The following is a 142,802-nucleotide window of genomic DNA, read 5'->3' on the forward strand; positions in this document are numbered from 1 at the left end:
CTATTTTAAAAAACACTAATTTTTCTGCTAGTAAATATTTGGACTTTACTTTGACGACTCTCGCAACGGAAGTGAAAACGTCAAATTCCAGTAGCAAAAATTAATGTGATGCTCCAGAGGTGGACAGTGCAATTTTCTCATTTTCTGCAAGTGGATTTTAAAAAAATAGGGACATCCAGTTTCAAAAAACAGAACTTTCTTCCTGTAGAAATTTGGATTCTACCTTGATGACTAGCGGTCATCACATATCTAATTACACCCTTGGTACTTTCTTTCTTTGACGTCTGGTGGTTAATTTGCCGGAAATATTAATTTTGTATACAAATCTTATGTACCATAAATGCTAATTTATTCCCATTCGATAAATCATGACTCTACGTTATGCTTGATTTGACTGAAATTATCGACACAAAATCAGAGGAAGCAAAACAAAAGAGTGGAATGAAGCAAGACGGGAAACTGCGAAACAGACCTGATTCAACTTTTCATTCTCAAATTGTTCATCAAATATTTTAAAACTTACATACTTTTCAACGATTGAGAGCGTACCTTCAAAGCGGATTTTTGTTCTATGTGGCATTTGCCATCATTTGTGTTCCGAAATGTCAATTGCCAATTAAGAAACACCGTCGGACTTAACGGCAAACTTCAATCAACAACAAAGGTTTGCTGCACCGAAAGGATTCGAAGAAATTAATTGAAATTGATACTAAGCTTGTTATTTTTTCTCACGGCGAGAAAAAAAAACTACCAGCAAAACTGCATGCATTATGGAGAATTTCCAGTAAGAAACTGACTGAGAAGATTGGTAAGGGGTCTGGTCATTACAGAGAGTGATTAGCGCTGAAAATCATAAACTCTTTTCGTGGCGTTGTTCGTGGGGGGCATAAAATATAACTCCATCAAACATGACAATGCCCATTTACGATTTCCCACAAGTGATAACTGCCCGTGTTATTTCCTACAGGTACACACTGCTTTGTTATTTCAAACGGTGGATAACTGTTCCACTGATTCCCCCCAGGTGACTGATTTCAAAGCTTACCGCGGCCTTCAGAATGGAACACTCTTGCTAAAGTATTTTTTGTTTATAACTGAAAATAGAACATCGTTCTGTTTACGCGTATAAGCCTATGATTTATCCTCGGCTGATCCTAGGGACACTAATTTACACAGTGGTCACCGAAAACGGAGTAGTCTATGAACAAACATCGTTGTGCCGGTATCTATCAATATGATGGTTGAGATGGTTTATGGAGGATGAAAAGTGGCCACCTGCTTTCAGAATGGTAGAAAAGCAGATTTTATGTTCTGGTAACATGCAATTTCGACTTTTCTGCCACCTCAAAAGCAGACCGAACATTGTTTGGTTATGCATTTTTCTATTTTTCTGCTTTCCTGCTTCAAGAAAAGCAGATTTTGATTTTACTTCGTTCGCTGGCGGCCGAAAAGCGGACATCTGCTTTTCTCCTTTCGAACAGGCAGAAATGAGGATCGAACATTTTGACAACAACCGTGAATTCTACTATTTTGCTTGATTATTGATACCGGATGAGCAGTTGTACATAGGCGGCCGAAAAGTGGTCATCTGCTTTTCTGCCTTCCAAGGGCCGTGAACGGGGTCGTGAACTTCAGGTTATGACCATTTCCTTTCCTGGAGATTGGAGACGTATAAACCAATAATTACAGTTCAGCCGATCTTTTATAATAACAGATTCAAATGTTTTCCTTGGCCCAAGTAAGCTTGTTGGATGACAGCTGTAAAACAGCATGTATTTCCTTTGAGGTGCTGTTTCCTCACGGGTCACTGATACTGCCGTCTGGGATTTTTCCGCAGAAAACATGGTTAAGCATTGGTTTCTATACTGATATTGATCTTCACTCCCCCAGAACCGATATGGTCGTGTAGCCTACAGATTCATGGCCCCATTCACAGCCCAATGAGGACAAAAAAAGCAGATGGCCACTTTTTGGCCACCTATGTGAGATCTGCTTTTCCGGTATCACAAAAGCAGAAAAGTTGAATTCACGGTTGTCGTCAAAACGTTCAATCCACTTTTCTGTTTGTTTGACAGGTAAAAAGCAGATGGCCACTTTTGATCCTCCATAATGGTTATTATGGGTAATATGGTTAGCACTTTTGTATTCATTATCAACTTAATTAATTACTCTGCGTTAGATTATGTTTCAACACATTGCATGAACCCTTCCACCCGCGGGGACTTTAATACAGCAAAAAAGCAGTATAAATGACGAGATATCGAGAAATGTTGTTAAGAATGCGACTCACCGAGATGAAGTGGAATGAGAAATACTGAGGTGAGGAAATCGCACACGGCCAAGCTCACAATGAACATGTTGGTCAAAGAGCGCAGCGAGGGCACCCGGGCCACTGTGAATACCACCAGGACATTACCAGTGATGCCCAGCACTGCTATGACACCGTACACGGCCCTCAGCCACAACTGGTCCTCGAAGGATCCCTCAGCAGACCAGTCGCGGTCCCGCCCTCGGTCCTCGTGTTGGTAACCTTCAGTGGTCATCTCCAGGTGCCGGTTTATGGGGAGCTTTTTGGGTGTCCTCTTCGTCTCACCTACCCGATCAGTGATGGTTGGCCAACATATCAAGTTTGTTACAGCTTCGATTAAAGGCAAGTTCACTACCAGTATGTTTTAAAATTTTTTTGATGCTGAGGGATATTTTGACAATATTTTCAAACCACAATTTGGAAAATCGAAACTTTGTTTCGAATTTCTCTGCACCTATAGACCTCTCAGCGCTTACTTGGACAGCCAATTGTTTGGATTCATTTTTTCTTCAAAGCATGAAGGACTTTCGTCGTCAGCTTCCTCGTGGCGTATTGTGTAAATCCGTATCAAGAATATAGAGATGGTGAAAAAAGGCGTTCTTTACTCGGCAATGTTTGATGCCATCGTTGATATACCAGCGAAGCAATGCCCAGTCACGGGTGATGCAACATAATCACCATTTCACACTGTAAGACAAATTGGAATCTGGTTAAGAAGATTCAACACCAAGGCTTTCACGATGACGAGTGGTCCTCATACAAAAGCGCCAGTTACGGCACGCTTCCAGCTCGAAGAATTTATCGTATACAGTAACGTATGGAATGCGGCTTACAGGTCCAGATTCGAAATGAGCTACATAGTTTCGGCGGGCACTCTTTAAATTAGTGCCTCATCCTCTTGGATAAACGCGTCCATCTGCAAGGACTGCATATTACTCAGTGTGCGGGAAGGAAAAATGGGCGAATCAACCAACATTTCGTAAATGTACCTGCGGTGTATAAAATTTTGACACCTTTAAGTGCGGGCTGATGATATGGGCCCTCGCATAATGATGTTGACGTCACCCGTAGGTTGCACGTGCGCAGTGGGGGAAGTTTGCTGCGGGTAGTGATTAATTTCACTGTGGGTGCTTGCAGATCATTTTGCGGAGCAAAAGATCCTGTGATACTTACAATAATAATGCTCGGGCAAGTATATACAGGGTACGGGTGGGGGCTAGAATTACAGTGGCATTGCTGTGAGGGGTTGAATTGACGTAATCAGGGACGTATTTGGAGAGGAACTATTGGCAAACTCTAAACCCAGTACTACTCTCGTGTTTTCGTAAATACATGCGTACAAGGTGGAAAAAAGATCATAAATCAGGAACGTCGATTCAATTCACTCATCATACAAAAGCCGACGCCAAAGGTAATGCTAATGATGGGGATTATGATTAGGAAATCGATTTGCTATTATCATACCACATACTGTGCTTTATTTCATTTCAGTCTGTTTCATTTTATTTCCTTCCGTTTTATATTTGGTGATCCTTTGGCATTTTGCTTTTGTTTTTCTCGAAAGAACTATCTTTCACCAAATTTTCCCAGTTTTTCTTCTCGTTTTATGTGTGTCATGTATACCTCACTGAATTACATGAAAATGTAGTCGACAGTTAAACACAATGCTAAACGCTCATTTTAAGATGAGTTTACCAATGACATAACTTTGATCGCCCTGCTGATTGGTTGGTGGTAGTTTGAATATTTGCTTTGTTGTATTTGTCTTTGTTTTTTGGGTTTTTTTTTTTGGTGCAGAGCAGTATTTTCTGTAGATCATACCACTGATTCATAAGCCAACATTAGCCGTTGTTCCGTGCACCTCACATGCTGATTTGCTCAAGAACGTCCAAAAACCCACATACGGGTTTGTAAAGTTTATTCGACCCTGCGCGCCAGTCAACGAGATTCGTATGTCAACATTGTGAAGCAGTTAGGAGCAAATACATTAATTGGTTGAACGCCATCGGCTGATTTATTTATCGCTCAACATGGCTGCCTTCACGGAACGAAAGTCTGTGATTGATTTTGTGGTGTCACGGTCACGCGCCTCCGACGAAGGCGAGGGCGCCCTCCTCCTCAAGGCGTGACGGCGGACGGCACGTACCGGAAGGTCTCTGAGGTCGAGTTCGGGCGCATTGTTCCCGTATGTTCACGAACGGCTCGATTTGTTGTTCGTGGGTCGGCCGCTCGAACGCCGGGAACAAACAACCGGTTATCACAAGCAACATGCAACATGGCGGCGTCCATGTACGTTATTCGAGAGTTAAGGTTTGGATGGGCTGAATTCTTTTCTATATAAACAGGAACATTAATTTTTTGCAAAACTACCCATTGTCTACATGGTCTTTGGCTTTGTAAGCCATCTCTACGCTACTTTTTGCAGCTGTTCAAAAATCAAAATCTCACGAGTTTTTCCGTGTGTTCCTGTAAAACTCTGACGAGGAGGTGGTGTGTGGTCCTGTTCCGAGAACAGTGTTCTTGAGTCGTGTTCCCGCTGTACGAGCGCGAGAACAAGAAACCCGTGTCCTTGAAGAACAGGCCGCCCGAACTCGACCCACGTGGCTAGAGACGAGTCCGTTGAGACGGAAGTATACCGTCCCGGTCTGGAAATTCCGTTGACTGGGCTGTTGGGCACCAGCAGGTCTGACGTGATTGGCCCGATGCCTCGTGACGTAACTAAAACAACACATGACTCCGAGAATAAGACAGCCTGTGATTCGAAATAACGACCCTTAAATGCCTGACAACAAAATGGTAGCTGGTTTATTCATCAGTGCCACTTCAATCATAAGCACAACAATCTGCTGTATACTCCAAATTAGACAGGAATTGAGTTGCAGGTAGGCTCACAGAAGTCTTTTAAACAGTAACGTTACCTGTTAGCTCCATAAATAATGCTGATATGCTGGACAACCTGTTCTTGTTGGCCTATCCACCATGGAAACTTAAACCAAGTGGTAATTGCCCCCTAACAATACATTTAATAAACAGTTTGTTATCCACAGCACTGTCTAGTATTTCTGCATTTCAAGGTGAGAGGACAAAATGGAATATCTGTATCGGTTGGCAGATTTCTTTCTAGAATTTGATGAAAACAAGTCGGCACATTTTTACAGTATGCAAATTAGAATTAGACTGTGGGTAAGTTGGCATGAACATTTTTGCTGAAAATGTTTTCCACAAAAAACACTTGGTTGAATTCTCAGAAAGGCGACATTTTCTTGTCAAGGGGCAGGGGTAGTTTAGCATTATATGGGACTAGTATATGTTTTGCAGATGGGATTTGTACCTGCCTTATTGGGAAACATTGTCATTTGTTAAACCCCGGCTTTTGCAGGTCCTATGCAACCTATTTGACGGGCGACGCACGACGGGCAACGGGCGACGGCAGATATGGAATTCCCTAGTCGGGCCCTCTGTTAGAGTGCACAGCGCCATACATAATCTTATCCCGCGTCTGTGCCTAGCGCCCTCTGTCGCGCGTCACAATATGATTCAACCTCGAAAAATGTATTTTCTTCTGATTTAGAGGTCCAGGACTGAAGTATTTCTTCCCTAATAGAGGTAAACAAAACTGCACTACAAACCTGCAAAATTATTGCTCCGCCACTGAGACGTTTTGAGTTTCAAAGAAGGATTCATTTATTCATTCATTCAATCTTGGAAGATTCGTGGATTTTAAGTTGGCCAACCACTGGCTGTGGAAACCAGGACTCTGAATTTGCAAAAGAAATGTCTACTGTGATGGACAACCGAGGTACATCCATTTGGTTTATCCGCCCCGAGCTGAAGTGCTCCCCCAATCGGCGAAAGAAAGACAGGTTACAAGCGGGTTCTTGCACGCGTTCTGTGTGTACGCAAGACCATACTACATGCCGCAATTCGGTTCGTAAGTGACTTCGTCACAAAGGCGGACGCGCCATGATTTGCAGGCTCCCATTGGACGATCGCTGAAATTGTGCGTTAACTTCCGGTTCCATGGTTCAATGCAAACGGCGATCAATGCGTGTAACTCTACGCAAAACTCAATCGCGCTCACACAAACCGAACTTGAAGGAGAGCCACGACCGACAAAGACAAACAAGAGCTGACAGACCGACTACAAAAACTCACCGACTTGAGATCGGTTCGATGAACGTCTTTATTACGAACACATACTGTATATTGTGCCCCCCCCCCGTTTTTGAAACGTCCATGGCCGGCCAAGTCACTCCCACCTTTACCAGCCCCCCCCCCCAAATTTCCAGGACAGATTTACACAGTGGGGTGAAGTGGAGATCTGTCGTCGATGGCCTATGCTCCTCTAGGGGCGAAGTATTACCAGTTTCTTTATTAAGGGTGTTCATTTTCACATATAGCATCAAGAGCTAATTTGTGTAGATGGTGATTAAACTTAAACAACAATTAACGCTCACCGTTTTCAACTTTCACGTTTTACAAACTCACGTATCAGTGCACAGGGAACAGTGAACGACTTGTAAAGCATGAAGTTGGTTGAACACTTAGGCCCATTTGACACGGGATTAATTTTTTTCCAATTTAGCTGAATCTGCAGAAAAATATGAAGAACCACAAATAAAGAAACGTAGCCTGGTATTTTCAGCACCTGCGTTTTTCGTTTTCACATTTGTTTCGGGGGGCCTTGCTCCTCCCCCTCGCAACGCCCACGTACTGGAAATTACATCGGACATAATTTGATGGAACAGTAATGCGGGTCACTTCTACACGTTTGCACCGAATATACCTAAATTAAGTCAGGTTCTAAATAACGAACAATACTTCATAGCGCCTGTGAATCTTTCGTAAAATTACGAGAAAGGAGTAGTCCTGTTAGAAAAAATGCCACCCAAAAACCTCTGGGAATGAGGTTGTCTGTACTCAAGTTGACTCATCGTTGGAAATCCCCGGGCATGTTACAACATTGTTGGGAAACTTCGTCTTATAGGGTAGCCTGCTTTAAATGGCACACGAAGTACATAGGGCAATGGCGTGGCATGTTTTATTGTGCCGAGAAGATTGCGAACCCATTAATAGTTTTGACGGTTAAAATTGAAATGTCAACCAGGTGAGAAGTGGTGGCGGAGCGTGCACCAGTCGTGAATGATCGCTCTGTTCATGGCGTTTAAACGACACGGACTGTGGCTACACTGGGAAATTGTGCACAGGTGATCTGTGACATTGTGAACCGAAGGATAAGTACTGTACATGTAAATATATTTGACGTGACATTTATCAACGTTCGAAAACTTGACTGACGTACGTCGGATTTGTTTGATCACTGAAAAATTAAACTTGCAATTTTAGTTGCCCAAGTTACTAGTGTTCAACTTGTACAACTTTTCATAAATAAACTTTGAGCTCCCTGAAGATGGCGGAAGGAGTGACTCAGCGTTCGATTTTGACGAAGTTTGGTGAGGAACATCTCCAGTGTTCAATTTGTACAGATTTGCTCAGGATTCCCAAGACACTGGCTTGCTTGCACAGCTTCTGTGAGGACTGTCTTTGTCAGTGCCAAAGGTCACAGAGAACTATTGTGTGTCCGTTGTGTAGGAAAGAAACGGCGAGTCCAAAGGGGGGAGTCAAGAAACTAGCCACTGACTTCAAACTAGCAAGCATGATCGAAGCAGTTGCTCAAGACGAGGCTGACCAAACGATCCCAACTTGTAGCGCTCATGCTGGGAGGAAATGCGTGGTGTTTTGCGAGACATGCTGTGAGCTGATATGCCTTACTTGCCTTCAAGAGTCCGACTTGCACAGGAAACATGAAGTTGGAGAGGTCAGTCAAGAAACAGTACTCGCCAAGAAAAGGCAGTTTATGAAAGAACACCAGTCCAAGTGCGATGAATACTTCAAAGAGAACGTCACGGCTTTAGAAACGGCAGGGATGTTGAGGAAAGACTTGGAGGAAACAGTAACACAAGCCCAGAAGGCGGTGGAAGCTAAAGCTGACGAAGAAATTGCTAAAATAATAGCTGCAAAAGAATTTTTACTAAATCAAATCGATGAGATCAAGACAGGTAGAGAAAGACAGCTCAGTGGTTTCACAGAGGAATTAGTCTTTCGAAATGAAACTCTCCAGCAAATGATTCATCACTCTCAAAAGGCACTGAAAACGTACAATGACTATGTGTTTCTTCGAGGATTCTCTGAAGTAAGCTCTAGCTTCAAAGTCCTTGCCGACCATCCCCATCCCAGGACAGACAGGATTGTGCACGGTTTACAGTTCAGCCCAGCGATTACAGCAGGAGCAGTCCACCTCGGAAGTCTGTTGACACGTGATGGAGGAGAGTGGAAGTTGAGAGCAGAGACGAGTCACTCAGCAAGTGAGGGTGGAAGAGGTGTCACTGTCAGACATGATGGCACAGCCCTTGTTGCAGACGTATGGACTCAAAGAATTGTCGAAGTCACATCGGGAGAGAACCTTGTAACTTTGAAATCCATGAAAACGTGTAAGCTATACACAAACAAATTACCATTTCCAGGATAAAGTTTGCTGTAACACGACGTGTTTTGACCAGTTATTGATTCCTATGACATGGATGGCAAACAGGGGTCATAGTTATTCCACTTCATAATCATATCCCTTTACTAAAATGCAATTAGAAACTAATTTGTGTCACCTTTTTTGTAAAGGTCCACGCGATGTATCGGTGACGAGCCACTGTATGGTAGTAGTTGACGACACTGCCTTTGTCAAGATGTTCGCACTTGACAAGAGTGTGCAAAATTTTCAGTTTCCCACTATGCCGTCTTGTGAGGTTGAAACAACCAACGTGGATCTCCGGAGTGTAGCTATCAACGGATGCGGCAACGTCGTTGTTGGCGATGTCAAAAGGAACATGTTGACAGAGCATCAACCCTCTGATGGCGTCATTGTGCGGGAGCTGGCGTTGGATACACCACCCGAGTTCTTGGCAATAAATAGCGAGTCCCAGGCACTGGTCTCTAGCGAGTACAGCGGCGTCGTGAAGTGTATCCACCAAGGTCGCACCGCGTTCACCATCATGCCAACTATCAGAGGCACCAAAGTGCGATGTTGCACCGGTGTGTCATGGGGGAAAGATCAGGTCTTCTACGTTGCCATGCACAACAAGGCCAGCGGCACTGGCCAGGTTCACCTGTATGGCGCATCGGGCCAGTTCCTGAAATGTATCATTCAAGGGCTCCATTTACCCCAGGGCATTAGCGTGACTAAGGACAACACGCAAATTGTCGTTGCTGACTACGACACGATCAAAATTTATCAAAAAGACTAAGGGATATTACAACATTAAAATCGCTGTAAATAAACGAGACATTACTGCACATAAAATATGACAGTGAGCCTCTATAAGAAGTATACAGTAAAAGGATATAAACAAATTTTCACATGAAAGGAGATCATTAAATAATGACCAGCAAGTCAGACTATAATTTTAATGCGCATGACCAGATTGACAGGTATTCAGAAAAGCTAAGACTGTACGAATGTGTGCTTTGCAATTAAATGCAGATCTTAAAATAATTTATAACTTTCCTAGGTATGGTAGGAAGTTGAAAATGTTGGGCAAGAATATGCTCGGGAAAAAAACAAGATAACACCATAAATTTCCAAGAAAATCGTTCTTGCGCCAATTCTGTTTTAGAACAATTATAGTTCGTCATTTTGACAAAGACATCACGACAGAAATTCTGAATAAAATGCAATTTATTTAACCTTAGAGGATACTTTTGAAGTAAACTCAAGTGACTTTGTTATTCGCAATAGGAAAACAAAAATAAAGGAGTTCACTTGATGAATTTCTCTAAGGCAAAATTGTATTCAACTTCGTATTCCATTTCAATGTATGAAAACTATTTGACGTCGCTTTGGGGTTTCATGACCCAGGGGAGGACCCACAATTTTTTTGGCTGGGGAGTCGATTGTTCATATGGGTTGGACTTACTATACATGTATTTGTCCACAACCAGAACAAGACCCCTACATGTTTTTATTCTTTTAAAGGGTTTTCCGATCTTTCTGCAACCCCTCCCCAATGGAAAGTACGCATTTAAACTTTTCCTGTCAAAAATGAGGGCAGTTCAGCCATTTATGGAAAGACCTGACGACTCATTCTAATGGGTTTTTTCTGTTCAAACTGCGAATCCAAAATTTGCTTGTCTAAAATATATATGCTTGCTGGCTTATTCCCCTGTAAATTGTACCATGAATCACGAAAGACAAGGACCCTCAGGCCAGCAAATTGAACAAAAATCGAACAATTACGTGCACAAATTAAAATAACATTGAGGTTTTTCCTTACAGGTTTGCTCAAGAATGTGGAAATTCTCATTAGCATAAAATAAAAAAACACCATTATATCCTTCAAAAATACCCGAACAAAAATTGATGAAAAGAATCAAGGGTTGTATAATGTTATTAAACTGTCATAACATAAACCCTTTAAGACTATAGCCTCGGCACACTCTCAATGAGATTGATTGGCCTGGTCAGCGTGAAGTTGTAAAAGCCATTGTGACCTCGCATTAAGACAACATGGCTAACATAGGGTCTATTCATTTTATGTCACAATTGTGTATTTTCCACAAGTGGCTACTAAAACTCTAGGTCTAGTTGTCAGCACAAAGGTAAAAAAAAGACTCACATTGAGTCCCAAGCAGCTATCAAGACACCAGATAATAACACACGTATTACTATAATTGAAAATACAACCCTCCTTAAAATTAATGGGACAAACATTTGAACGAAATTGGGTAGATCTATCGATAAAACCAACTATTTTTTCTGCAAACTGTGGTTGTAAGCAAAAGAGATTGTAAGCAAAAGATGGAACAGGCACTCTCAGTGTAATACGTAACTAACAACAAAGTTTTGAAACCTTCAGTTTTGTGGTTGAAACATGTAATTTGAAGCAAAAAAACGGAAGTAATATTTCTGTGGATTATTATAATGTAGCCAAACAGCACCATTGCAATTAATATGGATATTAGCCATGGCGGCCTGGCTTCCTCATACCTATGTTGACCTACATGTATCCCCCAAAACTGAAAATGATAATACATGTAGCTATCAGTATCAGAACAACTTCCCGGAAACATGTAGATTTTGGTGTACTGTTGGTTAGATGTAGACCTCCGACACGCTATGGCTCCAAATAGATGGTGTCAAAGGTTTGTTTGAAAGGTCGCCTTCAGAGTGCATTCCCGGATCCGATGCGTGGGCTGGGTTTGTCATAAGCACTCGGTGTACATGTACATTGCTTTCGGGTTGCACTATGCAGCATGCAGTGATTTGAGTTTATTATCGGTTGCAGTCGATAATGGTCGACTTGTGGCAGAATTTTCCCAGATGGCTGACAAGGTACTTCCTGCGGTAGCCAAGAACTACGTCATCCTGAGGGGAATCCCCTGGCCTCCCATGGTGACAGAGGAAGCCCTGGACGCCATCAAGAAATTACCAATCCGAGATGATGATATTTTGGTGGCCACCTTTCCCAAAGCAGGTGGAGTATTGCGGTTGGGATTTCGTGCAGCTTCCGAATATGTACACAAAGTTGTAAAATTGGCAGTACCGTACTTCATTAGACAATAGCTTTGAAAACCTTGACCGAATTTTCGTCAGTCGGGAGTCAACTTTGTCAAATACGGTCACCATGTTGGAGAGGGATGACTACTGTTTTAATTGGACGGCAATTTGTGCAGATCTTTTGCCTAGAACTAAAAACGTTGGGGCTAAGGTACATGTATCTCAATCCCCATTAATTCAAGTGTTTGTTGCAAAATGTGTGAAAAATCACCGCACTAAAGGCAAGCTTATTTTTGTTATATTCGTTTTGGTGTCCAGATTCCAAAATATGGGTATCCTTACACATGTAATCGTAAAGCATCATTTTAGAAAACTCATGAATGTTCTGCACAGTGCCAATGATGTTTCAACGATATCGGAGACTATTTCAAGCAAGGATGGAACCCTAGCTCTGCCCTGTATTGATGTTAAACTTGAACCAAAGTCAGATGACAAGAGAGTCTCAATGGCTTTCTGCAGACTTAGAAAGTAGCTCAGGAAGAGGTTTAATATTTTGCTGCCTAATTCGCTTCTTTTCCGGACATCAGTGAAGTGAACCCTTGATATAAAGGCGAGTTTTGTAGGTGATCATTGGCTCTCGGGGTTACTTTTTTCTTTACTAAGGGACGAACTGGCTGTCCGAAATCTGCCGTCTTGTTGTTACTGATGGCGACATGGATCTGGCGTGTAAAATCCATCTGTGTCATCCACTGGAGTTTGTGCACTACCAGGGCGCCCAGGCCGAACCCAGCGCGGACGACCGGCCGCTGTACCGGCGCGTAAGTGACTGGCCATCGCCTCGAATTCTACATACGCACGTGCCAATTCAGCACCTACCGGAGGAGGTTTTGACGCAAGGAAAAGGCAGGGTAGGAAAAATAAAACAGTTCTAAACTTGCTATGCGGTGGTGTATGTGGGTCACGATGTTCATGCTGCACCCCAGAAGTCATTGTGTTTGGCGTGTTGAAGTCTTTACAAAAACCAAAGAATTGTGTTGAAAATGAATTCTTTTAACGTGCCAGTCAGTACATCGGTAAGACACATCCTATTAGCCAGGTTGTAAATGTTTCGTTATGGATTTTGTATTTCAAAATGCAGGTCATCACAAGTGTCCGAAATCCTAAGGATAGTGCTGTATCGGAGTTCCATTTCCTCAATAAAGTTCGCCCTGGTGCTCCTCTTAGTTTCGCCGATAGTCTGGAAGAAAACTTCTTCACCGGGAAAGGTTGGCTGACGTGAAATTCTTTGGTTTGTTGGCAATAACTCAGTAAAGCTTAGATGTGACTACAGATCTGCCGCTCGATTATTTCTGAAGTTACAGACATGCATCAAAGTATGTTTCACGCGATGGCAATTCTATCTGCTTATTTTCTCAGGGCCGTATGGATCTTGGTTTGATCACGTGCTTGGATACTGGGACAGAAGACACGAAAAGAACCAGTTTGTTCTCAAATACGAGGATATGAAAATGGTAGGTCTCAGCCCTCGATGGGGAAACCAAACCATGACAAATGCATGGACGTTTACACCAAAGATCGTATAGCGCAAGATGGCGAACTTCACCGTGAATGCACGTAAAACGTTGTAATCGCATGGGCGCCATTTGAGCAAGCGATACGCCTGCGCAATGCGCATTGATGCGCATATGGGCAGGCGCCGCGGCAGGCACGTGCACCTGGTGACCCTGCGCCTGTACATTACCGTAAACTGCGCAGGCGTATCGCTTGCTCAAATGGCGCCCATGGTAATTACATCTTTTGGGCAGAGCTATCCATCTTGCGCCTTCGGCGCTATACGATCTTTGGTTTACACCATCTATCTACAATTGTGTTGTAATGAGGGCTGAGCCGACTTCTAATATTTCAGGTCCTCTCCTCCAAGTCCCACGTTTAACCCTTATAAAGCATATCAAGAACACCAACGACAGAAAAGGCGATACATTGGATGTTTCATTGTTATTCAAAGTTAAAGTGATAAGAAATATACGTCTCGCATCTTTGCGTATGTTAAGTTCTTCAGAAGGAAGTGAGTCTTATTTTCGGGGCCGGGTTAAGTCCTCTAAAACGTAGATGGATGCTTTAAACCCAGCTTATCGCGTTCATCAAAAGCTGTATCTATACTGAGAGCGTGACAAACAAGGCACATCCCTATTAGATGCATGAATGAGTGAGTATATGCCAACCAATTCTGTGATAGGAAACAACCTCTTAATTCTTCATTAATATCTAGTGACATCAATATGCTCTATAAAATCGTGACATAAATATTTTCATTCATAGCGCATGTAATCATCAAGGGCATAAATCCCCGGGATGGGGTATACAAATATATTTGCACCCGATGAGCCATTCCCTCATATTGTGCGAACAGAATCTGGGAAATTGATGGAAATGTAAACTTTTATGCGGCTACGTGCGTGCATGTGCGTCAATCGGTGGGGGCGGGGGGACAAGTCCCCCACTTTTCCAAGTGAGAGATGTTATATCAATTCCCCCCCCCCCACTTTTTAACCTCAATGGAAACGTATAGCTTGCATGTGTAAAAAAAATGGCTGAAGTAGCCAAACATTGTCTCAGATCACACCACAGAGCATCTAGGCCTATACTACAAAAGTTTTCCGGGCGCTTAGAGGGCCCCGGACCCACGCCTAGCGCTCGCATTTGTTCTGATCAAGGCTATAGTCCCCCCCCCCTTTTCAAAACGGATTAACGCCCTTGCGTGCGTGCATGAAAAGAGCTGACATATAGACATATATAGAGAGAGCAGCACCAACTTCGGACTTTGAAACTAAAACGGTTCTTCATTATGTGCATTGTACAGCATGCAGCTACTATTTGCTAATAATGTCCTTGTGCACTGACGCATAAGTCACCGTTTGGTTTCAACTTGTCACAGCTCTCTCTTTAATTCAACAGCTATAAACAATAAGCAGCGCCTCTAGCATTTGACAGTGTCCAGCGACCCTCATCCGTTTGAATTTTTACAAGGGTTTCGGGTTTCTGAAAATAGGATTTCACACCCCCTCCCCAATCTGCACCATGTTAAGACTGAAATGTGTCTCGATGTGAACGCTTCTCCCGCAGAATACTCGCAGAGCGATCGTTCAAATCGCCGGCTTCCTCGGGCGGTCTCTCTCCGATGGCGTTATTGAAAAAATACTTGCTTTAGTGACAGTAGACAGCATGAGGGCTCGATTCTACTCATCAGGAGAGGAAGTGGGTAACAAGAAAGCGGGCCCGTTACATCTACTTCGAAAAGGTTGTCCTAATTCAGCACTTTGTAATGGGAACAGCATACCATTGACAATGAAATTTGCTTGTTTTATTTTGGTCCGCTGCTTCCCTCTTACCACAGTGACTATGAAGTAAGACTTGATTTTCAAATATGCTGGCCTATAAAGCCCCTACAAACGCTGGAATTTAGATACCCTCCCCTTTTTTGCCCGAATTATTGTCCCCTAAATGATTTGAACATACCTATCATGTCCTCTTGGAGACCCCGTCCCTTTTAATGCAGTCGCAGATGAATTCCTTTGTAAAGCCTCCACGGTTCACTCTTTTGTTTACTTCCCACATTTCCTTTTGTTTTCCTGTTTTGGAAAATGACAGGGGTCGTCGGGGATTGGAAGACAGTGTTCACTGTGGCACAAAATGAAACCCTGGACAAATTGTACCGAGACAAGATGAGTGGCTCTGGACTTACCTTCGACTTTGAGTAGCTGGAGCAACCGTCGCCAATAGATTTACATAGGGGCCTACTTTTAGAACCGACTGCTGGATCGTCACTGTAGTATAGTAGTATGATAGGGCTGATGTCGGGCGTCTTGAGGTACAAACGGGTATACTAGTTTTGTGCATGGTTGAGACACGAACGCGTAGATTATGGCCTTATTTGCCAAACGTATAGAATTTTTATCCCAATTTTGGTGCACTTACAGAGTGCATCAATGAAGACACTATAAGATACAGAGTCGGTTTAGGGTAATACGTCCATGCTTTGTTAAATGCCATAATCTGTGTATTCATGATGTATCAAATTTTCACCATCACGATTTTGCCATTGTTACTTTGCTTTTGTTCCTGTCCAGATTTTGCCTTTAAAATCTCGTCGCCTTTGCATACTGTCTTACAAAAAGTCAGATAGAAAATACCCACAAAACTGTAAACAAAATGCCTCGAATACGTTTGCACTAAAATTGTTTGAAGGTCAACACTTCTTTTCTTCGTGGTGTTTCAGCAGTTCTGGTTTACATGGAAAACGTTGGCTTTTTACCGCAGAAAACCATGCTTACTTTAGGTATATACAGCAAGATTCCGCCGACTTAAACCTCGTTATTTTGTTTTCTTCCGAACCATTTCCATATTCTGAAGGGTGACTACATCTAAAGATGAGAACGAGTAGCTTGTCAATGAGCTTCTTGGTGGGAGTAGCTGTAGCTACCACCTGAGCAGGACCGAATTCTCAAAACTTGAAACTCACTGGAGGAGAAATACAGCAACTGTTAGTGTGCCGGTATATATTACTCAGAATGTGCGTCAGGAAAAAGGTTGACAGCAGATGTTGTCATTCGAGCCGGTCACTTCACTTTGGGATAAAAATTATCTTTCCATTGAAAAGGTAATGTCATCAATGCGTAACCAGTACATGTAGACTTACTGTGGGCAAACGATCTCTTTTCTATGCTATACTGAACTGGAGATTCGCTGAACTTGGCAAAGCATCATTTCGTCAGCTGGAAAATTAAAAGTGCCATTAAGCTATATACTTTGAGGAAGAAAGTGGACTTTCAATCTTTTAATTATTCTCATGCATTATAATTAATTTCATTAAAATAGGGCAACCTGTGTACATGTAATATTATGTACTTTTTCGCATCAAATTGTAAGTTTTTGAAGTGCGACTTTTAGCTTAATCTCTCTTTCCTTGTAGTTGTTATTTTCATGCCACTTTTTTGTTGAAATATTATTTTCTTCTTTGTGTCATCACTATTTTCTCCACTGATTGAGGAAAATTACGCGAACCGTGAGTCACGTTCTTGTGATTGCAAACAATAATTGTGAACGCGAGACGACAGTTTGGCGCCCTCAAGGGCACCACACACGTGATTTTTTTGTCTTTACAAGCATGTAGATCGCCGTTACTTTTTCTTTTTCTTTTCAATTGTCACTATTTATCTTGACACATTACATCATAAACACCTTTAAGTACTGTAAATAATGCTTCACTAAAAAAACACTTTGTATCAATTAGTATAAGCATTTTAGCTGAAATATTTCAACACTAACTGCGCGATGGTAAAGAAAACATTTCTTATACTCGGTACCCAGACTTGCCTACGAACTTTCTCGCATGGTGCACTGAGAAACCTGTCTATAGGCAAAATCGATGGGATTTAGGATTTAGGCATGTCGTGCACTATACTACCTGTATTGTACATGTACATGTACATGTACTTGTAATTACACGCAGCACTAGTCTGCGTGGCAGTTTGGACTTAGACTTTAATTCGCTGTGTTCGATAAATCACAAATTAAAATGGATAAATTGAAGAAGGTGTTAAATGGAAAAGAGGAAGAAGAGGACCAGCAAGGAATTGTCACGCAGGTTTCTGTCTGTTCTTATTGTAATTTTTATTTCGTGGGGGCGATCTGTGTGCTTATGACAGTTATGTAGAAGTTATGATGTAGGGCTGGGCCTACCTACCCGCGCACGGGGTCCGACGTCCGCTCTGCTCCCACGTCGGACCCCACATTTTTGGGGGTTCTGTCTATCGAGTATCGTGTCCATGATCGATCATTGGTCAATGGTCAATCGGTCACGATACCGATGGGCATGATCATGATGGGCGGAGCCTACAACTGAGCCTGACTGTCGACCTTGTTTTGCCATGCTTGCAGGAAATCTTGGGCTTTAGGCCCCCTAGGCCTACTTATTTTTAAAACATAATAAAGAAAAGACAATTTACTAATTGCACAATACATGCACATCCCCAAATTCCTGATGGCCTGGGCCTACATACATGTACATGGCATGAACAATCAGATGATTTAGTGACAGTGTCAGGCCATGTTGACATATATTACTATATTATGGCAACACTCTGTAGCCTAACCATAACTTTAAGCCTAGTCCGAGTAACTACAAGAAAGACTCATATAGTTTGGAATTTGTTTTGACTGTATTTGGACATTGTCGGCAATTACGATATGAGAGCCCTTTATACTGTCACAGGCCCTCTTTATCAAGACCTGATTTCACTCTGAATAACTCAGACCCCAAATTAAAATCCTCAGATTTCACCTTCAAATTGGGCCTTAAACTGTCAAATATGTGCACTGTATGGGTAGGATTCAGCGGCAATTGGAAATTCCAATGACGGTAGTTACCGTAAGTTTACTTACATGTACATACTATCGGGGAAAAAAAGAGAAATTTCCTCTTCAAATCGGAAACTCCTGTCACCAAGCTCGACTGAAATTGGCATCTTCTTTTGGCTATTCAAACTGTATGCAAAAGCAGGGAGAATATTGAGACGTCACAATGTGCCAGCCAAGCGGACCATTCAGAATTGAGCCTGAGGAGTGTGCATGATACATACCAATGGCTGTTTCCTGAATGGCGTAACATTCAGTGGCTGTGACTACATGGAATTGACTACATGGAATTGGGGGAGCTGGACAGCGTAGCGGTTCTTTCCTCGCTTTGCGCCAATGAGGCCCGGGCTCGAGTCCCGGCTTGGCCCAGGCTTTAAGTTCATTTGGTTTCCAGTCCATACTCGCTCTCGCAGGTTTTCTCCGGGTACTTCAGTTTCCTCCTGCCTCTAAAATTGGACCTTCTTCCTAACTCATTAGGGACCCCACTGGAAGTAAGTTGCAAAATTTTCATGGGCTGTCCCTGGTATTACTTAATTGTGATGGAAATACCGAATAAATCCAGTCCAATCCACACCAGATGTTGCACCACTCAGGAAAGCGTTGTCAGCATGCACATGCCGATGCTGCATGTGTATTGTGAATGGTGCACTCTGCATAACATCATTTTCTGCCTCACACAGTTTGAATTGCTACATGTACATGTATGTATGTACATGTACATGTACATGAAGACGCTCGCCCTTAGCTTGACGAGTGTTTCCGATTTGAAGGGGAAATTTCTATTTTCTTCTCGAATTTCTAGATTCCCCTGTCTCTCCCCAACTCTCAATAAACTCTTTGCATTGAGAGAGCATCAAGTCTGGAAACCAGACTGCCAGACTACTGAGTATTTCCTGGTGGAATACCAAACTGGATCATTGAGAAACTTTCAAAGCTATGTATATGATTGAAGTAGTAATTAATTGCTGGATGATGAAGGCAAGATGCTGACTGTCCAATTGCAAAGTCCCCATCTATTTAGGAAAATAGCAGTAATGTAGTTTATTGTATTAAAAATTACTGGTAAGTTTGGGGCATTATTTGTGCTATGTACTGCTGGAACAAAGGTTTGCTGGACAAAGGGGTACACATATATGTTCATGTACGAGGGATGGGCCTGGTGAACGGCCTATTACAGTCTGGTTTACTTGCCCAGTGCAACGCTAGGCCATCAAGAGCAGCTAAACAACTGCCCATGTTGAGACACTAGGAGCAGTCCTACAGAATACTGCTATTGAGTGTCGGGTCTTACATGCATGGCTGGCAAGCACAGACTTCCACCAAGCTTTTTTGCCTTCGTGTACTGGTACATGTACAATGTACATGTACCAGTACACGTAGGATATACATGTACACGTAGTTGATCTATTGGTCTCAATATACTTGGCAGGCAAGACCGTTGCTTCTGGCAGGTTTTCTAGCCACAACTTGTGTCCCTGCCCCAAATCTACATGTACATGTTACATGTATATACACATGTACTTTCTAAGTTGACCTCCAGTTTTCTTAAACTTTGTAATAACAGATCTATGAGGGGTCAACATTGAGCTGGTCCACCAGACTGAAGGGGTTCATCATTTGCTTTGTCATTGGTTGCCTTCTTTCAGTATTGGTATGTACTAAGTTTTCTCTAACTACCTAATGTACATGAAAGCCTCAGAGAGTATGTATGCTCTTTTCCAAGGCGTGTCTAAAGTCAGCGGCCCAGTTGGATCCCAAGGCAAAGATGAAGCATGATTTCATAAATGTAGCGGTATTCAACGTCCCCTGTGCTTCTCGTCACAATCCAATCCCTATTTTTACTGATTTTGATAGATTCAGGACCTGTAGAAGAGTCCTACAGGTAGCACTGTTACTTTTCATTTACTTGATGGCCTTCCTGAAGTTGTTTGACTAAATGTGCAGAGAATGTACAGTTCTGTTTCTACGTGTACATTGTATGTTGGACTGTGGTAGATTCGAGCAAGAATGGTAGCCCCCTTATCCTACAGAATCAAGTTGAAAAAAGGCCTTGTCCTTTTTGTACTCCTGTCTGGTCCACCAGAGTTGGCAGATATTAGTAAAAAATGTGACGACTTGCTCGTGTAAAACTTTTAAATACATGTATCCACTCTTAAGAGGGATAGAGTTCTCAATGATTAGATCTATTTACATTCTTTTGAAATAATGAAATCTGTCGTAAGCCAAATGTTACTCCACAAATTCAAATTTTACAAGGTGTGCCAATACAATGTACATGTATTTGGGTGACAACAGAACTCTTACATGTACAGTCTGTGCAGTTGTCATGTTTGACTGACCACTGTCCATACTGTGTACTTATTAATGAATGGTATGCTTGCAAGTACAAATAACTGAATCTTTGTTTAGTCCACCTTTGCCCTGATATTCCCAACGTCTGCAAACCTCAAGCTGTTTGCTATACTCTACACTTTTGGTAACATCACAGCCCTGGTAAGGTAAGAGACCTCAACAGGCAAAGATGCCCCTCCCTTATTTCAATAGTTCTGGGCTTTGGGGTGAATGACACTGTTTTGGTCACCAACAAAGATGGATGGTCCATCATGCCTCATGCCAGGGCCCAATTTCATGGCGCTGCTAAGCACATGATTCTATGCTAACAGAATCTCTGTGTATTCCAAACAGACTGTAAGCAGTCAGCAAAGCACAAGGCATGCTTACCTTGGAGGAAATATTTGCTTAATACCTGGGCAACTGCAAACACAACCACACCAAACACTGCCAAGAAATAGTGCTTATGGTTAGCAAATTTTTCTGCTACTGTAAGCACAACTTTTCTGCTACTGTTAACCCTAACCACCAAGGGTTGCTGGCCCTAACCTTCCCCACTCACACAAAGTTAAACTCCCATATGGGACTTTGTGCACAGAGGCTGTTGGACTTTGTTTTTCTGAGGTATGCCAAACCCAATGCAAAAGTCAGCTGTTATGGGTCTACCAGACCTATCCCCACAGAATTAAACACTTCACTACTGTTTAATTCTGTGTGGTTGGGGAAGGTTAGGGTTCAGCGGTGCCATGAATTTGGGCCCAGGTCATAAACAAGCTTGCATGTATGATACATAGCCAGACACTGTGCCTGAACATTAAGGAATGTACTTGCCCTCTGAGCAGAAATTGTGGCCTCTGCATGAAGCATGGACCATCCTGATAGCGCACTGCCGATGCATTTGTTTCTTTAACAGTGCTTTAACATTGCAGCTCATTGCAGTGAAAGAAGTAACTCTGCACAGGTTACATTTGGCCTTCAAGTGTAAAACCTACATGTAGAATGAGAACTTTTGCCCAATTATCGTTCCTCGTCAGATTTCCTCCAGATCTCCATCAGTCATTATAGCATTTCTTATTTGTACATGTATGCAAATGGCCCCCTCCCCCCAAAAAAGTACATGTATAAAGTGCAACAGACAATTCTTGGTGCTCTCAAAAAGTTCATGTACATGTAGATTTGACTTGCAAAAAAAAAATGATGCGGACACCTGCGTTTATGCATAAATGATAGGCTGAACATTGATCAAATCTTTGAGCTTGATTTGAAAGAATTCTGTGCCTGGAACTTTTAAGGTTTACTATGCTGGACATTTTTTTAGCATAAGTTGTTCTTGCACTATCATAAACGAGATATAAATAAATGGCACTGACACGGCAATGAGTTAACCCAGTAACCAACATACATGTCTTCGGCTTTAATCATTAACAACTTTGGCTGTTACTAGGCATTTGTGTTGGAGCTCTTGCTCAACTAGCAGTCTGTAACTTCCCATGGTGAAAATATCGCCATATCAAACTATCACCAAAATATCACCAGAATAATATTACTGAAGCTTTCCATCAAGTGACCTGTACATTTGAAGGTTCTCATTAAGAAAAGAACAGTTGTTTCTGAGAAAAACAGTCTTAGAAAAATGAAGTGCAACATAAAGGAAATCCGCCAATTTCATTTTACATGTAACTCAGATTTGGTGGTTCTACAGTGTACATGTAGCTATTATAGTGTTGAGGTTGAGTCCACCACAAGTCTGTCTTAAGCACAGTCACAAGTAACAGAGAAGGCGCATTGGACCTGGTAACTGATGGGTGTTTGTCACAGCTCAGTAGAACAGCATGTGACTTGATTTAGGGCTGCATGCAGCTGTACTGGGGATGGACTGATGAGGACTTGAGTTGGACCTTACTACATAACACCAGGAGCCTGTTTGTTTGACATGGATCTGGATCAGTTGATCCCATAGCTGGTTCACATTATCCATTACATGGGTTCTGATGTTGTTTCTGCTGTCAGTCCAGAGCCACGTGAAACAAAGAACACTTAGCAGTAACATGCTTGTGCTAACCCAACACAGTGTCGTCTTGTTTCTCCATGCATGCAGGGATCTTTCTTTCTGTTCTTCACTTTTGGCACCGCCCTCAGCCTTTTTGCTGTCTTCTACACTTTGGGTTCCGTCTGTGGTTTAATGAGGTAGATTTAACGTACGCTTGTGTGTTCTTGTGCTGGCAGTCCAGCGGGCTGGGCTCACCTCTTTTGACTACCAGTATTTCTGCTTGAGAAAATCTCCATATTTTAAGTTGCTGCCTGTATCTTTTGAAATCCAACAGTAGCACAGCATTTTATTTCCAAATCTCTCTAATTCTAAAAATGCAGCAAATTGCTGAGGCCTGCCAAGTCTGAGTTCAACCAATAATCCTAAATTGTACTCATGGATCAACAAAAGCTAACAAACAGTAGGCCTGCAAAACTTGGTGGCATTCACCATATTTGGTATGGATACATGTACGTGTAGGTGGTGTCTCAAAAGTCACTAATATGTAGACAACACAGTGCATGTAATGGGACTTGATGCCTTACTGTTTTAGGCCTAGGCTCTACGATGTGCTACTGCCATGCTGAACTTCATCAAAATGAGAGTGGCAATAGTGCGGCAGGTGCGCTATTTAAGTGGCATTTAAGTTCGGCATAGCAGTAGAACGGCATGTACATGTAGCCTAGGCCTTACTTTTGTCAGAAACTTGCATGGCTCACTGTAATATCATAGCCCCAAAAGCCCATGCATTGCAAGTAGAACGTTCCCAGCTTTTTAAGGGCTTCCTGGGGCAATGTCAAAGTCATTTTATTTTAGCTAACACAAATGAGCAGCTTGAAGTTAATTAACTCAGGCAGATTTTAGCATCATAAAACCTTTCATTTTAAAGGGTTGTTTCTGTGAAATTCATGTGCATGCAACCAACATTTACACCTGATCCTTTTGAACCCTACAGCACAATGTTCCTTATGGGTCCTGTCAAACAACTCAAGAACATGTTTAAAGAGAAGCGGATTATTGCAACGTCGCTGGTCATCTTGTTTCTGGCGTTAACCCTCTGTGCTGCATTGTGGGTACGTGCATGTTGTCCACAAATTGCCAAGACATTTAGCTGGGAGTGTTTCAGTCATTTTGTCATTTAGTCTCAAATCAGCATTTATTCAATGGAATGCCACATAAAGATTGGTAAAAAAACCCAAACCCACCTCAATTACGTCATCTGTCTGTATACACAGACAGTTCTGATGGGTCAAAATGCCATGCACACCTTCACTCATGTCCAGCAGAAGTCTAGCCATGCTAATCTCTGTTTGTTTTATACACACACAGGCTAAGAAGTCTGTGGAGGTGGACCGTGTATTGGACATGATCTTGGCCACTGTGTTTGACCTGTTGTGGCAGCAAATATTGCTAGTGGGTGTGCCATGGAGTGTTGCATCAGGGAACATTGTACAAATGCTGTTCAAATGACCCTTGCAATTCATTACATCTTGCATTCAGTTGTAGATGTGTTCCAAACGTTGCCCGCTGTATCTTGCCTCTTTCAAAATTCAAAATGTTCAGCCAACAATAATACCATTGGCAAGTGGTTAAGCATTACCAGTAGAGGGCGCAGTACTATTTATAGGGTGGTTAGTATTTCAGTCAGGCAGGTTTGAGCATCTATTGATCGCCGTTTCTTGGGATATTTCAGGTGTGGGATTGACATGGTTGAAGGCATGTGACTGGGTAAGGGATAGATAAACTGGGGTTTTTTTAACATCATTCAAACTGTTTACTTCTTGAAGCATATCAGCTGAAAAGAAGTTTTTGTTCCTTTCATTTTGTTCATACTCTTAACAAGAAATGTACAATGTATGGCACATATACCGTACATCACCTTGATTACAGCATGTACACGTATCATCATGTGGGCTTCTTGTTTCTTTTACAGTGGAAAATTGCCATACTTGCCATCATCTTTTGTATCTGTCAGTTCCTGGCTCTCATTTGGTGAGTTCACTCTTTTCCTTCTCTCACAAATGAATCCAAAACCTTTAACTTCCAGAGCAAAAGCTTTCCAGTGGTTATGGAAATATTGACCAGGAACTGCTCTTTTTAGCATGTTTGAGAACCATGTGCCGGTATTTGAAGGTCCCTGTTAAAGTCAGTTAACAGGCAGCTAATGGAACAAGATGAACATTGGCTTTAAATATGTTTGACTAAAGACAGTTGATCAAAAGTAGAATCAGACCTAAAGAATGAAGTTCACCAGAAACCAAAGCTGGCCGGCCCTTTAATATTTGGCGTTACTGCGCAACTGCAAAATTGACAATATTGAACTCACTTTGTAATGACAGGTCATATTTAATACGGAGACTGCTGGCTAGATAGCCCATGTTCTAAAGTTGCCGGCTCAAATCACGTACTTTTCGTTTTTCTGCTTTCAACTGAGAGTTAAGGTTTCGTTGCTTTATGTCCTAGGTACTCCCTGTCTTACATCCCCTACGCAAGAGATGCTGTCACAAAATGTTTCCAAGGATGCCTCAATTGCTAGATGGGTCAACAGATGCCAGCAGAGATCCTCATGCCTTAGACAAGGACCAAGTCACATACATGTACACATCCCAGACCTGACCAACCAAAACCTGTCCAAGAAGGGACATCCAAGGGCCGGTGTGTTCATGACGTTATTGTGTGCTTGAATTTTGACGTCACAGCCAATTTGAAGAATTCACCACATTGTGAATCCAGCAGATACAGGCTTCATACAGACTTCACTCTCACGCCATTGAAAATGGAAAAACATGGTACAAAGTCTTGTAAAGATGGGAATTTCCTTGTTTTTTGGCAAAGTCCAATTCCTGTAAAGATGGGAATTTCCTTGTTTTTTGGCAAAGTCCAATTCCTGTAAAGATGGGAATTTCCTTGTTTTTTGGCAAAGTCCAATTCCTGTAAAGATGGGAATTTCCTTGTTTTTTGTCAAAGTCCAAGATGCATGCTTGTAAATACATTCTGGCCTGAATTGCCCTTGCAATCCAACTTAACAGGAATTACATGTACATGGGCCCTAAGACTGGGAATGAATCAGTTAGGTATTTCAAAAGGGTCATTTAATAAATTTGTCTAACATATAATTTGGTAAGAATAGAACACATTCATTAATTTCCGAGAGTGTCTTAGTGTGCAAATTATTTCCCAATCAAATAAAAATAGTTTGAAATCGATTTGATTGATATCTTTTGTCAAATTACACAGATTATGTGTAGCAAGGGCAGGAAACTGTGTCACTTGTCGGACCTCAAATTTATTGCAAAACTAAAAAAAAAGTAAAAAAGGCTAAGTCATTCAAGAACAATGCACCTAACGTCACACCAGGTTAAACATATTAAGTACATGAAAGTTAACGCAGATGTTGTGTTTCTGGAACGACCTATGACCTGCTGCGTTTTGGGTGGCACTGTTGAAATGCTGAAGTGGCTCATTCTGGATGTTCACAGCTTATTAATACTTGGTAGTAACATGGTCACGTTATACCTTTTGCACCTACGTGTATATGTACACATGTTCACAGTCCGTTATATGGAATCCATCCATGTTTCAGATGTCACTGCACATTTGCTCTTTATTGGACCTCATGGCGTGTCAGTGCAGTGCACGTTTTGTTTTTTTTTAAACCTTTTTCTACATCAGATAGCTGTAAACATTAATGTACATAGATACAGCACAAAGAATGTCAACATGAGGGGTAGAAAACCCTTCAACTAAAGATAAAACAAAACTGTGCAAGTGTATCTAAAGTAAGCCCAAAACCTTGACTTCAGATCAGCTCAAATTGGTAGCTCAAATTGTAACAGCTTTATAGAAACTGGCTCCTTGCCAGGATCTGTGGTTAAAAGTAAGTTTAAGTACAGTAATGAATTTTATAATTGTATTCTAGTAGTTTATTTTTTTTTTTAGATATTATTAAGTACATGTAGGAATTTGACATCGAAGGACCTTGTCTGTTGAGCTGTGATTGGATGGTTCTCAGTTGTCATTTTCCTATTTCTGTATGTCTATTTATGTTGCAATATGTACAGGAAAAATCTCTGTAAATAGAACTCCTTGCATCTAAAGTCATTCATCAATCAAGGGTGCTCTGGGGAAAACAATCAAAGGAGTGGCTATGCTAGACTTAATTTTTTCTTCATGATTTTCATTAGTTTTTTTGTATATGATTAAGTGTCGTTTATAAAAAATCTGAATTTTAGAAGTTCATTCAGAAATTGGTCTGGGACAGTTGTACATACGCATGTATACTCTAGAAAAACTGAGTAGATTTGTCATGAAATGAATCCAAGTAACCAACAATACAGTTGAGTTGCTTAACCTGGAATTAATTTCAGTTCTTTCTGTTTCTCAGCAGCTAGAACTGTTCTGTACCAGTTTTGTCGGCAAAATGTTGGATTTGTGGAGCTGGCTTTCAAACACATGTAAAGTGATAGAACCTCTGTAAGTTTTCCATCATGCTGTCTTACTCAGGCAAGCAACTTTTCCTTGGATTAGCTGATTTCCTCATTTTTCACTTCGAACTCACGCCATTGAATATGGAAAAACACTGTACAGAGTCTTGTAAAGATTGGAACTTCCCCATTTTTGTCAAAGTCCAAGTTGCATGCCTGCATAGTAAGAAGCTTGAACCATACGTCAGTGATGGTCACCGTTGGTTTTGGGTGTAATTTAGGGTGCTGCTCATTCATGAAGATTACATCGTTAACAGTGGCACGATTTCATTTGCACTACATTTTATTGCAGTTTTGCATGGGTATTTTAAATGTACGAATTGCAGTGTTCAACTGCAGAGTGCATTGTTTTAGCAGTGGCTGTTTGAGATCAAAATATCCTGTACAAATGAGTTGAAACTTTTGACTATAAAAACTTACCTTTTGCTGGCATTATTGTTCCAAGGTTGTAACAACCAAAGAAGTTTATAAAGTTAAAATGTAACACACATTTTTCACCAGAGCAGTTCAATGTCCCTAGCTGTTCTCTCCTAAAATATTCGGTGCCAAAAATTGTTTTGCCTTGAATCGGTGCCTCGGTAATTTGCTCCTGATTTCAAAATTTGAAATTGCAAATGTGAATTCACTGATATATATCTTGAATATTGATAGTACTTTATGTATTTATATTTTCAGCTGGATTTAGAATAAATAAAAATGGTTAACTTTGAGACAACAGAGTTGCACTGTGACCTAGAAGTATGCATGTTCAATGTGTTTCTCCTGAGACCCTGACAGACTGTTAGAACTGGCGACCAAGCAGCAGACGAGGGTGGTTCAAGGGTTGAAGCCCTTTTGAAGATGTGGGCAAACACATAATAGCTACATCAATGGATTACCATTGATTGGGGGGGAGTCGGATTGTGGGTCTGTCAAGGGCACAGTCAGAATCAAAACCAATTTTTTTGGGGGGGGCAAACATTTCGAAATTTTGTGTAACCTCTCGTGACCTTCATGAGATGTGTCTAAAATTTGGGACTTTTTAAATAGCAATGGGAAGAAAGTGAAATAATCTCCAAAATATCACCCTTCTCATTTTTAAAAAACAAATTGCAGGGGGAGGGAGGAACCATGGGGCCTCATGCACCCCCGAAGGTATGTACGCCTCCAAACATTTAAACGGGCAAATCTTTGTCAAATCCAAAACTCGAGTAACTTTTGCTTTTACGTACATGTGCTGTAAGAAGAAAAATCCCAGAGGGCTGTTACCTTTTTCCTTGAAAGGAAATATGTAATTCTGAAATGCTACAGTAATAATGCAGCCTTGTATCGGCAAAAAGTCAGTTTTGTACCAAATTTCACTAAGCGAGGTTTTGCAACTACAGGTGAATCTCGCTCTCACTGTGAAATATTCCCAAACAACATGTTCCAAATAATCCAAGCACCCGAGGCCATTGCGGCATCGATGTTGTACTAGCAGGCAGGAGTAAGGTGTTCAAACCTCTAGGCAGAATGCACACGCATCTAAAGTATACATAAAATGTGTGGCCTGTGCAGGGACACAGAATCTATAAAATCTTTCAAAGGACTTTAACTGCTGAACCTAGATCTTTTATGTACCACCACTATGGAAAACTTTTCACTCCAGTAAGAAGTACCCAATCACTGACATGAAAGAGACAGGCTAGTGGGAAAAATTTTACTTGGCACCAGGCAAAAATACAAGGACTGTGTGTCCAGTGCCAAGCACCACGGGCCTGTGCACACATGCATGGTTTACCCAAATAAGGGTACTGTTCCTGTACAAAAACACACCATATCTTGTTCCTCCATAGCATAAAAGGAAATCTTTTCCTGATCAAGAAAGCAAGAAAGTAACTTAATCAATGCACGAACAAACACCACAGTAATTTCATTCATGAAAATGACCACCTTTAATTGGCAGTTGTATAGGTACCACCAAATATGCAGAATATTTGCTGGGAAGCTTGCTTGATAATTAATTATTGTTCATTTCATTAGAAGCTAAATGGCACAGAAATGTCACCTGTATATCCTGCAAAAATATATCAAAGGTTTTTAATACTACTTTGAACCAACTATCATGATTCTCCTCAGAAAGTAGACTTGAAATTGAAGACCTAGAAGCACACTGTGAATGCTAAACAAGCAAAAACGATTCTTGTGAAAGTAGCAGAAGTATATTACACTAAAAGTAGTGTATAGGAAATAAATGCACACATTCTAAATTCTGCCTTTGGCTAGCATTAACAACTGTATGATTTCCTCATGTTCTTGTTAAGATCCCTGGATCTATTAAAATCCAACACTGCGGGAGCCAATAGTGCACTTATTACACTCAAAACTGGGACACTATCAAGCCCACAGTACAAGTAATGGGGGTTAGGTCCTGCATAATCTTGACCGAGGACGTTACTATCTGAGGTTGATGTTATATTGTTAATCAAGCATATCAACGTAGCCCCCCCCCCAAAAAAAACCCATCAACAAAGGGCGTAATTTACAGGAAGTTTGATAGTCTTCGTTCAAGTCAAGATATGAATTGAAAGGAATCCATACTAAGTTGCTAAACACAATCATTTACAGAATCGATTGCACAGTGGAATCGATAAAAATTAAAATCCAAGACACATAGGCTTATATATTTCTGCGAGAGGAAACAAAGGAGGGAAATAAGAACAGTAGGAAGATTTAGGAATCCAGACTAGTTCCAGTGAAGTAACAAACTCACAAATACTGTAGAAGCAAGGGCACAGATTGAGTCAAGATGGTTTGATGTGAGTTGGATTGAAGTTACATCAATATGAACAAAACTCACTAAACAGGGCTTCAATTTTCATCAATTCAACACAATAAAAATTAGTGAACTCAAGACAAAATACTAAACAGAAATTCTTCCAATGACAAGTGCACATACATACACATTCAAGCAAAACTGCTTGATACTCATTGGCAAAATGCCATTGAATCAAACTCAAAATTTGAAGAACGTTTCTCGAAATAATCCCAGCAATAAAATAAAATTGAATCTGAATAATACCGGAACCTGTCACAAAATTTGGATGTTTATATCACAGTACCTTTCCTTGCACAACCAGCAAGCTGAAAAAACACATATGAAACTCGCATTGACATTTCCAGTTTGTAATTTTAAATTTAGTTTTTTACAATACTTATTCAGGTATTATCAAGTCATATGTACAAATGTCAATCATCTTTTTGCCAGTACGAAAATCAAGGCAGCATAAATACTATTGTTTTTGGTTGAGGCTCGGAAATTTTTGAGTGGCTCAAAAATTAAAAGTGGCATGCTGACAGCATCAACATGAGATTCCCTTTAATTCTCCACAATGATCAAGAAGTTAAGAGACCATTCAGGGGTACAGTGAGGAAAGATTTGCTGCTTTGCGTATGGTGATTCCAGCACAAGTCTGCCCAGAGTCAATCACCAGATAATGCCCACATCCAGTCACGGGTAAACATGCAGGACCATGGTGAAGTAATGCCCCTTTAAACACTCCAGTTGAGCAGCTTGAAATGAGACTATGACTTGCGATTGATTTATGGTGATTTGTGATGAACTCTATTACTGGCATGGCTGGGCAGTTTTAGCCAGAATATGGCAACTCAAAGAAGAGTAAGAACGTCTATCGAGCCCAAAATCTAGTGCCTTTCTAAAGAATTAATGGCAGTCTAAGCCTGTGTGTGTGCAGGTGGTAATAGGCACATGAAATCCATCAAGGTTTATTATGTTAATAGACAGCACATTTAAGGGTGCACTGACAGAGATCAAGGTGGCTCTGCCTCTGGGAGGAACAGAATGCGTTACTGAGAAAAAGTCTAAAAATATCATTCTGAGAACCGTGACGCCCAACGCAGACAAGGCGTGTGCTAATTGCTCAGTGTCTGGGCAACATTTTCAATGTACTTCCCATTAAAAGCAATTTTGTTGCTCCAGCATCTTTCCTGGTTCAGAATCTGTCAATCGACAAAACCAAGGACCAGAGATTGCTTCCATAGCAACTTATCTTTTGGTTCAGCCTAGGTCAGAACTCTATCAGCTGCCTACCTAGTCCATTATTCAACTACTTGCAAAACTACAACTAAAATATACAAATAATTCATACCCCTAAAGAAAAACCAAATCAAACTTTACTTTCATGTGCTTGATGCTAAGAGATGCCCCTCCCTTTACTTCATGGATTCCATTCATCCCTCCCTGTACTGTATGGCTTCTACCTATTCCTCATCACTTCCCTCATCGTCGGTGGTGTAGTCAGAGACATCACTGTCTCCTTCCTCCTCTTTCTCTTCATCGTCTGAGATGTCCCACTGGGGATGGGTCTCCTCCATCTTCTTGGCCTCCTGGACATCAACCTATGGAGGAAATTCCAAAGGAGGGACTGGATTAGGAAAAGAGAAAGCTCTCTAAAAAATTGATACAAGGTTTGTCCAAATACTAGCAGGTGTTGAGCTCTAACGGGGGTTAACCATATCAAGCATGTTCCTCCCTCTCCAGTTGTTGGTTGCCACTAATTAGCAGCCACGATGAAGAAATTGAATAAACACCGGCCTCATTATTGGAGCGACCACGGTAAAATCATTGTTGCAAGATCTTCTTGTCATTCATACTTTTTTGGTGATAGCTTTTCTCATGCATTTGCAGCAGGGCCATCTCGAGCAGCTTTTCTCATGTCAACAGACCTTTACTATTCACAGGAAGTCAGTTTGATTGAGCTCCCTGACTCCAACTTATTCAATGTAATCTGTTACATGGGGTAGTGGCAGACTCTTTTAGGTTCCATGCCTCACCTTCACATTCTACAATGTGGCTTAATTCATTTAGATTTAATTTGTCACAATTCTTGTCAATGATTCATCAGTACAGATGACAGTAATTTGTAATGAACTTCACTGCTTCCATTTCTATTCCCAGGATCCCAAACCAAAACGTTAACCTCACTTTTGACTCAACATGGCCGACTTGTGAATAGGGCCTCAATTGTTCTCTCTGTGCCTAATTAAGAGTAAGGCTACTGTGGATGCAAACATTGGAGCCGTGTTCCGTGGTTTGGTCCCAAACAGTTGACTTGGGTAGTCCAACCCTCCTCTACTTCAGTCAAGTTTAACGATGGTCAACTCCAGGTCATACCTGAACTGACTGCAAAGACATTACACAGTTCATAGCATTGCATTCCACACTCATCTTCAAAATTGATATCCCTCTGTGCTTAAGTGTCCATTTCCCACATGCTTGACACTTAAGGTGCTCCATAATTTCTACCCCTGCTCATCACACCGAACTGAAGAACGGCACAATGCCATTTCAGGTCAGGTGGCTTGTGCAGAAAGTATTGACCAACACGGCCTTCACTGGCAGTAGCCCAAAAATGCACTCCAGAGTAAATAAGTTTGGTCAAGTGGAACTTTTGTCCTGTAACATGCCAACGAGAAGTTTATGACGATGCCCCCTAAAAGATTTTACCTTGACTGTTTTGATGTAATCTACATCAAGATAACAGTCGGAACGTACGCATAGTTGGTACTGATATCGACCTTTACGGGGTGCTGGGAATTTCAACTCCACCTGTACAAACAACAAGAAAAGATGAAGCGTATAATTCAAAGAAATTCAAGGATTACAAGAGCCAATTTGCTATCCGGTAGGGAGTTCATCTCCATGCTGCAACTTCACACAGAAAAATATCTTACAAGTCAAAACCAAGTTTAACTTTTCAAGTCAGAAGAGGGTGTATCCAATGAAGTCATTATCTTACATCTTTCTCATCCACTAGATCATAGACCATCTGAGGCGGTGTGATGATGTGATGTGTCTTCCTGTCAGCAAGATAAATCCACCACCACTCCTGCTTCACCTGCATAATTACCCAAACAGAGCAGTTAAGAACATATTTATTTTGGTTCTACCCTTTATCCCTTGAATGTGTCGCATGTGAAATATCACATTAATATTGAGGGCAGTTGTGGTTCACTTCCATAAAAACTCTAGAAGAAACATTTATCAGGTAAGAACATGGGACTTGCACGGCTGTAAATCTTGCATATGAGGTGTCAGAATGCTGCTCCCTACAATATTCTAGGAAAGTTTCTCCAAGAGACTTGTATTACCAACACAAAAACCTGAGACTTCCAAAAGTTTAAAGAATGAGCCTACATGAACGATCCAAACTCTTAATTTTGGAGGTATGGTATGCAAATCCACACAGTTACTTTAAAAGTTCACCTAGAAACCAGAACTTCCAATTAGCAAGGTTTCAGCCAGAACTTGCCATTTCCCAAAGGCAATTTCAAATAGGCCCTCTGATAAATAAGGTGCAACTCTAAAACTTCCCATTCCCAAGGTGCAACTCTACCTAGATCCTCCCATCCCAAGATGTAAACTTAACCTAGGACCTCCCATTCCCAAGATGCAACTCTACCTAGAAACTTCCATCCCAAGATGTAAACTTAACCTAGGACCTCCCATTCCCAAGATGCAACTCTGCCTAGCACCTGCCATCCCAAAATGCAAATCAACCTAGGACCTCCCATTCCCAAGATGCAACTCTACCTAGCACCTTCCTTCCCAAAATGCAAATCAACCTAGGACCTCCCATTCACAAGATGCAACTCTAATCAAGAGCCTCATATTCCCAATGTGCAATCCAACATCTTACCTCAGGGTAGTAAGGAGCATGGACCTCATGAGACACCTTAGAGGATCCTTCTAGGACCTTTTCTTTGCGAGTGATTCCTGACTGTAACCTCTCCCATTCATCTTCCTCTTCCTCCTCCTGCTCACCTCCATCACTACTCCTGTTGTCCTCGCTGTGTGGACAAAGACAAGACAGGGCAAAATACATCAGCAATTGGGTTTGGAAAATTTGTCATTCCCGATACCAAGTGAGGTATCCCAGACTTGGAATGCTGAGAACAAACCACTGGGAAGAGCAAGTACTGTTTCCCTTCGTGAAAACCCAGACTCAAGAAAAACCGTGTCACCAGCACTTCATACTGTTGCCACTGCAGATGGCAGGTCCAAAAATTGTTATCGTAGGGATAATTTGAGAGTCAGTGTAAATTTGTCTCTTCATTGAAACAAAATTGAGGTTGACAAATTTTGCTGGACAGAGACCACCATGATTCGGCTAATTTCATCAAACTGTCTGCATCAAATAACCTGGTTTATTTGACACAAAAAACATAGAGATGATTCTGGGCCAAAGTGGTCTCTTTGCGACAATGTATGTGCATGTACCAGTGAACAGCCTGTAACAGTTAAAGGAACCTGCTCGTCAATATAGACCTAACAGCACCGGACTGACCTGGCTGAGTGTTTACTGGTGTCTTCCTGTTCAGATTCACTGCCACTGTCTCCAGAATCTCCTTTGCTAGGGACTATTTCCTGGACTGCCTGTGTAGGCAACCAAGAAGAAAAAAAAAACACCCATCTAGGATTTTAAGCTTCAGATCATTACAAGAAATCGCTGAGGGAATTCAGAGGTTTGTTTGAAAGGTCATGAACTCCTGAGGTGACATAGGTTTCCCCATGCACAACATTTCTAGACATCTGTAGCCCAGGATTTTTTAAATATACAGTGTAATCTTTGCGTTTGGGAGGTGTTAATTTAATACTGGGTGCTTTGTCCCTCTCTGTTGTTTGCCTTGAACAAGCCAGCCAACTCCAGCAAGCTCGGTGGTCGAGTGCTGAGATTTCTGCACTAGTAAGCAAGCACTCATGGGTTTGAGTCCCATCTAAGTAAGCTTGTGATTTTTTTCACTAGCATTCTGACAGGATTAAGCATGTGTTCACAAAATACGCTAGAGAACTGGCAAAACATATAAACTTAGCATGGGATTGGAGAATTATGTCCCTCAGTTGACTGAGAGCAGGTACAAGGAAGGGGTTCTTGTAGGATAAAGGAGAGAGATTGAGGATTCTTGACAAGTTTTGTCTCACCCCTTTGGTGTCGTTGCTGATGTGGTTGGCTGTCTCCTTGCCGTTATGCTGCGGTGAGTCCTTGGCTCCCTTGCCTGATGCTGCCTTCGCTGCAGCGGCCTTCTTGGCGGCCGCCTTCTTGTTTGGCTTGTGCTTGGCTCCGCCCCCTCCACTTTTGCCTTTCTTCTTGCGGTGCTTTTCCCAGACATGGGTTTTGGGTTTGTGTGTGTGCGGAGAATCAGTCTAGTGACAAAAAAAAGGATACACGCTTTCATTAACTTTGAAATCGGCATTTAAGTAGGTTTTTTTCATCCAACTCCAGTGCTGTTTACTTAAGACATGATTTCACTTTCAAAAACAATGTCTGAATTATACCTTCAAAGACGGTGTACACCACTGGCTTTCTGCTGTAATTTTACAAAACTAACCCCTCTAGGGAGTTTGTTATTTACTGTGGCTATCATTCCATTGACTTGTTTGATATTTTGAGTTCACTGCTTTGAGAAAACCAAGAAAACTACAGTTTATTTTCAACGGTTAAAGAACAGCTTGTTTAATTTATGTAGCCACAACTCAATGGACCACAGGATGGTCAAGGGTGCATGGATGAGTTTACCTTGAAGTTGAGTGCCTGTTTGATAAATACCATGCTGTGGATTTGTCAAATAACAATAATTCATCGTTTGATAAAGTAACAGCGGTTGGGGCAACATGTGAAACGGTGTTCATGTCACTTCAATCAAAACCATCTCTAACAGATTCTCAAATCACGTACATAATATGTGCTAACTACTCACAAATGATGTCAAAAAGGAAATTGTGGCAGGAAAATGGAAGGTTAAATGTGAAGAAATTGTTAACTGCTTTCTGCAAACTCTCATGTCTGACAGTAAAGTTCTTACCACCACTGACACTGTGGCGACTTTATGCAATTCTTCGCAAGGAATCTCAAAGGTTTCTTACTTTTCTGGTTTTGGCACAGTAACTGAAAAAGAATGTGGCTGCTGTGATGTGGTAACTCGGCACTTTTGGTCCCCTGTTGAAGAAAAAAAAAAGCCCTTTAAAAACCCATATTTACCTTATCATCTTCTTGAGTCTCTTTGGCTTCCTCTATGGCCTCTACTGCACCATTGGATTCTTGTTCCTGGACCTAAGATATTAAAAGGAAATGATGAATGACAAAAAGGCCAACTACATTGTACATGTAGCACTTCAATGCACGAGGGCGCTATTCTTAAGAATGTACATTAAGAGTGAGGATCTCGTTACAGTTAGTCTCAAATAGGCTAATGTACAAGTTACAAGCTTTACACACAGCATACTTTCTGGATCATGTGTCATACCTTTGTTGGTGCCTTCAGAATGTGACAAAAACCTCTATTGGCTCTTTGCACAATGCTGCCATAAGCACAGACAGCCTCAAACTGGCAGCTTTACACAAAACATTTGGTTCAGTGATTCCCATATATGTTGCTTAGTTACAGGAACCAGAGATCCGACTACATTAAATTGGGAGAAGCTGCCAGTTTAAGGCTCCCTGCGCTTATGGCAGCAGAGCGGAAAGAGCAAATAGCCTGTAGAATGGACATTCTGAGATTATCGCATTTGAAAATATCTTCTTAAAATAATGCTCGACTCATTTGTTGTTACAGATTTGGATATCACACACTCATATCCAGTCTCATGCAGAACAACGTACGGTGCCTCTGGCTTTGCTAATGAGAGGATGGATATGGGGTGTGAGGGGAGTGGAGGAAGGGGCAAGTTGGTGTATATTGCTGGGACTGGTTGTGGCATAGTGGGGCAGACTGGATAGCCACATACCTGGAAAGTACCTCTTCTTAAAGTGACAGTTGCTGTCACCAGGGAGCCTGCTGTGATGGTTTTCTTGTCTTCATCAGCAAGAACTTCAAAATATCAATCAAAACATTTTCAGTGAGACACTGCCAATAAATAACAACAGCACTTGATAAGGATACGGTAAGGATCCCGAAGGATGCATCATTCACCCTCCATTCCCCTAATTCTCTGAAAATAACCACTGGGAGAAACGAGGGAGTGAAGACAGACCTTCTAGTTCCACATCAGCCTCCAATTTAGGCAGTGTCTTCAAGACATTGATAACATCTTGGTATTGCTTCTCATGAAGGTGGCGCAGTATATTCCTGAAAGTAGATGAAAACACTTACTAGGTAATGAGTCCACTTGACTTTGGTGTTCAGAATACAGGCATGCCACTGGAATCCCCCACAAAAGACCAGGAAGAATCCCAACTTTCCAAGACTTTGTACAGTGCTTTTTGAATTTGCAAGCTATCTAAACGCCGCATGCCAGTGATCAATGCTTTCTCCCTTGGGTCCTAGCTCCAGATAAACAGGATGACTAGAAAGGGATGGCCAGTTTCAGAATACGAGGGGACAAAAAACAACAGTCAAAAAAAGAAAATCAAAACAGCCAGGTAGAATGAGTAAACCCAACTATGGCAGGTGTTAAGCACAGTTTATCGAAGACAGTTTATCAAGACCCAACAGAAAAAAAGAAACTCACCAAACTTTTATGCACATTACATTGTAATTTCAAAGAATGCAACATTTCGTGCATAAGAAGAACAGGTCACGCTCTACGTACCGTATACAAAACAACAGCACTAATGCCTAGATATGGCCTCTTTAAGATAACGTGAAAATCTAACAAGAGACTTAAGATGGTTTATAAAGGCACTGCCAAGCCACTAATGCTTTACATGGGGGCGGATAGCCATTGACAGGTCAAAGTAGAGGCAATGTGAGATTAGTTTCCTGCAGAACAAAGGATTTGGTGTGATTTGAGTAGATCACTACGATCAATAAATTCACATATTTTCTTGGATTGCACAAGAAACTTCTGACATACCTTCGATCCACATCCTTCATCTTAGCAAACTGGGCAAGAGTCTTTATGTGGCGCTGGCGGAAAACAATAAGTAGAACGTTGTTACAAGCTCTCAATAAACCATTGAAATATGAGAGCTTAATGTTTCAAATGCAGCAGATCCCATCTCAACCAGAAACAGGAGGCACTTTAACTCATCAGCTATTTCAGGGCATTTTCACTGGTGTGTGCAGACAAATCTGAGGAGATACCAATGCTGCAGGGCTATTGCACTTACGCGCATGTCTTAACATGAGTGCATGCATGTACGTTGACAAGTCACGACACCGTATTGTTCGTAGAGTAATGGCTTCTACTTTTTTTCACCAGATTTGTCCATATGGCAAGACAGACGACTGAGAAGATAAACAGATATAGGTATAACACAGGCTTGCACTTGCTAATTGCCTGAGAGGAGGCTCACGTACAGAATCTGAAAAACTGAGAAGCCTCTTACCTTTTTCCTCAAGGTATCCTCTGTGAAGTGAGGCAACTGCTGTAAGGGTGACTTATCCCAGCATGCTTGAATGAGCATGGGGCTCTGACGCATGATAAACTCTATTGACTCCAAACGAGGCTCCTTAGCCACTAAAGAAAAGTCAATCATTTTCTTATTTACTTTGACCCATGACTGCGCATGTACACATACAGTGCAGGTAGCAATAGAGTGAAAATGAACAGGTCCCAGTCTGAGATTAAGCTTAGAACCCTCAACACTGGTATTCTTTGCCCTCTACAAACCTTCTGCTGTTTTACTGCCCTAAAGCTATCACACTGTGCGGTATCAAACTTTCTAGCAGCATAGCTTTGACTATCCGACATACGACCCAGGCAATTCCACCAACAGTGTGAGGGTTAACAACCTGTTTGGCAAAACTCAAAATGAAGTGAATTTGGACTGAAGCAAAAACATCTAAAGACCGTCGCCAAAAGCAGACGGACACATCTGCCGTGATGAAATATCCGGTAGAGTCTGGCATTAACAATGATGTCATTATTCACTGCTCTTGGCAAATGACAGCTTTTTTCACCCTGTGAAAGTTAGATTTTCAGCATGCTGGTTCTAACATCAGACAATGTTAATACTCTGTGTCAGCATCCATGCCTCTGTCTTACCTCTGCCGTAGTTTTTCAGAGTGACAAGCTGCGATGCCGTGTTGACCATCTCCTGGATCAGCTGAGGACACTTGGAGACAATGTATCTCTTATCTGTGCATTAAAACAATTCAGAATGAGCAAAATACTGGCACCGCACTAATTAAGGCAAACTCTCATCTTGACATGTTACACTGCAAGTCCCAAGTACATTCACATTCACACCAAACCGACGACGCCCAGCTCTCTTAGAAGGACATCTCCCAAGCATCTTTTGTGAGCCGTGCAGTAACAGTTCCTATTTGAGCTGCATCTGTCAAAAAATCTGTAACTAAATAATACAGGTCTTGTAAGTTGTGACCCATTTTTGTCAGGCTACAAATGAGGCCAAACATTTAATGACTCAGCACGCACAATGACCTTCGAAATATCAGTTCAGCACCCTTGCCGCAAAACCTTCAAAGTGTTATACTTCGCTCCTGAATACCCTTCAGCAGCTCTATCCTAGTCCAATATGTCTGCAGAAGGCTTGACTTCACTCTCTTCTTAATGTGGGACTTCTTAATAGTCAAAATACCCCGTATCCATATTACCTCTACTGTCAAATAACTTGTCAAATATCTAGAGTTACCAGATGACTTGAAAGAATTGAACGCATTTTATTTTTCAGTACTGCTAGTGTAGCATCCTGGCATGAATGCATGGACATCTCTAGATAACTTCCAAAACACTGCACTTTAAAATTGTCTCCTGGTAGAAAGATGAGTCCAAAGGTGAACTTAAAACCCACAGTGTTCTCACTCAATGTTCAGCATCCTACATGCAGCTTGGCACCCACACTTACCAAATTCCAGGGTGTCAGACGGAAGATCCGTCCTGGCCAGATGAGCATAGAGTAGGATGCGAGCCTTACGACTGTACGGGAAGATGAAAGGCCTCTCTTTGCTCTTCTTGCCAGACTCACTGTCGAACTCTCGCATCAGCTACAAGAGAACGTCCACCCAGATGTGAATATCACAACTACCACTTTCAATTTATAAGATCATCTGCGACAGGTTAAATGGAATTTCATGGGTTATTTGCTGTTAATTTTTGTAAGACGGGAGGACTAGCCAAGCCTACTGAGTACTCACCGGAGGCAATTCTTCGTCGTCACTGGGCCGGATCACTATCTCAGTATTGTGTCTCTGGTCAAACTCACAGGATGCTGACAGAATCATTAAAGCACCTGCAGGAATATCAATTTGAAACATTGAATATCCATAAAACATGCCGAGAAGAAACTGTAACTGGGCACATTTTATTGGACTGCAGAAAGATCAGTTGTTTGGAAATCACACAAATTCAACAGAGTCTGGGTAAGCAGACCACACAGCCTTGGTACGCAGCAAGCATGTCCATTCTTATGTCCTCTAGCTGATCCAAGGTCAACTCAAAGTGACCAGAGACTACAATCAGACAACATGAAAGGCAGACAAGTGACATGTGCATTGCAACCTGAACTAAAGATTTGAGGGTGTTGCATGTCTTCATATCTGCACATGACAGGACGTCTGTCTCCAGCACACTGTCGACTGTGGATGGAACATGTGACCCACCCATGAGACACAAGTGACCCATATCCCTAAGTGAACTGTGCTCTATAAGCTTCTAGAGCTACAAGTTTGTCTATTGTCAGCATGTACCTGCAGACTGGCAAGCTCTAGAAACAAGATTCAACTTCATATTTATACAGGAGAAGTGACTTTTGGATGTCAACCCAATGTGGGATGCAAATGGACTTTGTTAACTTATGTTGTTGTGTGGTAAACAATCACTACATGACAGGCAGCTTACGTTTCAGATTAAGGCAAGGTGTCTTGTTGATGAACCACAGGTAGAGCTGAGAAGTTTCCAGGAGGACCTCCACGGCGCTGTAACGAATGGAGCGATACCACCAGGTGCCCTGTCAAAGTAATGGGTCATAAAACACTGGTTCAATGCCAAACAGAAAGTGATGCCATACACAAGTAATGTAACGCTGCGTAGCTTCCAGTACTAACAAATCTGATGCAAATGAAAAGAGAAGACAGCTTTCTGGCTAACTACATGTACATGATGTTTACATTTTGAAATATGATTTTTATCATCCTGGACACTTAACCTTCAAAATCCTTTAATTTCACCTTAACACTTTAGCTCACATCGCATGATCTGCAAAACCCTTCAATATGATCTAAACATAAGACTTATCCAGTAACAAAGCACCAGTCGAAATGGATGCAGACCAGTCAAGCCCCTACCAGTCAAGGTAAATGTTCGTACCCAATAACTGCTCAACAAAAGTCAACCCTACTTGTACATACCGTGCCACTAAATTCAAAGAAAAATACTTGAACCCCACAGCAAGAACAGAAATATTTGCTTCCTGCCCCTTAATAAATGTAGGAAATGCATGGGATTTCAATCAAGTTTATAACAGACTAGTCACAATGTGACTAGACTACATGCACCTGTAGTCCAATTGAACAAGTCTATGATCTATCCAAAACTTTTCAAATAAAGACAGGGTTGATGCTCACCACGGCAATTGGTAGAATCACCATGAAGGCCAGCCCATATATACCAAGAACCTGTTCCAAGAAATGAAAAATGAAATTCAACACTTGGAAATGGACCAAATCAATCAACATTAACCACTTGCTGCCGGGAACCCCGTTTCGAGCACCATGGCTTTATATTTAGAGCCAGGGTGCCCGAAATGGGACAAAAGAGCTGGTTTGTGTAACAAAAGACCTTACTTGGAACAAAAGACCTGCCGCTGGGAATTGCCATCATTTTTCGGCTTGCATTTTTCGAAGGTAATCCGTCAGTGTTTTCAAACAGTATACCACTGTTTTGGGCATAGCACGCCGACGGATTAGCACCGCGGACAAAAGTGCTCCAGGGCCCCATTGATGAGCGACACAGCACCAATACATGCTAATCCAGCTGCGTTTGAAAAGATGCCATTCGCATTCACTGGGGATGTAACACCTCACAATTCTGGGCTCTGTTTACAGGGCGGCAGGCCTGGCTGAAATACTGAGGGGTCAATGAAGGTTGCCTATCAGCTTAGAGTAGCCACCAGCCATTTATGTGGGTGTAAACGTCCATTAAATGAAATGATGAATTTTTGAAGAATTTTGAAAACTGAAAATCTCTCGCATGTGTGCACTGCATTTTGAAAAGCCCCCAGCAGCAAGCGGTTAATCCTCAGACATTGTGCAAATAAGGCCAGCATGTCTTTTACCTAGTTGGATTACGAACATAGCATAATTGACTTTAGTCAAAAATTTTCTTAAATTTTAAATCATTAATACTTTTACATCATGGAATTGAGTATTTCATCTGTCACCTCATGAAATAATTCTTACCACTGCACTCATAAACCTTCATTATTTGCATATTATTTAATATGGAATAGATTTTTGTGGCGCAGCAATGGTGTACGATGAGATAAGTAGTTTTATGACACAAGATTCACCAGTCAGAGACAGATATTTCATTCTGGCATTGTATATAAGAGAAAATTAAGGGGAAGCAAGTCTGGATTCAATAACTCATTGGAAAGACTGGTTCAGACATCAAATAAACAAATTTACCAGAATTGAATTGTTCTGATCCACAATCCATGCAGGTAAGGCAATACCAAAACTTGTAGCTGAAAGAAAAAAAATCACAAAGGCAAAAGTTAAAAATCAAACAAGTTAAAATCACAAAACATTTCTGATAAAAGCACAGGTTGCCATTTTGAATGACAATGCTCCCAAACCAGAGACACTTACAGATAAGAAATATTAACAGAACTGACAGTCCATGCCAGTTCAATCTCTCATTTTCACTTGTAAATTAGGTGAAAAACATTTTTTTTCAGGTTCTTAATTTCATCTTAGCTCACCTGTTGGTCCATCGGGGTTTCCATATTTTTCCCAGTTCTCTCTAGATTCATCATTAGTTAATCTGCAAGAGGTTTATTTCAAAAGTTTCAACTAAAAGATGCTTCTATCTGCACGTACCGGTAAAACATAACAGCTCTAACAAAATTTCTGAAAGTTTTGAAAATAAAAGCACCATTACAATTTGTTACATCAACACCTTGTTAACAGGAGATTACATGAATACCTAATGATTGGAAATTGAAAATCAACTTTTGAATAACTATAACACCAGATTATCAAACAAGCTCCATATCAATAATGTCAGAACATCTCTACCCCTCTCAACTGTTGGATACCAGGGACCCTTACTTTGGGACCAAAATCAGGTCTTATTGTACACTAATGTCAATTATAACATGTAAAAGGTGTTACGAAATACATCTGCTCAATGTGGCGGTTAGTGACCACGACAAGGTCAAAATAATGTCAAAGTTGCAGTTAGAGTAGTAAACTAAAGATGGTTATTCTCTATTAATTTGTTGACCTTTGTGAAGACCTCCACACGTCTGTATCATTAATGTTTCGCCCTAAGAAATGTGAAAATTACATGTATTCTCCTTCAGGGGACAGACCCAGTACAAGCTTCAGCTTTGTGTCTGACCTCACCCATACTATTATGAATGTACCGATCGTTTTGTGAACTCCTGCATTATTTAACTTATATTTGGTATGGAAATAAACCCGACACCTGAACTGTTCTTGAGAATGCACATACATGTACATACAAATATGTCCATCATTGCCACGATGTTCTTAAGACTAGCACTAATGTAAACTTATGAGACTTGCAATGTGATAAATGGTCAATGCAATTATTTCACTGCAACCTTAGAGAATGCCCTTTGGTGTTTCAATTAATTAACCGAATTTTTTATTTTTGTTTCACTTAATTTGAAAAGCAACTTCTGTGTCTTTGGTTCTCCTTCTTATGCCAACTTGCCATATTCATGAGCAAAACTCTGATGTTATCATCCCAGAGAGGCAACCTCAGAGGCACAAAAATCTGCCTGAACTTTTGATATGCACCTAAATCAAGTAAATCACTCCTTTTTTTGTGATTTATTGTTGTGTAACTACAAAATGTACATGGCCATAAGCCAACAAGCAACCCTTTCCAAGAAATGATTTCAAGCAGCAGATTTTGAGCAGAAAACGTTTGCGAGAAAACATGGAGACTGCACAATGTCCTCCCTGTTTGACATCACAGCAAACAGCGCCCTCAATTGTCTAGAAAACCTTGGACAATTTTAAATGTGAAAAACAGAGCACATTTCAACACATTACCCTAAACCGACGTCATTAAAGAGAGCAAGGAGGTACAAAATGTGTGTCTAAGAAATATTTGTTGCATGAACACTTTAAGGATGGAGGTGAGCATAGGTTTTTTTGGGGGGGAGGGTTTCAAGAACTCACGCAGCGTAGGCTTTGGCTATCTTGATGAATTCCACTGGATCTCCTCCTTTGTCAGGATGTTTAGTCTTGGTTAGAAGACGGTACTTCCTCTTAATTTCTGCTACAGATGCACCCTGTAAGACATGATTATGTGATGGAAAGCGCTGTTAACGATGGTATTTCATTATTTTGTAAATGATTAAAACCCAGGAGTGAGATTGGAGGAAACTTCAATATCTACAAAATAATCACCACAGGTTTTAAGTGTCCCACAGCAGCATACTGTGGAGTAGGGCCTGTGGTCATGGTATACATTTTGTGTTTGCTTGAAGACAAAAATACCCATTTCTTGTGCTCTATATAAACTTTTATGCGTAAAAACACAATGATAAACTCAAAATATTACAAATTTTACAGAATGTTTGAAAAATCCTGACCTTGGGGAAATTCTGAGATTTGGAAAAATCCTGCTAAATCTCATCCCTGAAAGCCAGATGCAAGACACGCAGTGGAAATAAACAGTTTCTGCCTCCTAAAATATTTGCTTTTCTTTGAACACAGTAATTTGTGTGGCTTCCTTTGAGCTTTACTCTGTACAGATCTATTATGCTCAAATACAGTGCTGCAATATCAGTGTCAATCAGGAAGTAATTTGTCTTAAAAGAGTGATCTAGTATTCTTACATTGTTAGTCATTTTTCTACGGATACCAAGATTCATTGGACTTGAAGACTTTTATATGACATGATTGACTGGACTGGCTGATGCTGTACGGTACTTACTCTATCCAGTTCAAGGATATCATAGGGATCATACTCAATGTGATCTCTCTCTACTTGAGATGCCTTGAAAGCCAGGTATATGAATAAAACCCAAGCACCAGCCAGAAAAATCCACCTGTTTGAATAGAGAAGATGTCATTAAGGTGATTTCTGTTTAGTTAGTATAAGACTGAGAACAGAACGAATATCAAACAACAATCCTGTATTCTTCTATGTTGTGGACAACAAGGAAAGAAGAAATGGTGACTCTGATTTCAGCTCATTTTGTAGAAATAATCCATGATTTTGTGAAATTAGGCACAATTTCTCAATTGACAATGCACCTGAGCTTGTTCAATGTGCCTTTCACTGACCCACCATACAGGACGTCAGACATAAATTTGATCGCAAGGAACCAAGGTTTCACACAATTAAATTGTTGTGTTTCACCAGCACCCATGGGCAACATCTGAAATGGAGCCCGACTACTAGACTTTATGCATGCCTGGCTTGTTAACAAAATAAGGCTGTGTCCGAAATGGGCTTCCAGAGCTACGACTAGGTCTATTGTCTATGCATCTCCACACATTTCCAATGGAGCGAAGACCTAGACCTAGCTCTAGACAACAGATTCGGATGCAGCCTGAGTTTGGAATTGGTCTTTTAATGCTGAGGGCACAAAGAGGTTGCAGAGTTTACTCCAGTTTCAACCTACTTGAGTGCATGACGTAGTTTCTGAGTTGGCTTTTTGGCTTGTAGTCTGTCTCTCTTCTCTTCACAAGGATCACACTGGCATTGTGACTTCAACTTCTCCGGGTCATCTAAACATCGGGACAAGAAATGGGCAGGATGCACAGGGAAATGAATATTCACAACAGTTACAACTCGGTCTCAAACATCGCCATGTAAGATCTGATAAAATCCATTGGGGTTGGAAGGGTTCAAGAAGAATTGACAGGATTTACATGCAGTGCCCAGACAGATGATGAAAGGATCGATAGATCATACATTTACATGTGCAGCATGGTCGACCGATTTCACAGAGATCATGGAAATTGAGCAAAACTACCAACCATGCCCAGCATATACACATTTGTACCATATGTGTAATAAGAATATCTGCCAATCTAAGGACAAGACGAATACCTGGAAACAGTAGAAGATTCAGCTTTTTACGTAACACCATCTTCTGAATAAAAACATATCAGATGCAATAATGTCTTGCTAGGCCTACAACATTTCCAACAGAAGTAAGATTTCTTCAATAATTTGGTGAAATTTTGAGGGATTGTCCAAGCAAGCTACATGTACATGTACATTACCAATTCACATAATCACTCTTAATTGCCAAAAACGCGCATAACCCCATTGGTGGATGATCTTGGAGAGTGTTTATAATAAACAGCACCTACTACATGTACTGTGACTTCTTGGATTTGAGGGTGAAATCACTGATGAGGTTGGTTGCTGACTTGTTTTGGGCGATTATGGACTGTTGTGTGAAGTAACAATGGCAGTGTTGCAACCTCAAATACAGAGGAGAATTTTGTAAACTCTAACAGTTGGCTAGTCAGGTAGGGACATGCATAAAGGAGTGAGGGCGCTGTTCATTTGCTCACTCATTTCCTTAAATAGGAAACTGTGCTTAAAAGTTGTCTTTTTCCACACACTGTAAATGTATATGTACATGTAGCTGGGTCATTCCATGAGGTTAGGCACAATTTGTGACGATGTCCTTGTTACATGTACATCTGCAACTTTTACCACTTGTCATGACATACAGAGTTGGTCATTTACTCTGTAAAATAACAAAATACACCTCAGTATTTTGCCTTACAAGATGTGTCATGTCAAGTGGAATCCACATGCAGAGAAATACAGTAACTGTTCATTTTTACAGAACCGATGCACATGTAACAACTAACACCATCACATATTGTCCTCCAACCTCACGGAATGACCCAGCTCCTCTACTTAATTTTCAAATTTAAATATTTTCAAGTGAAGCCAGCATTTAATTCATTGAACCAAGACATGAATAAGAACAAACACTTTCGGGAAATATGAATTTTAGGCTTCTCAGTCAAACTTTCACTCATGTTTGTGTACCAAAAAAATCACAGTTTGCTGTAAGAGTGGGAATTTACATTTAACTTGAAATATGTTTAGAAAATTTTCCTATTCCATTTAAACTTGTAAACGTCCCACCTTACCACTGTATCATTGAAAACCTTAAACACAATAAATTGTATATTGTGTAAATACAATGTACAGTGTAGTTGACACAAAGTCCGGACACCGTCCGGTGATGAATTCTTGGTATTCCTTTGACACGACCGAGCAGTAAATTGATTACATTTTACAGGCCTCGTTAACAATAAAAAACAATAAATCAATCAAAAGTCAAACCTGGTGGTTCCATTTAAATGTTTGGGGAAAATCCGTTAAACAGATTTGAAACTTTTTAAATAAAAATATTTTAAATTTTAGTTTGAATATTTAATCGTGTAAATGTCCCACCCTTATTTTGCTCTGCAATACACATGAACAAAAAAATCCCCAAACACCTCAAAATATTCCCGCTTTAACTTAATATTTCTTTGACTTTGCTTTGCAGAGTCCATTGGTAATTATATCTAAACATATCAAAATGTTTCTTTTGACATCATGATCCTCTCCAACATGTCCAAGATCACTTCAAAGTAAAATAGAAAAAAGATGGAAAAACTATGAATCTCTCGAGGAGTCCAGTAGACTGGCAATGGCCCTGGTGAGTGGTGGGCTACATGCAGGCCTAACGTTATAACGCGTTAGTTCATCATACATGATGTACATGTATATGATGTAAACATATGGATTAAATTTCCTACTTAAAGCAGATGGCACAAACAACCAGGTAGGCCTAATATTATAACAAAATTAAGTGACCAAAATAGGCCCACAGCGATTTACTTGCCCACCTTTCCTTTGTTTTGAAGGCCATAGGTAGTAAGTGACTGGGAAGAGAACTAAAGCGTAGAAAGAGACCAGAAAATAAAGGGATGTTCCACCCGATTCGTCGTACTCGAACTGCGCCGCCATCTTACCCCGACTTGGCTAAGCCTATGCATGACATGTCCATGTAGCTCGCGATGTATTCGCAGCTGCTTAAAAAATTAATAATACACGTATGAACGACAGCGCCCTCTCTAGTACAGCGCGGAAAATTTAAGTTATGTAACTTTAATTTATCAAGTAGACTACATCATCATCATCATCACTCAGTACAGTAATACCGTGTGTTCCTAGCTCTATCTATGGTAGCACATGTACTTGATGAACCAGTCCGGTGTAGTATATAATATTGACACTGACAGGTATTTTGTTTTCGTAGTGCGCGGAGGTCAGTACAATGAGGGTGGGTTTTGTTGCCTGTTGGGCATAGAGCAAGGGTAGGCCTGTGACATCATTCGTCAAGTTCGTACTGTAACGGCGCGGGGTCACTCAAAGAGGGGATTCTTAAGTTGTGTTCAGCCGTGGCCATCGGGTCGATGTTTTCATGTCTTCCATGATGATGCGAATTTTATTATGTAGGCCACTAAGCATGCACCATGACCACTTACAAAGTTACATTGGAAGGGGGGACATCGATGAGTTCAAGATCCATGGTTTGAGTTCCTCCTTTTTCAGTATTTGCAATTCGGCTTATGCTGTATTCAGGTTTGTTGCATGCAGATATCGATAAAATAAATGCAACAAGTGTAATTTATATAGGTAAAAAAAAATTATCTTTACCCTCAAAAGAGCAAAAAGAGCCAGGGGGTGGGGAATTTTCTCTGATATCGCAGTAGTGTATTTGTCATGAGTAGAGCCTTTGAAAAACCCTGTGTTCATTTTCACACCAATTTCATGAAAATTTAACCAACCATTCTCAGGTTGTCCCGCAACACCCGTTCTGAGATACATGTAAGTCGGCCAAAACTTAACCCAGGTTGGACGCCAGTCTTCGTTACATTATGACTGACCATAATGTAGTGCGGTCAGGGAGTCCATCTGGGCTAGCCAAAGCTGTATTTTCTGCTGCTGTGCTCAATACATGCGGGCTGGGAAGTACATGTACATGTGTGGCCTTGAGTGTCAAATAACCTTAACAACAAAATCATACATTAGATTGATTTGAAACTCCCCAGTTGTTTTGAAAAGGAGTATTTTCTCATGCTTGCCAAGTTTAAAAAAATGTCAGCATGGAATCGCCGAATGGGGGGGGCAGTGGCTGTAGGAAGGTGTAAATAATCTCTCTTATTTAGGGTTAAAGTGTCCTCGTTTGCTAGACTTGACTGAACTCTTTTTTAATCGCAGGTTTGCATCATAGATTTATCACTGGTACATGTGATAGTATGGGCAAACCAACTAAAGTTTCCGTCGCAGCAACTGCAGTGAAGCAAGCAACAAAAAGAAAGGCAACACTGAGCACGTCCGTGGATGACTCACCAAGCAGAGGCAAAAAGACAAGGAAAACAAGTGAAAAAAGTGACACTGAAAAAGTTAAAGCAAAGACAATTCAGTCTGGAGGTTTGTATTTTTAGTGGTGAATATAGTTTCTAGGTTCCTATGTTAAGGTGTATTTTTTTTTTTTTTTTGCGTTGGGGAGATGTTAATTATATATATAACGCTTTTTTGCCCTTACCCAACGTATATTAATAAGCACTGTATGCTCAGTGCTTGTCCGAGAGCTTGCGAAAAAACCTAACAAGCTTACTCGGGTGGGACTCGAACCCACGACCTCCTGCTTACTAGTGCAGATGTCTTAACCACTCGACCACCGAGCTTGCCGGGGTCGGCTGGCCGGTCCGAGTCAAATGAAGCAGCGGGTACCGCAAACTATTTTCAAGATGTATTTTTTTTTTGTTAAGTTGTTAGCTAACTGTAACTTTCAAATTTTTGATTTCTTGAAATAATCAGAAATTTTATTATTTTGAATTATATTTGTGCATTAAACCTAATATTATCAATCTAACTCTAACCCTAAATCCAAATGTTGTGGCATTTGTGTAGTAAGAGATTAATCAGTTTCAGAATCAGTCAACAGTAATAATTTGAAATGATAAGCTCACAGTAAATCATAGTTGGTATTTTGAAAGCCTTATATCTATTTACACAAATACACTAACAAGTACATGTATATTGTTACTTGATCAGTATTCGTGTAATTTTTAGGGAATGATTTCTTCTTTCAACTGAAGGTCCAAGTGCTTTTGAAGAAGAGATTCGTAAAAGGGAAGGTTACACTGCCCCTCTACCCAAGCGCAGTAAGAAAGGAGACCTCATCTTTGCTGATTCTCCCGACATCCGTCCCAACATGACACCCTCAGAGGTGCTTCAAGCCGGTAGCTTTGGTGGGACCTACTTCCGGCCAATCAAATCTGGTGTCACAGGTGAGTGGATTCGTTTTACTCCCTCTTGGATAATGTAAATTCCTACATCAATTTTCCTTTTTGTTTTGTAAGGATACAGGATTCCACAGAGGCAAGCTTCCACTACTGTATCAATACTTCCTAAGACTGAGTCAGTATATGGACTTTTGACTTTTATTCAAATAATGAAATATATGAATATTTGATGTTCCATTCAATTTAGTGTTGTTTATACAAAATCCCGACAAAATCAGAAACAAAATATGCATGATTTGGTGGTAGTGGTCTGCCTCATGGCATTTCATTTCATGTGTCCGTCCCCTATCGAAAGGAGGAGGAAGTTCAGAGTTCAACTGATGTTTGGCCGTAGTTGGTGATCTTTTCCCTTAGTCCAGGCGAGACACCCCAAAAAGTTAAAAACTAAAAAGAAAAAGGAATTTTTGGTCCTCTTGTAAGGTTATGCATGAGCTGTCTTAACTTGTAACACTTGAGATGCTTTTTAGAAGTAAACAATGGATTTCATTTCCCATCTTTATTTCAATGAGTTTCAGCTCTCAAATAGGCCTCTTTGATTTCAAAACTAAACTTATTGAAATATTTGATAAATATTCAAACAATCTATTGAAACATTCATATTTTATTTAAACAATTATATATATTTGAATATTCATCACAGCCGCATTACTTCACATTTCGATCGTTGACCTTTTTTAGCCCCTAATCAGCCCCAGAAATCTGCCTGTCTCACTTGTGCATTTGTATCATCACAGTACATTTCAGTTATATCAAGCCTTCATGAAATTTGTTTTTACTGACGTGTATTATGACACATCTGCGGGAATATCAAACACACTAGTTATTGTTTTCCCACCGGTTATGCAAACTGGAAGTGTTCATTACATTTTTGAAATAGAAACAAGATAAATGTTGACTGAACTATACAAAGGCACTCAGCTTACCAGATTTTAGTCAAATCTGTCGTATTTCTAACATCAATAGGGAGCAAAGGATGAAGAAACAGCACTTAAAAGTTGAAATCATCCCCAATTTAACACCCCAGCTCAATGTACTTGTAAAAGTAAGCAAATTCATCCGGACAGAGGGCACTACCAGCATGCTAAATAAACATGTACATGTAGCATATGCAGGTGAGACATGCACCAAAGGTATCCCAGTAATTAAAGGGTTATTTTTCTGATCAGGTGAGAAGTATTCTGGAGTTTGGAAAGAGCTTCCCAAGGAGTGGCTACAAGGTCTCAACATTGGAAAACAGGTACAGACTGCTTTGCTACAACCTTTGTGAGTGAGACATTACCCACATTGTACTTTGGAATTCCAAAGTGTCTGCCAGCTATAAGGGTCAAAGTAATGGTTTTTCTTTTGCTTAAACCCCCATAAAATGCACCTTTTTCATGTACAGTCAATTCTCTGTTTAACAGGGTTACGTGGGCCTCAAAAGTTACTTTGTTGCAACCTGGCATTCATTATAAATGGAATTGAACATGAAAGGAAAACCATGAATTCTACAAACTGGGATTTTTCAATGACATTGTTCTTTACATCTATATTGGGAGTTGACTGTATTTTGATTATCCTAGGTTTTAATTTTTGTTTTGTTCTAAATTGAAAGGTATTTCGGGTTTTGGGGGGGCCTTTGATGTAGTGCTGAGTCAATTTGAATAATTCACTGATCAATTATTCAACCTTCAATTCGATCGAATATCTGAATATTTTGTCGTACCAACCAGCATGTTGTTGATGAAAAAACTGTATGTAAAATCAGTTGCAATAACGCACACAATAATATATTATCACCACTTTAATAGCTTCTCATGTCTTGGAATGTCTCTTGCCATGATTTAGTAAAATTTAAGAGACGAATATAACATCTTGTCCTGTTGAAAATTTCTATTGCTTTTAAATATTTTAATGAATAATTGACTTTCTGAATCATTGCAAGATTTCTGTCACTTTTCATTTGAATCTGCTTGAAACATGCCACCATTGTACAATTTTATTCCTCTTCATAATTTTCGTATTTGAATATTCAAATTCAGAAAATAATATTTGCATATTTGATAATTGATCAAATATTCAAATATTGGATATTTGGCAAGCCCCTCTTTGGCGATAAATGTCCATATTCAGGAACAAAATTGTGATGAGAAACGCTCAGTGTTGCAATGATTTATGCGTGAAAAAATTGTTGAAACTTCTATATATTGATGTCATCTGTTTTCTTTCCTTTAGGGAGTATTTGTTGTACAAATACATGGTCATTGGCCAACGAGCAACACTTTTTCGGAAATGGTTTCAATGAGTATATTTGTGTGTTTACAATTTGAACAGAAAAACAAGCAAACTGTCCAAAGTCTACTCCCATGTGCGAAGGGCATCACAGCTACAGTTACAAAAAGCCTGTGCAATTGCCAATACCCTTAACCCCAAAAGGATATCCAAAAACTTTCATACGCTAAAGAAGAGCAAATGTTTACACTGGGCGCAGTAAAAGTGCATCTAAGAAAAATCATCTCATGAGCCCCTGAATTTTGCTCATCCCACCATCCGTTGCTCACCGTTGAAAATGAACGTTATTTTTGGGTAGATTTCCTCTTCTGTGTATGACGCTGAGGTGAACACATACAAGGTGAAGTGTGGGGGAAGCTTGGAGATGTGGGAGAGCAGTGGCTGGATGCACAAACAAGACCCCTATGGCTGGTTCCAGTGGTACTGTAGGTAAGGATTATTAGGGGGAGGTCAGACAGAGCCTAATTGCTTTGTACCTCGATAGTGGATAGTGCTCTGTGATCAGTGTTGTACACCAGACCACGTAAGATGACCAAAGGACACCTCTAGTGGTCTGAATTCAAATCACAAGCTGTTAATTGCTATGCAGCTATGGAAGGATGAGCTTCGTCACCAATTATTTATTTTCAAAGGATCGGGTCTTACCTGTATCAGCCAAATCGCGAACCAGATGAAGGCCCTTTCTCACGATATGGTTTGTCCACTTTCCAAATGTGTAAACACTTGTGAGTAAGTTATAGTCAAGCCAAATAAAAACACCAATTTCTTTTGTTGTTTTATATGATTTTGTTGTTCCTGTGATAAGGCTCAAGCCTATGAGCTCCAGCCAATGAGCTCAAGCCACTGAGCTCAAGCCTATGAGCTCAAGCCTATGAGCTCAAGCCAATGAGCTCCAGCCAATGAGCTCAAGCCACTGAGCTCAAGCCTATGAGCTCAAGCCTATGAGCTCAAGCCAATGAGCTCAAGCGAGCGAGCTCATGCCAATGAGCTCAAGCCAATCTGCACAGCAAGGGACCTACATGTACATGTTGTTAGAGTCTGAAGACAGAGATTAAACAGGTTTGACAAATGGCCAGTTTTAACCAATGATTCCGTACATTTGCAATTGGGGACCTGATCAGCACTAAACATGGGCCTTTCCCACATTTCAAAGTTCAAGCTTTAGTGGGAAGGATTGTTTATATACTACTCATTTTTAAATGTTTCATCTCTGTCCTTCAGTTGTCCCTTTAATAATATTTCTAATAGATCACTAATGAAACAATAACATCTTCCCTCACTGAAAACCCGACTCTGCCTAAATTGCTTTTTTGTGCTAAATAGATTTTACCTTGGTAGACGTACTGATGATGATGCCCGTCAGATATCAAGATGGTCACGGTGTGCTGGGGTCAAAGGCCGATGGCGGAACAACCTCATCGCAAAATGCGTGCGTAGTGGCTGTGCCTACGACAACTTTGCCATCTCTCCTGTTGTCAGACAAACTCTGCAGCATTGGGGATATCGACTGACCAAGGAAGACTTTGATAAGGGAGCCAAGAGAGTCAAGTAGATATGAAGATACTGGACCTAGAAGGGGTTGGTTGGGAATTTAGACTGGTTGGTCATGCTGGAACCTTATATTGACAAGATAGGTTTGGGGGATAAGTGGCCAAGGTTGCATGCAGTGAGGGGGGCACACTGATATTATGGCAGCTCCCCACCCCGCTTTCCTACCCTCATAGGCCCAGGAAATTGTGAGATGCACTGGAATGTAAATTCATAGAAATAAGGATGAAACCCAGGGTTTTTTTTGATTGAAATTTTGTCCATTCTCTTCCCAGCAAAGGTTAAAACTGCCTGTCCGTCCCTCACAAAATATTTGAAACTGATGGAAAGAATTGTAAAGATTTATTCTCCTGTACTAAAGATTCATGTAAAAACACAGCATTTGTAAAGTTTGTACAAGAAAGAAAATGCCTGTCCAGAGTTTTTTCGCCTACCCTCTGGACAGATGGGCAGATGAGATACTGAAGGCACCATTGGCCACCTTTCATAATTGTTGAGTGTGACAGTTATCAGAATCTCACACATTTGTAGAGAAGGTACGTACATGAAGTATTGTCACTAAGCACCAATTATTTGCATAGTATTGTTTGCGACATTTCTGTTGTACATTCTGGTAAGATGTGCATCGTGTACATTACTGCTGTTAGTAAGGCCTGAGTGAAGAAAATACGGACCCTTGATTTTAATTCTTATGAAATTTGATGCCATTGAAATGTTTTTTTATCACAAACTCAAACAAGACCAACCTACTTTTTTATCTCATCATGTGAAGTTGTAAATAGATCAGCCATAATCATTTTCAAGATAAAAAATGGTCCCATGCTGTCCTCTTTGTAGTTGTACCAGCAATGTTGTTATCGGGGATTTCAGTTGAGTGTGTAAACAATGAATTATCTAGCTTATGACAACTGTGCACCTCACGTGATGATTTTGGTTTGTGCACAACTGTTAAGATATAATAAATATTTAGTAGCTGTATTTATAGTAGGTACTTTTGCCTTTTTTAATGATTGGCTTCTCCGAGTGCTTTTGCCTGCCGTTTTAAATTTATTTTGTAATGGTTATTTTTTGGTAGTTTCGAAAAGTAATATGGGGTCATTCTTATTTGTTTCTAAAGTAATAAATGGATAGAAGGGCTGCAAAATTCTCATCTCGTAATGTCCTTGTTTGCCTTCATGCAAATCGTGAGTATTAGTGTCAATATTCACAAAAAATAACCACTTGCCTCCAAATTGGTGCGTACTTATGTTCAAAAATCACGTCTCGTTCCCAGTTGCAAACTGAATACTGACGTGAATAGTTGTGCCGAGAGGTTCACTTCTCGCTCCTCGGTTGCAAATAATTCCTTCATTTTAACGGGAAAGAACAGTCAAATGTTTATATTCCCTTCTTAAAAGCTAGCTGCGAAACACGAAAGCGTAAAGTATACAAATCAAAACTCCATTCATTTAGAATTATGGGGGCTAGAAAAGATCCCTCACAAAGTTTCAAGCAAACCTCACGAACGCCGTACATGTAGCCTTTTTCAGATCTAGGTGAATTAAGTGACGCGAGTAATAAGTGAATAAACCGTGCACACCAAATGTATGCGCAATGTTCAGAACTCTAGTCAAAATGGCATGGACCAAGCTTGAGCATTTGCCTATCCACCTGTTTGTTGCTCATGCAGTCGAACAAAAAATAAAACCTTGTGGCCAAATTGTCCAGGCTTTAGGGAGATCCCAGGGTGGATCCGGAGCCAAATTTTCTTGGGGGGGGGGGCTTGTGCATTTTGGGGGCTCTCTGAGGGAAAAGGTCCAATGTTGGAACATTTTACATGCCTTTGGAAGGCGGGAAATGAAATGGACCAAAAATTGCCTTCATAATTTTTCCAAAAATATTTTGGCTCCGTTTTTGGGGGTAGGGGCACACGTCACAGATCCCTCTGGTGGGAGATTTCGCAGAGCTTGAAGCTTACTTATGTGAAAATATCACAAAGCATAAATCTGTATGAAGAACATCCAGATCGTGTGTAAATAAAATACTCTTGCCAGCCCCGTTGCCAGCTTCAGACACGAGGGGGGCACTATACCATTTAAGAACAGCGCTTTTAGATAATTTTGATACTTATGGGTTTTGCTGATTGAGAAGGGGCAGCTGCTGGCCGAGGGGGCGCTCGATACCCCCCCCCGTCCCTTGGTCATGGACCTGACCCCGTAAATTGTCTTCAGTAAAAAAAAAAGGCCCACTCATAGCCAGGACCGATCCTTTACACTGAGAAGTGGATAATGGAATCAAAATTGATTAATCATTTCTAGTATCAATTTGATTAAGTTGCAATTATTATTGATGCTAAATTCTTTTAAGGTTTGATAATGTATGTAAAATATACAACGCGTGTAACAGGAATTAATAAAAAAAAAAGATATGTGCTGGGGTGTAAGAGCCAGTGTAGAATTTCGTTGGAGGAATAATGAAGTTTGAACTAATCGAATCTCAATGACAATTTACATTAAAAAGCGGAGAGAAAAGTGGCTGCGGGTTGCTGAAGGTCTCCGTCCTTGAATAAAACCGAGGAACGGTTTGCTTCATCCTTACGGCTTGTTGCTATGGTGAGGGCAAAGAAGACGGGGGTGGCACGTAATGAAAATGGTCAGCGCTATCGGGATGTGTGCAAACCATTGTTGGTAACGAATTCCACACGCTGGGCGTCAACCTGTGGCTCACATCCACATATTTAGCTCTGATGCCTTGGAGTACAGGTAGCAGTGTTGTTCTCGCCGTTGCAGAATTTCTGTCATTCTGTTTTGGGAGGTTTTTTTGCCGAGTGGCTGTCTAGAAGTCTGCATTTGAAAGTGTTACCGATAAGATGGCGTGATCATTTTTGGGTGTGAACGCATGCTGATGCCATGATGACGTGAAGGTAATTCCCCTACGATGTTATTTCTATTTCATCCACACACATATAGGGTGTTTGAATAACCAGAACCATAAATTGCTTAAGTCGGAGACAGACACCAACTTGTGACAGGAGAGACATTTGGACTACTGTGGGAGCAACTGTCTCTTGACCCTGTAATGAGTGGGATGTTGAATTACACAAATAAGACATATGCTTTAGATGGATGCACATCATCATGACAATGAGGCTGCATCATGGCAGGACTGACGCCACTTGACACCTTGTGCACTAACCCTCTGGAACTGGTCTGAAAATTTCAAAGTGTTTTTTCTAAGTAAACGACTCGGTTTTTTCCTTCTTGAATTGAACTTTTATGGACATGTTTTTGCTCTCTGACGGCTAATAGGTCACTGTGGGAAATAATTACTGGCGTCCGTGTGTGGAACTCTTTCCGGACTGTCCTTCCGGTATTGGATTGTGTTTACTGCACAAAGGCAACAAGATTGTAAAACAGCTTGTGAAAAAAGTAGCCATATGATTGATAAAGGCAGCTTGTTATCATGTTCGTGTTGCACCCAAGTGCATCGAGGCGTGTGCCGACACCTCTGAAGAATGAATGCATCTTGCTTTTCCTCCGAAGGCTCTCCTCACAAATGATTCATTGCTACTTGGATCACTTAAAAAGTTTAAAGTCAGCTTGTTGATGGAACTGGGAAAGATGTCATTGTGCACAAAATTTTCATTCGTAAGATGTCACAAGGAGTTTGGTAAGACCACGGAGCAGTGGCGTAAATCTGTGTTGCCGGGAAATTGGGGGATGGGGGAAGTGGGGGTGCGGCCACGGATACTATGAAAAGCGGAGGGAGGAGTGATACCATATAGACTATATGGGGGGTATGTTCGTGACGTGACAAAGATTTACATCTGTAATGTGTACCAAATTCATGCAGAATCTTGCAGAATGGTATATTATGGATTTTTAAAATTGCTTTCCCTTTTTATTGATATTGCAAACATTTTAGTCGTTGGGAAATCCTGACAATTCTTCAAAATCTGCTTTAATGATTTTGCTCATCACAAAAACGTGGGGGGATATATACCCCCACCCTCCGGGATTTACGCCCATGCAATGGAGGAATAAGAACACATGGTTTAAGACTATGGAATAACCCTTGTCATACACAATGCATATATTTGGGCGGCAGCGCCCACTGATAGTCAATAATAGGAAGCGAAGGCCTCCCGTGTTCTTGGCACTTTGGAATGAATTTTCGTTCGAATTAACGCCCTTGTCTCAAGGATTGATTTCGTGATTTGTCTGAACAAATCAAACGACTCTCTGTTTTGAAACCACCATTTCGTGGTAAAACAATTTCCCCCAGAAGTCAGTGTCTGCATGATAGGCCTATATGAAGCTGAAGTTGTAACCAGCATCCACGCAGAGATGATCGTATTTCGGAATAGGCAAAGATGACGGAGGCAGAACCAGCTCAGGGCTCACCAGTCACGGCACCGGCACCACCCGTGCGGAGGGTGACTAGGGGAGCAAGACGGAGTGGCCGCAAGAGGAGGTAGGCATGATAGAAGCTCATTATATTCCAAATATTGCCAAGGAGCTTGACGTCACCTCCTAATGGTTTACTATGCTGAAAGGGGGAAGAATACACGGCGACCGTACGTTCAATTACCCTCATAGCTGATCACCCCAGACACCCCCTTTGCAACCTATTTATTAATCAGACGAGCCCGTCTTTCTCTATGAAGGGCCTATATGTATGGTGTCACCCACCGTTGGTAGAAAACTTAAAGCGTGTAAAAGATCTAAGAAGCCCGAGCCTACGACCCCTATGAGCAGTCACAGTAGCCTGATTAAGTTTTCCGTAGGGCATATGTATGGCCACCGGTACCATGAGTACAGTGTTCCCAACTGGTCCTGTCTAAAAACTGAACCGTGAAAATCGGTGATCATCATGTACTCCAGTCTTTGCTCAGATACCATGGAGCTATTCTCAGCACTTGTCACGCTCTATTGATCCTTAGTTTCATTTTGAAATCTATTTATATGTGTTCCAGTGGGAAAAATTTATCACAGCGACGAGTAAACAAAGCGAAAATTTATATTCCTCATAGTAACTCGCCTGTATTATGGGCGGTACCGGGTGGAGCACCCGAAGTTCAAAGTACAGGCTGGTGCCACACGTCACCAAGACCTACATACATGTACATACGGTTGGCTGAACGTCAATAATTTTAATTTAAGCGCAGGTGTTCGTGCGTGTTGATGTCACGCAAGGGTGAAAGCTCAAGCTCAAATGAGCTCTTCACCGGCCATTGGGTCGGGCAGTCACCGTCCAAACACCGTTTCCCTTTCACACAGCGACTCTGAAGCTTTATTAGAGGCCGAGGCAGCCAAAGGATTACCGCCTGTTGTCCACCCGTACGCATACCACTCGCCCTTAGAAGTCAGCGATCATCTACCGGCAGGGGTTGGTGAACAGGACGCGATAGGCGATCCATCAGAAACATTGACTACGCCAAATACTCAGAAAGTGCAAACAACAAGGCCTGAGTCTGCCCCATCAGAACACAGTGAAGCCAGTGTGAGCTGCATAAATGTACTACCACCTCCTTGGTCAGCACGGGTGGCACCATCTGAAGATAAAAAACTAATAAATTCCTCAGACAACCAAGAGAATCGAGAGCCGATAGATTCACCAGAAGGTACAGCGTCGGTGCTGTCTTCTTCCGCGGCCACCATGCCCCGCAGCGACGGTGGGCTGGACCGTGAAGACACGGTGGAGATGCGCGAATACCGCAGACGTCAGGAAAATGGCGATCCGCCTGACAAGCCGCGGTATGCACCCAGCTGGCCGACCCCAGAGGAGCTCGATGAAGCTGAAGGACTTGGGAGAGGTTTGAAAACTTCCGACAGTACTGAAGATCTCAGTAATCTCATCAGTATTCATCAGGTACATAACCCCTTGAAAGATTTAGGCCTACCTGTTGGCCAGAGGTCTACCTGTACCCCCACCAGACTCAAGGAAACAGCAATCTATCCAGTTGTGTTCAGGACCATAAACACTTGCTTGATCTGGCACAATCTTTAATTTCAGATGCTAATTAGGAAACCGTCCTGTGTGACATAAGGGAAGAAATGTGTGGTTTTCTGTTCTAGATGTTCTTGGCACCGTATCTAGGTATCGATATACCTTGTACATGTACATCATACATGTACACAATGGTACAATTACAAGTACATGTACATGTACACATGCATGACATGCAAGGTACATGCACCTATATGGTAAATCTTGTCCAAGTAAAGGACTCTACAAATCACTTTTAACATTTGGACATGATTTGTAGAGTCCTACATGTATGTGTAATTACTTGGACCATCCTGACCATGGCAATCAAAGTCAGAGCGTTCTTGTAAATGTGCCTTCTACCTAATTTTTTGAATGATATTTTGCTGAAATCTGGAAATAAGAGGCTGTACTAAGCATGGTAAGTGTCAATCAGGACACAACTGGATGGATATTTTCAAAGAGTTTTATGTTTTGACTAATTCTTGTAGGTGTAAATCTAATTACAGAACTCCAAGTTATATTATGGGTTTGTAAGACTATGTACATGTATCTTAACTGCTGTCTAGTTACATGTACATGTATGATGTATGTCAAATCAGGGTACATTTACATTGTACCATACATGTACATGTACTGTACATGTACATTTTAAAAATACATGTATTCCACTTTCTCAATGAAATCTTCCCCCAAAAGCTGTCAACTGATGCACAAGGTCTGTCCACACTAAAAGACACATTTGCACGCGTAGATGTAACCAACATCATCTCTTTAACTTTGTTGACATGAAGAGACTTGGTGTACACAGTTTAATAGGATTTGGTTTGTTGAAATAATCAGGATTTTGATGAAAATGTCCAGCTTATTTTAGGGGTTCTGGTTGGACATGCACATAACTGTGTCAACTCTTGTTTTTCAGGTTATTTAAAGTACCACTCTCATGGAGAAAAGCACTTCATCTGTTAAAACCTGGGTACTACAGGTATAACATTGGAGAAATATGTCAAAATCTATGGCTCTTTATTTCTGTAGGTTTATCTTCAACCGGAATTTAAGGAGAGCTACATGTACATGTAATTAAGGAATAGGGTATGTCGCAGTGTCTACCCACAGAGTGTCAAACATCAAACAGGCTGATTTTGCCCTTCCTCGAGCAGATAACCTGAACAAAAATATATACATGTATCTTCCTGAGAAAAGTTTTTACAATGAAAGTTTACATCATATTTGTGTTTTTTTCTGTGAGATGACAAAACTAAGATTTGATTTTAGAAAAATTTGCAAATGTCTGTCCATTATTTTTTTCCTTCTAAATGTAAAAATCTTTGAAGACTTATCTTATGGTACATCCATACATTTAAATAAAAATAATAAATAATTCATTACTAAAAGTCAGTTCATTTTGCTGAAATAAAAGTATGAAGACTGTCTGTCCCCAGGTGATGTGACAAACGTTACATCTGTCAGTGTAACCAATGTTACTCATTGAGAAAACTCACGTGTGTTTATTTTAGCTGAAGTTATAGTCTTTTTAACAAGAATGATTTTGAAAACTAAAAACAACCAAGTTTGTTAACAATTCTGTTTTCAGGCTCTAAATTATACAGTGTATGTCTGTCCATGTGACATATGTTATATCTGTCCATGTGACAAATGTGATGTCAGTCCCGTGACAAATTTTACCTCTTTAAATAAGTTTCAGTGTTATATATACATGTAGTACACTGAAATTGTTTTTGTGAGGTAATGAAAGTTTCTAAAAGTAAAATCAAAATAGCATTTAATACGTTGCAGGTCATTTTCATAATTTACATGTAAGAAGCAAAGTGTCTGTCCATGTGACAAACCTTATATCTTCAAGAATAAACGTCTGTAATTTTTCAAATACTGCTCAGTGTATTGATCACACCTTTTTGTGGCAGCAATCAGAAACAGTGAAGACATACATGCACAGTGTATGGAAGCAAAAAATAATGGCTAAATTTTACATTTGGAAATTTTTAATGAATGTCACGCAAATGTGTGGACAAACCCATATATCTCTTTGCATCTTCTGACCTACAGGTATGGATTTGAGACCATGTGATTGACTATTTCTTGAAAAAAAAATCGGAGTTTTGACTCGCTACCCTCTGTTTCTCCTTAGGACAAAACCCCCAAACACATCAAACACTGAGTGTGCATCACACGGTGCACATGCGTTACAAATGTAGGTATTTGAGTAGATTGAAGATGTGCAATAATGATGTCACACATACGTACATTTATGTCCTGCCCTTTGATACACACAATGTACTGTTTGGATCGATAAGTACATGTACATGAATATGTAGACTGTACATGTAAAATAGAACTGTACAGTACATGTACATGTGCATGTACCAATGTGCCCACACCAGGCCTTGACCTTACAGTATTTGGCTGATTTTTTCAGTAGCCTCCCCGAATATTCACCAGCCTTCTGGATATTAACAAAACTACCTGTAACTTTGATTGGTATTTTCCTTTTCATTTTAGGTATTGTTGTCAATTTTAAAACTTGAAAGTGTATTACATACCGTATATGTACCTGTACATACATGTACTAGTAGATAATAAATGGTAAGAACAACATACAAACATGTACATGTACATGGACATGTACAATCAAAACTCAGAATTTTTGTTAACTTTGTGTTATTCGTCTTTGAAAATAAGAAAAATGAAAGTTTTTCTTTACCAGTCTGCTTAACAAGTTTCAATGTACATGTTTAAAATGCATTTTACTTGCCCACAGCAGTTTTTACTAGGATTTGTCTGCTGATCTAATGAGGCCTGGCCTAAATTTGTTCATTTTGGATCATTGGTTTCCAGTTATGCAAGAATGTGCAGTGTACATGTACCGGTATACTACATGTACATACAGTATGTACATGTAAGCTGCTTATTTTTGCATCACAATAGTGTCTCAGTAGTTCTTGGAACATGTATTTTTTGGCTGTTTTTTGCACAACTTTAGTTACAGGTACATACATCTGACTTTAAGAGATAACAGATGTTTGAATGCTGCATTTGATATCGCGTACATTCTACATGTTCTAGACATACATACATGTGGTGTAACTGCTGTACATGGCAGGGACGTGCAAACAGTACTTAGTACTGCTTCTGTACATGTACATGTATAATTCTAAACATGTACATAATGTATGTACATGTACATTGGTACATGTACATGTACATGCTAGCATTAAAATACATTTACTGTACAAAAATGTACATTCAACCAAATAAAAACAGAACAGGCTTCCTCATACATGTACATTGTACCATACTTGTAAAGTTGTAAACCACCCTTCAATTTCATGTATCATGTTTAAAACATGTCAGAGGCAACTACGTGTAATTGTCCTTGTTCCTTTCAGTTCAAACATAATAAGCCTGTTTGCATTGTAGGCAATACCTTCACGTAATGGGTGTTGTGAACTTACAAAGGTGCATTCAAGCATTTCAAGCAGATGTTGCATATTTGTAAGGACACTGCTGACTCACTCTTCCCTGTGCTGTTTGTTCATCTCTGTGGGTACTGACATGACTGATGCAGATATTCAACTCAAGTCTTACATGTACCATACATGTACATCCATTTGCAACATGTACAGTAAATGTACCTGATGACACACGCTAACTGTACATGTACATTGAGCATGTTGTACATTGTATTTTTTATTATTCATTTTTCCGCTTATTTTGGAGATACATGTGTATCTCTGCTGAAAATTAAATTTAAATTAGCACATCTGATGATTAGATTTTCGTCATGAATCGTATTTTATGTCTCTGACGTCTTTTTTTTTCGAACGTCATTCAGAACAACTGATTTTTCTTTTTTTTTTACATGGAGGGGCTCATGAATATCAAACAAAAAAGAGGACGCACTATCTGGATTGATGTCAAAGGTCAAACAGGCCACAATGAAGGGAAACGTTTCTCGAACGGCACCGCAATATAATGACGAAAGCCGCCACGATCAATTTTTTGGACTGCAGTTTTCAGAAACATACTTGAGGAAAATTTGATCGGTCTGCGATGGTTTGGCAGTGCTTTTTTGCACTTTTTTTAAAAGCTTGTGTTGTACGTCGATTTGGATTTTACTTGCAGTTTTTTGCAGTCCATTTTTTGACACTAATGACAGAATCGAATGACATTTGTGACTGGCGACTTCGAGACCCGATTAATTGTGAGAGGTATTTTTTAATTTCGTGATCATGGTTTTAATATATGTGAATATTATCACCTTTCACCACAAATAAATCTGTGTAAAATAACCTCAGGGATTATCACTCCTCGGTAAATTTTAGTGGCTAGGATTTCAACAGGTTGTTCACGTCTGTCAAAAATGCTGACGTTCGAGACTTTAATTAATTAACTCCAATTAAGTTGAAAGATGGACATGGTCATCATTGTTCCAGATATCAGCCGGGACTTCCCTCAATACATCAGATGTTAGGAATTATTTCACTGCTGTTCACTTCTTCAGGAAGAATGAACCCCAAAAGTTGAACATTATCTAATGATATATATTTTGCGGAACCTGCTTTATGCACTGAACCATTTCTTCTCTAGTTGACTTCACATCAACAGCGCCCTCAGTTGTCTGAGAAAGCGTGGATAAATTGTTTGAAAGCATGCACTTTTCAGTGCATTTAGCCAAACAGGAAAGTAAAAGAATTTTCATACATTGAAGAATACAAAATTGAAGAAAAATTGTATGTACGTGTATGAAAAATTCATTTAGAACACTTTAACCCTGACCGCCAAGCATATTATTTGGCTTACACTACACAGTACTACAAAATACTAAGTAATAGTCTGAGCCTGAAGGACCTAGCGCTACAGATTACTACTTCTGGGTGCACCCTGGTAATTAGGCCAGAAATATGTCCGCCAAGCTCATTAATAAAAGTTATACACTCAAAATATTCTATATTAGAGGGTCCTGAGAGCCATGGAACTGAGGAATTCAAGAAATATGAGACTGGACCTCTGGGCCGGACTCAGGGCTTCCAATTCTGAGCAATTTGGATGCAATCGGGTTTAAAATTGGCACTATTTGAGCCATTTTGCTGAGGGAGGGTTTTTCAAAATGGCTACTTTTCTGGACAGGGACATTTTCTGCATTTTAGGGGTGGTCTGCTTCTGGTGAAAATTTCTCAAAAATTCATTGGTCAGCCCCCGAAAATTGAAAGGAAAATGAAAGAGGACATGTGGAACATCATTTTCCTGTGCAGCCTGAACACCTGTGAGAGTTGTGAGTATTTTTTAAATATTTGTGAAGTATGGGGATTTATCACTGCTGTCTATGGGAATTTATTTGTAGTGATGCACTCTATTCTGGCTAGGTTACTTCCATTGTTACTTGTGCAGAGAACAATAAAGCCATGCATTCATAGTGCCACAGCACTGTATGCTACATTGTCTTATCTATTCTATCTTATGGCTTCACAGAACAATAAAGTCATGTCCTCTTACAAGCAACTTTGCTCAGTAATACATTTTACTACAAGTAGTAATTTGTAGTATTATGTAGGGTTAGGGTTACAGATGTGTACACAGGTACGATGCATGTACATGTTTTTGTACCGATAGGGTCGGAATTGGCTGCAACCAGCAAGGATTTAACCCTAAAACATTGTAAAAGAAACAGGTTATTTTGTATTATCTCACAGCTGGGGGACAGATTTTGCCCCCCCAACTCTGATATCCATTTTTATAAAACCTGGTAAGTATTGGGTACTGTATACATGTACCACTCCTTATTTAATTTTCAGCGGAGATACATGTATCTCCAAAATAAGTGGCAAAGTGAACATCACACATGGAATTTTTAAGCACTACATGTGACAGCATTTTCGGCATTTTCGAACATCATGCGTGTTTTGTCAAAGTTTTGAATGTCATCAAAATTCAGTCAAATATGACGTTCGCAACCAACATACATGTATTGTACCGGTACATTTTTAAAGCAGTCAAACTTGAAGATAATTTTCAGTGATTTAGAGGTATAAGACTTGGCAAATATGTTGGTATAGTGAGAGTGATTATAAACGGTAAGAGAATGAAGAAAGCTAAACTTTTCTCATCATTTCCCGTCAATTTTGTGCTCTTTTTTTCATGGCTTATATTTTTTAAAAGTTATTTCTTAGATGCTTTAAATTACATATACCGAAAAATATACCAAATTCTCCTCCTTGTTGAGAGAAGTTTTTTAAATCAAGTCCTCCTTAGGTAGGTACATGTAGGTTTGGGTTGGGTCTGAGTTGGCATAAGTCCGAGTTGGCTTGTGTCTGAGACTCTGAATTCGCATGGGTTCGAGTTGGTATTGGGTCGAGTTGACCTGATCCCTTTTTTAAGCAGGGCAAAGTACATACATGTACATGTGCATTCACATTGTTGCTTCGGATTATACCCAGAGTTTGCAAATATTTGTCCTTAGGCTACCATGGTGACTTACAGTTCTTGAACCAGGATGTGTTTGAAACCAAGTTAAAAACAAACCAAAAATAATAAAACAGGTAAACAAAAACCATGTGGAAGATTCAGGTTTTTGAAAGATACGGTGTATGAATGTATTGTTGGGAGGATGAGTCTTTTTTCAAGATGGCCACCATTTCCATACATTGTAGACTTGTGTGCAGTTTTCAGCCATGGCCACATGTGGACATTTGAAGACATGTTTGAACGGGAGATCACATGGTCACCAACAGAGTCTACTGTTTACAGAAGTTTTTCATTGTCTGATTGATCATGTGACCTCTTGCAGTTTTTACCAACTTTTTATTAAAAATAATAAAATTGAGGTGGCCCCTAAAAGGAAGCGGGTGGGGACGCTAAACATTTTTTTTACAAAGCCTAACACAAAAAGGATGTGTGAAACAATTGCAGAAATCTTGTTCAACATGTGGTTTATCTTTGACACTAGAGGTACATGTACAGTGTACTGTACTTGTATTCAGTCTGTGTGATTGATGCAAATTGACTTTATCCTCACTTTGTCATCTGTAGACGAAAACCAGAATGCCCAGTTACAGTACCCTGTGGTCTTGTGGTTGTGGTGAGAATACATGCACACTGTACATGTATGGACAGAAAATCACTCTGCCAGAAAAAAATGAGAAGATTTAAAAGTTTACTTTCTCCTGAAAAAATGTTATGGAAGTTAACATGCAAATTTAGACCTTCTCAGATATTTGTCTTAGAAGACCTACAGGTGTACCTTACCTTGTACACTGGCAACAAAAGTTGCATATTGTGTCCTGGTATTGGGGGTTGATGAACTACATGTACACCAGGGATTTAGATACAGTATATGTACATTTCTAATACATTTCTTCAAGCCATGAGTACAATACCCACATCCTTTCTTAGAGTAGAGTACAGTACTCTTTTTCCCTCAGTGTTTTTTAGTATTGTATTCCTCTTCATGAGAGGGAGAACACTGTAGTCCGTAACACATGTACAGTGGTGGTGGAGAAACTGAGTACCGGTATTATGCTGGTACTCAGTCCTTTTACATGTACCTCAGTAAATATAATAATACATGTACCGGTACTTGTTATTTCTCTTGAAAAAATATAGTAAAAAAAAAGGCTTAGAGATAATCATGAACTCATGATACCATAGACAAAATACTGTACATGCACAGTGTAGTCTGTATCCGCCCATGGATGTACATGTATGTATGTACAGTGGCAGGTGTAAGGCTACAGCGGGTGGATGCCATTTTATTATTCACACTTTTTTATACAGTGCCTTGTTCCTCAAGGCTCTAAGGTGCTTTACAATCAATTAAAATGCCAAATCATGCATGTTGACGGGCTGCTGTAAGCACATGCTCAACTCAAACTCTATCCGTGTGTGCAAATAGTGTGGTCGCCGTGGGCTGGAAATCAATTTTGCTGCATGTGTCTTCAGGGAGTCTGGTGACCACGTTTTTGTACACAAAAACGATCCATGCGTACAGTGCGTGCACAGAAGCCCATTTCGGTTTACTACTGCATTCCTGAACATGACACCTTTGTTTTGCTTTGAGTCTTTCTCGTCGATTCAGAATTTTTCTGAATAACTTATCATGGTTTTGCACAGACCAGCGTGAAAAGCTGTTCGTAGACAAACATGAAAAAATCAGGTTTCAGTAGAGTCGGCTACGAATGTTAACATGAAAAATGTAGAAACTTATGGTACTCTTTCTACTTTCTGTGTATTTTACGTTCTGCACAAAATTTTATGCTGCGTATTTTGACTAAATTTCCAAGTCGGGAAGCGTACATGTTACGCATGTTTTCTAAACCCCTGCTTCACATACATGTACATGGACTAGCACATGTGGTTCCTGCTACACATGTACATGGACTAGCACATGTGGTTCCTGCTTTCAGTAACTACATGTAGTTAGTTAACACCCTATACCGTACATGTACCTCAGGGATCATTCATTCAAAAAAATGTTTTAAATACTGTTCCCGTACATACAGGTACATGTACATTGTACACGTACATGTACACATGTGTTACGTATGTAGTCCTGTATATAAAGTAAAACTGGGTGCTAATGGCATGAAAACAAAGTTGGAATTTTAAAATTTGATTCCATTTAGAACAGTTTGTCAACCGATATAACATGTACTTTTCCCCCTTGCCATGCAGGCTGCCCGTGATGGAGCAACCGAACTTATGAGTCGCTATCTGGAGCAGATAGGCTCCAACAAACGACGGCGCGTCAACAAACTAGACGAGAACAACCTGAGTGCACTTCATTATGCAGCTCGCTACAACCATGAAGAGATTGTTAAGCTGCTCATTAAGCACCATGCAGGTAAAGGCATAATCATCTTTAATCCATGAATAGCCTGATCCTCAAACATTAATGTCTTGTTTTGACCTTGTTTAGAAGAGCCCAGTACTGTTGGGATTGTAAAGACAAACTGAGTTTCTGTGGTGTTTAGTTTTAGAGGACATTCATGGGAAACTTCACTGATACTCTCAGCATGAGTGTCTTGTCAGTGATGACAGAGGTGATTATAAATTAACAACAGACTTGAAGGTAAGGTACATGTATGTTGAGAATGCCCATCAGCCGCTGTCTACATATACATATGTAGGCCTACACAAGGACGACTTCCCCCATCATCAATGGTGACTTGCATAAAGTGGCTCTTAGAATGCACAGCACTGTACATGTACACATGGTAAATGTCATGCATGTACAGTACATTGTTCCAGTACACCGGCAGGAGTGATGTAGTACCACTATAACCATTGTTAAGGGAGTTAACTCGGTTAACTCAAGTTTACACATTTTATCATGTTCATTGTGTGACAAGATTTACATCACGTGACTCTTTGGCACTCACTGAGTGTTCACCATCTTCTTAGTGTAGTACATGTAGCTGGTATAATATCAGCAGTGTCAACCCATGAGCCATATCCAGACCTTTCTGAGGATAAACATTGGGGGCTCGTGGTGTTTGAAATGGCTTGTGTTGCCCTTGCATAGAGTTCCCAACAAGAAATCCCTACTGTTACATGTACATGTAGGCCATTTAGGAAAACTAGAAGTTCAAGTGCACTGTCCTCTTGTCATGTTTGCCGCTCTCCCATTGGTTGTTTTCCATGAAGCTCTCTGGGACAAATTCTTTGTCCAGGCAACAGACAGAGCATGTACTGTCAAACAAGTTGGGTCCACCAGTTCTTTCCAGAAAATCACTCACTCACAAAAAGAGTTACATGGTGCCACCTCAGATCCTTTTTTTCATCAAAGGGTATGCTATCTATAAAAAGTCTGATATTGATTTCATTTGATTCACCTCCTTCCTAGATCCCCAGTGTAAGGGTGAAGATAACACCACGCCCATGCACCATGCTGCACGCTGCAAACGTTCCTCTACCAAAGCATCACCGACCGGCTCTGGAGATGACGATGATGATGATAATGATGATATGTCAGGAGGTGTCATCTCCTATCTGGAGGCTGAAGGAGCAGACGTCAATGCGCAAGACATCTACGGACAGACACCGCTGCATTTTGCTGCCATGAGAGGAAATGACATCGCCACCAAGGAACTGCTCAGCTCCGAGAAAATCAAGTTTGAAGTGAGTTTCTCCAATCCACAGCTGTATTCAGTGGGCTCATTGCAGTGTTGTGTGTAATTTAAGGCTATCAGAAGACCAGACACAAGACCATTGACAGGTCCAGTTAAAAGTAACAGTGTGAAAAACTAGAGAGAGATTTTTGTGACTGGGACCAGTTGCCTGGCCACCTTATGACAAAGGAATGTTTTATTACTGTTCATTTGAATAGCTGGTAACATGAATGACCAAATCTGTGTATTTTGATGTTCTTAAGAGGTCTCAATTACGAGTGTTGTTTCACATAAATCAAGCTTGATCAGTGATCTGATATTAGTTTACTGACACCAGAACCCACCTACAGTGTAATGGATAGAGGGAACTAGCCATGGGATCACTGGTTGAGATCCACATCTGTGTGATTCAAACAGTCCCCAGAACTTCGTACTTGATAAGACAAGTCAAGTGAACAGTGGCAGAAGAAATCATCTGTCTCCTGATTGGTGGATTGTTGATAATGTGCTGTTGAATTATTCATTCCAACGCTTGGCAATCACATGGTGGTGCCGTAAAAACAAGTTCCACTGAAATGGTACAAAATTGAAGTTTCATTGTTCAGTCACAAGAAATTTCAGAACTTGCATCCTGGATTTATTCAGGCATTGAATTTGACCCCACAAATAATGCTTATGAGTGCAAAGGAAAGACGAATTCATCAGTTTACAGATGAAATGTTCCTTTCCATTTCTCTTTGTCCAGTGGCACATGTACATGTAAGTGCCACCCTCTTAATTACATTCTTTCGGTTGCACTCATAAATATGCATTTTTATACGTACAGTGTTTCTAAATGAATACTTGTACATGTACCATATCACATGCACGATTGCAAGCATTTTCATGATGTGATTATGAAAACCATGGTTAGTCATCACACCTTAGTACTGTACGTGTACATGATGCTTAAAGAAGTTGCCTTTTTCCTCCCTCTCCGAAATCTGCCTCCCTGCTTGTTAGGCTACTGACAAACAGTTAATGACCCCTTTGCACATGGCCTGCACCCACGGCCACCTGGTGATTACCAAGATGCTGATTCAGCAAGGTGCCATGCTGCGGTGCCTGGACGAGGAGGGCAACACCCCACTGCTGAAGGCCTGCATGGAGGGCCACGTGGACATTGTCCAGTTGCTGTTTGAGGCCGGTGAGGAGAAAAATATCCTGGAACAGGTACATCAGTAGCCCACATTCTGGCCGTTATTTATCATTTCTCATACGAGTAAAGTGTGTAGCCCAACTCAAGACACCAAAATACATAATATCCAGAACAATTGCTCCTGTGAATGCATTCCTCTACGCACTTGGATATCATGCATGCACAGTAGCAGTGCATGGAATGCTCTTGTACATGCACACACAATATGCACATAGAGCATTACGCATGTTTAGACCCATCAGCACAGACCCAGCAGCTTGCTGATGAAGCAAAGGATGCCCAAGATTTGTTAGGAGTGGGAAGTTGAGCAAATGGACTTGGTGTCTGAATGCCCTCTATCTGTGCATGTGTCTCTGGTAGTACGGTGTTGTAGCATACAGAAACAGTCCAGGTGGTGGACTGGTGAATGTTGGAACATACGGGTTCATGTACTTCAATAAGAATGGCTGCAAAGAACGGTTTCTTTGGGGTGAGATTGAGATGAGGCAGAGATTGACGTTCTAGTTTGCATCTGGATTCAAAGAGGTTTCACTGTACTTTGAAGGAGTTTTTTCTGAGACTACTTTTTCATTTTCAAAAATTGGCTCAAATGATAAATACATGTAGCTCAAATTTAGTATGTCAGAGGTCACAGAATAGGATATTACTTAAGTCAAATCTCCTTTGTTCAACTCACAATTGCCATCCTTTTTAAATCACAGAAATGTACTTATAGCATGTTAATAATCATAATTACATGTACATGTACTGTGGTAATCTTTTCATTTACTTCAGTGAAACATTTCTTCTTTCCCCTGTTTAGATGTTAACTGATGCTGACTATGACCAAAATACACCGTTGCACGTAGCAGTTGAAAGTGGCAAACAACAGATTGTTCAGATGTGTCTTGAAAAAGGTAATTTGGAATGGAAAGTATGAAATATTCACTTTCTTCAGGTTCGTTGTTGATAGGATTTGATCTATCTACATGTAATACAGCAAACACTTCTTGTACATGTAGATAGATTTCTTCTCTGTATATTTTTATAATATGTATCAAAATTTCAAATGCTGCTAACATTAGTCTCCTTTTGATATCGCTCACACTTATACAAACTCTTGCTAAAGTGTAAGTAAAATCTAAGGACCTGATTTGGTTTTTGTCATGTGCATATACGTGAATGCAGGTGCCAACATGAACATATTTGACAAGCAACGCAACACGCCCCTTCACATCGCTGCAGCAGCTGGCCATTTGGACATTGTCAAGATGCTGTTGAGTAAGACAGCTAACGTGGACTCACTCAATGCTGACCGGGCAACCCCTCTACATCGTGCCTGTGCATTCAATCGCGAGGAGGTTGTGGAGTACCTGCTAAAGAGGTGAGACCGGCAGATCATGTCACTTAACTCTTGCAGGCTATTAAAAAGGTTCCATGCTATGGTTGTTTTATAGATGCACCTTCTGTGCAACAATCATTGTGTGAAACCTACTGTATTTGATGCCTTAATGTGGTTAAGGGCATTAGAAAGGGTACTTTCTATTTATAAATTGCACATGCTTTTTCTGACAACTAAGGGCACTGTTGCTGGGATGTCATTTAATAGGGAGAGCTCTGCTCAGTTACATTGTAGTTGGATTTTTTTCAGAAGGGGAACTAACATTTATTCATTGAAAACATTCCTAATGAAGGTTTGCTCATTTGTTTACTGCCATGTTCTTACCCATCAACGAATCTCCAAACAAAACTAAATTGATGCGAGCAAAATGCCAGGAATTCCAACAGATTTTGTTACAAATCGATGCAACATGTACGTGTACATGTAGGTTTTCTCCCTGGAATGACATCACAGTTTTGCTTATGAACATGAACATTTGTATAAAAACCAAGGTGGCACAAACTAGGCCTACATGTACCTTTTAAAATATCCAAACAGTCTCTGAAAAATAAAGTGGACAAAACACAGTAACGATTTCAAGGGTTGTTGTAAAAAAATGGATTGGCAAAGACCCTTTAAATATGGCATGTACGTGTACATGTAGCTTTCCTGATCATGGTGCACTCATATACATGTACATGTACCCTGAGTCATTTACTTCATGTGACTCAACCTGACAAAAGGAGTCCCAAGTCACCAGAGCCAATTTTGAATCATAGACCTTGTGAATAATCTTGCACAATGTAAATCAATAGGATTCCTGCTCATTTTTTCACCCACATGATGCGCCTTTACCTCGTGATGCCAAACCAAGTAATACATCAAACAGAATGAATCACCAGTGTTGATTCAAGTCGCTGACTTGGACCTCAGCCTGACTTGAGTTACTTTTTCATCTTTAAATTATACTAGTTTGACATAGGAGTGAAATTATTAAGACTGAACTTGAACAAATTTGACTAGTTGGCATTACCATTTTGTAAAGACGAGGAAAGATATCGGTATACTTTTGCAACCCAAAACTCTTTCAATGGGCAAATGCAAGCCAATTTTTAAATACACTCACATTGTGTGTTATATCCCAGGAAATGTCTGTTTATGGCAAGAGATCATGATTCAGTTCCTTGAAAGTTATTTTTTTGCCACAGTTTTCAAGTTATACACGAAATATCATATACTGTTGATAAACATGTAATGGTGCTGTTGATAGCTTGACAACTAGCCTTTCTTTGGAACCAATTTAGTGGTGCAAGGATTGAGCGAAGAGACAAGGACAACTTTACCCCGCTGCTGATTGCTGCCAGCAATGGACACAGTGCAACCATTTCTGTGCTCCTTAAGTACGGTGCAAACATTCGTGCTGTGGACAAACATGAAAAGAGCTCCATCTACTGGGCTGCCCAAGAAAATGAAGTCCAAGCGTTGAAGGTAAAGAAAAAACAAAGTAATGACAACCAACGCACTGTTGTTGCTTTACTGCAGTCAAAATGACATGCACTGGACGCTGTTAATGACATGAGAATAGCGAAGGCACTGGACTGCTTTACTGCACTAAGAGTGACACATGACCTGTGACTTAATTACAGTTAGAATGACAAATTAATTGTGGCTGCTTCATTGCAGTAAGAATGATACCTGCAATGTCGTTGCCTCTACAACATGTATCATTAAAATAAGTAAACATCGGTGTTTAGTCCCTTGCTCGGAAAGAAAATTAGACTCAAATTTGAGGGAGTTCAAGCACTGAAAAAGGTTCAAAATCAGGATTTGATGAACATCGGTATCAACTGTCTTTTGGGAATTAATCTCTGCAGTGTGAAGTTTGGTTCATACAGTACTTGGCCCCAAAGTAAATGTGATGATGAAAGTGTGACCTCAGATCTCATACTCGCACTGTGAATGTGCAAGAGTTGAACACACTTCAAGTTAAGCAAACTTCGCTTCAAATGTTTTGCTGCATCAGATTGACTTCCCTGTCAGGCTTGCCTGACGTGTGAACTGGCCTTACTGAGCTCAGTATGATTTGGATCATGCATGTTTGATATTAATGTTGGTCACGTTTGATCACACCAGTCAGAAAGTAGTTATCAAGTCAGCTTGAAGGCTAAACTTCTTTAATTACTGTTGTCATGTTAGGTTTTGTTGGACCACCGCAAGCACAAAGCGAAGAAGTTGTTGATGGCGAGTGATCGCTACAACAACACACCACTGCATGTAGCTGCTGAGAATGGCTTCATCAACGTCATCAAGGTACAGTTGATGCAGGAGAAAAAACTTAGACAACTACAGTGCTTTATTCAACCCAATTTGAAATTGATCCAGTACCAACTGGAAGACATACTGGGATTAAAGGTTAAGTGTGAATGTTTCACAGAACAATTCTGATGGCCCCTTGGAGTGGTGGAGAGCATTGTACTGGCTTTTGTACGGAGTGACTGTCATGGAACTGTGGCACCATGCAATAGTTATCACAATACATACATGTACATGTGCCCCCATGGGAGGGGGCTGCTGCTAGTAACAAGTGTAAGTGTTACCATGGTCGCCAGATTCATCCACAGTTTGACCACTGGCTCCATTGCTTCTTATCACTGTTGACATGCAGAGCAGTGACACTGGAGTGACCCTTATTGAAACGGTTTGAGGAATTTCATTGTCAATAACATGTTGCCAGCTCTCATGGCATGCATGGCCAGTGACATCACATACAATCACTTTCTTGTCAAGCTTCACTCTGCATTGTTGCTATAGAGGCTATTTGTAACCATTACAACCAGTGATGTGGCTGTGCCCTAGGACCTACTTCCAGATGGTCAACTACATGGAGATAGTCCAATTGTTTAGTTACAGTGATCATTACGGTCATTGCACGAATTTGACCACAACCACAGAATGGAATATTAAAATGCAATGTAATAACCGTTCATTCTTCAGATCTTACTGGATCATGGAGCTAATCTGGAAGCTAAGAATGAAGAAGAGCAGACTGCATTGCATCTGGCTGCCCAACATGGACGAGTCCAGTAAGTCCCTACAAAGGTTCCTGTGTTGTTCTCCAGGTGATATGGAGTGGGCAAGAGATCGGACCAAACATTTCCAGTGGTTTAGAGATCGGACCAAACATTTCCAGTGGTTTAGAGATCGGACCAAACATTTCCAGTGGTTTAGAGATCGGGCCAAACATTTCCAGTAGTTTAGAGATCGGACCAAACATTTCCAGTGGTTTAGAGATCAGACCAAACATTTCCAGTGGTTTAGAGATCGGACCAAACATTTCCAGTGGTTTAGAGATCGGACCAAACATTTCCAGTGGCTTAGAGATCAGACCAAACATTTCCAGTGGTTTAGAGATCGGGCCAAACATTTCCAGTAGTTTAGAGATCGGACCAAACATTTCCAGTGGTTTAGAGATCAGACCAAACATTTCCAGTGGTTTAGAGATCGGGCCAAACATTTCCAGTAGTTTAGAGATCGGACCAAACATTTCCAGTAGTTTAGAGATCGGACCAAACATTTCCAGTAGTTTAGAGATCGGGCCAAACATTTCCAGTAGTTTAGAGATTGGACCAAACATTTCCAGTAGTTTAGAGATCGGACCAAACATTTCCAATGGTTTAGAGATCGGACCAAACATTTCCAGTGGTTAAGAGATCGGACCAAACATTTCCAGTGGTTTAGAGGTCAAACCAAACATTTCCAGTGGTTTAGAGATCGGACCAAACATTTCCAGTGGTTAAGAGATCGGACCAAACATTTCCAGTGGTTTAGAGATCGGACCAAACATTTCCAGTGGCTTAGAGATCGGACCAAACATTTCCAGTGATTTATGTGCTTCATGTGTGGACATATCAAAGGAGACATCATCGCTTTGCTGGCACCCTAAATTAACTTTATTTATTGCTCACATCTGATGAGTGGAAGGGGCCAACGATGCCAACTTTTAGAAATGTTTGTTCTTCAGGCTGAAAGTTAAGCCCAAATTTTATGGAATTTATTCATTGAAGCATGTTGGGATAGTCTGTTTTGTGTCACAGTCTTTAGCATTGATTCAAGCTGGCCACTCATAAATATTAAAAGGCATATATTGAGAGCCAAAACTGTAGATTTTTGCTTGGAAGCATTTTTGTAGGAGTCTCCTTGATGTTTTTGGGCTGTATCTTGTCACAGCAATTTCAGAGCTTTTTGATTGTAAATCCTTTAAAGAATCAAGTTCAAGGCGGCATATTATAATGTAGTAAGATTTCTGATAGTCACAGTGCATGCATCACCAAGTAATTCCCTACGTGTCTCGTACATGTAGCTGCTTCAGCACAGTCCCTGCTTGATAACTTGAACAACTGATTTTTCTCTGCAGTACCTTGAAAGAACTTGTCCGTCAGGACTTGACAGGGATCAACGATGAGGACGAAAACTCCAATACCCCATTGCATCTGGCCGCTTCAGAGGGGCACGCTAAATGCGTCCTGGCCTTGATTGATGCGGGAGCTGATATTGAAGCAAGGTTGGCAACAGGGGACTTAACAGCAAAAAATGCTTATTGAATGATGGAATATAGGACATATTTCAGTTTACTTGTTGTATCAGAGACATATGACTAGTAGTGGAAATGTCCTAACACTGATCATGCCTTGCACATGTGGCATGCTTTGCTTTTAAAATCGTACTTTTGTGATGCAGTGATTCGCTAGAGTTCATATGAATGATTTATGTCAGTGGTGTATCTTATATTCAAAATGAGCAGGGAGGCCATTTTAGACTATCCATACAAGAAATGGATTTTGACACCATACGTTCGACTTATTAGCTTTTTTCAGTTGTGATATTGGTCTGTTATTCATCTTTAGTTTTGTATGACCAGTGGCTAGTAACAGGGTGAACATTGACAAAGGAATGCTATGGTCACAGTTCATGTGAATACTTGTAGCTTATGATTTGATTTTGGACTGAATAGCTTATGATGGACCTTCAGGGACTTGTGATGGACGTGACTACATTACTACAATGTTTCATTGTCAGGAATCATTGAAAACAGCATCTGCAGTGGCATAGTACATTTACATCATTGTACATCAGCCTTACCATTGTTAACCACTTCATGCCGGGGCATTTTTCAATGTTGATGATGCTGGGCCGGCATGACTATCATTTTTTCCGTTTTCAAAATCCTTCAAAAATTCATCATTTCATTTAACGGTTGTTTATAGCCGCACAAAGTAATCTTTAGGCACTACTCTAAGTTGACAGGTGACCTTCATTGACACCCGAGTATTTCAGCCAGGCCAGCAGCCTTGTAAAAAAAGGCCCAGATTGTGCGGTGTTACATGTATGTAACTGTCTTTTGTTCACGAACCTGGCTCAGTGCACTGCTGACCTCTTTTCAATAGGGGCCAGATTAGCGTGCAGCGGTGCTGTGTGGCTCATCGCTGCGTTAGTGGAGTGCTTTTGTCCCCGGTGGTAATCCGCTTGCTCTCAATGCCCCAAACCCTGGTATACGGTTTCAAAACAAGGCTGGATTATCACCACTTTTGAGAGTGAAAAATGTTGATAATTCCCAGCAGCCTGGTCTTTTGTTTGTAGTACGGTCTTTTGTTACAGGGCCCTGTTTCCTTTGTCAGAGTTCGGAGACCCTGGCCATGCATATAAACCATCTGTCTCCGATTCTGGAGTCCCCGGCAGGAAGTGGTTAAACTAATGTTTACAAGTACCATGAGTTGTCAATTTGATTTGATCCGTGATAGGAACCAGTCACTGTGGACTCCACTGGACTGCTCGGCAGCCAGTGGCTGGGTGAAGTGTGCCACTGCTCTGCTTGAGAATGATAGCCCCATAGACCCAACTGACAAAGCCAAGGTAAGAGACTGAGTTAGACCCATGCTGCTTTGGGCAATTTTCAAAAAGGGGCGAAGGACCAATTTGTTTTTCAAATAAATTTTATTAAGAACTTGCCTAAAGTTCAAAATTTGCTGGCACAAATTATAGAAATTTGAGCAAACCTTTTGCCCTCCGACACTAGTGACACACACATGCCAAAGTAATCTGTTACTTAAATATCTTACACAAATTCACAGTTTGTGTGGGGTGAGGGACTGATTAGGAATTTTGGAATTAAAATGTTGGGAGGTCTGTTTGAGTGACAAAAATTGTATTGCTGCACAATATGCATTGAGGCTTTGGTGGACATTTGCAGAGTCATGCAAATAATGTTCGTTTATGGTATTTGTGAGAATACTTTCATGAAATGATGTTCTATTTCACTGGTCTTCACCTCAAATGAAGTTTTTCTCTCCATCACATGAACATGAACAACGTCATTAGGTGACTGGTCACTAGTGCTTTAGTGACAACTTTTGACAACATGTGGGAAAGTCTTGTGTCAGTTTTACAGTAACCTGATGGACTATCAAATGCCATCAAAATTCCTCCACATCTTCTAGTAGACTGCTGGTTACTCTGCTTTCGCATAGATCCTGTAGTCAATTTCGTTTTACTCTTGACTGGTCCCTTCACAATTCTGATCACGTGAATGGCAACATGATGAATATCACCAAGAATTCCCTTGCTCAGTTTTACTTGCAAGAATCACAAATATACTAATCTTGTATTCGATTGTGAAGAGGAAAGTGCAAAATATTTGACGAGTGTAGTGTTCATTGCTCATTACATTGTTGGAGCAGCTGTATGCTTTTTTCTAAGATAAATTTGGAGGAATTCCCTTAGAATACATTACCCGCTACAGTTCCTAGTCATTCATTGGCTGAAGGATATTATCGTAGGGACTCTCCTTTGTCTACATGTGTATATGTACATTTCTACAGACAACGCCACTCCATTTGGCCTCCAAGAACGGCCATGTTGACATGGTGAAGCTGCTGTGTGAGAGAGGAGCCGATCTCTCTCTCAAAGATGAAAGCGACTATAACTGTCTGGATCATGCTATCGACAAAGGACATGAGTAAGTTAACCCCGATCTCATACTTACAATGTGTTGGCAAATTAAACCTTAGAGAGTTTGCCTATTCAACAATGCGATTTGATAATGCCCTCTGCAAAAAAACGCACTGGCACCTGGATATGAGAGAGTTTAATCCATTCCAATTGGTCAAGAGTCTGTGTTTTCTCCGGGTACTCCGGTTTCCTCCTGCCTCTAAAACTGGACCTTCCTCCTTGTCACAGTGTGGTCACTTTACAGACACTGCAACAGAAGGACTGGATGCAGGCCAGAAAAATGATTGTAACAACACCCAATCTATACTATTTACAATATTTGATACGAATTTATTTACAAAATTTCTCTATTCTATAATACAAAATATACACCTCCGTATTTACAATCAGATGTCTCCCAAGTGAGTGTAGCTACAACTCAGTATTAAATTACATTAATCAAATGAATGTCTATTTACCCCCGCATGGAAATCAGTATTTGCAATTCAAGTATGTACAGTTAAGTATAGGTATGAGTGAATTAAAACTTTGAATTCAGTCAATTCACAAACTAGTGCATCAAAGAGATACACTTGATAGTTTACAATTTCTTTAATACAATGCTGTAAATCTTTAGCTCTGAAAACTACCTCAAAATAAAAGAATTAGCAATCAAAGTTCCTCCCAGGAAAATAAGTATTCGCAAGAAAACTTCTAAACAAATGTCAGCATCAAAGTAAAAGAATTATCAATTGAAGTTCCTCCGAGGAAAATAAGTATTCAAAAGAAAACTTCTAAACAAATGTCAGCATAAACTCCAGAAAAAAAACAAGATTGGTCAAATAACCTGAAAGGTTCAAGGCATATACATGTAATAGTAGATCTTTCAGTCAAAATTCGCAAGTGTACGTCTGCTCTCAAATTTAAAACATCTGACATACAGTTCGACGTAATATCAGTTCGTCTCTCCTTGATAAGAATCTGCCCTTGCTAGCTTGATCATCGACTCTGGTACATCTGCGGGACCACTTCCGCAACTTAGATGTGAACCCTCACTGCAGTGTGCTGTGACCACGGTTACATCGGAATTCAAGAACTAGCCATCGAGCATGAGGAGGAACGGAACTCAACCAGTCTTTGAGCCAAGCTCAGATCTTCAAGGCCATGGTTTTCTTCAGTTTTCTAATCTTGGAATGTCAATCAGCTGCTACGATGATCCTGACAACCAATTTTGCCTCATAAGCAGCCTGACAAATCTGCTACTGGCTGTGGCAAATGGCGCAACCAAAGTACAAAACTCGCGCGGCACTGGGATAGGGACTATAAACTCAGCCCACACACCTCATCATCATGATGCATCTCTCAGTTCTCTAATGTCTATCACTGTTCATCACATTTATACTCAGTTGTGCTCTGTTCACATTCAAATCGCCCACAGAACTCCAGCCTTATTTTCTTTATCTACACAACCTGTGACAAGTCTTTACAAAAGAAAGCTCCACTGCAATACAAAAGGACAAGGTAGTACATCCAAATTCCTAAGTACAGACAGCCATGGCCCTGTTCATTGATGTGTAACCTGAAGAAGTAAAGTGATGAATTAAACATGAAAAGAAAATCTAGTGAATAATACATGCCAAAGTTTAGTTCAAATAAATTGGGCACAGGAGCTGACACTGAAATAGAAAATATCTGACATTAATTGACCTGATAGAAAAATAGGAATAAAATATGGAATTAATTAATGGAGAATTCTGACACTCCTAACTCCGTAATGTGATGCTAATTGTTAAAGTGTATGAATAAACGTACAGTTGGCGCAAATAGCCTGAGTTGCTGAAAACGCCATTAAAACAAAACAACAACACACATACAGTACATGTACATACATGTATACACGTAGGTCAATCCGATTATCAAGAAAGTACATGTATTGGCAGCTGGATGTAAAAAGACAACTCTCAGTCCCCTAATTTGATTGCACAATGCCCTTTTTAAATGCGAGAGCCTTTACATGTCCATAAGGCATGTCAAAGAGAAATGTTACAGCAGTGGTCGTTTTGCATGGCAGCCATCTTGGAGGATACTTTGTGTGTTTCACAGTGAGAAAACTGTGGGTACATCCCTGTGAAACAAAACCACTTACCTGATTGATGGCTACCACACCAAACCTTTTCAGTTCCTTCCTTTGTGTAAGAAAAAAACAAAGAAAGCCCAGACTTGACAATTCCTTTTGACTTTGCACTCTGTCCAGAGATGTGGCCCGTGCCATCATAGCCCACAAGCATTGGCAGCATGCCATGTACTCAGTAAGCCGTGACAAATTCACCAAGATGAGATCCACCCCTATGCGGAAATTGATCAAGAAGATGCCAGGTAGGTGTAATTAGGTAAACGTCCTTGTCAGGGTGGTAGATACAATTCAACAGAGCTACATGTGGTTGGGGCTGTTTTCACAGGTGTCTCCCAACACCTTCCCGTCATTACAGGATTGCTTGTTAAAGAGTAGCTGCAATAAAGTTTTCTTAGACACAATTTTTCTGCAAACTTTTGCCCTTTTTCAATGTACAAAAACTCTTCTACATTTCGGTTGGGTTTAAAAACTTATAAAAGTGTCCATGCCCTTACTGAGGGCGCTGTTGTTGTGATGTCATCCAGGAAAGATACATTTCAGTGCATACATGTACACTATAGGTTTGGCTGTTCAAATTGTGAACCCAGAATTTACTTATTCAAAAAAATTCTGAAAATGGAATTGATGCTTCCATATTGCTATACACATGAACAATGAAAGCATAGAAGAAAAAACTTCAGTTCAACAAAATCTTCAAAAATGTAGGACTTCTTTGTGCAACATTGAGGCTTTCTTCTTGGGATGGCATCGCAGTTTTTCTCATGAATATGGAAAAACATTAGCATAAAAACCAAAAAGGCAGTAGAATGCTCTTTGAAATAGCTAAACAAAAGCTGAAAATAAGGTTAGCTGACTAAAAAGGTGTATTCTGAAGGTTTCTATTAAAATGAATTGATGGCAGCTACTCTTTAAAAGACAGCAGCCAAACATGGTTGAAGCAACACAGGTTCTCGGACTTTACTTTTCTTTTCAAAAAGATAAACTCTCCAGATCCATTACGAGGAAAAAGAACAAAATGTTCAAAAGCAACTTTTGAATACTTTTCTTTGTTACTATTGTCTTTAATAAGATTTGCAGAAACAGTAACCCCCAAGCTGGGTTTTGAGCTCCCAATCTTGTAGCCAGTCCTATTAAAGTGCCATGACAGCGCAGTGGCAAGCAGATTCCAAAATGTTGTTTGATTCTGTTCCCATTTTGATTGTTTTTCCTTTTAATTTTACTTGCTTACTTACTTACTTGTAACTTTGTTTTCTGGGTCACATCAAAAATGCTGCAACACTGTTGGTACACGACAGTAGCATTTATCACTTTCCTAGTAATCAATGACACTTCAGACTGCACTCTGTAGTGTCACTTTAAATACACTTGAGCAGAGGAAAATCATCACAGGTCACAGTTTGTCCAATGGTTGAAAGAATTGCACATACAATGTAAAATGGCTGCTGCCGTTTCTGAGATACCCGGTAAGTAGTTTTGGCTGTTCTTTGCTCAAAGCGGACATTTTTTGTTCTGAATTGTAGATGTTGCAATAGCAGTTTTCAACCGATGCGTAAGTGAGAACGACTACCCGCCCGAGCACAAACGTTACTGCATCACCTTCGACTATGAGCTGCTGGATGACATGTTCTCCAAATGGGATGATAACAGTCCAGGTAAAGTCTCCACTGATGTGGAAAGAGAGGAAAAGGAAGTATCCGTCAATAACCATGAAAGCTGTCCCTTCAGGATGCACTGACAAAGAAAAATTAAAGTCACCCGTATCTTTGGCAACCATCCGTGTTTTCCAAGACCCAATAGAACTTTGGTGCTGTGGCTACTTATGTCCTGTTCTTATTCCATCGTGCCTAAAACTCGTTGCCAGTCAGGTTGTGCATATGGGGGCACATCATATTTGGCAGTTTTATATTTAAAGGGTTACAGAAATAGAAAACATTTAATTCACGTGAAGTATCGATATTTAAAAAAACAAGAAATACGTAATCATTTCAAAAACATCATAAATTTAATGTTTACCCCATAATTGTGACCACAAAATGAATAAAAAGATCTTGCGTTTCCCTGCCCACAAAAAATCACCAGAAGGATGCATGTACAGTGTCCATGTTTATTGCGCAGAGTACATGCAGTATCTCATGCTTCAATAGACCACGTTGTGTTTGATGTAGCTTGGCCAACAGATCAAACACTGTTTCAGTTCAAGAAATACACAATAGGACTGTGTCTTTTAATTTCTACCTTGAACTGAGACAGTGTTGGCCTGTGGGCCAAGCTACATCAAACACAACCTGGTCTATTTGCATTTACTTCAGGTGAAGTAAATGTTTTCTATTTCTGTAACCCTTTAATTCAAGCAATAAGAAACCCAGGAAAAAGCGGCAGTTTCCAGTGCATCATGAGACATATTGAATGACTGCCGTCAGACTCATGTGCTTATGCATTCATTCAGCAAGGAGACACATGAGTTGAAACAGATGATCTCATGCGGTGTTCAGAATACTGCAATATATAACCCACATGTACTGTGACAACCAGTGTGGCAGATGGGGCTGATTAGTTTGCAAGGTGGCTAAAAGTGACTACCGTGACGCTGATTTAGTCTGACATCAGTAGAGAAAAACCAAACGAAACTCATTTACAAACACATCTGTGGGAGAACATGTTCCAAGGATTCCCTATGCACTGCATTCAGATCAATCTACCTAATAAATGAGGGCCTGGCGGTTAGGGACAGCATGAGGACAAACAGGACAGGCGATTGAAGAGTTTTAGAGACTATAAAGTTAGTGAAAGGATGACAGCAAATGAGACAAATGCATGTACCTGTACATTGCACTTACCTACACTCACGGAACACACTCAGTGTTACTCTGTTACTTGCAGGTGCCGTGTTAATCTTTGGGTGAACTCAGAACTGAGAATTTAACCCTCACCTCTAGGCCTTTTTCTTACATGTAGGCACCACCCTCAATCCTTCAAAATCCTCAGATTATTCTTGCCAAAAAAGTTGCATTCAGCTAAACAAAAGGTACAATGTTCCAAACTCCTCCAATATTTCTCGCGTATGCTTCTTTGAGGGGTGCCCATTATCTCAGTCCTTCAAAATCCTCTGGCAAGTCCTGTAATTGTGTTGAGGCAGTGCAAATGTACCATGGAGCAGTACAGGTGATTTCATAAATAACCTAGACACAAATTTATGCATGACTGAGCTTAAACAATCAAGACAGGTGAAGGTTTAATCATTTTTTCCTGTGTATGCCCGTGATCTTTTCTTCTTCCTGCATTTTGAAGTTTTCTCAAAACAAATGCACCAAGCTTGAAAATCTTTTCCAAATATTGCCCTCCCCATTTGTTGAAATTTGTTGCATGCTGACAAGCTAAAACCTGTTCTTTCCAAATTAACCTGCATGGAGCATTTATATTCATACCTTGCCAGGATGGATACTGCTGAGAGGTACATGTAACTTGCTTTGCTGTTGGGCTCTGTGGAAGAAGTTGTGTTTGCAGTAATTGTCAGAATTACTAACCCATGGTTTTCCTTGTGCCATCTTTTTGTTGCTGGCTTTCACATCTTTGTTAATTTGCAAGATTCCATTAGTGTATTATTGTTTTTGTAGCATACAGAGTTGATAATGCTGTGCAAGTGTGTCACTGTATGTAATATGTACAGGCAATTGTAGAGGCTAACAGTGGATTCTGAAAAGTGTAATTTGTGTTGAAATGTGCATTGGCTTCCCTTGTCTTGCGTTGTATTAAGTTTGCCTGAAAACTGTCCTAAGGGTTGCAGTGTTTTCCATGTATCCTAGACAAAATGAAGGGAAGGTTAAATTTCACATGGGAAAATCAATTTTCAATCAATCAGTCAATTGAAATGTGGGAATAATTGTTGACTATTTGGAATTTGAACTTGTTGCATTGGGGTCAAATAAAGAATACCCAGCATTGTCTTTTTTTTGGGGGGTGCTTGTTTTTTTAACTAGTCAGCTTTGATAAAAAAGGGCTTTAATCATATGTTTTTGTTCTGTAAAAAAAGGGTATTTACTTGTACACATGTAAGTCCTTACATGTGTCTTCAACCAGCCATGTGTTCTGCAGTGTTCATTAAATTGGTCTTAATCTGTTCCTTGTTGCAGACAATGTTTCCGAGGTTTCAGGAAATTCTGATGACAACAGCCCATTTTTGGAGAATGGAAATCTTTCCCCAACCGCTGTACCTTATTCGTCCAGCTCCAAAATGCTGAGAGTCAACCACCCCCTGACCATAATGGTACGTCCCAAGAGAAGTGGCAGGCACACATTTATTATCCACACAAAGAATTTTTCAAAAATTTAGCAGTGCACTGTTCATAAAAAGATGTACATGTATATAGTATCAAACATGCACAGCGTGCATGCGCAACCACCGTGTAGCAAGTAGGTCTGATGAAATTCTTTTAAAGTTTGCCGTCTGTAATAACTCAGCAACAATGTTACTCAGGCGCCGACCATGTGTGAAAGTTATGGCTGCAGCTAGAAATACATGTACATGTAACTCAGCCTGAGGAGCCATTGACTTGTGGCTGAACCCATTCCACAATAGACAAGTGTATTGCTGCAAGTCTCAGCCAGTTGATTTGGACATGGAGACACCTGAGTACCATTGCTGATGTGAGCCAGGACTCAGCTACATTGTTGTCACATATTGGTCGTGGCTTTGTGCACATTCACATGAAAAGCAATCAAGTGTGGAAACCACATAGTCAGTCAGTTTGTTCTCTATTGTCTGCACTTTCAAGACAAGCAGTACGGTAAATACTTCACAGGTCATTGTACATATAGGCCTAGTGAGTAAAATGTATTAATTTTTTCTCTGTTATTCTTTCTTGGATGCAACCTATGTCAAGAAGACGGGAAAGGAAAAATTCGGCAAAAAAGAAAGTCCTGAAGGACAAATGCCACAAGATAGAAATGCATGTTGATGGCAGTTTTTGTATACTCTCATCCGTGTTTTTTAGTGTTGTTGTAAGTGGAGAAAAGAAAATGCCTTGGAAACAAATCTGGAAAAACATGACTGTGTTTAAAAAATGTTGAAAAAGTTGACAGCTGACTATTTTGAAAAAGGCATTTCTTATATCACAGCCACACAAAAATGGTTCCTTCATGAGTAGATTTAAAGACTCAAGGAGACAACTCAGCAACAATCTCCGTGCGAGGTTAACGGCATGAAGGGTTGTCACACGTCTTTAGTTTGACTGAATTCTGTAAGTCAACAATTGTCTCTGTTATGATTGAAAACCCCCAGGTGAAATCCAAACGGGACGACTTGCTGGGCCACCCTCTGGTCACCAGCCTCATGCAGCACAAGTGGGACAGTTACGGCCGATTCTTCTACTACTCATCACTGCTGTTCTATGCTCTCTTCCTGGTGTTCCTCACCGGTAGGAAATCTGTTGGAAACCTTTCTAGTACGGTTGGGTTTAGAGACACAGGTCGAGGGCTGTCCGTAAAGTACATGTACATGTAACGGTATGTGCCCATTTAGGGGACAAGGGGATTGTTGACATTGCTAGCACTTTCCTTGGGGGATGTGTGCAATAAGGTAAATAAAGTCCTATTTGTACCTGCAGGGACCAGCTTTTTACATCAAAAGTCCTTCACTACACATGACCTTTCACCCTCATTATTTGAATCTTCGCTGTGCCAGCATAACTTTTCTGAAGGGTCACAGGGCACTATACATGTAATATGCATACTGGAACATGCATACAGAGAGAGGCAGGCTGGGACCACTTTACACGTATGTCATTTGTATGGAAGAGAAGGGTCTAAAAATCAGTATTCTGTGCGTACATGTCTCATGGACGATTCTAAGTCTGCCCGAACCAATACAGCACATCTGGCCAGTGTTCATCTCCTGTTTTTGGAACATCTTGAATGAGAATATTCTGTTCCCACTGGATGGGATACAAGGCCATCAGGGCCTGTTCTCTTGCTAATGCTGAATACCCATTTATACTCTTCGGTGGAGAAAGCCCAGTTGGGTAAAATGGCTTGCTCAAGGACACAGTACCAGTATATCGCCAACAGCTGGATTCAAACCCCTGATCATAAATTCTGCTGTTAATCCAAACTACCAGATCACTGCTCTTACTTTGGGCTGAACGGTAAAAATTAGTATTTACTGTCAACAATGTAGAAGGCAAGAGAAAAAGTACACATTCAAAGAGACTCTAACCCCCTATCCCCTGCTAGAGGACTGAATCTCAGTGTGTTGTAGCAGTGGTTATTACTATAGTTAAGGAAAAATAAAAAACTGTTGCCTTTCACCTGTGATTGTAAAACTTGGGTTTACTGCATAAAATCTCATTAATATTTCTCCAGATTTGCTTAAGTTGAAAATCTAGGCTTTGATTCTAATTGACCACAAGCCTACACGTATACTTATTAGAATTGTGTAATCCGGTGTCATTTTTGTCAGTCATACATCAGTAATGTAAAATACATTGTAGAACTCAATATTTCCATTCTCTTTCTGTTAAGAACTGCTTGAGTCTTTCATCCCTAACCTCGTCCGTCAAAATTCACGAGCATTTTTTTTAGGAAACTCTATAAGGATGAGACAGGTACAGCCGAGTCACTTTACTATACAAAAGTCTTAATGCTTTGTGAAAAGTCATAGCATGGAGAATGTGTCTATGGCTTCTTTGCAGAGCAAGGGGATTAGGATGAGTTGGAGGAATTAGAAGGTTTCCTGGCAGAGAATGCTTAGGGGTGAGAGGGTTGAGTTGCTGAATGATTAGAATCCTTTTGTTCTTGGGCAGGCTACGTTGTGACCAACCCCCCATCATTCTACTACAAGGTGAATTCCACTGATGGTACCTTTGAGTGGATGGCTGATGGTCAGCAACGCTGGGAACGAGACTTCAGCTCTGCTACTCACTTCCTCTTTGGAAATGTTGGACACTGGGTCATCATTGTTTTGTCGGCAGTTAACATTTTGAAAGAGGTGAGAGAAATAGTGGAGCTACAATGTGTGTTGATTGATCAGTAGGTAGTGTGTCTTTTTGATTTTGTGGCTTTGACGAGCCACAAAGACCTTTTCCTTAATATGTTGAAGTGCATTTTAGCTAGTGCACTACAAATCTTTTGGCAAACTTTCGGTTTTTAACATTTGTGTTTCCAAACTTTTGTTCATTTGTGTAACCAAACTTCTTTGAGTCATCAAACTCAAGGTTTCTGAGCAGAAATAATGGCCTTTCCAAACTTTCACAACCACTATTCTTTAGTGAAAATTGTCACTCTGAAAATGGGCTGGAGAATGAACTACGGTACTTGTACTAATGTGTACCACATTAAGGGAACTACTGCATTTGGTGCCCTCAGTGTGAAAATCCTAAAATTGATTGTGGAAAAAAAGGTGTGCATGTTCTACTTCAGGAGCTGATCACTCATTTTAGACTTTCTGGGGACATTACACATTTTCCCTCGGCAGGTTGCATTTGTTTGACCACTTTCAGTTGACCAGATTTTACTTTTAAGCTCAAATTTCATGGACAGCCTTCTTGAATGCCCCCTCAGCAGTGAAATTGTTGAGCATCATGGTAAGGCTTTGATATTCACATCAGCCTATAAATCTTAACTGCAGCCCTTTGGGAACTGCCTTCAATAATACTTTTTTTCTTGCCTTTGGTTTCCAGCTGGGCCAACTGTTCCATCAGAAACTCAACTACATTGGCTGGGTGAATCTGCTGGAGTGGGCCATATACGTGCTGTCCATTCTTTTTGTGTTACCATTGTCTGGTGTGTACTACCCCTATGGCACCAGCACCACCGATTGTAGCACCTCATCAGATACAAATTGCATCATGCTGCGATTGGTAAGACTTACATGTACAGTGTACTATCAAGGCTGTCACCGTGATCCATGTACATGCATGAACCTTCCTATGATGTGGTAAATAGCATCTGCTTCAAATGAAGCCAACGGAAAATGGTGTGACCATCACAGGAAGCAAGTTGGACTGTACTGCAAGGCAGACGGGTCAGCTTAGCTTAGTAACACGTCGGCCAGAGTTTCGTCAGTGTCCGTGACATCTGGCGAATTTACATAAAGCCTTGAGCAATTACTCATATCAATTTGAAATCAATCGAAACTTAGATTTGCACTCTTCCGCACTTGCTCATGGTGAATGTGTGCTCCCAGTTAGAATGTACATAGCTAATGCGAATATACGTCTGCATAGAAACAGACTTCTTCTTCTACTGTTGCATTCCTTTGAATGCCACAGTACTTTTTGGACACATTAGAGTGTTAACGGATGTGGGATGATATACATGTAATAGTTATTAATAGACAACTAAAATGTAGAAGGGGGGTAATTTCTAGGGATTTTTCCAGATTCCAGGATTTCTGTAACCCCCAAATTGTGGATTTCATCAGTCATGTTTGTTACGTTTTAGCACAGTTTTAAAGAAAACAACTAGAACAGAAAAGAAATGGAATATTTTCATGATTATAACCATTTGGAAAAATGTAAGGATTTGTATCCCTAAACAACAACATAATTTCATATATTGTGAGTAAAGACAACCCCTCTGCTGGATGTGAAATGGATTTGTCTTCAACTTTTCGTCTCACTCTTGATGCAATACCCTCATGGCCAGTCAAGAGACAGTCTGTCTATTCAGTACTTAAATCTGAAAAACTCTGCCCTGAGGTATCTTATTCATTGTTGTATAATCTGTTAAGTGGGAGGGGGGTGCCAGACTATTTGAGGTTCCATACCACTTTTTCGTTTTCTTTTAAATGTGGCTTAAAAATGGGATATAATTAATCTCAAATTTGAGATTATTCATCAGCATGACATTAATGACATTAATTTATGATGAAGTTTTATTTGTTGCTTTCATTTTTATTCTCAGGTTCCCACAATAAATAATGCTCCCCTCGCTTTATATTCAATATGGCTGATTTGTGAATACGGTGAATTTGCTAACCCTCCCTGCTTTGATATGATTGTTGAATGGTAGGACTGGCAGTGGCAAATAGGGGCAGTGGCCGTGTTCTTGGCCTGGATCAACCTGATTCTGTTCCTGAGGAAGTTTCCACAGTTTGGCATTTACATCGTCATGTTCACAGGTAAGTCTGACCCCAGAAGTCAGCTCATTGCTGACAGTGCATGCCTGACCCCAGAAGTCAGCTCATTGCTGACAGTGGATGCCTGACCCCAGAAGTCAGCTCATTGCCGACAGTGGATGCCTGACCCCAGAAGTCAGCTCATTGCTGACAGTGGGCCCTAGAGGTCAGCTCACTGCTGACAGTGGATGCATTACGTTTTGAGGAGAAACAGGCAAATTGTTCCAGTCTAGCTTTTTGTTTGTTTCTTCCATTGCTTGGAGGTTTTGGTACAATCACAGAAATTGTTGGATGACCAGTTGTGCCTTAAGGGAGCTAAAGCCTTGTTTACCGCCTTCATTTTGCTCACAAGATCGGCCAATCGGCATCAGAAATGCCAGTTTGCTCTAATATAATGTTGTGTCGTATTGTAGCAGAAGTAACGTTGTAACTTTTTTTTGGTAGCATTGCCACAATACTTAACAGTATTCGTAATGATATTTGGATTATGTCAGGTATGTTAATCTTCTAACCGGTTCTTCCCTCACACCAGCACTTATCGATTCTGTATTGTAGTTGTGGTCCTAGAGTTTCAAAAAATCACAAGCTTTCCCAGGTGGGATTCGAGCCCATGACTTCCAGGTCCAAGCAAACTCTTTTTGTGTGATAGAGATGTGCACTAGTGAGCAGGAAGTCATGGGTTTGAATTTCACCTGAAGCTTGTGAATTTTTTGCAACTTTTAGACCACAATAGCACAGTGTGAATATATGCATTAGTGTAAGGGCAAAATATGGTAAAAAAAATTCTTGTGACTTGCCTAGCAGTCCTGACAACTTAACTTTTTGGTTCCAGATGTGCTGCTCACATTCCTTCAATTTGCCATCGTTTTCTTCCTCTTCATCATTGCATTTGGACTGGCGTTCTATTCGCTCCTTCAGAACCAGGTATTGTAAAATCTGGTAGTTGATTACAAAAACTATTGCTACTGTTATTTCACCCACATCGCAGGACAAATTTGACTTTCTACAAAATATTTAGGAGGTTTCATACATCACACACTTTTTTTCCAAATCTGTTTGTTTATGCATCGGTATTTTCAATACACCTGCTGAGTTTCATTCAATCAAATCAAACAAAAAGTGTTGTTGTTACTGTTTATATTTCACTCTGTCACACAGATTTGCCAGAACAGTAGCACTTTTAGTTGGGCACCAGCAAAGGGGAAAGTTGCTTGTCTGTTTGGTGCATTGAGGTAGGCCAGTAATTGATTGGCCGTTTCTGGGAAGTTGCTTGTATGTTTTGTGTATTTTATGTTTCTGAAGTAGGCCAGTAACTGATTGGCCTTTTTCTTTTTTTGTTCTATTTATAGCAATCTTTCCACCGTGTCCACTATGCTTTGGTCAAGACCTTTGTCATGATGATTGGCGAGTTTGAATTTGATGGCATCTTCCACTCTCTCAACTACTTGGGGTATGGTCAGGACCAGATGGACCCCGAGGAATTGTTCCTAGTGGACGTCTACTTCAATGGCTTGACCTATTCCATCTTTGTCATCTTTGTTATCATCATGTCCATCATCATCATGAACTTACTGGTCTGTATCTCTTTTAGTATCTTCAAGCTTGTTTTTAAGGGGAGTTGCAAACCTTACCAGAAATGGAGACATACCCCTTAACATGCAACAGGCCCTTTAAACTATGAGCAAGTTCGGTTGGTGACATACCTAGCACATGTGCAGTGAAGTTGAAGTGCGAATGACCCTAGTCAACGGTTGTCAGGTCATTAGGCCAAAGGGGAGAAAAGGTGGCCGCAGGAAGGGCAGAACAGCAAAAATAAAAGTGAAAATGGTCGTTTACTAGTGACATTCTGTTTTTTCAGCATTTTTTTTATAACTGGTCCCTCTGCACTGTGCCACTAAAGTGATTTACTGTAACCAGTGACACGACCAACCTCGATAGGCTTGTTGGGAATAGTTGACTAGACTAGTCTAACCACTGTCGACTAGCATGCGTTAGATCAAAGTTAGTCAAACTATGGCTAACTATGGTCCTTGATCAACCTTGCCCTATAATGCCGATATTGCAGCAATGGGACAAGACAGGCTGAAACACCCCATGCAAACCTTCACATGTTCTTCCATCAGTGGGCTCTGGTTAACACTTGAATGCTGAATTTCAGGAAAAATGGCCTTAAGGCTCATATTCAGGATCTGCGCACATTTTTGGTAATGTGTGACCAACGTTTGGAGTGTTCTTTTTATTCCCATGATAGATGTTTGAAACTCATTTTGGAACTTGAGGTGAAGAAGCTGAGATAAGGAACATGGCCTAGAGTCCTATTGATTTGTCTCTCTGGGGAAACTTTATAGTGGCTTTAGGCTTTCCCTAATACATACATGTATAATTGTGAATTTCAGGTGCTTAAAAGTTTTAAAAACTGGTTGCCTATTTTCTATCAAGAATTCCTTTTATGGCAAGATTGGCAGATTTAGCTTTTAAGGTTAGGTTAACTCTTCTAGTTGACATCACTTCTCTGTGATTAGGTTGGTTTGGCCGTAGATGACATCAAGGAAGTCCAGGAGCAAGCCAAGCTCAAACGTCTTGGAATGCAGGTGAGTAGATTGGTGCCAGGTAACATTTTGTTTGTGTTTCTCCTCAAGCTTGGCAAAGTCTCTTTTCCAGCTTTTCACCAGTTTTAACAAAGGGCATTAGAATGAGAGTGTTCTGGCTGTACATGTACATAATATGTGTGAATATATGTATACTGTGTATGCAAGACTGAGATCTGAGGAAATCAGTGTGTTTGTGAAACAACCAGGCAGTTATTGTCGTCCAGGAAGTTTTTTTTAACTATATTTAAGAATTTTTGGGCTAGGCAGTTGCTCAGAGTAGGTGGGAGTCTTATTGTTGAGTCCACCACAAGTTTGAGTTCTACTTATTTGAGTCGCAGTACGAGTTGAAAAAATCCAAGTCTATGACTGAATATCAGAGTATGGGTCCGTCGATTAACCAAATGCTCTCATCATGAAAAAACTGTTGGGTTTGATTCCGACCAGGTGAATCTGGCCATGGAGGTGCAAGAAGCCCTGCCGTCATTCATGTGGCGCCGCTCTATTAGGAAGACAATCTCAGTCCATCCCAACCGGCAGAGCAGGACCCTGTGGGCTCAGTTCTACCACTGGTATTCAGGACGTGAGGAGCTCCTGAGTGATACCATCACTACAGCTCTGAATCCACCCAAGGTAAGCCCCTTTGAGAGTGGTCTAGTCCAGGGGTGTGTTTGCACAGACAGGGGCAATTCTGTCATTGTTTCCAGTCTTGTTGGCTAAGATTGTTCAGCAGTTCAACACCCTACCATAATTGGATATTATCCAGAAGTAACTGGGGACAAAATATTGCAAGTTCAGAAATGCTCCCCACTGCACCAAACATTGGTAACAGCTTATTTACCTCCAAGATGGTTTTCATGTAAAGTCACAGCCCTTAGAACTTGTGCAATTGCAGAGTAAGCAATGTCTGCCCAAAGCCACACTGGTGTTCCTTGGATAACATACTTGTAAACTGGCTGAAACTATTTCTAGCCAAGCCAGTCCATGGCATGTTGCTCTGTAGCTAATGCTGGTACCCATTTGTACTCCTGGGTGGAGAGAGACCCCATTTGTATTCCTGGGTGGAGAGAGGCCCCATTTGTATTCCTGGGTGGAGAGAGACCCCATTTGTACTCCTGGGTGGAGAGAGACCCCATTTGTATTCCTGGCTGGAGAGAGACCCCATTTGTATTCCTGGGTGGAGAGAGACCCCATTTGTATTCCTGGGTGGAGAGAGGCCCCATTTGTATTCCTGGGTGGAGAGAGACCCCATTTGTACTCCTGGGTGGAGAGAGACCCCATTTGTATTCCTGGGTGGAGAGAGACCCCATTTGTATTCCTGGGTGGAGAGAGACCCCATTTGTACTCCTGGGTGGAGAGAGACCCCATTTGTACTCCTGGGTGGAGAGAGACCCCATTTGTATTCCTGGGTGGAGAGAGACCCCATTTGTATTCTTGGGTGGAGAGAGACCCCATTTGTATTCCTGGGTGGAGAGAGACCCCATTTGTACTCCTGGGTGGAGAGAGACCCCATTTGTACTTCTGGGTGGAGAGAGACCCCATTTGTACTCCTGGGTGGAGAGAGACCCCATTTGTATTCCTGGCTGGAGAGAGACCCCATTTGTATTCTTGGGTGGAGAGAGACCCCATTTGTACTCCTGGAAGGAGAGAGACCCCATTTGTACTTCTGGGTGGAGAGAGACCCCATTTGTACTCCTGGGTGGAGAGAGACCCCATTTGTATTCCTGGCTGGAGAGAGACCCCATTTGTATTCCTGGGTGGAGAGAGACCCCATTTGTATTCTTGGGTGGAGAGAGACCCCATTTGTACTCCTGGGTGGAGAGAGACCCCATTTGTACTCCTGGGTGGAGAGAGACCCCATTTGTATTCCTGGCTGGAGAGAGACCCCATTTGTACTCTTGGGTGGAGAGAGACCCCATTTGTACTCCTGGGTGGAGAGAGACCCCATTTGTACTCCTGGGTGGAGAGAGACCCCATTTGTACTCCTGGGTGGAGAGAGACCCCATTTGTATTCCTGGCTGGAGAGAGACCCCATTTGTACTCCTGGGTGGAGAGAGACCCCATTTGTACTCTTGGGTGGAGAGAGACCCCATTTGTACTCTTGGGTGGAGAGAGACCCCATTTGTACTCCTGGGTGGAGAGAGACCCCATTTGTACTCCTGGGTGGAGAGAGACCCCATTTGTACTCCTGGGTGGAGAGAGACCCCATTTGTATTCCTGGCTGGAGAGAGACCCCATTTGTATTCCTGGGTGGAGAGAGACCCCATTTGTATTCTTGGGTGGAGAGAGACCCCATTTGTATTCCTGGGTGGAGAGAGACCCCATTTGTATTCCTGGCTGGAGAGAGACCCCATTTGTATTCCTGGCTGGAGAGAGACCCCATTTGTATTCCTGGCTGGAGAGAGACCCCATTTGTATTCCTGGGTGGAGAGAGACCCCATTTGTATTCCTGGGTGGAGAGAGGCCCCATTTGTATTCCTGGGTGGAGAGAGACCCCATTTGTATTCCTGGGTGGAGAGAGACCCCATTTGTATTCCTGGGTGGAGAGAGACCCCATTTGTATTCCTGGGTGGAGAGAGACCCCATTTGTATTCCTGGGTGGAGAGAGACCCCATTTGTATTCCTGGGTGGAGAGAGGCCCCATTTGTATTCCTGGGTGGAGAGAGACCCCATTTGTATTCCTGGCTGGAGAGAGACCCCATTTGTGTTCCTGGCTGGAGAGAGACCCCATTTGTATTCCTGGGTGGAGAGAGGCCCCATTTGTATTCCTGGGTGGAGAGAGACCCCATTTGTATTCCTGGCTGGAGAGAGACCCCATTTGTATTCCTGGGTGGAGAGAGACCCCATTTGTATTCCTGGCTGGAGAGAGACCCCATTTGTATTCCTGGGTGGAGAGAGACCCCATTTGTATTCCTGGGTGGAGAGAGACCCCATTTGTATTCCTGGCTGGAGAGAGACCCCATTTGTATTCCTGGGTGGAGAGAGACTCCATTTGTATTCCTGGCTGGAGAGAGACCCCATTTGTATTCCTGGCTGGAGAGAGACCCCATTTGTATTCCTGGGTGGAGAGAGACCCCATTTGTATTCCTGGCTGGAGAGAGACCCCATTTGTATTCCTGGCTGGAGAGAGACCCCATTTGTATTCCTGGGTGGAGAGAGACCCCATTTGTATTCCTGGGTGGAGAGAGACCCCATTTGTATTCCTGGCTGGAGAGAGACCCCATTTGTATTCCTGGCTGGAGAGAGACCCCATTTGTATTCCTGGGTGGAGAGAGACCCCATTTGTATTCCTGGCTGGAGAGAGACCCCATTTGTATTCCTGGGTGGAGAGAGACCCCATTTGTATTCCTGGGTGGAGAGAGACCCCATTTGTACTCCTGGGTGGAGAGAGACCCCATTTGTACTCCTGGGTGGAGAGAGACCCCATTTGTATTCCTGGCTGGAGAGAGACCCCATTTGTATTCCTGGGTGGAGAGAGACCCCATTTGTATTCCTGGCTGGAGAGAGGCAAGTGGTGGTGGAGAGGCTTACTCATGGACACAGCTGTTGGCCAGGAGCTGGATTCAAACCCCTGAGCCGCTGATCATGAGATACAGACATCTACCACTTGGCCAAACTCTCCCTGAGCTCACATTTTGCATCATTGTCACCAATACCAGACGGAGCTAGAAGAGATAAAGGACCAACAAGGTCAGCTGGCTAGTACCCTGAAGAACGTGAAATCCCGGCTCAAGATGATGAGAGCCCAGAATGACCGCATCGAAGCCATGCTGGAGGCTCTGATCAAGAAGGGAGAGGTGGAGTTTGAGGAAGGGGAGGCTGCAGAGGAAGGAGGAGAATAGGGTCAGAGGTCAGGTACGTAACCGTCGGCACTGTTTGTAGAAAGCAAGTAAGTTTTATTCAGTATTAACAGACTGGCAGTGAAGTAGTGTGCAGATTTGTGTTGAAAAAATTAAAAGAACTTGGAAACAAATTAACCAGTATCAGAAACTTGGCAGAAACTTAGACTTTTGAAAGAAGTTTAAAGTAGGAGTAAATCGTGAGATATCAATACGACCAATTATATGACTGACACTGTTTTATACATGTATGTCACCATAAATTTGTAATACTATTTTTAGCAATTTTCAAGTATTTTTAATTGAACAATTCATATCATATATTAAATGAAATTAAAGGAAGTCAAGATTCGGTGAGCATTTTTTTAATAAAGAATATGGGTCTTTCCAGTGAAATGTTTGGATTTTTGTCAAAACGAATATTTTCTTGAACTTTAATCATGAATTAGGAAACTGTGAAATCTCCACAGTAAAAGTACCTCAGTGTAATTTATATTTTCTATATCAGGATTTTCATATCAGCATCCATATTACACAAACCTTCATACCATTAGAATGTAGTAAATTATACTTAAAACTGTTCAGGGAGTGTGGGTAATTGCTTGAACACAGTAAACTAATAGAGTAAGTTGTCTTGAGGACAGTGCATTTATTAGGTCTTCAGTTCGAAATGTCATTTCCAACCGTGTAAGCAAGGGTGCAGCGTATTTTCCAGTCATATTAGGCATGTTTGTGAAATTTGGCTATGAGCATAAATACTCTTACAACATAAAGGGAGTGATGCTTGACGACAGTAATATTTGAGGCTTGTACTTCCAATTAATGCAGATTTTTTACATAAGTTATGCCAGAAAACCAAGCCATCATTCAAGGTTTGCCCAGTTTTTCAGTTATGTGTAAACATTAATTCTATTCTGCTTTGATTGTGTGTTTATTTGAAACAAATGATGTGCATTCCAAAGTCTATTTCAAGTCCTGTGAATGTTGCATTTATTACTCCAAGTCATGAAGTATGGTCCCTTCTTGAACAATGCCACAAGGTAATCCTTGATACTGGAGACTAGACCTTTCCCTATGCTGAATGCCATGCTACCACTTCTAAAATTAGAGACTTGTCAAATTAAGCTGAATTCAGAATGCAAGAGATTTCATCAAGATTTGAGAAATATTCTGTAGTTTTTTTAAACATTCTTAAGAATTCATTACTGATTGGTAGGGTTGTAGCTATGCTGGCCGGTGCCAGCCTGTGCTGGTAACCACTCAACCTTACCGGCTGGCACTGGGGATGAAAATGGAGCTTGCTGGCCAGCGAAATTACAATGAATACTTACATAATTACTGTTTTTAGAGCGTTGAGAGAAAAAAATGGGCTACAACGCTGCTGATTGGTCATTCTGTTCAACAGTTGCCTTGGTTTGCAGTGCAGCAAAAATATTAGCATAGACACTACTTTTTTTCTTCCAAAGTTATCCATATTTCCAGAAAAACCTATTTTTTTGATCATGAAACGTGAATTTTTCTGAAAGAGTATAATGTAAGATACAGCATCAAAGGTTGTGATGGGAAACAGCTTACATGCATATGCAGTTTTGAACTTTTGAATGGAATGTTTCATTGCTCATGACACTTTTAGTATATTGGAGTTATTTGTTGTTAGAATTATCACTAATACTCATATTGAGAATTAGTGATAATTCTAACAAAGTTATCCTGTAAAAATGTGATAGTAAGCACATATCATTGGGAAATATATGCTTTTTTGCTTTGGGAACGTTAAGTTGTTGAGGAGGTTAAAACACTTAAAAATAGTTTAAAAGTTCCCTCTCATGCAATATTGGTCAAGGCAGGTGTTAAGTATCAAGGAAATTATTTTTGATACAAAATATATTATGAATATACTTCTCATAAATTCAAGGGTAACTATATATATAGTTTCAATCATGTTTGTTCACTCAAGATTGCATAATTTAAATGACAACATACACTGTCTCTCTGCTCTTACTGCTTGCTGTTTACTCAGATTTATGTAATACTTAAAAGTTTAAGATTTCATTGTTTTTACATACCTGTATACATTTATTGGCATTTTATCTGTTGGTATTTTTGGCCATAGAGCTTAGATGTCTTGTAAATCATGATGATGTCATATTTTATAAGAAATGCTGTTTTGTGAATTTTGTTATTTCAGAAATAGTTAGTCCAGGGATGTTGATTTAAGTGTTGATATAAAAATAGGCATCAGTGCATTTGATGTAAACTGCCATTAGATGTGTGATATGCAATTTTGTTTGTATGCAAAAGAATGAAAATACGAAACGCAGGGAACCATGATTGGTATATGCGCATATTTAATTTAAGCCAAATGTATTCTAAGTCTTTCTCAAGTGGGTGGACCAAATACAGCCAGCTAAATATACATGTATGCCAGACCCTTAACAAATCCTGGATACTTGTGATCTGTTGTAAACGAAAGAGAGAGAAGGGTAATCAGAAGAGGTTGGCATCATTTTTTCATTCTTAGTCGGGAGACAGAGTTTTGTATGGCCAACTTTGCTTGGCTGATTTTCTTAACAGGAATTATGTTGCATAATACTGGCTGCCGTTTGATTTTCGTAGACTTTAATCGATGGTTGTCCCACTTAGTTGTGTCATGATTGTCTAGTGTCATCTGTTTGATTTATATTTACTTATTGTACAACGTACAGATAAGATGACTTAGAGGACGAGATTCTAATGTTGGTCTTTTGGTGTTTTCTTTATTGCTGTTCACGGGAACATTTCCAATAACTTTTCTGTTCTAAAAATGACTCCAGTTTTTTTTTAATTCTTAAAGGAATCCTTACTGCCCTCCACTGAAGATATGGCAGAACATCGTAGGCCTGCATTACTTCGTCCAATTTCATGCCATGATTGTTTATTCTAACATCGGTGCACAGTTATACTTCTCTGACCCTCTTACTGAAATGTAGCTCCATTCGACAGGATATGACACGATAATTGAATTCCTTAATTACTGTTTCAATGGAGGGAGCCCATAAAATATTTCTGAAAAGTCTTGTTCTATATATTATTTGGTTTTAGTATATTTACCTGAAATAAAATAGTCCCTAAACGGGGGGGGGTTACAATGTAAAAACTTTGATGTTCATTTAACGCCCTGTGTGTTACCAGAAAGTCTCCCAAGAGTGGATGTAGTCTGATAACACCAAGAATGTTGACACTAATACGGGCATTTCACGATAGCGCGCCTCCAAGAGTTTGCAACGCGTTGGCCAATCACAATGCTCAAAATCTGTCACGTTTGGAAAGAGTTGACAGATTTCGTGCGTTGTGATTGGTCAAGGCGTTGCAAATAACTTGGAGGCGCGCTATTTCGAATTGCCCGTATTAAACAGCACGGGTTTACATTTCTAGCGAGACATAGCATGTTTTAGTCATACACGTACATTTTAAACAATTTGGTTAATTGATTAATTCCACTGGGGAAATAATTATTTTTGTCACTGTCGTATTTTAAATATGCCACACGGCGTGTGAAAAGTGGCGTCAGACATGTCAGAGCAGCTCACTCGGACTGGACAAATCTCAGAAATCAGATTGCAAGGAAGTCGACTATTAAAGCAGCGTACGTGTCGATGTTAGTTGCGATTGGTACGTCTTCAATAGCCATTGGCCTTTTTTTAAATTTGCGGTCGTGGAAGTACGGTGGTTTTAAAGGGACATGGTAGGAAAAAATATTTATTGTCGGCCAACGCACTTTGTTGAGGGAACAACAAAATTTTGTTCAGGGATCAACTCAGTTTGTTGAGGAAACCACCATTTTTTGTTAAGGGAACAACAAATCTTGTTCATTGTACAACCATATTTGCTGAGGTTGAGGGAACAACAAAATTTTGTTGAGGGAACAACCAAATTTTGATGAGTGACGACCGTTTGTTGAGCGTTTCCCGCGCTTTCTGCATGGATGCAGTCTACTTTAAGTGAGGATTTCTGGCCTGCTCATGAGCATTAAAAGTGCTCCCACAGTTTCTTTTGAAAAAGGAGAATATTTGGTCCCCCAAATGGAGGGGTTTTGTACATCTTTGCCAGGATCAACTCCCTGGGTCTTTGAGTTTTCAATTGAGAGCAGAATGGCTTAAAATGCGGTTGAAAAATGGTCTTAAGTGCCCGAGAAGGTTGAGGGTTGCCACTTAAAAATGGCTGCAATCAGACTTCGGAAAAATCACTTTTCGGGGGTGGCTTTGTTTTGTGGGAATAACTAGAAATGTAATCAGTTAACCCACAGAAAATTGAAAAGAAATTGAAAGATCAGGGACCAGACAGTAATCTAATTTCTGTTTCAGAAACTCCAGGGATGTAGGTATGCATGTTATTGGGCCCTGAACAATGCCGATTTTACACCGTTTCAATAGGGCTTGAATGAGTGGGACTAAACCTTTTTCTCTTTGTGTATGTTGTGTGCAGTATATCAGTATCTATTTTCATAAAACAACCTTTGTTGTTCCCTCAACAAACGTTGTTGTTCCCTCAAAAAACTTGGTGTTTCCCTCAACAAAAATTTATTGTTCCCTTAACAAAGTGTTGGCCGACAATGTATATTTTTCCTACCAAGTTCCTTAAAAACCGTCGTATGAAAGAGATTTCGCAAAGAATCAACTGCGGCACCGCTGTTGGTTGATTCTGCCCAAAATTGTTCCAATACCCCGATCGACTGATCGCGCCCTCAGCTTGAAGAAACTGTTACAGCAAGTACCATGCTGACGGTCGTCCGTGATGCTCGTGGTTTGTCATATTTGGGTGGCGCTAAGGATTAGAAGCTTGCAGTAGATACTCGGCAGTTGTTCCTGAAACATGCCAGGGAACCATTGAATACAGTGAAGTGTTATTTCTCTATGCAGCAAAATAGTTCTAAATTCCGTCACAGCATCCGTATGGTAGAGATATCCCAGGGATCGCTCGTGGATCAGAAGGGTATGCTATCCACATACTGTGCTACTTTTACCAAACTTTGAGGGGAATTACGACTTATGCCTCTTTGCACTTAAAATCCATAATGTTGTGTACGCATACGTGACAGTGGCCACGGTGGCAAAAATTGTGAGCAGCGCACCGAAAAATGATAATGTTCAAGGGCGCAGACTTCATGATCAATTTCCTTCAAATTCTCCGTGGGCTTTTTTTTCTGTCTTTGGTAAACCCTAAAATACATATGTATCATCGTAGCAGTATTTTTCTGGTTAAAGAGTTTTACAGACAAATAAAGAATAAAAAATATGTTTTTGCCGCGTGCGCAAGAGGTCAACAGAACAGTTCATCTTTTGTGCTTGTGTAAAAGACCGTCGTCAATTCGACATCACGACTTTGTTTCCACCGGAGCCTTCATCTCTGAAATAAACCAGCTTGTAGGCGTGTTACAAGTTAATGAAAAAATACTTTCCCCTTTACAACGATAGCATACATTTAAGTTTTGATGTAGTAAACCTGGCTTTTTTGTCGCCATGGCCAGTGTTGCGCATGCGCGCACATTTAGGAATTAATTGGTGCAAAGGCCATCAGGTGAGTCCGAGTATAAACTAGACATCCCTTTTCACCAGTTGATTCTGTACAGACCCTCTAGGATTGGAGGGATACACGGCCAACAGTCGAATCAATATTCTGATGGCAGATGAATAAAAGGATGAACAAATGTCGCCTTACAATTGCCATGCAGTTGTGTACATCGGATGTTTTTGGAGTGGTTTTGGGTTGGGTCGGGTCGGGTCGGGTCCATTCTGGAAAGAGTTCTCCGTTTTACGTGACCTGCTACGTGAATAACTATTCTCGAGTATCATTCATAACTTCCCATAAACTTAGTACAAGCAATAAATTGGAGATGTGTCCTTTTATCATTTAGTTTAACAACGTTACAAGTTTCCTTGTCATGATTTCACACTAATTGTCCTGCATTTTACCACAACCAAGCAATCATGAATGATACAACCAGTCTCCGATTCTCTGAGGAAGTATCGTCATGATGAACGTGCGTAGACGCCAGTACCAATCCTTAGGTTCGTATCTGATCCTAGGGTGTCTGTCAGTAATGGCCGCCACCATGGCGTCAATGACGGGACTCGGGTCCGTCGTACCGATCTGACTGTAGTAACTCATCCTCTCCACCTGGGTGTCAAAGGTCTCCTTGCCGTATGCCTGCCGTGTCTCCTCGCTAGCGTCTTCCCACATCTGGCTGGCGATCTGGTGGATCCGTTCCTGGGTGAAGATGCCAGTGGCGGCGATGAAATTCCCCGGTTCGATGATGCTGACGCGCACTCCCCATCGGCGCATCTCGTAGCGTAGGCATTGGCTGAAACCTTCCATGGCGTACTTGGTCAATACGTAGCACGACCGGCCTGCGAGAGCTTGGCGCCCCAGTCCGCTCGTCATTTGAACAATCCGACCTAAATAAAATCAATTTCTATTTTTTATTATTTACTCTTTTGGGGTATAGGGTTGGGGATTGCCCCCCCCCATTGATATTTATCAGAAGCCTAGGACTAATCAAAGGTTGGAAGGGGCTTAAAGTATAAACTGTGTAGGGGTCTTATTTTACGTGCTCAGTAAATGACAAACCAAAGAGTTTTAATGGCTTCACCAACGTCGACAACTATACATGTATAGTACCCCTTCCCCTATACGAACAAAAGTTTTCTCCCCCAGCCGCCAAATAATGACTCCGCCCTTGGCATCTGCCTATTATGTGCTCTGGTGTGCATGATAATGATGTCCAGGTCACTCTTCCCATTGAAGAAGAGCTTGAAAAGCGATATCAAATTTAATGGCATAAATTTTTGCCAGAAATTGGGGGATGGGGAATGGAGAGAGGTTGCGGGTTTGACTTGCCCGGCCATGAAAATTTGAAAGGGGGGGGATGAAACCAGATGACTCTATATAGAGGTCGATGTTGTGTGTGAGTTTGTATACACATTCAAATCGTGGACCTATAACAGTAGGGGACAATAGGGTCCACAGTTGCCAAAGAGTCCACGGTTGGAAAACGTGTACAGAACATATGGGAGGTCTTCCGAAAAAGGTAAAGTATGAGCAAAAGAGGAACAATAGGGAGTCCACGATTGAAGGCGTTTACACACTTGTGTGTGGGTGTGGGTGTGTGTGGGGGGGTTAAGTATATCCCCATCCCCGGGATTTTCGCGTGTGATATCATTGTAGAATGCTATAACAAAATATTAAAATTCAATTATGTTCATGTAGCGCGCAGTAAACAAACAGCACAAATTGAAATTTCACAGTTTTTTTGCAATCCCCTTAATTGTTTGTAAAATAGTCAAAATGATTCCTCAACAGCAGAGGTGTTGGTTCATTTGGAAGTTCTTTTATCTACACAAACAAACAGTGCGTGATATTTTTCTACACTGCTGTTCAGCGGTAGTTATCACTACTTTAGGTGAAATCATACAGCAGCATTATGTTCTCACCTTTTGCTTTCCTGATAAGAGGCAAGAATGCTTTGATTGCTCGTATCCCTCCCCATACGTTGACCTCGGCCATACGTTTGAACACAGCAAGACTGCACCATTCAACCTCGCCAAATGTTGACAGACCGGCGTTATTCACAATGGCCCATAGGCCTGCAAACAAGCACAGTATCGTGTGATAGTAGCCATGAGAAGTAGCGATGGAGTTCTTGCACAAATGGCATAATGTACAGTGTGGAATTGTACACAATAGGCCTATGGCCGTTTTCCAATACTCAACTTCGTCTCCCTCTCAATTGTGGGCCTGAAGCGTTTAACTTTCAAATTGAAATAGTGTAATTTTTGTCTCTTTTGCATCTTACCTGATGTTTTGTGGCACTATCAGACTTACTATTGCGCTTCCAACCTCAAAGTCATCCGACCTCAAAGTCGGGATTTAAAAAACAGTTGAAGCCTGAGACTGAGCCGGGTCGAGTATTGGAAAACGTCCCAAGAGACTGTCCACAGAAATGAGTCTTATTTCTTGACTTGCACGAGAAAGAGCAAGTCATCCTTCTTAGATGTATCACTCTTATTTTGCATACTGATGAAAATGGACAATTTACGGGTGAAAAATGATGAGGGTTTCCACTGCTTTGTGCATTCTCTTTAAGGCCTTTCCCTCAAATGTTGCTAGGGCGACAGTGTGTTCAGTACCTTTGGGCCCTGTTCAAGGGGTTAGTGGAGATAACTATGATGCTTTGCACAATTTTAGGAGGGTTTTTGAACTGGATTTCGTTTATTAGCCCTACAGGACCATTCTTCATACCTTCATCCTTGCGCAACAGACTTGTAATTATCTTCACAGCTTCATTCACTTCGTCGTCCTTACAAATATCCATCTGAAGTACCTTCATACGTTTGCAGCGGGCCTTTTTACACCCTTCGACTCTTCTAGCCTCCTCGGTCAACTTTGCTGCCCCCTCGCCCCTCGAATCCAAGCAGCCAGCAAAGACCGTGAACCCGAGTGAGTGGAGCCGGCCTGCTAGGGAGTGCCCGAAGCCCGTGTCACACCCGGTCACCAGAACCGATTTACCGCGCGGGTCCACACGACCTTTCAGGTGGGACACCAGTCTGGTGCCAAGCCAGAATCCGCTGATGCATGCCACCAGAATGGCCGCGATTAAGGGGAACATGGCAGGTATGGTCAACGGTCTAACTTCACAGCGAAAACCGTTGGCAAAGAGCCGTCTGAGGAAGTACCACGATAAATACGAGTACACGCTGCAAAAAGTAACAGCAATTCCCTGTTACTGGACAAATATCACTCTACTCATGCCGGTATAATGGAAGACTGCACGTGTATAATACACGTAGCTTTATGTTCACCCCAGGAATTACTTAACACAACTTTTACGCTCCCGACCAGAATGGTTCTAAACAGTGTCAATATGAACATTGGACCCTTTTACCCAATCGGAAGTGTAACATGCTGTTGATAAGCCATAACTCCTCAGCCTTCCAATTTGCATGTCTCGATTGCTTGTTTTAACCATACATCCTTACTCTTTGGTTTGACATTTATAATATATATGACAACAGATCGGGGATTTTGACATAATGAAACGGTCAGTGTTGGTCTGGGTAATCGTGACTACATGTACATGTGTTTGGAAGTCCATGAGTCTACAGTTGTAAAACAAAATTCAGGCGAAGTGAATTACCGGCATATAGGCCTATATTTAGGGAATTTGAGACCCCAGAGTCACGACAGTTGGCATTCATTGGCAATGATCGTCTTCTTTGATTGGAGGCCATTATCAGCGACCAAGCATTATAATCGAATACTTTTTGTATAATATTATTTATTTATTTATTTAGCCATTCCTCATAAAAATAACTAGTAAGGCATGGAGCAGCAAAAGTAAAATTCTATGATCCAAGGACCTGCTGCCCCAAGAAAACAAAAATTAAAACAATTAACTAGGAAACAATTCACATTGAAACTTATAAACTACATGTAGAGCCTATAGGACCTATGTGATCCAGTCATTGAAAAACTGCTGATATGGCCCTTGTTTGTCCACAAATACGTCAAGTCTAGTTTAGGTAATGTATTTTCATACCGACAAGTACATCAAACATGCATCGATATATATTTATGCTGCTTCACATCAATACATAGTTCAATGTAACCTCTACCACCACCCACGAATTTTCATGCAGGACCGGGAATATTTAAATTTTAGCTTTGATCCCCACTCTATACAGATGAACTGTTTTACGCCGCTAACAACATTGTCAAGGTTTTGCTACATGAACAACAAAGGCAGCATATAAACCGACTGAAATGCTCTGTATTAAAGAACCATACCGAGTCTCCGCATTTGATCCTTAATTAATTTGTCATCACCTTCAGTTTCAATATCGTTGCGAGACTTGCGTGCTAAACACACGCACGGAGTCGCTCGTGAAAACAAAATCGATCTTTGGAAATTACTTCATCAACTGCCTTGCAAGTTTGCAACGTAATTTCCAAAGATCGATTTTAGTTTCACAAGCGACTTTGTGTCAAGGTTGCCTCACAGATTCGACAGGGACCATTCGAGCAAAATGAAATTGCAGTATTCAAGACAGGAATTAACACGTAACACGACCCTGGCCGGTTTATTCCATTTTGCGTGTACTAGAATTAAGAGATTGCCATCCAGTGATTTTTGGTCGATACCGGTACTATACATATGACTCGATAATTAATCACCACACAAAAGTTGCCTTCGGCAAATTTGTGGACCACATGTACGAAGATTCTCTAATGTAACTTCATGACAGAAAGCTTATTATCAGTCTCCTTGTTGCGAGTACAAGCATTTCGATACTCCGAGCTATATGAGTTCGGCCGATTTTTTTGAGCAAAATATGCGCACGTCCTCATTCATATCGTTTCATCCTTTCACCCAGAAAGAGTTCACATTTTACAGATAAACATCAGTTTTTCCCAGCATCTGAAATCATTCCACTGGTTCGAATGGTGATGTTCCGCGCAATCCTCGTTCCCGAGGTTGTTCGGCTCACCGGGCGCCCAGTTCCTGTATGATGCATCAGAGCCATCCGTCCACTTGAATAAGTTCTCATGCTGATGATCGTTGTATCCGATCCAGTACCCACGGGGATCACCGGAGCTACCAGATGCCTTCCGGACATATTCAGTGATGAATTCGCCCTCCTCTTCACTGTGGATTGATGCAAGGTGGGCCATTCTCATCGGATGGGACAGACTCTGGCAGTAGCGCTCAGCATCTATCCAAGACATTTTAAGGTGAATCCACCGGTAACAGTGTGTGTGAAAGACACGCCAAGGCGGTGGACAGTACGGTGTGCTGCAAACAGCATTGGCCTCACCACACTGAGATAAAATTACTCTGAACCATATAGGTATCATCAACGCAAGAATGAAAGTCATTCTGTGTTTTAGGTCAGTTTCCTTTGAATATCCACAAATACGTTCAGACTACAATATGGAAACTAAACAAAATGTACAATTTTGCCGATGCTGGATTTTTCTCTGTAACACCGTTTTTCTTACTCCTTGCAAAATGACGACGCGGTCAAATTGGATGGTCCGTAGAACTTGGGTTGATAAAGTAGGGCAGAGAAATATTCCATACTGCAAATGCAAATTCACCCAGCGCTCTCTCCATGTAAAAGGTGAAACTTCAACCACAAGGGTTTTTTCCCTTGTCCTCCTGTTAGTGTTTACGCAGAGCCGTTTTCTTCACTGTCGAAAGTTCTCGCCGTTGTGCGTTGAATGAGATAATTGTTCAAATCTCTAGCAATTAGCGTTGCCTGGATACCACGCTGAGCTTTGCGTTATGATGTGTTAGTGCGGTGCAACCGTCGCGTATTTGGCAAGTTGAGACAAGCCACGACAATTTGGCAGTTTATTTGGAAATTATTTGTCATCCCCAGGCAAGTGGTAGCCAGTGGCGTCAATTAAAGCCGGAAATTAGGGAGTAGAGGATGACGAGTGGGGGGGGTTGTGGATGACACCATAATTATAGGGCGTTGATCATGGTAGATGAAGGCTTACATGTACATCTGTAATGTATAACATTCCTAGAGAATCTTTCATCGAGTGGCAAATTTATAGCTTGTTTGATTGTTCTCCTTCTTGAGAGTAGCTGAATTGATTTGGTTGTGGCAAGTCCGAAAAAATCTTCAAATTAATCTTTTCGCACAACGAATGGGGGGGGGGGTGATTCAGTCGCTCATTCCCCGGTCAAAACGTGGAGGGGTATACCCCACCCCCGGGAATTACGCCCATGTCGGTGACATATGTAAGAAGAATATATACTTGGAATTTCTTGCCCACGCATGTTTGTTTTGAAATGATAAAGTTGACAATCGAAATATTTGTAGATTTATGCCTTACCTTCAGTGTGTGTCATATTTTTGTCAGATATTCCTGTCCTGTTGCTCACCTGCGTACAGAATGGACGTGCCTTTATTGCACATTGATTGGGTTAGGTCGTGTCCGAATTATATTTGGCTGCGGCTAGAAATTACGCACGGGTCTGTGGTAGTCGCCGCAGCCGGTTCCTATAGCGTCAGGTGCAGTTTCAAGCCGCAGCCAAGTGATTCAGAGGCAGTTTTGATGATGCAGACCCAAACTGATGCCTCATTGCATCCGAGAATACCTTTATGAAATAAAAGAAACCGTCACTAATCAGTCATTTATTCACGCCATCCACCATGCCAACCTGACTCCCCAATTCGTGAGAGTAACATTTACATTCCATTACTGCAAACGTGCCTACCGAAAGATAGGCAAGGTTATTTTGTCGGCTGTTCCACGTCCAAATGACATTTGCTGTTGAGTGAAATATGGGTAGTTTGGTGGAGAGTTACATTCTGATCTTCTGCGAAGAACGTCAGATCTGTATCACCAGTTTATATATCGACTCATTAATAGAGAACCTTAAACAGAAACGATGTTGTCCTCCAGCTTTCTTTTGGTGAGTTGCGGTCTATTTTAGGCCTTGTATATCAGGCACTGTATATTGTCCACCAATGTGGGAGCACACAGCTAGGCTGGCATGAAAACCAGGCCATTTGCCGGGGTATAGGAGCGGTTATGGCTGCGCCTCATTCGGCCGAGGAGAATGAATTTGTGGCATGTAAGGATGTTTGGTTGTGGGTTTGATTGCGAATTCGTCGCGAGAGAGTTGGGGTGCGAGGGTCAAAAGTCGGGCCAGGCCTTTTCCAATTGGCAATCAGGAGAACCCCAAGTCGTGGATGGTTATAATAATTAAATAATTATAATTTATTCATTTACAAAGCGCAAAGCTCATATAGATACGCTCAAATGCGCTGTACAGTGAAGACATTAAGCATAGAACAATGAATACATTTAAACATGGTTGAGCTGATGGCATACAAGGGCGCCTCGGGCAGCCACCAAACGACCCACATTCACCAACATCAGTAAAGGGGAGACACTAAGAGGCAGTTACAGTTTTAGAGGCCTCGAGCTGGACCAACAGAGGGCGCTATTTTCTTAGCAATGGAGGCTCCTTTGGTACACGTACAAAATGCACGTCGCTGGTCCACGAACGGTCCCAATCAGTCTACGTAGGCTACGTATCCCAATCAGTCCCAAGACCTCTTTGGTCATTCATGGGTTCCTTACCATACTATTTCCCCCTTTGTTTACCAGGCACAATTAAGCAACTTTAGTGTATAGCTCCCTCAACAGTCAAGATCATGAAAGGCCTTTCTTGCAATGACACGTACACCCCATTGACTAATAGTAATGATATCCAATAAGGAGAATATTACTGAAGTTGTTTTGGTAAAAATCATGGGAAAGAGTTCCACACACGAACTTCATTTTACACCCTGTGTACAAACCCTCTGATACTGGTCTGAAAAATTGTGTTTTCATTGAAAAAGAGTGTACTCTGTCGCTGCTAAAATGGACTTTTCTGACCTCTTACTGATTTTGGGGGGCTAATTGATACCTGAAGAGGAAAATGAGTGAACTTCGTACATGAAACTCTTTCAAAATCATGAAGAACCATTGATGAAATCACAGGAATAAACCTCTTTTATTTGGTGGTGTGCTACATTTATTCTTGTCTACAACAAGACTGATCGGATGGAGATGGCACCACATTTATGGCACCTTTGCCTCCCACCCTCCCCATCCCGTGGCCCTGCCCCCGTCCAATGTTGCGTTAAAGGCTGGTGCGCGCTCATGGCGATCCATTGCAACATTGGAGTGGTTGAAGGGGGGCGCAATCTAAACTACCCGAGTCTATGTTAACGCACACTGAAATGTTTCAAAGCGTGGCATTAGACACATTGGTTTCTGACAATTCTTACAAATCATACGAGTCTGTTTACGTTGGGTTCTCGTATTGCAAACAACACAGTTTCGTTTTTGGCTTTGCCTACTTCTTCCTGGATAAACAGATGTCAAGAACTGCAAAGAAAACGCGTTTCCACCATTTCAGGGATCTATGATGATGCGTGTAGTACTGAGACATTTGTGATGCTAAGTCACTTCCGCCCATGTACTTACTATAATCATTGACGACGGCAGGTCTTTGGATTGCACGACGTCCGGTGGAACTTCTTTTGCAACGAATATGTTTAGTGTCACTTTTGCAGTCGCCATAATTAGTCAGAACTGTTATACTTCTTTTGGCGTCCTACCAAACAACACATAGTTGCCTCGCTTTAGAGAAGAACTGCGGTAGATCATGTCGGTTCATGGGGACCTTCTTAGGGGTTTGTATTATCTGGAATGCCTTGTGTGGTATAGCGCACAGTTCCACGAGCTCCAAACCCTAGCTGGGACTACTTGTGCACAAGAGCGGGGCCAGTGTACCAATAGTCCATGAAAACAACATGTCCCTTGTTTTTTTTTGTAGGTCAACGACAACTTGGCATGATGCTGTAAGGTTGGGTGGATTGTTGGCTTCAGCGTACGCAACAGAGTGCGAGATGATTTGGTCTGATGGAGCCTTGGATCCAGTAAACACCTTCCACTCACATGTGTAACCGGTTTGAGACTCGTTCAAGGAAAAACATTTCAAGCTATATTAGGCCGACTTGCGTGGTATGTACTGTTTAAAACCGAGAAAGGTTTCGTCCGGGCTTATAGATGCTACGAAACAACGAAACCACAATGTCCAGTAGCGCACGAACTTTAGACAGTTTGTCACGGGGAGAGTCATCTGCTGTGTTGTCGGCAAGGTGGAGAAATCGAAGGAGTGCCATAAATCGGTTGCCAGACTTTGTCGACGTATACAAAGGACTTCGAAGAACCTCGCACCTGTACCAGGACATTGCGTAGCTAGGCCTTTTGTTGATGTCCATCGACAGCAGCAGTGCGACAAAGACCATATCATTTCAGGAACATCCGTTGGAATCCCAGTACACTGAGAGTTAGCGGATTCTGCAGATAGTATCTGATTTGCATATCGGTTGGCCTCCCTCATGGCAATTGCCAAACTGCTCCACAGAAAAAGAGTTGAAATATCTGTAGAAGTGACAAATGACTGAAATTCTGGCGGTGCCGTGAAGTTCACAGGTTGTGGCTTTGGGTAAGTGGAGGTTGCTTGCCATCCAGTCCTGCATTACTGGAGAAAAAATATTAGGACTAATAATAAGAACAATATTTACAAAGTGTTTACCCCAAACATCACAGCACTGTACATGAAAAAACTAGGAGTTAGGTAGGTAGGTCTTATTCAGCTGTTCATTGAAGTGGTGATAGATGGGGCTTCCCTGATTAGGGTTGGACTGAAAGGCCTATTCACACGCACTGCCTGTAAACTAGATCTTAATTCACCACACGTTTGGTTATATACACTCACACTCTCAAAGTGGCATTCTGCCAAAGAAAGCGTCTTCTGTTTTCCGTACGATATCCCAGTTAATTGTCTGTAATCTTTTAATTTCTGCTGAGAAACCATGACAAGTTACTCTGCATTGAGACGGCACAGTACATTGTAGGGCTTAAAGAATACAGATTGGAATCCTTCCTTTTCCTTGATTAGTAATTAGGATTCGTGACACATTCGGGACATCGGGAATAATATGGCAAGCCTGCTAGTGGTTATAAAGGGCAACACATTGAAATGATAATGATTTGAATGACTGAGACTAGAGCGTCTCGTTGCAAGGCTAGCTGTACATGTGTATATGCCTTCGGCCTACCTGAAGTTCGGCTTGGGGGTGCCTAGTGGCTTCGATGTAGTGAAGTATTTGGTCGCCACTAATTCATCATCACTTTCTTCTGATGAGGACGAGGAGGATGTTTCACTCGAGGATATTTCGGAGCCATTGTCTGCTGAAATTTCGTCGACAATGTCCCAAACCCCGGTCACTTCGCCATTGTGGTTTTTGTAAGGACGCGCTAAGCGCGTCCCAAGCCATCTCGTCCAATCAGAGCGTTCGAGAAGATGTCAAACGGGAGAGAGCGCTATTTACAATCCCGTTGCTGGCATTTTGGTCTGTGTGCCGAAGAGGAACGTTGGTAACGTAGTGACACTGAAATCGTGGGACTTAAAGGCTCGTTGGTAAAGAACCCGCATGGCACTTTGAGCCCAGGTGGCACTTCTGGGGCTGAAAGGGGTATTCCCAACCAACGCGGCTCTTTTCAACCGCTGAGGGTTGCTTCTACTCGAGGCGGATACCGATTTACCCATAGTTTTAATTTTAATCGGGCGCCGTGCAGATCACGAAATGTTCATAAACATTTGAATGCGATCTGTATGGTGGTCCATGCGTATACATGTCTGAGGGGCAGATAGGCAGCTCATATGATCATTGTGTTCAAATGCTAATATCTTGTAGACGGCATTAAGCGTGGACACGGTCCAGTTTAATAGAGTCATCAGCTGGGCTGAGACAGTGCAGGCCATCCAGCTGGATATTTTTTGGCATATGCAGTAAGGTATGAGACGGAGAGAACCCCCCCGCTTTGTGTTGGTCATTGTTTCGCGGGAATCTGGGGAATTCCTTTCAGACATCTTGGGGATGTGTTAAGTAATAATAGTCTGGAATGTGTATAGGGATTGGACATGTTGGGGGGTACCCCTCGGTCTCATTTCTTGCTGGGTATAGGAGGGTTAGGGTTAAGCCACTGAGAGTGAGATGGCTGTCAAGAGCGTTCATCTCGATTACAAAGACTTTGTGATGGAAAGCTATGGTCAAGAGCCACAACAAACGTGTTTTAAGCGGTAAGAGGTGGGATACTGGACAAACCTTATCGACGGGCTCAATAATAACAACGTAATGTTCCGGAACAGAACAATTATTGTACAAAACAGCCGACATTTCGAGTTAATTTCCCTTATTGTTAATATAATTTATTTCTTCAACAGTTACTCCTTTTCTTAGTGGCAATTTCTATGATATAATTGAGAATTACAAATTTAAGTGACCTGACGACAGATGGAGCATACTGTCTAAAACGTTGAGTACCCTCCAGCTCTTTTCCGAACCACACATACTCATAAAGAGATATCCTCGCATGGTGCTACCGCAAACCTTTTTTTTACGTAGTTACAAATTTAACAATAGGAGTAATAAAATGATTACCGTTTAACTCTAATGGTGACAGAAACCTAGCAGCAGGTGTTTCGCTTCGTGTTCAGTTTAACATTGAAATCAGACACGAACTAAGGCACATTATCCTCATTCTTACATCTCAACGCTTTGTGCAACTCTCCATCACTCGACAGAAATGAAATAAAATGTGCATTTCACCTACCCGTGGACTTTGATTTCATGTTTAATGCTGCTTTGAAGAGCTTTGTGTTGAAACGTTAAGACTAACCTGTTTACCTAAAAGTGGAACAACTCATTTCTTAGTCCTCGTACTCACTGCAACATATCTCTGGATGGCCAAAAGCAAATCACATTGATTGTAATAGGAGGTTTGATCATGCCAAAGTGTCTTCTTGCCAACATTTTATGTTTAAACTTGAATACACAAATAAATTTACTCTCGGCATTTTGTGTAGGCCAGGTTGCTAGGCGCAGTAGAGTGTTTGCTCACCGTGCGCTTCGTTGTCTGCGACCAGACTGACCACGGAAACAACAGCCACGGGTTTGACGCATTCGGCCGGCATGGAAATTCCAGAGAAGTCATTGTCCATGCAGATTGAGAAACGCCAGGCATCACCGTTGTAGTTCCAATCTGAAGCGTCGTTGTTTTGCATGCAGTAATGAAACAGCTCTGTTGGATCTTCTGCTCCACAAGGAGAAAAGTACTAAGGACTCACACGGAATGGGGAAGCAAATTAATAAAGGGGTAATAAATATATAGGCCTATGATTGGCCGGTCTTAAACGTGCATTTAAGACCGATATGTGCGTTTGAGACTGGCTCAGGACAATGGTCAAACTCTTGGAGGCGCACTATTGTGAATCGCCGGTATTAGCGGCTTGTGGAAGAATGTTTCTAATAAGGGAATTAAAGTTTGAGATCTAAACAAATGAGGGCGTATTTTGAAATGAAATTGACAGCCATTTGGTACCACAGACATGTAAACACATAGACCACCAGTCTTGTGCGTACAACCGTGATTTCAAAAAGAGTGGGCAACTAGTGGGCGAAACGATGAATGGCAGCGCGTTCAATGCGAATTGCGCGTGACGCATTAAGATCGCATGTATTTGTTTACATGTGCCCTAAAAAGACGCCCCCTTTTTCACTCTTTTGTATGGCTATCTCTTTTTCAACTTGTAGGAACCGCACTGTTTCGAATTTGCATTGGCCACATTATGTAAACTGATTTCTGATTTTTCACAATCAGAAAATGGCTTCATAGCATTTTAGTGCTGGAATTCTTCAACTGTATGTAAATATCCTATACCGAGGGGTGAATTTGCCCACGCTTTTGGATTTAGTGGGGTGCCGTCTCGGCTACCTTACCCCTACGTTGTTTTGAATAGGAGCTGTCCGTCTATGTGTTAATGGGTGCGTTCTATTAGCTTCCCTGAATACACCAGTTTTACACGCAAGGGAAGCTTCGGACGCTGCAGTGTATTCGCCAAGGCATTCTGGGAAAAAGGTCAAGTCCCCACCACGTTCCACCACGCGCGTCCATGCTCGAACAGTCCATCCGTGACGTCATTACACTCGGGCAGCCACGAGAGACCTGCTCGCCAGCCTGGGTAGTGGTGGCTGACACCAGGGCAGGCACAAGGATCACGTGATGGCTAAACGAACGCTCTCATGTAAGTTTAACTTACACGTGTAAGCTCATCGAATGCACCCTATATGTCAATGTTTGGTACCCACTTAGTGCATAGGCGCGCAGGTTTAGGCGCGTTGGAATGTATCCTGTTCGTAAGTGCGTTATGGTGCGTCCATGTGTATGGCTTTGTCTCCTGTTGGACGAGAACACTTAAGTTGCGAGTGTAAACGGCGACCAATACATCCAACTCTGCGTACAATGCATCTGCAGTGGGCGTGGTTTAAACTGAAGTGACGTCACACTTACGAACCGGATGTCCCTAGTGTGCACGCCGAACGCGTGCAAGAACCCAGTTGGAAAACCGTGTTTTCAAAACGAGTGAATTGGCCTTAGACTTCGGTTTGGCTGGTTCCAGTCAGAAATTGAACATATGGTTTCAAACGCTGCTTCAAAATGGTTGGAACCAGCGATACCAAAGTCTCAGCCGAATCCACTCGTTTCAAAAACGCCATAGTTCCATCTGTCTTTCTTTTGCCGGTGAAGGCGCACTTCAGCTCAGGGCGGATTTACTGTTCAAGACTGGCATAACAAAACGGTTAGCGCATCCGAGCACTCTCTCTAGGGACAACTCTCTATTTTGCCGCGTTATTGTGATGTAGCTACCGTCCAAAATAACCCTCATACAGAATAGGTCCTCTTTATAGATGTTTAAAGCCTTCTTACCCTGAATAAGTAATTGTTTCCAGTCACGTGCTTCCGCTGATCCTCTGAATTGAAACGTGGCCGGCCCTTCTGTGTACTCAGCAGTGTCTGTAAAATATGCAAGTATAACACATGAACAAGATAGATTCAATAACTGTCCCTTTTATATCAAAATAACTTCTTTCAATAAGGTAATAAAATGGGCCTGGCCGGTCTTAAACGTGCGTTTAAGACGGGCTCAGGAGAATGGATGCGTCTAATGCCCGAGGGCATTTATCTGCGTTCGTTCTCCTAAGCAAGGTCTTAAATGTTACTTTTAGACCTGCCAAGCAGATATTTATTCCCATTCATAGATACCTTGTTATTCAAAGAGTCAAGAGAAGTCAAAATGTCTCGGATTTCTATCAATTTTATTCTAAAATTTTACTTTCATTTCCCGAACAACCCCCTCCATTTTATGGTATATTCCTTTTGAAAGTTGTCCAATAGAATCCACTCTAATGAACTTGGTGCACGTGTGGTGTGTCGTGTGCAGACAGACTCTTGACCAATCAGAACCATTGAACTGTTCAAGACTGGCCACGACCTCAGTCACGAACCTCGTTTGGCCCCCAAAGCAACAAAAACCAACAAAAATCAGATCTGAGACCGCGTCCGAATAAATCGGATGCGGCTTGAAATTCCACACGACTCTATGGGACTGGCTGCAGCCACGACGATAGACTTGTGCGTAATAGTAGGCCGTAGCCAAGCAATTCGGGTACGGCCTAGATATACCGAAAGCTCAAATCAGACAAATCGCATTGTACCCCCATATCCACGAACAACGTCAACCAAAAGAGTTTGGTTGTTACCATCCCACCAGATCTCCATCTAACTGATAACCTATGTTCTGTCCTTGAGCGTGGACTGAATTTCATCTCGCTGATGAACCGATGGGACAAGTTCATGCACCCGTGAGGACGTCGAGCAGTTCTTCTGCCGTTTGCGTTTACGAGCTTTCTTCCACGCGTTGCACGACAAGGACTCTAGGTCAGTTCGTTCTGATTCAGGTGCGTCTAGTGAGAATGAAGGCTTGCTAAGCTTGCGCATACCAAGTCAACCTGGTGTCCCGCCTCCGATCTCAACAAAACCCTGGACTGCATCATTGAAAACAACCGTGCGGAAATCAATCGCCTGAGATTCAAATCCAGCATTACGCGAAGCGTTGAGGTCTCTTAGGAATGATGATACCATCGTTATTAAGAGAGCGGACAAGGGTGGCGCTACGGTGGTTTTTGCGAAGGACTTGTATGTCGCTGGAGCGGAATGTCAACTGGCTGTGGTCTAACACCAACAAGATCTCCGCCAGACTCGGGATCCTCCCACCAGCACTCTGCTTCGTCTGGCTGAATTGGTGCTCGCGTTGAACAACGTCCAGTCTTGGTTACATGTTTGGTACACTACACTTATCTGTCGTTGCTACCCGAGTGATCAGCGGTTTTCCAACCCATGAGGTGACTGTAATGACTAGAAAATTCCTGTACGTGCACCCCAGATTTCTCTGGTAATACTGTTACTTTATTTCGGAAGTTTTCGTAATTATAAGAATTTTCAACAAACCAGAAATGCTGTGATTTCTTGGAAAAGGCAAGCCTACAAAAGACTTTAAATTTTGGAAGGATGTAGGACCAGTGGCACGTGATTACGACTTAAACTGTAGGCTATGTTGTGATGTCTATAATCGGAACCAATGATATGCATGCGACTTGTCTTTGGAACGATTGGACGAAATTAATCTTGACCAGTGAAGTGCTTGGGAGCTGAATCAAATTCCAGAAGAGACAACGAAGTCTATTTTGTTGTGTTTGAGGTTCCCCATTCCCCATATTTTTCCGCAAATTAGGGGGTCGGCTTGTGGCCCTCAACTGTGTCAATTCGTTGCAGAGCTACCGAACAACTTGCCCAAGATCTTACTTCGCAGGTGTGGATCCAGGGGAAGTGGGGGTCAACGCCCCTTTTTTGGCACGCAACTTAATAATGAAAATAGTTATCATCGTAGAAATTGATATCTTGTAAAGTTTCAATCTTCTTATTTAATCAAGTTTTTTAATTATTAATCACATTGTTTTTGCTCATTATAAGTGTGATCTTGTTTAATTGTTAATCACTTGTTGCATACGAGAAAATGTAAGCTTTCAAACAATTTCCTATCATTAATTGTTTGGAGATTTTTTAGACCGTGGTCGTAGAGAAGCTCACACAACTTGCATAATTCTATAACTCACCAAAAATCTGAGATAAATTTTATGAAGGGTATAATTATATTTACGCAAGTATACTCGTCCTCCCGTGCGTGAATGGTGGCATTCCTGACACTTCGTTCCTTCGTCATTGCATGTCATATGTAGCGTGTAAAACCTCTGTTTGTAAACAAACAAAAACATTTAAGCCAAAAGATCTTCTCTAGAAACGCCCAATGGAAAAGAAATCCATGGCGTGAAACCTCATTCTAAGCCTATGACCTCCAAACCGTCATACCTGTAAATTCCTTTCTGATTCAGAAGTCTGAAAAACAGAAAATGACCTTTATGTACACTGATTGAAAGTATAAAAAAGCCTATAGTCAGTGCTTACTCCAGTAAATTGATAAATGATCATAATATGACGATGTTACACAGCGTAATCCAGTCCCGCTGGACTCTTAATTGGCTTTACACCAACTTGACACATAACGATGTTGAAGTATCGGATCCAAGAAAAGCTAGTATACAAGATGCAGAAGCAATGTTGCGAGTCAGAAAGATTTCCCCTAAGCAAGCAACACTGTGTCACCCTGCGCACTGAGCCCTAGAAACATCCCAATGAACCATCTCAACTCCCAGTGGAGTATGCAACCATCTGTACAACCATATCATCCGGCACTACAAGCAGTCTTGACCCTCTCTGCCCCTTTATGGATACCCGTTTATACTCCTAAATTGCCGTGGAGACAGGCAAGTAATGATAAAGTGACTTGCCCAAATTAGCCCCTTACACGAGCCCTCTGCACATCACATGCAGAGCTGTAGGTCTTTGGACACCACTGTTCAGTAGACCCTACTCTGATCCAAGTACCATTATTAATTTCATGAAGCTGGTAATACTGCTGAAACCTACAAATGCATTTGAATCTAGTTAAGAGGAAGCTAAACGGACTACTTTAAAACTTTCCCCCAAAGACTATTCCAAGGATGGATCTGCGCCGGGGAGATGTAAATTAATTGTGGATTTTTGCCCCGCCTGATGTGCATTTTAACAATGACATACTTAGTATATGTTTTCTTCACAAGCCTTCGAGGACATACACTGGGTAGACAGTGTAAAAATACACGTCGGGCAGAGCCAAAATCTAAAAACCAAAATTAAATCAAAGAAAATATTAAAAACATTAGGCGCTTGTTTGCTTTGGCACACCCGTGCTCTCGCAGGCTCTCGTAGTTTCCACAGGCACTGGATTATTTTTTGGTCCTGGGCATAGCGCCGATTGTGCCTGTTCGTTTACCTAAACTCCGATCGGAAACTTTAACGCAAGTCTGACTAGGAGTTGACTAAACGACAGACCACGCATCCGACGGATGGATCAAGCTACGACTAATCAGCGATTAGGGCTGACTTTTTACATACTATACTTCATGCAGTTTTTACCATGTTTTCTCGGCTTCCATTCTTACTCCCATCTTTCCAGTTACCTCTCACTGGACTAAGAAGCAGCAAAGTTAACACCAGCAAGCCCAACATTATTGATGAGACTAGTTCCTTCTTCACTTCAAGTCAATTTTAAGGCAAACTCTGTCGCGTGCAACTAGTTATAGCGATTGCATTAATAATTAATAAGGCATAATCATCGATGCATTTAAATCAAGATACTGGGTATGCATGCAGTTGGGAACGTATGGTTGATGATAAAAAATGAGCACGGAATGCATAATATGCGGATATGTGCATTTTTTTTGTTAGAGACCCTTTTCTCCTCTAGGGGTCTAACACCTGTTTCAGACAGGCGTTCTGGAGTCGCACAGTACCAAATTAAAAGCAAAATTTTGGATAAAGTAGGGAAAACGTTCGACGTCTGAAACAATTAGTAGCGACGAGGCGTGCTTTATAGTATGCAAAAGATCGTCACTTGAAAGCGCTCGGAACGACACCAGAGTGACTTGGTTTTAGACGTCGCTCTTTCCGTAGGCTGAACCCAATGCATATGTAATGAGTTCGTCTGTCAGCAACCAAAATTTAATTCGGTCGACCCAAGTCGCTCTTGATTCTATTTGGTTCGGCCCGACTCTAGAACGCCTGTCTGAAACGGGTGGTAAGCACTTCCACAAGGGGATGATATGTTTGGCCTTTTTTCAAACTTCAGAGGAGACGCAGTTTGATTAATACGACAATTTTGAGGTTTCTTGAACTGGAGCAATTGACAAAAAGACAAAAAGTGCTAAGGGGGAAATTCAGTTGTATGTAATATACGCCAAATTAATTGACACATATGACGACAATGTGTAATATTAAAGTCAACATAAAACAATAGTTTGATCAATACTTTGCCAAGCGTTTGTCTACATAATGATGTCAAAAATGATTTGCATCATATTGCCTTACTTTTATTTTAATCAGTCAAAACATTTTGGCTCTAGGTTTAGCTAATTTTGTTTTGGCTCATTTTCCGTGCCTTTTATAAACGTAGTGTTTCCATTATCGTCTGAAAGAAAATAACGTAACATCGGTGCCTTATTAAATGATAATGGTATTTATTATCCAATCTGACGGTCTCATTATTTTCCACAGAATTTGGATTTTGAAAATTTATTCAACACAATATCAAATAGTCCCCAAACTGCGCGGAGTGAGTCATGATTTGCACGCTCTCATTTCTCTTTGTGGCGCTGGTAATGGATGGTTCGTTAAAACAACAAAGGTACCAGTGGGACTGCCAGCTTGTGTTTCTGAAAATACCGAATGAAACGGGTTCCCATTGATTCATTTTGCAAGTGTATGCATTAATTTTCCATAATGGTGATAAACTTCACAACTGCTTTTTGGTGACACTCTCTGGATAAACATGTACTTTGTCAAAAATCAACGCAAAAAACACATTTTTTAGTGTCTTTTTGTTATGTCAATGAATCGTGTATCAATGAATATCAATGAATCGTGTGTTCTGCTCTGATTGGCTAAGTTGCATAGGATTTGAGATGTTTTTGTGATAGATAATGATTCTTAGAGTCAAGAAACGATTTGTTTTAGGACTAAACAAGAGAATGCCAAGACTAGGTCAGTTTGACCGAGCCCGTGCTATTGGAATGCTTGATGTCAGCACGGGATGTAGCAACACATTTCCAAGTCCGGGAATCGACAATCGATTAGTAGACTAATATATCGCATAAGAAGTATGGTAAGTGTGTCCATCGTCCAAGAAGCGGTAGATCTCGAGTGGCAACGCCCAATCCAGATAGGTCCGTCATTATCATCATGCAACACGTACTCCTGTAATCGACGCCGCAATGCAGAAACTACAGACACCCGGCCCAACGAATCACAGGGGTAGACTGTCAGAAATGGACTTCGTGCGGTAGGAATCTGCAGCAGACACCCCTATACAGAGGTCTCCCACTGACGGCAGATCGTCGTCGGCGTAAGTTGGAATGGCCCCTGAACACCGTGACTGGACACAGAGAATGTGGAATCAAGTGGTATTCTCTAATGAATCACGTTTCCGTGTAATGGCAACAGAGTGTAATGTCGTCGTGGTGAACAGTTCTTCAACTGTAATGTCATGTACGACAGATGGGGAGGTCTCAGCATCCTGGTCTGGAATCACAGCAGATGACTGTACTGATCTGCTTATCATCAATAACCTCACTGCCCAGAGATACTGGGATGAAATTTGGAGCCAGTGGTAAGACCATTTCTGAATGGGCGCCCAAACATAACCTACTTCAACATGACAATGGGCGACCTCATACCTGTCAGAGTGATTACTCAGCATGTTGAGGACAATCGCGTTGAATTCCTTCCATGGCCTGCCTTGGCCTTCAGTCCAGACCTAAGCCGTCGAGCACGTGTGTGATGAACTCGCTGGCTCCCTCCAGTCACGTCTAGTGGTGCCTAGAACAGCCCAAGAACTTGCCACTGTTTTAATGGATGCGTGGCGCACTCTACCTCAGGCTATTTAGTCCTTGCACCAGTTCATTCAAGCGAGCATCACAGCGATGGGGGCATACAACGTATCAATCAGTTTCGACTCGACTCGAAAATATGTACATTTGTAGTTCAATATTCTTGGATTTAGAAAAAATGCGTTAGGTTTTGCCAAGTACATGTACATGTATATGCTACTAAAAATGAAAAGAAAATGAAAGATGATAAAAAACAGCTTTTAATCAATGTGTGCCTTGACACCTGAGACCAAAGAGGGACAGAAAGAACTGGAAATGACCCATTAATTTTGCTTGAAAATGCCCCGCAATTGACCCCGTCCCCGTCAGTGCATGGTTCTTCCTTTTGCTACTGCTGCATGAGTGCTTTGGTCCCCCGGGGAAACCATCCTGCCCTAACCAACAATCCTAGCACTGTCCATTGTCAGTATGGGACTATCCGCCTCTGGCAGAAGCACCCCTTTAGCCTGAAAAGTTGGTCGGAAGTGTTCATTTCGTTGGTGGCGACGCAACCTTAACGCGCACATTTCATGGTCGTTTGTGAACCAGCGAAGTGCAGTTGGTTCCAAAGGTGCCTGCATTGCTAGGAAAGTTGTGCCATCTTTTGATCCTGTTCGGGGCTGCTGGGCCCTATCCCTGGTAGCATTGCGATTGGTTTCTTAATATCAAGACGAATCTTCCTCACGTTTCCGCTCATTTCTGTCCACTCATTGACATGCATGCGTTTAGATGAGGCGACAACTTAGGAGTGCGGTTGACAAAAAAGTAAACTCCTCTCTCTCACCTGGGAAATATTTTCTGAAAGTGTTTTTTATAGACACTCAGTAAAGGTTCAAACTTGTGTAATTCAACACAATACCATTCAGTTCTTCTACAGAGGGACCACTCTTGAGTCCATTTCACAGTGCATTTTCTGTTGTTTCTCAACTTCCGTTATTACCCAGTCCAATTCCGCTGCCATAGTACTGAACATTTTTGGCTGATGCATTTGATAGAAATCGATTCGAAAACTTGGTGTGGTCAATCCTGTAAATAATTTTTAAGTTTCGTCTATTCATTTCAAATAAATCCTCACCATAAATTTCGATAGTTTAGACCTTTTGAAATTTTGTCCTACGAGCCGGGCTGTATTAAGTTCTCCGTCAGCCTTGTGTAAGCACAAGTGATCGGTAAGCCCTAGCATTTGCATCACCAGCGTATTTTTCTAGGGCCGAGTCAAAGCAAAACTATCAACACCAGGATTGCAGGAGTCTTACTTGGCTGAGACTTATCACGCAGGTGGCACGCCATCCAGTTATAAAATTACATACATTTCAACAACCTTGTTATGTTTTCGTCTAAAATTTTTGTGCTTGAAAATGTGTGAGTTCTTGTTAGAAAAGATCTTTTGCAATTTTTATCGCCTTTTGAAACCTCTAATTCGACCAATTAAAAATGAAAACGTAACCGACTAACTGGGAACCAAATGATACTTACTAAGCGAGAAAATGCAAACAAACTTGTATGCTTGCATAAATACATTTCTACCAGCGAAATTTCATTACTGTCCAAACTCCAAAATTAATTGATGGAAAGAAGCTGCATACTCCCGAAGGTTAAACCTATAAAAATGTCCGCAAGATAAATTAACTATTATAGAAGATGGAATATTAAATATGGCTAATGAAGGTTTAGATGTGTTACTAATGATAGACATTTTCATAAACGAATACAAAATAACTAGACTAGTTATGAGTCCCAACTTTATCGAGAGTGAAATAAGCGCCAGAAGTTTTTCTTAACTGTTAGCACCCATAATTTTTTTAAATACGACAGAACTAAGTGGACAAAAGCACTAAAAGTTGTCTTCATTTGCCTTAAACTATTATCCTGGAAACATTCCTAAATTTCTTTTTGTAGCCACGAGTCTATAATATTTTACCCAGAGATGCTGAAATGTTGCTTTAATGTATACTAGTGTCTCTGCGATACGTTTTTCATGAGTTAATCTTGGTTATCTACCATTTGTAGAAAATATTTTGATGTAGGGAGGCTATCAAAAATGGTTAAAGTAAATTTCCTTTTCACGAAGTGGTGAATCCGTCCAAATCGATTTTTTTTACAAATTTCTGTTCGTTTTTCTTTTGATATTCTGACCGTATTTGATATCCTTCACATTCCTGCAAAGTTTAAAGACTTGAAAAAGGCGAAACGGTAACAATCACCGACTAGCGTTTTCAGTGGCGAATCCAGATACGTGAAAACGCAAAGTCCTGAGGTCAGTTTTTTTGACGGGCGCGCCCATTAAGATAACGCAACACGCATGAGTTTCGCCACTTTGTGGAAACGCATAACACAGAGGTCAGTAGACTCGCCGCGTTAACATGCGTAGAATCTTTTTTAAGTTAAATTTCAACTCATTAAATTTGTGTTTAACTTATGCTCGCCAAATTCAACGACCCCTAAGAATGGATTCGTGATTGGGCTTAGTCCAAAACCACTACTCGAAGATCTAAACCCAGATTTCTCCCGAGGTGTCTCAGCAACAGTGAGTGCTCCAGCAGGTTTGTTCAAACCTCAACTGGGCACAGCACTAGCAACTGCCCCCAGTCTCGAAGACTGGCCGACCTGCAATGAGGTATATCCCGAAGTTTCATCAGGTAACCTGAACTTTATCTCCGAGTCAACCTCACGCCGAGCATGACCATTTTCTGCAGGTGTGCTCGAAACCTTCCACTTCTGGGGACTCCACTGAAGTTCAGCTTTCAACTGCTGGACCTCCCACAGCAGCATTTGAGACCGATCAACCTTGAGACCGATCAACCTTGACACCCTGTGAGTCAACTTCAGCTACAATTCCAGCATTATCCTTGAAACTGTCATCCATCGTAATGTCTCAAGTGTGCACTGGTGGTAAACCTCACACAGAACTGTGTCACACCAATAGGTACGACTATCAACCACAAGACCTCACTGAGGGTTATATTGGTAAACCTTAAGAACATAAAACCACAGGTTGCTGTCCACCACGTCAAAGGCAATCCGAAAGGATCCCACTTCTGACACCATTTGTCGCGGACCGGGCTAACTGTCGCGGAGGGGGTGATTACCGAGACACCACAACAGCAGCCCCTGACTGTCCCACAAATATATTTATTACGCCTCACACGCACACGAGCGGTTATGTGCACAAAAGGGGGACTACGTCACGGAGGACTCAAGTCCTAGGCCTGTCAATTTGTTGGAAAAATACCAACCTCATAAAAGGGAATGACAATGAACGTGGCAACCACCTACGATGTAGGTAAACTTAATAAACCCCAGTACACGCAGTGTCTTTAAGAAAAACAACAGCAACTGTTTTATTGATCCTACACTTCCAGTAAGTCAACTTCACAAAGAACCTTCACCTCTGAACCAGGGTTTATGGCTAAATAAACCTTAACATAACAAGCACTTTCTGCACAAGATTATGGGACTAAGCATGAAGACGCTGTGCAATAACCCTGGTTTATCTGAACGAGTAAACCACTGTGACAATAATCCTCACTCGTTCCCAGTGTGATCAACAGTAACAAGTTATGCAACTGCACACACTTGCTCAATAAACAAGAGTTAATCTTGTAGCGAACCCCAGAGACATGTAAGCCTTGGCTTAGGTTTCGGAGCTTTGAGTAAGACTCAGTGTGACTACACGCGACAAGGCCGACTGGCTTCCAGCAACCCAAAGCCCGCAGTGGGAACACCGTTGCACAAGTCCCACAAACCTTTTAAATTCCCAGCCACTTCTGCTAAACCTTCAGCCTCTCTAGCTGACGCTCCCTCCCACTTTATAAACAGTGATAGCTCCTTAACAATTACTCAGGGGACCAGATATTTCTAACCAGACTTGTACCAATCCACTGACTGTTTCGCTATAATATAATACAAGTCTGTGTACCTTTGGAATAAGGAATGACATGTTCGAGGTTTCTTCGAGGGTACATAGCATTCTGACCTGTATTCTTCATCGTCACATTCCATTTGCGACATTTTGCTTGTGAGTAGAAAACATTAGCCAGCTTGAGTAAATATTCCAGAATGTCAGAGAGAAATAATATTTCTCCCCAAACACAGCCTAGCTAGAGGTACATAGGAAGATTGCCTCACGAAGACAGAAAAAAACTAGGTTTTATAGTTAATGCAATAGCTAATCCTGCACATGCAGGCCTAATCACTCTTGGGTAATTGATAGTAAGTCGCTGTTAAAAATAGAGAATGAATTTTGAAATAATTTGCGTTATATGTCATTTCACCCTTTTAAAATCAAAGTTGTAATCAAAGCTTCTTATACACTAAATACAGGATTGTCTATAATTGATGAACGTGAAAGAACCTTGAGACTGTGACATTAATTAGCCTAAATGAAAATATTTAGCCTTAGTGACGTAATTTAGCCCCAGTGGCATTATTTAGCCTTAGTGGAGTAATTAAACTTCAGTGACATTATTTAGCCTTGGTAACATTATTAAGCGTTACAATTTGCGCTATTTGTCATTTCAACCTTTTAAAGCTCAACGTAAGAGAACCTTGAGACTGTAAATAATCCATTTTGCTCAGAAATCTTATATTTTGGGGTCCCTGTACTGACTGAGTTCTCACAGTTTAATGCATTTTGAGGTTACTTATCTCCTTCAAACTTATCCCTATAAAAAGTTCCTTTAGATCTTACTATCATTTGCAAGCACAACTGACGCTCATAGTACTTTTTCAAGAAAAACATCAGAAAAACTGAGATTGCATCCCATAAAGGATCAAATGTCAAAGTGCGTGTAGCTTGACCTCAATGTTTATACTCACACAAATGATGAGTTAGTTAGTGAGCATTAATTTTTGTGCATAAATATAATCATCTGCGTCTGGTTTTCCTGACCGGAAATACAAATATTCGAAGTTATGGTTAACAATTATTTAGTTTCTTTTGGTTGAATTGAAGGAACGGTGATTGAATGAAAGCATCCTTGGAATTTGGGTGTGTTCCCCATGGTGCATTAATGTGTTCATTTCCCATTTAATAAAGTCAATGATATGTATCTCCATATAAAGAGCTGTCTGAGTAACAGCCCCCGCTCCTACCACGGAACCCCTAAGGGGATAGGCGCAATGAGATTTAACTCCAAGGTAAGTAGTGAAAATTTCAAGCGTTTTCCTATCCACCGAGTGTACGACAATGGCACCAAGTACAAAAAATATGTCGAGAGAATGAAGTCAATTTAAAGAAGGAACAGAGTCAACATTTTGAGGGAACGTAATAGTATATTTCGAAGGCACGGAATGATTTCGAGTGAACAAAATAATAACTCGAGGGAACGAAATGGTACTTCGAGGGAATGAAATAATATTTCGAGAGAACGAAATGATTTCGAGGGAACGAAATAATAACTCGTGGGAATAAAAAAAGTTCTCATTTTGCTAGGCCTTTAGGGTTCCTTACCTACGAAATGCGCACAGATAAAATATCCAGCTATCAGCATTTTGTTTTAAGAACTTTTTTCAACAGTGGAGACTCAGAACTATAAAACTCCAACAAACGTGTCCACACTGCTCTCGGAAAGCAATTAGAGTGGAGTTCCAAGTTGAAATGCGATTCTACGCATGTTAACGCGGCGAGTCTACTGACCTCTGAGTTATGCGTTTCCACAAAGTGGCGAATCTCATGAGTGTTACGTTATCTTAATGGGCGCGCCAATCAAAAAAGTTGACCTCAGGACGTTTTCACGTATCCGGATTCGCCACTTCGTGAAAACGCTAGTCGGTGATTGTTGCCGTTTCGCCTTTTTCAAGTCTTTAAACTTTGCAGGAATGTGAAGGATATCAAATACGGTCAGAATATCAAAAGAAAAACGAACAGAAATTTGTAAAAAAAAAATCGATTTGGACGGATTCACCACTTCGTGAAAAGGAAATTTTACTTTAACCATTTTTGATAGCTTCCTTACATCAAAAATATTTTCTACAAATGGTAGATTATTAAAACCAAGACTAACTCCTGATAAACTTATCGCAAAGACACTAGTATACATTAAAGCAACATTTCAGCATCTCTGGGTAAAATATTACAGACTCGTGGCGACAAAAAGAAATTTAGGAAAGTTTCCAGGATAATGTTTAGTTTAAGACAAATGAAGACAACTTTTAGTGCTTTTGTCCAATTAGTTCTGTCGTATTTAAGAAAATAATGGGTGCAAGCAGATAAAGTTGGGACTCATAACTAGTGTAGTTATTTTGTATTCGTTATGATAATGTCTATCATTAGTAATACATCTAAACCCTCTATAGCCATATTTAATATTCCATCTTCTATAGTAGTTAATTTATCTTGCGGACGTTTTTATAGGTTTAACCTTCGGGAGTATGCAGCTTTTCATCAGTTAATTTTGGAGTCAGGGCAGTAATGAAATTTCGCACTTTTATGCAAGCTTACAAGTTTTTTGCATTTTCTCGATTAGTAAGTATCATTTGGCTGCCCAATCAGTCGGTTACATTTTCATTTTTAATTGGTCGAATTAGAGGTTTCAGAAGGCGGAAAAATGGCAAAAGATCTTTTCTAACAAGAACTCACACATTTTCAAGCACAAAAATTTTGGACGAAAACATAACAAGGTTGTTGAAATGTATGTAATTTTATAACTGGATGGCGTGGACTGTAAGGGCCAAATTTTGCCACCTGCGTGATAAGTCTCAGCCAAGTAAGACTCCTGCAATCCTGGTGTTGATAGTTTTGCTTTGACTCGGCCCTAGAAAAAACACGCTGGTAATGCAAATGCTAGGGCTTACCGATCACCTGTGCTTACACAAGGCTGACGGAAAACTTACTACAGCCCGGCTCGTAGGACAAAATTTCAAAAGGTCTAAACTATCGAAATTTATGGTGAGGATTTATTTGAAATGAATAGACGAAACTTAAAAATTCGATTTCGAATCGATTTCTATCAAATGCATCAGCCAAGAATGTTCAGTACTATGGCAGCGGAATTGGACTGGGTAATAACGGAAGATGAGAAACAACAGAAAATGCACTGTGAAATGGACTCAAGAGTGGTCCCTCTGTAGAAGAACTGAATGGTATTGAATTACACAAGTTTGAACCTTTACTGAGTGTCTAAAAGTACCACTTTCAGAAAATATTTCCTAGGTGAGAGAAACAAGTTTACTTTTTTGTCAACCGTATGCCTAAGTTGTCTTCTCACCCAAACACGCGTATGTCATTTAGTGGACTGAAACGAGCGAAAACGTGAGGAAGATTCGTTTTGATAAGAAACCAATCGTAATGCTACCGGGGGTAAGGGCCCGGGAGCCCCGAACAGGATCAAAAGGATGGCACAACTTTTCCAGCAGCAGAAAGAAGTGTTCAAATAGCAAAAAGGGCACTGACCGAGTATCTGATGGAAGACAAATTTGGGAAGAATCCTAAAGTTTCTCTTCGTCATCGACTTGACAACTTTTTGTTGTTTTATCGCATTACACCTCAGTCTTTGACGTGCTGTTCACCTTATGAGCTATTGTTCAAGCATGCTCCAAGAACCAGGTTCAGTTTGTTGAAACCAGATGTAAACACTAGAGTTCGTGACTAACAAGACAAGTCAAAGATCAATCATGACACCCCAAATATGAAAATCAGAGAATTTTCCAGGGGAGAGAAAGTCATGGTCCAGAATTTTAGGGGAGGTAGAGAAAAGTATGTTGTTGGTGTAGTTGCAAAGAGGTTGGGTCATCTGACTTACTTGGTGAAGGTTGGACAAAAAGTGCTTCATTGCCATGTGGATCATTTGAGGGAAGCTGGAAAAGCAAGTTTCTCCTCTGAACACGGGGACACAGCATTGCTGCAGCAAGAAGAAACTGTTTCTAGGCCAGCACCAGTCACTGAGACCTGTGGTGAACAAATTGCGCCACAGATCCCAAGTGCCTCTGTAGAATCAAGTCAGGGTGACTTAGGCACTCAAGATGAGCCAAATGGTCTACCTCTCACGGCAACCTCAGAACCAATCTCTTCACAAATACCGGAAGCACCCCCAATCTCCGGTACGTACTCCAGAAAGAATGGTAAAAAATCCCGACAGACTTATTGAATCCATGTAATTACATGTATGTGAAAGGGATTCAATGTCACCATGTAAAACAGTTAAGTATGCATGTTACAGACATAATATTCGGGTATTTTTTAAACAGATTTCGCCATTTATTTTCACATAAGTACAAGCAAATAAACACACAGGCTTTCAAAATAGTGGGATACAATGCACATAATTTGTTAGACTGTAGAATGGAATTGTTCAGGGTTGTAACAAAAGCCATATATTACTGTTAAATTTCACGTTACTATTATAAAATTTCACACCTACAGGGTCTAAGTACAAGTATTTCGACAAAAATAACGGGTTGTTGTATCGTTTCAGTATGTGAAAGGTGTGATATTTTGTCATGTGTTAAGAAAACCTCAAAATGACTGCTTTACACATAAATGGGTTAATTTCATTGCATTTTTTTCTTTAGTAGAGGAGGAGTGTTGTATACTTCAGTGGAGACTAAACTGTGTAGCGCCCTCTGTTGATTTAATAAAAAGTCTCTGGTTGATGGATACCCGATGCAGCTCGTCCGTGTGTAATTGCCCTCGAGTACACAACACTACCTGATGTCCTGCGCTGAGATGATGCAGGTGTATTCCACAGTATATCTCGCAAAAATGGAATAAGCAGCTTCCTTTGCCTCTGCGATGTTTGAGGTTGCAGGATAAGAAAGTCTCGGTGGAATTGGCTTTCCTGGTGATGGTGTCCACATGGATGTTAACAGTGAGATGAGGTACTTTGCTGAATGGATCACTTGTGTGTAGAGTGTGACCATGAAAAGTGCAAGTTACAACTGTACACGAACAAGGCATGGACACTTACCGGTACATGTACAAAATATTTACTTACACAAGATATACTATTACTATGCTACTGATGGGGGTAGAATGACCATTTTGACATGAAAAAAAAATACAAATAGAAAGTCGATTAGAATGCAAAACATGATCGCATGAAAGAATTTTACCGATGTAATTGCCTCCCAAACGAAATGTTAAGTACAGTAGTTTGGGTTCGAATTTTTATTAACGCCTGAAAAACAAAGCAATGCGTAAGGTCGATTCTTCTTACCTTCCTATAGGTACTACAAATCTTGATATACGAGAAGTAGACACATTTCTTTTGAGATGTGGTTTCAAAACTGAAGACTTAGCCATTAACATACTAATACAAAATACTATGGAGATGGTTGTCTTTATAAATTATCACTCAAGAGATCGGAAAGTTGGTGCTGCGATAAGTTTAACTAGTCTCTCATACTTTTAAATGATCTAAACTAAAGATTTTAAACTTGAAGTGCCATCAATAATGAGGAACGCTTTGTCTACTCGATCAAAAAGAGGCATCTGAGTAGGATTTTCCTTTAATGCTGAACTAATCAAGAATCTACATAGCATTTCCCAAGCAGTAAGCAGTCATCAACGCAGACGTGTTTAAAGCACAAACTGAATTTTTTATGCATTTGTGACCACACCTGAACATGATATTCTTTGCTATAGATGTTGAGGCTGTTGCAGTGTTATCTTTCTTGCTGGGATATCTGCCTAGGACGTGTGCTGTCTCACTTCTCCTCTTATGTGGCGTTCAGACAGCTTGTCGCTGGTCCCGAGCAAGTAGTGCAGGGACATGTCGGCGCTGTAGCGCGAGGCTGGTACCTTGCGGCCCAGTGTCTCACACAGCGTGCGGGTGAGGTAACTATCGTTACCACAGCAGATACCAACGACCTGAATGCCAAGCTCCATGCAACGCTTGCCAAACTCCTTGATGTCAGAGCGGTTGCACTGCACAGGGTTCATATCTAACGGGAATATTGGGGCGCCTAGATATTGAAGATAAAAAAGTAATACATAAATAATAAGTTAACATTAACAGAATAGAGCAGCGACAGCAACTTTTAAAGTTTGTTTACAACAGTGGTTTCGGCTCTACCATGAACTATTCTGTTAACAGTCGGCATCTAAAATGCTATACACCTTTCTATCAGAAAAAATCTTCTAAAGATATGACTTTTTAACGTTCTTGCAAATTCCTTCAGGCCAGATTTACGAATAACGGTTCCAATTTCTCGTTCCTATTTGGGAGATGGTAGAAAAGTAGAGATTATGTCTAATTCTCCCACTCGGGAATATCTTATATGTCTTTGTGCCTAATTAGTCACACGTTTTGGAATTGTTTGGCAAACATCCAACATAATTTTTCAACCAAAACAACGAAATATTGAGTCCTACTAAAGTGCAATATTTATGGTGCAGCTCAGTTCCTCCAATTAGAAAGTGATACTCTCCAATGCACTGCTTCTTAATTAAAAGAGACATTATTCGTCCCATGTAGTGTGAAGGGCACCAACTGGGAACATTGTTTTTGGTATTTGCATGGACTTTGCTTTGCGAGAAAAACTGATCATATCGGAAGGTGCATTCTAGACCGTTAAGAGTAAATGCCTGCAAAATGTGTATATTACAGAGGATCATTAAATTCTCACGCGGGATAACACAGTCGTTTCCTGAAGTGTTTTTATGTTTTCTGTTGGCCGAGGGGTGTCCCCCGTTTCTAGCCCTCATCATGAGGATTACCGCCCATGAGGTTGGAAATCGTACATAAGCCTCAAGATGAGTAATTCTCGAATATTTTCAAATAAGTGTGAAGCATGATCACCAAACTTGAAATGAGCTGAAACATAGCATTCCTTTTAATTATTTTAAACTGCTGTGAACTTTGCGAATAAAATAAACGACCTAAATTAATTTGTAATTTTTCTAACGCGTATTAAAATCTTAGGTCAGCTTTGCATCTGTGAAAAGGGACAGGTAAAATGACCATTTACAATGGTTATCTTTTTTATCTTCTGTATACACGGACCTAATACACGTATAAATACATCAATAAAAACTTACCAGACAGCGGATCGGTTAAAGATTGGAAGTTTGGTTCCGCTTCAGTTGTACGATATGGAACTGGAATGGCAGCCACTGGTGTCTGGAATAATAGCAATGAAAACACTTAAAACATTACTATAATAAAAGGAGCATTTAGCTCGCGTGTAGGGGTGCTGGGGAACATTATGAAATCTATCTGTGTTTGCTGCACTGACGAATCCAAAGGAAACAGAAGTAGGCCTAGTGGGCATGTGTGAATAAGCAAGCGTTATGAAATTGGCACAGTTTTTGAACTTTCGAGTATGTCCTTGCACCAGTTAAACTCTGGTCTGTAATTGACCCACGGTGATTATATACCTTGATGCATTTCTGGATCTCTTCTATCAGCGGGAGCATGGTTGCTGGACCACGAGCGCAGTTCAGGCCAAGCACGTCAGCACCAGCCGCCTCAAGTCTCTTGAAAGTCTCGCAGATCTCTACTCCGTCAATCGTGGCTGGTCGGCCGTTAACTTCCTTCTTATGCCACGCCAAGTTGACAATGACAGGTAGACCTGAGTCAAAATGACCGTCTTTTGTTTGAGCAAGTCTGAGTTATTATTTTGTTGTCGACATTTCTGTAAGAACGGACTTCATTGAAAAGATGCCTTGGATATGGGAGCAAGTACATCAGATTCATTCATACATCTCACCGCATAAGCCAGCTGCTGACAACTTAGTTCTTTCAGCTGTAGTTGGTCACATTCTGGACATTTCGAACTGGTTCAAGCGTGAGATGGCCTGCAGTGGCTTCCGTTTGAAAGCTGTTAAAGCCGAATCATACTTGCCAGGAAAAGCAAACACACTCTTGACTTTGAGACATCAGATCACATTTTTGCTCTGCAAATTCGCCAAAATTCACTTCATTCTGAATCGGGTTAATTTTGTTGAACGTTTCTTGACGTCAAATTAGCCTCACTTTCGCATTCGCCTGAAGTATGAGGCAGCCCTAAAGCCAAGACGTTTATGAATTAGGGTCGTATAAATGTGTTTAATCATAGAACCACAGTTTTCTTTAAGTATACCGGGGCTGGTAATTCCGCGTGCACGTGACCCCGCAGGTGCATGAAAAAAACATTAGCCCCAAGCTGAACCAAAACTGAGAGGGCGCAAGTTCTTTTTAGCAAGGAGAAGCCCCATTGGTCTGCGCTAAACTTCGCTGGTTCACAAACGACTAGGAAAATCAGCACGCGTTACGGTCGCATCGCTACCAACAAAATGAACACTCCCGACCAAAATATGGCTATTTTCAACCAATGAGGGGATGCTTCTGCTCAAGGCAGATATGCTAGGATATCATACCCTCGGGAACGATTTTTGCATGACATTACGCGCACAGGTCGCTTCGATCGTCCCCAGCGTCGTAACGGGGCACTAGGAGGGGCAAGAGAGATATAAACGCTCCTGACGCACAAAGCACTGTGGGTTACTTACTGTCTTGATCCACGCACGTATATTCATTTCGCGGTCGAACAAGCTATGGGGCCTCATTAGCGCCACTTTTAGTATGTGATATATATATTATGTTATGTTTTTACTAACTTGCCGAAACAAGATGATAACTTGCCAAAGTAGGGATAGTAACTTGCCAGAGCAAGATAGTACGTTGTGGCCGCAATTTGTATTAATTTATACTCTATTCATGCGATGCACGGCTACCTGCCCTCATATGTTTTATGCAGCAGAGAACCAGCCTTTTTCATTAATGTGTTTCTTTTCAGATTAGCCATACCGAATAGGAGCTAATAAGGCTCTGTCCGAACTACTTGGCTTCGGCTAGAAATTACGCACAAGTCCATGGTAGTGATGGGAACCAGTTCCCACGAAAGCGGCGTGTAATTTCAAGCCACAGCCACATGATTCGATTCGAACTGGTGGGCAGTGTGTCATATCTTTATTTCGACAAAGCCTAATCGTGGTTGTTCGCGTGTACCCACACACGACCAACCCCAATAATCCTACAGTTTACCTTTGCCGTATTCTTTGACTGCTTCCAATGCTAGCAGTGCTTCACCAAAATCACTGAACGTCTCTGCGAGAATGAAATCAGCGCCTTCCTCAACAGCCCACTCGATCTGATCCTGAATAAAATAAACATAATTCGGCAACGGTTCTTCACTTTCAGATGAGAACGTGCATTCAAGGTAACCAAACAGCAAATTATAGCCAATTGTGACTATTACGGCCCAAATACAATCTATATTCAAATGTGTATACCCCAAACAGCAAAACAATGTGTTAAGCATGTTACATGTACGTCGATTATTTGAGCCATTTCTTTTTGTGGACACGCATTGTCGGAGGCCATCCTGCTTTGAAAATCATTTGCTCGCCCTTCAACAGAATTTGTGTGCTGACATGAGAGCTTTTGATTTGTCTATCCTCCTCACCCCGCTCGCTTTTACATCTGTTTCACTCAGCCTGAAGCTTAAATGGACAGTTACCGTGGGCGTCACCAGAAGGGGCGTAGCTCTTTCTGGGCGGGGAGGTGGGGCGCTACGCGCACAACAGTATCAGAATGGCAACTCGTCAACCAATTTGCCTTTGTTTTTCCTAGTTTTTTTCACCCCGCAATGCCAACTGTCATCGTATCTCTCTGTAGCTGCACAGCTTGTCCAGAGACCACCTTCAACGCCGTACTAGCGATCGCTGAGCGGCACGTTTTGTTTAATTATCTATTTATTACCTTGAACATATCCCTGATCTTTGCAGAGATGTCCGGATTGTCTGGTTCATAAATGTTGCTGTTACAGATGTTTCCGGCCATTAGCGATCCAGTTTGATCCGCTACCTCTCTGGCCATGCGCAGTGCTGTCCGATTCATTTTCTCAAGGTCTCGCTCACGGTCAATCAGTGATAATTTTTCACGATGGGCATAGTACTTCAAAAACAGAAAATAAACTGATTGATTTTAGAAATAAAGAATTAAGAAAATGACAACAAAAGCTGGGAAGATGATACTCTGTAAAAAAGGACAAAGTTTTCCATGTTATTTCAATAGCTTGTCCTTATTTTTGTACTTTTATTTGCACTTGTATGGAAGTAACCAGTTATAGGGAAACAAAGGGATACTTCAGGGCAGTGGCATGGCCCTGGGAGCCCCCCCCCCCGTTGAAATTCGGAAAGCAGAGAAAGGATAGTATTATTAAGAAAATGCTGAGACTTACGGCTCCCCACTTTAATATCAATTGGCATAATAAAGTACGACTAAGTAAAACCAAAACCTCATCATTTGCTATGGAGGCAGGACGATAAAATGTTTAGGGTAGATTCATTTATTTTAGGGCAGCCTTGTCAGTTAACAATTGCTGTGTCCTTTAATTGATTTGGAGAACCGGTGTGTTAACCAGACCTCTACAATGAAAGGTATGCAGTGGATATCCGACAAAAGTCCCAAAAGCATATTTTGCTTGTCGCTTTGTTCTGATTGGTCCATCTTTATGACGTGCCGTTGTCGTCAATACCCGTCGATAGCTAGTAAACCTGTCTGGATATATCGCCGATACTAGTAGAGCTCTTCAACAGGACATACAGTCATTGACACTGATGTCCGACTCACAGTGTATTCTCACGTTATGAACTTGATCGTGGAGACGCCTAACGTGGCGCACCACAACGGCAACATTTTGTGTTGAAAAGCCTTCAAATTTCTTTACATGGTGTGCTACAAAAAAATTCAGAAAATCTCAAAGACATTTAAGAATCTCTTTAAAGTCGATCAATTCTGGAAAATCATTGTTCTCTCTCCATACCAAACTTCCAGTACGAAGAAATCTATTCCGTCTTTTTTGGGGGGGGGCACATTTTCAATTTGCAGGAGAAAAAACCACGGAAATGGGGTCAAATTAAACTTCATCAGAACTTTGTTAGAGAAACACAAGCTTGAGATTTGTGCATGGGAATATTGGAGCTTGATCAAATTGCAATGCTTGTGAAAATAACTGAGGTAAAAATATTACTATTACTATACAGGCGAAAAATAAAAGTGTACACGTGTTAATATTTTACAGCATATTTTCCAACATGAAAATCCAATTTTATTTTTGCACCCAACTCTGACGGTTTAAAATTGGACGTTATGTTTTCTGCATTTCTACTAGCAAAGGCTGGTGCTATGATAACATGTTTAATCTGCTGTCTGGAAAGGAAGTTAAGTGCAAAAACATTTTTGTTGAAAATGTCCAATCAGTTTTCCCGCTGGTAGAAAAGTAGAAAGCATAATCTCCAAGGATATGAAAATAATAAACAAATCAGTGAAGGTGATTTTCGTCTTAGCAAGTGATTAGGCTCAACCCAATCACCTATTTGAAATTGTTCCATTTTATCTTTCTCCTTTGCGTGAACGCCTGAACTTCAAAGCTCAATCAACACTGATCTTCGACCCTAATTCCGAGGTGTCCCTAACACCCAATCATCTACCGTTTTTCATTGCACAAACTCTCTACCTAAAATCATTACTTTTTATTACCGTAAAAGCCAAAACCACGTCACTTCCTGCCCTGTAAAACTCTTCGTATTGCTGGCGAACTAGGTGCGGGTATTCCACAACAACCTCCGGTACATAGGCTCCGGCCTTCAAATAGCCGCGTCGTTCAAAGACGTGAAGATATCCCTCCGCGATCACCACCGTCTCGCCGTCACGTAGGCGTTCCATCAGTCCTACATGTAGACAGACATAGAAACAGACTATCAGTCTTTTTCTACTGAAGCAGGGGCGGTTGCACTGCATGGGGCACAGGAAGGAAGGAAGGAGGGAAGGAGGGAGGGAGGGATTTCTCAAAGGAGGATTTGCATTTGGCCGCGCTGGCAATCAACTTTTTTAAGATGTAAAAAGTACACTGGAAAGCGCGAGAGATAAAGTTACAGATATTGTTACTCCACTGACACTGCTTTTGCACATCCATCAGTGGCCCCAAAATTGTGTACGTGTCACGGCCACAGATAGAGAACAAAATGGCTGTGTATGCATACACGCCGTGTTGCCGGGGGGGGGGAGTGCAGGATACAGAAAGCACCCTTCAAGCACGATGAACGCAAGGTGTAACGCCGTAAAGCGCACAGTACGCCATCCACGTTCCAGGACCCTAAAGATTAGAAATTGCCACATGGTTTTTTCTGAACACGATTTATATTACTATCAAAGGGAGTATTTCTGCAGTTTCTCCGAAAAGGAGTTTTGATATTTCGGTTTTGTTTCCAATTTTTAGCTTGCAAATTCTTGACGGAAAATTGTTTTTTTCGAGCAGAATTTTAGATTCTGAATTCAGCAACAATTTTGTTCAGAATGTTGAAGTCGTTTAAACTTTGCCTTCACCCCCCGAAAAGTGATTTTTCCAAATCTGATTGCAGTCATTTTTCAAGTTGCAACCCTCAACTTTCTCGGGCACTTTAGGACCATTTTTCAACCATAGTTTGTAGCCATTCTGCTCTAATATAAAAGCTCAAAGACCCAGGGAGTTGATCCTGGCAAGGATTTACACAATCTCACCATTTGGGGGCCAAACAATCTCCTTTTTCAAAAGATAATGTGGGGGCACTTATAATGCTAATGAGCTGGCCAGAAATTCTCACTTGAATTAGTGGACTGCACCCTCGCACCCACAGTCATTTGGCAAAAAAGGAGAAATTCCTCCTGACATACACCCAGCTCGTTGTCGTCAACCATTTGGATAGAAACGCTTATTTTATCGTGTACACTATATGTGCTGATCAGTAAATGTACATTTATACAAAAAAAGGGGGAAACGAACTTGATGAATTTACGGCGAAGCTAGTCTCCCTGTTTTATTTTAAATTCAAGAAAAATACCCCACCGCAAACTTTGTAAGAGTGACCAACCCTGCATTTTCCGTGGGGGGGGGGTCCAACGGGATAAGAGCTGGCTAGCCCGTTGGTTCTTTTGGTAACTCTTTTTTTTAATTTTAAAATGTGTTTTTTTCCTGTGTATATCATGCCACTGTAAATGACATAAAGTAAATCTCGAAAACTGAACTTAATGAAACTAGACCTGTGGTGTTTGTTACAGTTACAAACACAAGTTGACCAAGCAGTATCAATTTCCAGTTTCATGAAGTTAGAGAAGTGTGGTGTATGTCGGAAAATCTAGTCAGCCTCATCAAGTAGGCCTATTATATGTGTTTAATCAAACGGAAGCCAAATGAGGAGGAAACGAATCCTGCAAAATTTGTCGCTCTATAACTTGCAGTATGTGGGCATCACTGCTTTGAAACGTCAACAACGATTTCTTTGTTCCTATAACAAGTGGTTTCCTCCACTTTCTTGGAATTATGGCAAACTAGTCTCAAACGTAAACCAATACATGTACTCTCGTCTTTGATACCATAAGAGGGCGTCCATTCTTATTATGATGCCAGCAATCCTTGTTTAGTGCTCCACATTCCACTCATGACATTTTCTTATTTTGGTGTGTGTAGAAAAATCCTTTTTCTGTTTTGGTTATACCTCAATATCGCTGCAATTCCTGTCACCCCGAAAGTTCAGATCAAGTAACGTTGCCCCAAAGCACGGTGGTCTACCATGTCTCTAAATTTGAACGTGCATTTCTTTTATTCTGAAAATGAATTACGGAAGACGTCATCAGCTTCTAACTTCACATGTATTGTTGTGTATGGGCCACCGTATCAATAAAATTTCGAGTTTTACAGCACATGTCGCCACAAACATCTACTGACAATGCATTTTTGACATTTTTGACCTGTTACGAGAGAGTGCTCGAGTATTTCATGACTTCACAGTCCTGTTTTGAGCAACATATGCTATCTTACTTAAACTACGTCGTTGAAAGCAATTTCCTTTCTTTAATCAATTTGAATTACAAAGCAATTCTAGTTTTGCCCAGAAGCAAGGGTCAGGTAATTTTACGTACACGAGAAAAAAATGCAGAGCTAAATTTGCTCTATTACTCTATCCAGATATTTCACAAGAGATTCTATGTGGATTTTTAGAAATTAACAATGTTGAAGTTTACGCCTGATGTCAAAGCGACGTCACGAAAATACGTAGGCTTACTCTCCACATCAATGTTTATGCTAGGCACTAGGTTTTCACTCCAGTATCCTAAACTGTTCGAAATATATTGACCTATGTCAGTATGTTTATGATTTAATGAACATTGATCCTTTATTAACCTATTACACTTTTAACCCACAAAAAATTGAAAAGAAATCGAAAGATCAGTGACCAGACAATAATCTAATTTGGGTTTGAGAAATCTTAGGCCAGGATGTTGATATGCATGTTATTGGGCCCTGAACAGTGCTGAGTTTACACTTTGGACTGTACCCATAACGGACCTTTGTAGATTAATCAGGTATGGGAACCAGACGAGTCAAATACATGTAGGTTGGCGCCCTCTACCGCTACTGCTATTCAGAGGTGCTTGCTAACCAGTCGAACTTTGGAGACAAACAATGTGAGTCAAGATTCAGCCGCCAATTACACTGGAAAGTATATTATCTTGACCTCCAGGGTAAGTGGAAGTTTAATGAGGTAAGATATCACTCAAAAACAGAAGTTCTTTTTTACATCATAGGTCGGGGGAGTGGGTTAGCGTAGCGGTTCTTTCCTCGCTTTGCACCAATGAGGCCCATTTGCTTGCAAATGGAATTGCCAAAAAATGCTCATTAACGGAGGGGCTGGGCGCTGACTGGCCTTCGAAGTCTCTCAACATTCTGCCGTACATGAAACTACCTATAAAAATACACAGAATCAAAAATGCACGCGCCTCCACGGACATGGTACGCTTCCGTAAAAGTGCCTTTGCCCGTGAAAAACCACGAACGCGTATTAATCAGCCTCCCTTGAACGCGTATTAATCAGCCTCCCTTGAACGCGTATTAATCAGCCTCCCTTGAACGCGTATTAATCAGCCTCCCTTGAACGCGTATTAATCAGCCTCCCTTGAACGCGTATTAATCAGCCTCCCTTGAACGCGTATTAATCAGCCTCCCTTATCTAAGGAGGAGGGGGAAGACAGCTACATTTAGTTCAACCAGAACAGAATTATTTTTATACTTGTTCGGCAAACCGAAGTCAACAGCTACAATTTTTAATCAACAGGCGCTGTATGAAAAAGAGATAAGAAGGCTCAATTAGTCTAGTGTCAAATTTCTGAACATTGTGGTCCTCAGACAAGCCCGCTTAGTCTGGATTGAACCAGTTTATTCTGGCTGGCTGAACGCACGTGATTTATCGGGTATGACAGTCCTTACAGGGTTTAAACAGAGACACTATTGGACATGCATTGCTTATAAGATTGATGTCATCTGCTTTGTTTGAAAATTACCCTGGATGTCAAACATGCCTGGACAATAAATAAATGCATTTCCTGGACTTCGATTATATTAGTCGATGGAACTACGCCACCTTTATCTGATCCTACTTCAAACATACGGTGTTATGGTTGCTCCCCTTATTGTGAACTACGAAGGCCAAGGCAAATGCCACCACATTCATTGTCATACAACGTGTTAAACAATATCGAGTTAGCAGCGTGAATGCCGCGCAATCCCCCAATTTTATACTCG

The 142,802-nt window shown here is 41.1% G+C and overlaps 9 protein-coding genes and 2 long non-coding RNA genes across 22 annotated transcripts in view; 6 read left to right on the forward strand and 5 right to left on the reverse strand.

The window, feature by feature from the left end:
• Positions 1–4,472: 4,472 nt before the first annotated feature.
• LOC110984649 (sulfotransferase 1A1-like) lies at positions 4,473–16,774 on the forward strand. Of its 3 annotated transcripts, none has more exons than XM_022245030.2 (7): positions 4,473–5,190; positions 11,644–11,832; positions 12,519–12,763; positions 12,994–13,120; positions 13,272–13,366; positions 14,979–15,153; positions 15,504–16,774. In XM_022245030.2, exons 2-7 carry the CDS (start codon positions 11,679–11,681, stop codon positions 15,611–15,613), a joined length of 906 nt encoding a protein of 301 aa, XP_022100722.2. In that variant the 5' UTR covers positions 4,473–5,190; positions 11,644–11,678; the 3' UTR covers positions 15,614–16,774. The 3 variants fall into 3 exon arrangements, 2 of the variants coding, with proteins under 2 accessions (XP_022100722.2, XP_022100721.2); XR_015427813.1 differs by lacking the exon at positions 4,473–5,190 and having other exon boundaries at positions 10,047–11,832; positions 15,504–15,723; positions 16,266–16,774; XM_022245029.2 differs by lacking the exon at positions 4,473–5,190 and having other exon boundaries at positions 10,047–11,832.
• On the forward strand, positions 6,658–9,907 carry LOC110984648 (uncharacterized). The gene is made up of 2 exons (XM_022245028.2): positions 6,658–8,799; positions 8,984–9,907. The coding sequence occupies exons 1-2, from the start codon at positions 7,719–7,721 to the stop codon at positions 9,604–9,606; spliced, it is 1,704 nt and encodes a 567-aa protein (XP_022100720.2). The 5' UTR covers positions 6,658–7,718; the 3' UTR covers positions 9,607–9,907.
• LOC110984650 (vesicle transport protein SFT2B-like) lies at positions 16,372–27,832 on the forward strand. 4 transcript variants are annotated; one of them, XM_022245033.2, is made up of 6 exons: positions 16,372–16,512; positions 19,834–19,920; positions 20,679–20,767; positions 23,585–23,702; positions 24,563–24,621; positions 25,093–27,832. In XM_022245033.2, the coding sequence occupies exons 1-6, from the start codon at positions 16,453–16,455 to the stop codon at positions 25,163–25,165; spliced, it is 486 nt and encodes a 161-aa protein (XP_022100725.2). In that variant the 5' UTR covers positions 16,372–16,452; the 3' UTR covers positions 25,166–27,832. The 4 variants fall into 4 exon arrangements, with proteins under 4 accessions (XP_022100725.2, XP_087002505.1, XP_022100723.2 ...); XM_087146379.1 differs by lacking the exon at positions 20,679–20,767 and adding an exon at positions 22,699–22,787; XM_022245031.2 differs by lacking the exon at positions 16,372–16,512 and adding an exon at positions 17,027–17,499.
• A 1,170-nt stretch (positions 27,833–29,002) lies between these two features.
• LOC110984644 (translocation protein SEC63 homolog) lies at positions 29,003–48,303 on the reverse strand. Its single transcript, XM_022245013.2, has 22 exons — positions 48,129–48,303; positions 45,884–45,989; positions 45,190–45,304; positions 44,430–44,542; positions 42,977–43,038; positions 42,681–42,739; positions 41,619–41,669; positions 40,894–41,002; positions 40,191–40,285; positions 39,902–40,040; positions 39,079–39,171; positions 38,420–38,550; positions 37,945–37,997; positions 37,123–37,217; positions 36,877–36,959; positions 36,131–36,202; positions 35,074–35,295; positions 34,439–34,527; positions 33,791–33,941; positions 32,891–32,989; positions 32,599–32,700; positions 29,003–31,490 (listed from the first exon to the last, which is right to left on the reverse strand). The coding sequence occupies exons 1-22, from the start codon at positions 48,247–48,249 to the stop codon at positions 31,353–31,355; spliced, it is 2,298 nt and encodes a 765-aa protein (XP_022100705.1). The 5' UTR covers positions 48,250–48,303; the 3' UTR covers positions 29,003–31,352.
• A 68-nt stretch (positions 48,304–48,371) lies between these two features.
• LOC110984645 (uncharacterized) lies at positions 48,372–55,560 on the forward strand. 6 transcript variants are annotated; one of them, XM_087146374.1, is made up of 6 exons: positions 48,372–48,565; positions 49,507–49,719; positions 50,391–50,582; positions 51,764–51,834; positions 53,167–53,297; positions 54,192–55,560. In XM_087146374.1, exons 1-6 carry the CDS (start codon positions 48,475–48,477, stop codon positions 54,418–54,420), a joined length of 927 nt encoding a protein of 308 aa, XP_087002500.1. In that variant the 5' UTR covers positions 48,372–48,474; the 3' UTR covers positions 54,421–55,560. The 6 variants fall into 6 exon arrangements, with proteins under 6 accessions (XP_087002500.1, XP_087002501.1, XP_087002503.1 ...); XM_087146375.1 differs by having other exon boundaries at positions 48,372–48,550; XM_087146377.1 differs by having other exon boundaries at positions 48,376–48,524.
• Positions 55,561–57,102: 1,542 nt separating this feature from the next.
• LOC110984630 (uncharacterized) lies at positions 57,103–100,456 on the forward strand. Of its 2 annotated transcripts, none has more exons than XM_087146479.1 (26): positions 57,103–57,318; positions 58,680–58,868; positions 59,675–60,266; positions 69,072–69,240; positions 70,243–70,517; positions 71,510–71,719; positions 72,508–72,601; positions 72,873–73,068; positions 74,370–74,553; positions 75,262–75,375; positions 76,060–76,148; positions 77,480–77,626; positions 78,864–78,975; positions 79,941–80,077; positions 82,304–82,425; positions 83,704–83,835; positions 86,314–86,447; positions 87,462–87,597; positions 88,981–89,165; positions 89,857–90,036; positions 91,190–91,298; positions 92,128–92,219; positions 92,645–92,869; positions 93,818–93,886; positions 94,331–94,516; positions 97,543–100,456. In XM_087146479.1, the coding sequence occupies exons 2-26, from the start codon at positions 58,768–58,770 to the stop codon at positions 97,723–97,725; spliced, it is 4,173 nt and encodes a 1,390-aa protein (XP_087002605.1). In that variant the 5' UTR covers positions 57,103–57,318; positions 58,680–58,767; the 3' UTR covers positions 97,726–100,456. The 2 variants fall into 2 exon arrangements, with proteins under 2 accessions (XP_087002605.1, XP_087002606.1); XM_087146480.1 differs by having other exon boundaries at positions 58,683–58,868.
• Positions 100,451–108,134, reverse strand: LOC110984656 (D-beta-hydroxybutyrate dehydrogenase, mitochondrial-like). The gene is made up of 3 exons (XM_022245041.2): positions 106,000–108,134; positions 105,192–105,344; positions 100,451–104,156 (listed from the first exon to the last, which is right to left on the reverse strand). Exons 1-3 carry the CDS (start codon positions 106,364–106,366, stop codon positions 103,687–103,689), a joined length of 990 nt encoding a protein of 329 aa, XP_022100733.2. The 5' UTR covers positions 106,367–108,134; the 3' UTR covers positions 100,451–103,686.
• A 3,115-nt stretch (positions 108,135–111,249) lies between these two features.
• Positions 111,250–113,596, reverse strand: LOC110984671 (uncharacterized). The gene is made up of 2 exons (XR_002598887.2): positions 113,397–113,596; positions 111,250–112,816 (listed from the first exon to the last, which is right to left on the reverse strand). It is a non-coding gene; the product is annotated as an uncharacterized LOC110984671 (long non-coding RNA).
• A 625-nt stretch (positions 113,597–114,221) lies between these two features.
• On the reverse strand, positions 114,222–120,972 carry LOC110984670 (uncharacterized). The gene is made up of 4 exons (XM_022245069.2): positions 120,754–120,972; positions 119,399–119,489; positions 117,109–117,195; positions 114,222–115,434 (listed from the first exon to the last, which is right to left on the reverse strand). Exons 1-4 carry the CDS (start codon positions 120,844–120,846, stop codon positions 115,217–115,219), a joined length of 489 nt encoding a protein of 162 aa, XP_022100761.1. The 5' UTR covers positions 120,847–120,972; the 3' UTR covers positions 114,222–115,216.
• An 11,583-nt stretch (positions 120,973–132,555) lies between these two features.
• Positions 132,556–142,802, reverse strand: part of LOC110984669 (betaine--homocysteine S-methyltransferase 1-like) — a 10,667-nt gene continuing 420 nt past the window's right edge. The window contains exons 2-7 of the mRNA XM_022245067.2: positions 138,725–138,915; positions 136,943–137,137; positions 136,226–136,337; positions 134,578–134,771; positions 134,239–134,320; positions 132,556–133,163 (exon numbers count right to left, since the gene is read on the reverse strand). Coding sequence (XP_022100759.2) covers positions 132,889–133,163; positions 134,239–134,320; positions 134,578–134,771; positions 136,226–136,337; positions 136,943–137,137; positions 138,725–138,915 — 1,049 coding nt within the window. The 3' untranslated portion in view covers positions 132,556–132,888. The remainder of the gene's footprint in view (positions 133,164–134,238; positions 134,321–134,577; positions 134,772–136,225; positions 136,338–136,942; positions 137,138–138,724; positions 138,916–142,802) is intronic.
• LOC110984672 (uncharacterized) overlaps positions 141,644–142,802 on the forward strand; it is a 9,321-nt gene continuing 8,162 nt past the window's right edge. The window contains exon 1 of the long non-coding RNA XR_002598888.2: positions 141,644–141,745. This is a non-coding gene — a long non-coding RNA (uncharacterized LOC110984672). The remainder of the gene's footprint in view (positions 141,746–142,802) is intronic.

The sequence above is a fragment of the Acanthaster planci genome, linkage group LG15, assembly GCF_054643075.1.
Source record: "Acanthaster planci isolate LZ-2023a linkage group LG15, COTS_SCS, whole genome shotgun sequence".
Classification (NCBI taxonomy): domain Eukaryota; kingdom Metazoa; phylum Echinodermata; class Asteroidea; order Valvatida; family Acanthasteridae; genus Acanthaster; species Acanthaster planci.

Coding starts and splice junctions, on each gene's coding strand:
- LOC110984648 (XM_022245028.2), top strand. CDS start 7,719: ATGGCGGAAGGAGTGACTCAGCGTTCGATTTTGACGAAGTTTGGTGAG. Junction 8,800..8,983: donor TTTGAAATCCATGAAAACGT/GTAAGCTATACA, acceptor TTTTTTGTAAAG/GTCCACGCGATGTATCGGTG.
- LOC110984649 (XM_022245029.2), top strand. CDS start 11,580: ATGTACATTGCTTTCGGGTTGCACTATGCAGCATGCAGTGATTTGAGT. Junction 11,833..12,518: donor GGCCACCTTTCCCAAAGCAG/GTGGAGTATTGC, acceptor TTCTTTACTAAG/GGACGAACTGGCTGTCCGAA. Junction 13,367..14,978: donor AATACGAGGATATGAAAATG/GTAGGTCTCAGC, acceptor CTTCTCCCGCAG/AATACTCGCAGAGCGATCGT.
- LOC110984650 (XM_022245031.2), top strand. CDS start 17,431: ATGGATAAATTGAAGAAGGTGTTAAATGGAAAAGAGGAAGAAGAGGAC. Junction 17,500..19,833: donor AGCAAGGAATTGTCACGCAG/GTTTCTGTCTGT, acceptor TTGTAATAACAG/ATCTATGAGGGGTCAACATT. Junction 24,622..25,092: donor CAGTTCCTGGCTCTCATTTG/GTGAGTTCACTC, acceptor TTTATGTCCTAG/GTACTCCCTGTCTTACATCC.
- LOC110984644 (XM_022245013.2), bottom strand. CDS start 48,249: ATGGCGGCGCAGTTCGAGTACGACGAATCGGGTGGAACATCCCTTTAT. Junction 45,305..45,883: donor AAACTACGTCATGCACTCAA/GTAGGTTGAAAC, acceptor CTATTCAAACAG/GTGGATTTTTCTGGCTGGTG. Junction 34,528..35,073: donor TCAGCAACGACACCAAAGGG/GTGAGACAAAAC, acceptor TTGCCTACACAG/GCAGTCCAGGAAATAGTCCC.
- LOC110984645 (XM_087146373.1), top strand. CDS start 48,707: ATGTCTTCCATGATGATGCGAATTTTATTATGTAGGCCACTAAGCATG. Junction 49,720..50,390: donor AAAGACAATTCAGTCTGGAG/GTTTGTATTTTT, acceptor TTTCAACTGAAG/GTCCAAGTGCTTTTGAAGAA. Junction 53,298..54,191: donor TGGTTCCAGTGGTACTGTAG/GTAAGGATTATT, acceptor TGTGCTAAATAG/ATTTTACCTTGGTAGACGTA.
- LOC110984630 (XM_087146479.1), top strand. CDS start 58,768: ATGACGGAGGCAGAACCAGCTCAGGGCTCACCAGTCACGGCACCGGCA. Junction 70,518..71,509: donor CCGAGAAAATCAAGTTTGAA/GTGAGTTTCTCC, acceptor CCTGCTTGTTAG/GCTACTGACAAACAGTTAAT. Junction 74,554..75,261: donor ATGAAGTCCAAGCGTTGAAG/GTAAAGAAAAAA, acceptor TTGTCATGTTAG/GTTTTGTTGGACCACCGCAA.
- LOC110984656 (XM_022245041.2), bottom strand. CDS start 106,366: ATGTTCCCCTTAATCGCGGCCATTCTGGTGGCATGCATCAGCGGATTC. Junction 105,345..105,999: donor TCTGTTGCGCAAGGATGAAG/GTATGAAGAATG, acceptor GCTTGTTTGCAG/GCCTATGGGCCATTGTGAAT. Junction 104,157..105,191: donor TCTTATCAGGAAAGCAAAAG/GTGAGAACATAA, acceptor GATTTTATTTAG/GTCGGATTGTTCAAATGACG.
- LOC110984670 (XM_022245069.2), bottom strand. CDS start 120,846: ATGTTGGGCTTGCTGGTGTTAACTTTGCTGCTTCTTAGTCCAGTGAGA. Junction 119,490..120,753: donor ATGGAAGCCGAGAAAACATG/GTAAAAACTGCA, acceptor GTTTACAAACAG/AGGTTTTACACGCTACATAT. Junction 115,435..117,108: donor GAAACAATTACTTATTCAGG/GTAAGAAGGCTT, acceptor CTTGTGGAGCAG/AAGATCCAACAGAGCTGTTT.